Source organism: Euleptes europaea, chromosome 17 (assembly GCF_029931775.1).
Source record: "Euleptes europaea isolate rEulEur1 chromosome 17, rEulEur1.hap1, whole genome shotgun sequence".
NCBI classification, from domain to species: domain Eukaryota; kingdom Metazoa; phylum Chordata; class Lepidosauria; order Squamata; family Sphaerodactylidae; genus Euleptes; species Euleptes europaea.
In genome coordinates, this window is record NC_079328.1 from 21031818 (window position 1) to 21164835 (window position 133018).

The 133018-nt window shown below is 45.1% G+C and overlaps 3 protein-coding genes and 1 non-coding gene across 4 annotated transcripts; 1 reads left to right on the plus strand and 3 right to left on the minus strand.

Moving 5' to 3' along the window:
• Nucleotides 1–35514: 35514 nt before the first annotated feature.
• On the minus strand, nt 35515–75160 carry GALNT8 (polypeptide N-acetylgalactosaminyltransferase 8). Its single transcript, XM_056862315.1, has 11 exons — nt 74947–75160; nt 67224–67524; nt 61928–62094; nt 60799–60982; nt 59406–59603; nt 51692–51806; nt 47500–47685; nt 39770–39907; nt 38168–38263; nt 36009–36176; nt 35515–35673 (listed from the first exon to the last, which is right to left on the minus strand). The coding sequence occupies exons 1-11, from the start codon at nt 75158–75160 to the stop codon at nt 35515–35517; spliced, it is 1926 nt and encodes a 641-aa protein (XP_056718293.1).
• Nucleotides 75161–85286: 10126 nt separating this feature from the next.
• Nucleotides 85287–85361, minus strand: TRNAA-AGC (transfer RNA alanine (anticodon AGC)). Its single transcript has one exon. It is a non-coding gene; the product is annotated as a tRNA-Ala (tRNA).
• Nucleotides 85362–86280: 919 nt separating this feature from the next.
• Nucleotides 86281–110986, minus strand: NDUFA9 (NADH:ubiquinone oxidoreductase subunit A9). The gene is made up of 11 exons (XM_056862712.1): nt 110926–110986; nt 106812–106976; nt 106223–106320; nt 103405–103496; nt 100472–100613; nt 96815–96917; nt 95375–95442; nt 95210–95286; nt 92287–92382; nt 90581–90647; nt 86281–86454 (listed from the first exon to the last, which is right to left on the minus strand). The coding sequence occupies exons 1-11, from the start codon at nt 110984–110986 to the stop codon at nt 86281–86283; spliced, it is 1143 nt and encodes a 380-aa protein (XP_056718690.1).
• Nucleotides 110987–120252: 9266 nt separating this feature from the next.
• AKAP3 (A-kinase anchoring protein 3) lies at nt 120253–126816 on the plus strand. The gene is made up of 3 exons (XM_056862761.1): nt 120253–120345; nt 121716–123821; nt 126661–126816. Exons 1-3 carry the CDS (start codon nt 120253–120255, stop codon nt 126814–126816), a joined length of 2355 nt encoding a protein of 784 aa, XP_056718739.1.
• Nucleotides 126817–133018: the final 6202 nt, after the last annotated feature.

The following is a 133018-nucleotide window of genomic DNA, read 5'->3' on the forward strand; positions in this document are numbered from 1 at the left end:
ATCTTAGATTTCATATAGCACGCTCTGCGTGTTCAAAGAGCTTAGTGTGCATGATCTCAGTTATCCTTCCAAGAGCTCTGGAAGAGGAAGAGGAAGAGTTGGTTTTATATGCTGACTTTACCACTTAAGGAATAATCAAACTGGCTTACAATCACCTTTCTCTCCCCACAACAGACACCCTGTGAGGTAGGTGGGGCTGAGAGAGCTCTAAGAGAACTGTGACTAGTCCAATGTCACCCAGCAGGCTGCATGTGTAGGAGTGGGGAAACCAACCCAGTTCACCAGATTAGCCTCCGCCGCTCATGTGGAAGAGTGGGGAATCAAACCTGGTTCTCCAGATTAGAGTCCACCGCTCCAAACCACCACTTTTAACTGTTGCACCACGCTGATAATTCAGTATTTTATAGCTGTGTCCATCACATTTACATCTTGGTCAAACATTCACAAAGTAAGCTCAAGCCCTGCCCAAAGTGAAAATCAGTGGATTTTTAAAGGATACAGAACACATGGAAGCGACCACATTCACCCTATTTTGAAAAGGTCAGGAACGAAAATGAACCTGCATGTTTTGTATGACGTTGGAATGGGGTGGGGGAAGGCAATCAGGGAGAATTGGATTCATTTATAGTCCACTTTTCTCCCCAATGGTGACTTGAAGTGTCTTAAGTCATTCTCCTCTCCTCCATTTTATCCTCACAACAAACCTGTGAGGTGGTCTAGTCTGACCCAAGAGAGAGAGGGAGAGTGATTGACCTGAGCAAGTTTCCTTGGTAGAGTGGGGATTTGAACCCGGGTTGCCCAGATCCAAGTCTGACGCTACTAATAGTTCCAGTGGGGTAGCTGCATTAGTTTACGGTAACAAAACAAAACAGAAGTCCAGTGGCACCATAAAGGCTGGCAACCAGTTGCAATATTTCACTTCAATGTATTTATTTAAAACATTTCTATGCCTCCTTTCTACCAAACACTAGCTCCCCAAGGACTATGGTTGGGTGAGAGATAATGGCTTATCTAAAGCCGCTTGGCCCATTCACAACAAACATACAGGAAATGTATTAAAGTCATCTCAGACCACACTTCATTTGTAAACAGTCATTTCCTGACTCAGGATCTGAGATCTCAGACATCTTTATTGAATTTGAAATAACAGTTGTCATGGAGGTACTTAATATCTGCAAGACTGGCCATTCACGGGGAAGGTGGGGAGGTTTGTTTTTTTAATGGAGCACAAGGTTTTTCTGCTATGAGCCTGAGATTTGGGAGGGAGGCTTTCTTGGATGAAGGGTGCAATCCCCACGTATGCATCCCAGTTGGTGATGGGAGGTTACATTTGGAAATGTGTTTCCATTGAAATCAATGAAATGAGTGGCCATAATCTTCTGTCTGGCCACTTCCACAAGGGAGGATTTGAAGAAGAAGAAGATTTGGTTTTTATATGCTGACTTTACCACATAAGAACAAATCAAACCAGCTTACAATCACCTTTCCTTCCCCTCCCACAACAGACACCCTGTGAGATAGGTGGGGCTGAGAGAGTGTGACTAGCCTGAGGTCATCCAGCTAGCTTCATGTGTAGGAGTGGAGAAACAAATCCAGTTCACCAGATTAGCCTCCGCCATTCCTGCGGAGGAGTGGGGAATCAAACCTGGTTCTGCAGATCAGAGTCCACCGCTCCAAACCTCTGCTCTTAACCACTACACCATGCTGGTGTAAAGCACATTACATTTGTCACTGCTGCAAATGCAGAGGCATGTCCTTTGGTGCTGGAGCTTCTGAGCATGAGAGTTTTCTGTGGTTGTCATCACTGTTATGATCATTCACCACCCTTTTGGAGGGTAGGGATTCTTCAAGCATGTGCTATAGCAATATAACACTGTAAGAGTTCTATTAAAATTTGAAGAAGAGGTGATACAAGCACACACTTCTCATTCAGGATAGATAAACATTGAATTTTTCAAACTTTCCAGACATTTAGCTGCAAAATAGACAGGTTTGTTTACACAGGTTAGTTTACACAGATGAATGTCTCCAGCCACTCCTCCTTCAGGATTATACTCTTCTTCCAACTTTGAGCAAGTATGAACCTTGCCAGTGTTAACAGCATTAAGCCCAAATTCATGGACTTCTTTAGGGAGGAAATCCACACAATTAGGGGATAATGGTAACTCTATCCTTATGCCTTGAGAGATCACTTTAGCAATCATATTCCAGTATTCTACAGCTCTACTGCATTCCAGCCATACATGCATAATTTAATTTTGATAGCAGTGTGTGTGTGTGTGAGGGGGGAAATCAGGAAAATTCGGATTCGGGTTTAAATGGCCTTTTTTATTTGGGAAAACCCGAATGCCAAATTCCCCTATACCGGTATAGGTGGGAATTCGGCTTTAAATTCGGGATTGCCGAATAATTCAGCCATTTAAACCCATTTAAACCCATTTGCAGCTTTCCATGGCTCGGGGGGGGGGGCAATTTGCAGGTAGAGATCCCACATTTTCAGAGTAGCTTGAAGGGACTCTCCTTGCAAGAACCCCCAAGTTTGGTAAAGATTGGGTCAGGGGTCCTGAGTTATGAGGTCTGGAAGGGGTCGCTCCCATTCCCCCATTGGAATGCATTGGACTTCAGTCTTCAGACTTCAGTCCAATGCATTCCTATAGGGGAATGGGGGCGACCCCTTCCAGACACCATAACTACGGACGCCCTGGCCCAATCTTTACCAAACTTGGGGGTTCTTGCAAAGAGAGTCCCTTCCTGCTACCCTGAAAATTTGGGACCTCTACCTGCAAAAATGCCCGCCAGGAGCTTTGCAAAAATATTTCCCATTGCTCCTGGGGGGAATTTTTGCAGGTAGGGGTCCCAAATTTTCAGGGTAGCAGGAAGGGACTCTCCTTGCAAGAACCCCCACGTTTGGTGAAGATTTGATCGGGTGTCCGGAGTTATGGGGTCTGGAAGGGGTCACCCCCATCCCCCTCCATTGAAATGCATAGGCAAAGTGGCTGTGTTCAGAATCTTTAGTGTGCTCTTAGCAATGTATCTTTGCAAAGTTCACCCCTTGCCTCCATAGAGATACAAATGGAGACTCAAACTCAGAGAAACTACAGACAGTGCTGCTAGAGAATCTTATGCAGTGTCAGCTGCTTTGCTGCCTGTTGAAGAAATACCTGTTTGCTTCCAGTATGAGTTGCTTATATATCTGTAAATAAAGGAAATATTGCAACCATAAATCTTCCGGTGCTGTCTTGTCTGAGGAAACAAAACCCTGCAATTTCCCATCACTTCCTACTTTGGGCATTCCTGAATCCAGCTGATAAAGAAAGGGATGTGAGGAGAATGGGACCAGCAAGAGACTGTGTGCATGAGAATTCAACACAAAGTCAAACTACCCATTTTGGCTTCAGTTGACTTTATACTTCATACATCAGCTTGGATGGGAAACCGCTAAGAAAGTCCAGGGTTGCTATGCAGAGGCAGGTAATAATGGCAAACCACCTCTGAATGTTTCTTGCCTTCAAGACCCTTTGGGGAGGGGTTTGGCCATAAATCAGCTATGACTTAACAGTCATTTTCCACCACTACTCTGCTGTGTTACTAACATTTTAATGGAGAAAAGACTAGACCTTTAAAAATGCACATATTTTCTCCCTTCAAATGCTAATAGCGGAGCAAAGAAGCTGGTTTTTAATAGCAAAATCTAATGAAGGCTGCATGCTCAAACCCTTCTCTCCTTTCCCTGCACAGCGCTGAGGTGCAGAGGCTTCACAAGCCTGCAGTTGGCATTTTATGGCAGCCATTGAAGGGCTGTGCCCTGGATTCCAATGTTGGTGAGGTGACAGACTAAAAGATCATAATCGACCCCTTCAAAGGCTGCCAAAAAGTCTAATAATATCAGCAGCCCCGACCCACCTCGATCTAGTTGTAGTTGCAGATTGTCTCAGAGGGCAACCAGAGCCATCTCCATCCCATGATCAGGGTGGAAGCCCGATTGCAATGGGTCCATGGCCAATGTCTCCTCCCCAAATTCCTGAAGCTGTTCAACCACTGCTCTTCCAACTACCTTATCCAGGTACGATAGATTCGACTCTGGGCGGTAGTTGTCAAGATCCCTTGGATCTAAGGATGGTTTCTTCAAGAGTGGATGCACCACTGTCTCCTTCAAACCCCCTGGGAAGGTCCCCATACTATAGGACAAGTTGATAATCCCTCCCAGGGGAGCCTGCACTACATCCCAACTGGCCTTAACTAGCCAGGATAGGCAAAGGTCCAGGAGGCATGTGGTGGGCCTCACAGGCATCAGGATCCTGTCAACACTGGCCTGGGAGAGCCAACTGAAATGGTCCAATATTGGATCTGAAGACGGGCAAGGGGCCTCCAGTTAAGAACATAAGAATATAAGAAAGGCTCTGCTGGATCAGACCAAGGCACATCAAGTCCAGCAGTCGGTTCACACAGCGGCCCACCAGGTGCCCCCAGGAAGCCACAAACAAGACGACTGCAGCAGCACCATCCTGCCTGTGTTCCACCGCACCCAAAATAATAGGCATGCTCCTCTGATACTAGAGAGAACAGGTATGCAGCATGACCAGCATCCATTTCAACTAATAGCCATGAATACCCCTTTCCTCCATGAACATGTCCACTCCCCTCTTAAAAGTCTCTAAGCTGGCAGCCATCACCACATCCTGGGGCAGGGAGTTCCACAATTTAATGCGTTCCACAATTTAATGCGTTGTGTGAAAAAATACTTCCTTTTATCTGTTTTGAATCTCTCACCCTCCAGCTTTAGCAGATGACCCCGTGCTCTAGTATTATGGGAGAGGGAGAAAAACCTCCCTGTCCACTCTCTCCAAACCATGCATAATGTTATAGACCTCTATCATGTCTCCCCTCAGCCGCCTTCTTTCCAAGCTAAACAGCCCTAAGCGTCCTAACCCCTCCCCATAGGACAGTTGCTCTAGTCCCCTAATCATTTTGATTGCTCTTTTCTGCACCTTCTCAAGCTCTGTAATATCCTTTTTTAGGTGTGGTGACCAGAACTGTACAAAGTACAGAACTGTACAGTTCATTAACTGTATCAAGGTCGGCAGGGAGGTCATGGCGGACTGACAAGACTTTATCCACGAAAAGCTCAAAAAAGACTCACAGCTATGGACCAAATCCAGATACAGCATCTCCCTCTCTGTCATGGCTCCACAGCCATAGCCAGTTACATATAACTGTAAATTTGGGGGGGGGGTTGTTTTAGAACTTGCAAGAATGAATTTGATATAGCTGTCAGATCCGATGTAATTGATCTTACAGTGCAACTGAGAATTCTTTTTCTTTCTTTCTTTTTTTTTTACAAAAAAAGACAAATGGGAAAATGTTGTTGACATATTTATGGCCGATACCCAATCCAATTAAGATGACGGATTTGGATTTAAACTGATATATTCCCATTGTTGCTGGTTCACACAATAAAGGGAACTCGTAAATATCAAGTGATAAACTTATCACCCTCCAGCTTGGTTCCCACTGAGGGGTTCTGTCCTACACTGATAAGGCAGCCCTATTGCCAGTGGGCCATCTGTGAGAATAACCGTTTCTCTGCTGCATCTGACGTACAAACCTGGGCTGTATGGATTGTCTCTTAAGCAGCTTAGACCTACATAACTTGCATCAACTATTTTGTGGACTTGGCTGTGTCTTGTTTCTTTCAGGGATGTTAATAAAATTCACAGATATCTTGGGGGAAGAAGAAAAGCAAGGCAAATGTAATTTCAAACCCAAAGTGTAGGAATACCACTAAAATGGATTGTAACCACTCTGAAAATAGAAATGGTGTCTGAGATAAGGCCTGTCAAGTGCTGTAGACACAGATAAAGCCCTATAGAAACACTATGGGTACAGGTGTAAGCACGCTTGTGTGGGAGTAAACCACAGTGAACTCGGTGGAGTTCACCTGTAAGTAGAAGTGGGCTTTTACTGTTCCTATCAGGGCTGGAACCCAAGAATCAATTTAATTGTAAAGTACAAACTACATTTTTAATTGGTGAGGACAAAGTTTAATTAGTGGATCTGTCTTTCTTTAGTCCTTTTAAGAAGTTGGGGTGGGCATACAAGGTTTTTCTCTCCCCATTTTACCCCCAGAGCAACCCCATGAGGTCAGTTAAGCTGAGTAGGAATTATGAGCCAAGGTCACTGAATCCAGGTCTGCCCACTTATGAACACATGAAGCTGCCTTATACTGAATCAGAACATTGGTCCATCAAACATGCTGCGTTTTGTGGTCCCGATGTAAACTTCTCCACAGCTGCAAGGTATACGATATACTCCTGCAGCATACAAACAAGGATAAAAGAACATGAAAGATACTGCAGACTTGGCCAACCTGAGAAATCAGCAGTGGCTGAACATGGACTGACACAAACAGGACACAGGGTCTTATTCCAAGACACTGAAAGACTGGACAATTCTACCAACTATTTTGTCAGATTGCACAGAGAAGCCATTGAAATTCATAAACATCAGCACAACTTTAACAGAAAAGAGGAGAGTTTAAGAATGAATAAGGCTTGGCTTCCTGCCCTGAAAAACCTCCAGACAAAGACAACATTCAACAATAGCCATACAGATTAGCTTTGGATTATACACATTAACAGATCACTTCAGGATACAATGGTTCCATATTAACATACCATACCCTCATTAGCACATTATCTTGATACTTACAGGACAATACTTTTGCAGGACAATACTCAGCTCAAACCCAACCCCTTTCTGACTATATATTACTCTTCCTACACCCTTGACACTGAGAGACACTGTCCTTCAGTGTTACTACTCTGAAGATGCCTGCCACAGTTGCTGGCGAAACGTCAGGAAAGAAAATTCCAAGACCACGGTTACACAGCCCGGATAACCTACAAGAACCAATGAACTCTGACCGTGAAAGCCTTCGACAATGTTTAAATATGTCAGGCTAGTCTTACTTGAAGTTGCAGTAGTTGGAAGTTCAGCATTATCTTAGTTCTCATAGAGGGGTCTTCTTCCTAATGACCCTTGCCACATGGTCCCAAGGTAAAAGTTCAGTCCTTCGTGGCTTCTGCCTATTCAAGGTGCTGCTCCAGACATAAGAGGGAATAGAAGGAAATTTATAATCTACCCTGGGGAGTCCATCCCATCTTGGGGTCATTTTGATTGCTGGTAAGTACCCAGCTTGCTGGGGGTAAAAGGAAGATGACTGGGGAAGGCACTGGCAAACCACGCCATAAACAATGTCTGCCTAGTAAATGTCGAGATGTGACGTCACTCCATGGGTCAGGAATGACCGGGTGCTTGCACAGGGGACCTTTACCTTTACCTTAAGTAAAGATGCAGTGGAAGTACTTCATGAGGCTAAATTTCAAGATTTTTGTTTCTTTGTAGATTACTTACCACAGTTTTATAAAATAATATTAAGATTATAGAGCTACCAAATAGCCTTTAACATAGTTTATTGTTGTTTGGTTTATTGTTCATACTGTACCAACAACTCAGGTTTCTTCTGCAGGCAGTTTTCTTCCCCATTTGTTGAAAATTGGCTCCATATTATGAAAGTTATGGGATAAGGAACAGAGTGCCTGCAAAAGGTGGAAATTTGTCATTAAAAATATATTATTGTTCATTTTGACTCGTGTACATTTGCTAATGTAAAAGTGAATCTTCCTTCTGTCTGCTTTAATTACATAATGGTATCTCTTTGATGAGATGTGGTGGTGGTCTGCTTTCCCCCCGGTGATTCTTTGTTTCACTCATTGAAGTCACTTAAAGTAATAAATATTTCAGTGGTTTAGATGAAAAATGCATTATCACCCCTGCTATTTTAAGCCTTTTTTGGGCTTGCTTTAGTCTCTCTCTATATTCCAAGATAAGGATCATGGCTCTTTCTCTAATCTGGTCTCCACCCTTATCATTGTTTTCATTAGTGGTCCAAGGGGGCTTCTAGTCACTTTAATAGAAAATGTCTTTCATCCTTCAATAGCCAATAAATGCCCATATCCCAAAGAATCGATTAGATGCCTGAGTTTCAATATTTAATATATGTATGTCTGAAGACAGACAATTGTTTTGAAGAGACTTGGGACCACAGCAGGTAACATTTTTATGGCTGTGAGGTCCATTGGGAAAGGCTCGCTGCTTTCAGTAAAAAAAGGTAAAGGTAAAGGTCCCCTGTGAAAGCACCAGGTCATTCCTGATCCATGGGGTGATGTCACATCCTGATGTTTCCTAGGCAGACTTTGTTGATGGGGTGGTTTACCAGTGCCTTCCCCAGTCATCTTCCCTTTACCCCCAGCAAGCTGGGGACTCATTTGACCGACCTCGGAAGGATGGAAGGCTGAGTCAACCTTGAGCCGGCTACCTGAAACCAACTTCCGTTGGGATCAAACTCAGGTCGTGAGCAGAGCTTGGACTACAGTACTGCAGCTTACCACTCTGCGCCACAGGGCTCCTGCTGCTTTCAGTACAGGAGTACTAATTCCTGCCCAGAACCATAAAAGGTGGGCTGTATACTTTTTGGAACAGGAGATGGCTGTGGCATCACTGATTCCCACTACCATCCCTTCCACTTTTTGCTTTTCAGTCCCTAATGCAATTTTTTTTTACTTTTTGAAGTTGTTTTTTAATTAATGAGATGAATGAATGGGTAATTGCTTGGATGTTCATGTGGCATTTTTAAAAATTAAAAAAGACAGAGCTGATGCTTGGCAGGAAGGGAAAGAAACTGATTTCTGAGCCAATATTCAATTTGCTGCCTTGAGAGCCTGTTGGGGGGGTATAAATATTTTAAATAAACATGTGGCTGAAAGGCACTGCAGTTGCAAAATGGTGTTTGCAGTGGAACATTTTGTTCTGAACTCTGTTTCTATGTCTGTCCCCTGCTCAAGAGCCCCGTGGCGCAGAGCAGTAAGCTGCAGTACTGCACTCCAAGCTGTGCTCACGACCTGAGTTTGATCCCAACGGGAATCGGTTTCAGGTAGCTGGCTCAAGGTTGACTCAGCCTTCCATCCTTCCGAGGTTGGTAAAATGAGTCCCCAGCTGGCTGGGGGTAAAGGGAAGATGACTGGGGAAGGCACTGGCAAACCACCCCGTCATCATAGTCTGCCTAGTAAACGTCGGCATGTGGGGTCACCCCATGGGTCAGGAATGACTTCCTTGGTGGTCTCCTTTCCATGCACTGACCCTGCTTAGCTTCTAAGATCCCATGAGATTGGGCTATGATCCTAGGCCATCCAGGTCAGGGTTCAATCATGTCTTAGCTACACAGAAATAGCTAAGTTACTGTCTTAAATGTAACTTTCAAGTGTTGTAACTTTGTGTGGCTCTGCTGTAATGTATTTAACACAGATCCTGAACACATGAACACATGAAGCTGCCTTATACTGAATCAGACCCTTGAGGGCAGCAGGAAAAGAGGAAGATTGACTCAATAAAGGAAGCCACGGCCTTCAGTTTGCAAGATCTGAGCAAGGCTGTCAAAGATACGACATTCTGGAGGACTTTCATTCATAGGGTCGCCATGAGTCGGAAGCGACTTAACGGCACTTAACACACACACACACACACACACGCACACACACACACACACACACACACACAGTGAAACCATGAACACATGAAGCTGCCTTACACCGAATCAGAACCGTGGTCCATCAAAGTCAGTATTGTCTACTCAGACCGGCAGCGGCTCTCCAGGGTCTCAGGCCGAGGTCTTTCCCTTCACCTACTTGCCTAATCCCTTCAACTGGAGATGCCAGGGATTGAACCTGGGACCTTCTGCATGCCAAGCAGATGCTCTACCACTGAGCCGCAGCCCCTTACTCTTAACGAGACAGAGTAGTTTGAGGATGGAATTTAACTGCTAAAGTTGTTGGCATTTCTTGTTAGTTTGATTTTGGCAGGTATGAAATACAAAGCCGACCGCTGTCCATTATTGTCAAATATCAAGTGCCACTGCATTTCAGCTAGGAAGTGCTAAATAGCATTGTGTGATATCAGCCAAAGACATGAAAGATATCTTTATATCTCAGCGTTCAAATAATGGCAAAATGTCAAGCCCTGAAATCAAATATGCTCAGATGTCAAACACAGATCTCATACATACTGGGAGTGTCGGGCAAATATTCACAGTGTATCTGGGAAACAATTAACATCACAATTCACAGGAGAGAATTTTGAGGAGTGATTGTTTCCCCCTCCCCAGCTGTAAGTAGGAAGGACTTTTTGATCATCCCCACAAGCTTGCTGTTAATTGCAAAGGCAGATTGGCACCAGGGAATTAATTACAGAGTCACAACAGGAGGAATATGGCTTCTTTCCTTCACAAGGTATTGATCCCTGCCGAGAAGGAAACAACTGCATTTCTAAGTTTTAATATTTAATACATCAGGCACGATGATCGGCTTCCCATGAAGCTCAAACCTATTCAAGGATCAACAGGGTTTAAAGACCATACAAAATCCCGCATGCACCAAAAGTAGGGTTACCAACCTCCAGGTAATAGCTGGGGAACTCCTGCTATTACAACTGATCTCCAGCCGATAAACATCAGTTCACCTGGAGGAAATGGCAACTTTGGCTACTGAACTCTATGGAATTGAAGTCTCTCCCTTCCCCAAACTCCACCCTCTTCAGGCTCCGCCCCAAAAATCTCCAGGTATTTCCCAACCCAGTGCTGGCAACACTATTTGCCAAGGTGGCCATTTTCTGCAGGTGAAGTGATCTCTGTCGGCTGGAGATCAGTTGTAATAGAAGATCTCCAGCTAGTATCTTGAAGTTGGCAACCCTAATTTCAGGCCATGATCTACATGCTTGTCATGTAGCCTGTAGAAGTCTGCAGACTCCCTTTCTTCCCCCTTCCACTGGACAGAGCCCAAGTCAGTGGGACGGACATCAACAAACAAAGCACCAGAGAAACAAACATTTCCCAGCTCCCTCCAAATACTTCTGAAAGCCAGAGGAAATTTTATTTGCATTATCTTTCCAAAGTTAACAACCCAGGTGCGTTCTGCTCAGGTTTGGTTTTTCTTTTTCATTCATTACTTTCCAAATGCGTGCCTCTTAAAACCCGATATTCCTTCAACCTTGCATAAGTGAGCTGGAGTTGTAGCTGCTTTGACTCAAAAGGATTTCAGTCCCCAGCACTCTTCCCTGGAAATTCACCCAAGCAGATCGGGATCAGACCTTCAAGACTTTTCTCACCCTGTGTGAATCCTCTCCCTGATAACCAGATGCGGTGAAGGTAAAGTCAACGCAGCTGGCCCACTTTTCAAAGGCGAGAGAAAGGGAATAATGACAGATAGGTTTGCAATTTAATTTATGCTTATTTTAGTCCAAGGTTGAGGTCAAGGCATGAAGTAGAGGTTATCCGATGACTCAGAATAGCCGCAGTTCTGTGCTGGGATAAACTTAGTCCTTTCTGCCTAACAGAGATACAGATGACAATGTCAGATGACTGGGATGCAGCTTTACATAATTCATCCTCTTTCTCTTGTAATTTTCTTCACGGAGTTTGAGGGAAAAGAGACTTGTGCCCCAGTGAAAGTTAAAAGATTTTTTCAAAAATCTAACACACACGGAAGGGCAGGGACTGTTGAATGATTATCGCAAACTCCTTACACTGTGCAAGAGTTGCTTTGACATCTTGGGTCTGGCTCTCTGCAGTTCTAGGGGGCTAATAAAGAGACTTGGCATTTTGGGGATTTCCTAGGGTTGCCAACCTCCAGTGGCGGACTGGCCATTGTGTCAGCTTGCCCGATGGCAAGTGGGCCCCCTTAAACATTAGACAATAGGTTAAAAATAAAAATTAATAAAAATGAAATGATAGCCTTATAGTTGTCGGCGGACCCCCTTTGTCTCCTGGCAACCAATATTTTTAGACCCAGTCCACCACTGCCAACCTCCTGCTAGCCTCAGACGGAAGGTTGCTAAGGTACTCCTCTGAAGAACAATAAGCTACCACAATCTGTGGAACTACTTTTTGACTGGAAATGTATCGGCATTACTCAGCCAGTTGCACTTGTGTTACCACGATCCTATAGTGAACTTAATGCGACTGAAGAAGCTGCACTTTGAGAGAGAGAGAGAGAGAGAGAGAGAGAGAGAGAGAGAGAGAGAGAGAGAGAGAGAGAGAGAGAGAGAGAGAGAGAGAGAGAGAGAGAATGGTGGGGAAAGGAAATGGAGTTTCCTTTTCTCCCCATCCATTTTCCTTCTGGCGGCTAAGTTTGCAAAAGAAAAAAAAAGTTATTTAAAACAGTCATGGAAGAAACCACTCCGAGTCATTGAACGCATGCATGTGACAGTGACATGGCCTTCTGCCCAGCATTCACACACACCCATGCCCCATGTCTTACATGGGCCCTTCACAATAGCCTGGTACAAGTGATAGATAGGGTTGCCAGGTCCCTCTTCGGCACCAGCGGGAGGGTTTTGGGACGGAGCCTGAGAAGGGCTGGGTTTGGAGAGGGGAGGGACTTCAATGCCACAAAGTCCAATTGCCAAAGTGGCCATTTTCTCCAGGGGAACTGATCTCTATTGGCTGGAGATCAGTTGTAATAGCAGATCTCCAGCTAGTGCCTGGAAGTTGGCAACCCTAGTGATAGATCTAGGTAGAAGCCAATGCCCTGGTGAGCAGGAATGGGCATGCTGTTCACCTGCGCATGAACAGACTGTATGCATGACATGCACATAGGTCCCATCCCACAGTCATAAGCACTGGAAAAAGCAGTATTCCTTATCATGGGGATGGAGCTACTCCACTTACAGATTGCAGATGCCAGGGCCACATTCCAGCTACTCAAAGTGAGCTCCTTGCAAGATCATCTGTGAATCAATCTCCAAAATCTGGTCCCAGCTCCAGTCACTTGTGATCCCATTGCAGGGTTGCCAACCTCCAGGTGGTGTCTGGAGATCTGCTATTACAACTGACCTCCAGCCGATAGAGATCAGTTCACCTGGAGAAAATGGCCTCTTTGGCAATTGGACTCTATGGCATTGAAGTCCCTCCCCTCCCCAAACCCCACCCTCCTCAGGTTGTGCCCCCAAAACCTCCCGCTGGTGGTGAAGAGGGACCTGGCAACCCTAGATCTATGCTCTCCCTTGAAAGGGTTCAAACGAGAAATACAGATTTAATCTATTTCCATTTCTGTTATGTTGGAAGAAAACAGGAAAATGTGGCTCAATTCTGTGCTGCCAAGCAGCTATTAAGGGCAAGAATGCTTTGTGGCAGACCGGAGCAGGAGGCTCCCCCCCCACCCAATGACTCCAAAAGCAGAACGCTTAAAAGCTTTGACTGGAGGGGGGGAAGACACAAAACGGAGATGTTCAGGCGGAAGTCTGCAAGCATGTTGAAGGGGAATGTAAATATTGAAAGGGCAAACAGTTACTTTTCTTAGAAAGGCAAAGGAAGTGAAAGGGAAAGAAACCTGTTCTGTCTGCTATTAAAAAGCAAAATATTGCACTTTTGCAAGAAGAAAAGGCAGATTGACTGAATTTCTTGCTTGTGTCGATATCTTTGGAGTTTGGCTGGAGAATTATAATGTTACTGTGCCTTGCTTTAACAGAGAGGGGGTTTAAAATCCAATATTTTAGAAGCTTCGAATGTTTATTACAGTGCATTTATCTGGTGTTTCAACAGCTTTAATTCTATACATCAGTTGGGATGCATTTTCCCCCAGAGGATATGATTAAGGGATTCTATAAATGGATTATTTGGAACCGGGATGAAGTTCCATCCCAACTGAAATTTTGACTGGAAACTAGGGTTGCCAACCTCCAGGTACTAGCTGGAGATCTCCTGCTATTACAACTGATCTCCAGCCTATAGAGATCAGCTCACCTGGAGAAAATGGCCGCTTTGGCAACTGGACTCTATGGCATTGAAGTCCCTCCCCTCCCCAAACCCCACCTTCCTCAGGCTCTGCCCCAAAAATCTCCAGGTATTCCCCAACCCGGAGCTGGAAACCTTACTGGAAAGCCAGGCTCTTGGTTTTGGAATGAAGATGGGGTTGGCTTCCACAAGAGGTTTTTTCTGTCTTGCCTTTTAAACCGGAGTGCCTTTTTTCTTTTCTTTTTTGAGCTTTCGCATGACATCATGCTATAGTCATGCAGTCCCCAAGTTTTCTCCATCTTCAATATGCTCTTTCCCAAACCTTCATTACAATTATACCATTCTTTTTTAGAAAGAATGCCATCCAAGTGCATTAGCACACTCTATGGAAGGAATCATAACACTCAGCCACTTTCATCTACAACAAGAAGAATCTTGGCTTTACTGCAGTCAGCTTACCCCCCCCCTTTTCCCCAGCACATGCAGTTCAGACAGACTCTTCTCTTTCTAGCATTAATAATCCCAGGGTGCTCTGCTTATTAACGAAGAACAAATAAATCCCAAACAAATACATATCTTAATTATTATTTTCATAAAATGTAAGAACGGCTTTCATATAAAGACAAAGTGTGCTAATAAGCTCAGACTAGAGTACCCTTTATTTGATACGAAACATGATTAAACATTTAATTGAGGATTTATGGGAAGCTAGAGGAAATAAACATCGGGGGGGGGGATTCAATGAAAGTGGAGAACAGCCAATAGGGAGATCAGAAAAACCTTTGAAGTAGAGAGAAGTCCATTGAACGATCAAGTTTTTTGTATCACACAGAAAATATATCTCGGGATGGGGGGTAAAAGGCTGAAGTCACAGCTCAGAGCAAGAGAGAGAGAGAGAGAGAGAGAGAGAGAGAGAGAGAGAGAGAGAGAGAGAGAGAGAACACCAATTTCCCATGCTCCTGAGTTCATTTCCCAGGCCTCTCAAATTAAAAAAAAATCTCAGGATCTATGCCTTGCCTTTCTCTGCCTGAAACCCTGGAGAGCTGCTGCCTGTCAGAGCGGTCAAGTCTGAGCTAGATGGATAGGGTTGCCAGGTCCCTCTTTGCCACCGGCCAGAGGAGGGTGGGGTTTGGGGAGGGAAGGGACTTCAGTGCCATAGAGTCCAATTGCCAAAGCGGCCATTTTCTCTAGGTGAACTGATCTCATTCATGTTTGAGACTCGGTGTAAGTCTAAGAAAATTCATTACAAATTGAAAATTGTTATTTGTCTTTATGATTTTGACACTAAGTGATCCAATCTCGCTGTGGGTTATTTAAGTCTATACTAGTTCAGCACAGGTATTTGTTATTTATAATTACCTAGAGGTTGGCAAGCCTATAGAATCTATGGACGAGTCGGTCTGACTCAATATACGGCAGTTTCACGTACTAAAATTATTTCCAAAAAACGCATTAGCATTTAATTAGCCACCCTGTTCAAATTCAGTTTTGAAAATAACTTTTGTGATGGTTTTTTAAATTGTTTTAAATTGCGGTGGTTGTTTAAATTGTTGTTACCATCATTGATATTTTTCACTGGTCATTTCATGATTTCTTATGTTTGCTAGTGTACGAAAACTGTGATGTTATTTTTTAAAGTGGCTTGAGTGCCCAAATGGCAGGAGAGGAAATAGCCAGTGGAAAGTAGGGATCTCAGCAGCCTGGAGGGAAAAAAAGTGACCTATCCTTTTAATAGAGGTTTCATGAGATGTTATTTACCTCCATTTCATGAAAAACCTCACCTGCCCTAAACCTCTCTTAAAAGGACAGGATGCCCTGACCTGCGTAGCCCAGGCTAGCCTGATCTCATAAGATCACAGAAGCAGGGTTGGCCCTGGTTAGTAGGGTTGCCAACCTCCAGGTGGCGGCTGGAGCTCCCCTGCTATTGCAACTGATCTCCAGCCGATAGAGATCAGTTCACCTGGAGAAAATGGCCTCTTTGGCAATTGGACTCTATGACATTGAAGTCCCTCCCTTCCACAAACCCCACCCTCCTCAGGCTGTGCCCTAAAAACCTCCCGCCGGTGGCAAAGAGGGACCTGGCAACCCTCCTGGTTAGTATTTGGATGGGAGACCACCAAGGAAGTCCAGGGACACAGCAGCAGGCAATGGCAAAATGACCTCGAAACATCTTTTGCCTTGAAAACCTATGAAGGATCACTGTAAGTCACCTGTGACTTGGTGGCACTTTCCACCTCCACCAAAGGGACAGGACGCATGTTCTCCAGGGTGTTGGCATCCCTAGTTCAGTGAAAAGTGGCATTCTATTGACGATTGTTGCTTTCCCCCCTGTATTATTTCCCACCAGCCAACTGATAGTCAACCCATCAGCCATTTAGAACCTTGTCATGGTTTGGTCTGTAACTTAGTGGGAAACGCACATGGGAGCTTCCAGGTTGTGCCCCCAGCATCTCCAAGTAAACGATCTCACGCAGCAGATGTTTGGACAGACCCTTCTCAGACTGGGTCCCTGGAGAACCGCTGCCAGTCAAAGGAGACAATACCGAACATGACAGATCAATGATCTGATCTCGTATACAGTAGGTTCACACAGTCATAAGGTGGTTTGGGGTGGGAACCGCAGAACTGCTGGTAGAGAAAGGAATTAAACTCTGCAACATTTTTTTTTTTTTGAGAACAGAGTAGTCTCCCTCTAGTGGTCGAAAAACCCCAGAATAATTTCATAAACTGCATCATGATCCATGCAAGCACCTTGCATACTTCTGTCCTCTGGGGTCTTTTCCACTCTAGAATTGTGTGTGCATGGTTCCTCCATAATTGACTGGAAGCACGGCACAGGTTTTGGTGCTCTGTATGTGTATTGCTGGCCATTGACTGCATTATTAAAGATTTGGATTTGGACTGGAAGCACAATTATAACTTTGGGGGTGGAGAGATCTTGCAATGCCCATCCCTTCTGGAAATACTGAATGGAGGGGTGTGCTACTGGCCCCTGCCTCTGAATCACTTCAGGATTCCACCTCCTTATTCTGCTCCATGCTTAGCTTTCTAGGAAGAATCAACAAATTCACGGAAGACAAGTCTATCCACAAGATAACGCCATGAAACCTCCAAGAACAGAGGCAGCTAGGATTTCCAGGTCCTTCTTCCCCACCAGCGGGAGGTTTTTGGGGTGGAGCCTGAGGAGGGCTGGGTTTGGGGAGGGGAGGGACTTCAATGCCATAGAGTCCAATTGCCAAAGGGGCCATTTTCTCCAGGTGATCTGATCTCACCTGGAGGTTGGCAACCCTAGAGGCAGCATATCTCCCATAAATGCTTGGGACAAACAACTGGGGAGAGCTAGTGATTTCGTGTATCTGGGGCACCTGGGTGCCCAGAGGCAAAATGCTGAAACTTGGTCCGATTCCTGCAAAGTAGCACTTCAAGGTTCTTTCCTTAGGTCCTCAATGAAGCTCAACAGCTGTGCATGTCTGACTAAGTATATGAGCAACGTGATTGTGATTGGTGATATTATGGCCATTTCAGGACCCTGCAGCATCCTGAGCTGCACAAATAAAAAAGGCAGGCAGGGCTTATGCTGAAGAACTTGTTTGGGATGTAAGCAGACAGGGAGACGGAGCAATTTGGTTGCAAAGCAACATTCTTTATTCCCTTATAAGAGGAAGGTCTGAGAGATGGAAAATATCCTCTCTCCCTTTCTCCCCAACAAAAAAATGTGCCAATATTCTTTGGCCATTAACGCATGGGCAAGATGTCACCGGTTAATCTCTCTCTCATCTCACACTATTTTAATCCAGGATCATAAAAGTGTGTGTTTGTGTTAGGTTTCTTAGACCAGGAAAAAACGTTTTGTGCCAGTTTTTGTTTTTCTGTATTTGAAATGCACTTTCTCAGCCAAGTTAAAGATCTTTAAGGCAAAAGAATGTGGCTAAAAATCACTTCAGCATGTCCATTTCTGTTTACATTGAAGATGCAGGAAAAGGATCCAGCACACAGTTAAGCTCCCTTTGGGTCCATTGATTTGCACAAGACTTATGTTTAATGATGCGGTTAATAATACTCCGTGGCCTGGCTGTGAGCTTCCTCCAGACATTTAGCACTTACGTGACTGTTTTTGAATTCTTTGACATGTCACGTACATTATTCCAGGAACAGATGAATATTTCCACCCTGCAAATAAATGCCTGAAGCCAAGAATTTGCCTGAAGCTCTGAGTGAGTTCATGGCACAGCAATATTTGAACAGGGCACATCTGTAGCCCACAGAACATACTCTTAGAATCTGTCTAACTCCTGAAAGACAACATTCTCCAGAGTGGAGCCACAGATGTTCAACAGGAGCATTTCAGCAGAGTCACCATTCATGGGTCAAGGGCCATGCGGCTCAGGGCCAGGACAGAGGGCTCATGTGCCAGGACAGAGGACGGCAGTAAATGGGCGCAAAATGCCTTGCCTCCTCAGCCTCTGCCCCCAAAATCTCCAGCTATTTCCCTAGCCAGAGCTGGCAACCCTATGTACTAGTCATCAGAACTGTGAGCTGATAGGCAGCTCTCCTTATAGGGTTGCAAAGTCCCTCTTTGCCACTGGGCCTGGGGGGGGGGGTTGGGGAGGGGGGACTTCAATGCCATAGAGTCCAATTGCTTAAGCAGCCATTTTCTCCAGCTGAACTGATCTCTATCAGCCTGATATCAGTTTTTCCCCATCATCATTCCTTTATTGGCATAAAAGCACAATACAGAAGGGTACAAAAGGAACGGAAATATTAAAAAGTGCCCTTTGTAGAATAGTTAAAAGACAGTTACATCGAATAGCGCAGTTTGTTGATACTACCATCTAGTTAACTGTTTGGCGGGCTTTTAAGACAAACTTTAAAAACTGTGCCACCGTCTCCAATATTTAGGGCGAACGATTGTTCAATAAATAGGAAACGTTAAAAGAATCTGAGACATTCAATCTGTTTACCAACAGGGAGCTTAGTAGTTCATTGCGAGGTTCTGTGTAGAAACTGCAATAAAATAAAACGTGAGCAACTGTTTCTATACAATTATTGTCACAAGGGCAGAGCCTGTCATGCAGAGGGATTTTCCGAAATCTGCCTTCGAGTAGCGCAGATGGCAAAACATTAAATCTGGCCAGAGAAATGGCTCCACGTTGAGAAGGATCACGCAGGTGAGATAAGTATGGGGAGGGCTGATAAAGGTCAAAAGATACCCCTAAAGTTGATGGGGAGCATGTTTTATTAGCAGCGCTATTTAAGGGAGATCAGTTGTAATAGCGGGAGATCTCTAGCTAGTACCTGGAGGTTGAGCAAAGAAATAGTAACCGGCTCTTGCACTGTATGCAAAATAGTGATGTTATTATTTACATGTGCAAAAACATACAAGGTTACAAAGTTACAACAAACACTACACTTGGGTACATATAGTAGCAAAAAGCTACCCAAAGGAAGTCAATCTCGGTTGACAAATACTTTTCAAGGTACCGTAAGTACAGAGACTTATTGTTTTATAATGTTTTTTTCTTTTTTGCAGGTTACTATTTCTTTGCTCAGCTTGACTTGTTGGTTTCGGTGCTTCTTCTTGTTAAGTACCTGGAGGTTGGCAACCCTATCCCCTTACCCAGATCAGAGGTAAAAGTGGGAAAATAATGTGGGTGTGTGTGCGGAAAAGGGCTTTCCTGTTCCGTTTGTGACTAGCCTGTCTCTAGGAGATCCCTCCTCGGGAATCCCAGGATGCTCTGGCACAAATGAGGAGTAGGGCTATGGGAGATCTTGCACTGGATTGGAAGCCACAGATCCATTCCACCACCAGCAGCACTTTTCTCTGACAGTCAGAGCCTTTCTGATCCACCTAGCCTTTCTATGCGGCATCAGGCTCTATACTAAGGTGAAAGGGTTTAGGCTGGCTGGTTTTTAAAAAGAGATGTTTTTAAAAACCATGACCTGTCAATGCTTATTAGCCTACACATTTATTGTGCTTTTCTTTCAGGCACACACGCTTAACAGGTGAACTGTGGAGATGTTTAGCACTCCTGGCTCAGAGCAAAATGTCCTTCCAGCTGTTTGTCACAGTGGGGGGGGGGGTTTCCAGAGAAAGATCGTGCCAAGCTGTTACTACAAACAAATACTTGGCTGAGTAAACAGGACTTGAGTCCTGGTATCCCAGTTTGTTCAAACAGCAGCTTTTTCCTAGTTTGCTGGGCAGTAGCCATAAGATAAGAGGCCACAGATGCCAAATTCCAGTAAGGATGAAAGCATTGTGGGGGATCCATTGTTCCCCTGCCACTGGGCACCTGCAATATATGGACTTCCTCCCTATCACCAGTCTCAAAGATGCACATTTTGCTAATGCCCCGTGGCGCAGAGTGGTGAGCTGCAGTACTGCAGTCCAAAGCTCCGCTCACAACCTGAGTTCGATCCCGACGGAAGTCGGTTTCAGGTAGTTGGCTCAAGGTTGACTCAGCCTTCCATCCATCCGAGGTCGGTAAAACGAGTAACCAGCTTGCTGGGGGTAAAGTGAAGACGACTAGGGAAAACCACCCCGCAAACAAAGTCTGCCTTGGAAACGTCGGCAGACGTGATGTCACCCCATGGGTCAGGAATGACCCAGTGCTTGCACAGGGGACCTTTAATAAGTACATTTTGTGCACAGATATATGCTTCCACATGCACATTATGCTATAGTTCAGAATGTCTGTGGGTTTTTTTTTCACAGAACGCTTTTACATGCAGAGCAGCGAGTCCATTTCCCTACCTCAGGTCCCGAGTCAACTCTGTCTGCAACTCCGCCAGGCAGAGCTACCCTTCACTCCGTCTGCTCTTTTTCCTGAGCCAGACCTGTGCTGCCCGTCGCCTTTTCTGTCTCAGGCAGAATTCCCTCTTCTGCGCTTCCCTCCATCATTCCATCCCCCTCCTGAAAGCTGGCAACTAGGGTGGCCAGGTCCCTCTTCGCCACCGGCGGGAGGTTTTTGGGGCGGAGGCTGAGGAGGGAGGGGTTAGGGGAGGGGAGGGACTTCAATTGCTTGGAGTCCAATTGCCAAAGTGGCCATTTTCTCCAGACAAACTGATCTCTATCAGCTGGAGAGCAGTTGTAACAGCAGGAGAAGTCCAGCTACTACCTGGAGGTTTATAAATCAAACACAGAAACGGTTAAGTCCAACCTACACGTGGAGAACAAAATAAGCAGCACGCAGGCTCACCTATAAATGCAACTTGTATTAATTATTTCTATAACTACTAAACATAAACAGATATCCATACTATCGATACTAATCCTACATCTAAAGAATCTATCTGTGACTAATAAACAGATATTCCATTCCATTCATGCACAACAATTGCTTATTTTGTTCACTACCTGGAGGTTGGCAACACTACTGGCAGCCTCCTGGAGGTTGGCAACCCTCTCCAACCCTGACGGCACCACAGTTGTTGACCAGTGTTGCATTTAACTGTACCAGACAGGACCTCAAGGGCAGACTTGGCTTGTATCTTTTATGGCCTTTGCTCTCTCTTCTTCCCGTACAAGTGACATTTGGACTTCCCAGCATGGCGAGCGGACTGGCCATCTTACCCAACCTTTGTATAGATTTCACTTTCCTGCGCAAGAGCAAAAGAAGGGAAAGGTGCTCATTACCAAGGGCAGGGAATTTCCCAAATTTTTCTGGCTCCAGAAGAGATTGGGAGGAGGGATGCAGAGAGCAGGAAGGCTTCTATATAAGCCAGGGGCCACACAGAACAGAGGGAGAGCCACTGCTACACTGCAGATGCTGACAAGGTAGGATTTCTTACCTTTTTATGCATAGGACACGGGGAAAGGAGGTGGCTTTGGGGAAAGGTATCAGACTGTATCTGTATCAGACTGTATCTGTATTCTACAGTTTATAGGATCTTTAAAAGAAATAAGGCAGAGGAAATCTAATGTTTGAATACACTGGATGATAATATTGTTTCTTTAGAATTGTCTGCATTAATGGAGAGGGAGAATCCATTCAACTGTAAATATCTTTAAATATTATGTATCTCAAGGGTAAAATATTAAGCAGTGGTGTAGTGGTTAAGAGCGGTGGTTTGGAGTGGTGGACTCTCATCTGGAGAACCGGGTTTGATTCCCCACTCCTCCACATGAGCGGCAGAGGATAATCAGGTAAACCGGGTTGGTTTCCCCACTCCTCCACAGGAACCCAGCTGGGTGACCTTGGGCTAGGCACAGCTCTCTTAGAGCTCTCTCAGCCCCACCCACCTCACAGGGTGTGTGTTGTGGGGAGGCGAAGGGAAGTTGATTGTAAGCAGCTTTGATTCTTCCTTAAGTGGTAGAGAAAGTCGGAATATAAAACTCTTCTTTTTCTTCACATGCTTAAGTTCTTCCCTCTGAAAATAATGGCCTTTTATGCAGGGACATTTCCCCGGGGTCACCCCACTGACTGCTTTAGGGTTTCCATGCATGCGTTTTGCTGTCCCAGGGCTATTGGGCTAGAGTCAAAAGTGCATTGATACTAAGTTAACAAAGTGATACCATTGAAATAACACATTAGGATTAAATAACATTTTTATTGGAGTAACATGGCCACAACTAAAATTGTTGGCAACAGTGATAACAACGCATAGGCGAAGCATGGGAGGGTAGATGTGGATGTCAACCGGCCCCATGTGAACTGATGTGAGCGCATTCTCCCAGCGAGCCTGCTGGGAGCAGCAGAGGATGATGGTGTAGGGAATTCACCTGGGCTTGTGCCACTTGGTGTTCCCCCGTCACTTGGGTAGAGGCCAATCCTGCCGACCCGAGACGGCAACTCAAAACCTGTGGCCTCGCCAAAACCCCTTATTGGGGTCCCCCAGGTGGGGGAAAGGGGCACGCAGGCCACTTCTCCCTGGCAAAACCGATCCAGCCCCCATGCGTAATCCGCCATAGTTGTGACAAATATTCAACTGGAAAAACTGGAACATAGGGAGGGATGGTCGGGACAAAGTCGGAGACAGAATGAGCTGGGGGCCGGGAAACCTCCTATGCAGCGGTTTTTTTATGCAGAGCAGGAGGATCAGAGTGAGAACTCCTCTCCTGTTCTGTAGGTGACCCCGCCCTAAACCTGATAGGCTCATTTGAACCTTCAGGAGCTTCCTGATTGGCTGGGGGAGAGATTGCTCCCCAGGACCAATCAAATGAGGGGAAGCAGGAGCCCGGGGCTGAAGAAACCACCAGGTTGCCTCAGCCCAGGACACCAAACCTGGCTCCAGGTAAGTCCTGGAACCGATTGCTTGCGACTATCAGAGGCCGCCTCGCTCTCCCCCGCTCCCCCGTTTTTCCTACATTTTCCAGATGCTGCTTTAGTCAAAATCTTGAAAATGAAGACACAACCGAGGTGGGAGAGTGAGGCGCCCTCTGATAGTCGCAAAACGCATGCAGAATCAAAAGGAAGCCCTGGAACAGTGGGTGGGGTGACCACAGGGAAACGTCCCTGCATAAAAGGCCAATGGGAATTTAAAGAGACCAAATTTTTGCTAGATTGAGACCTATGTCTTTATTTTATTTTTAATGGACAAATTTAACTTGTCTTCATGCATTCCAAGTGTAAACATTTCTGCTGGGATCTGTGCCCCTCTGAGTTCAATGACACCTACTCCCATGTAACAGTACATAAAACCTTAATAACCAATGTTGCATAGTGCTTCGTGTTGGACCTCACAATGCCATGGGGTACGCTGGGTGACCTGGAGTCAGTCGCCCTTTCTCAGCCTGAACTACCTCACAAAGTTGTTGTGAGGACAAAGCTGGGGGAAGAACCATGTATGGTCTTGTTGAGAAGGGGCGGGATAAAAAGACAGATTAAAATATATCGATAAAAATATAAAGGCTTTGGGTTGGATCAGAGGTGAGAAAGTCCTCTGCTGATGGATTCAACCTTTTATCTATCTATCTATCTAGAACATTTATATTCTGCCTCTTCAGAGCCCTGCTGGAGGCAGCTCACCACATAAAAACAATAAATAAAATAACACAAATAGCAAAGGAAGTATCAGTAATAAAAGAGCATAAACTATCACGTAACTGCCTGAAATGGTAGAAACAACTTGAAAAATAGCTTTAAAAGAGAAAACCACTCAGTTAAAAGCCTGAGTAAAAAGAAATGCTTTGGCCAGGCACCTAAAGGAAAGTAAGGTAGATGGCAGACAAGACTCACATTCCAAACATAACTTTTTTGGGGGAAATTATGTAAACGACGCATGAGTTTTTTTAATGGGGCCAACAGCAGCTCCCCGGTGCTGTTTCAGAGCAGGATAACAACTTAAGCCTCCTCTCCTCATATGTTGTGGTCCCAATCCAAATCAAGCCCCTACATGCCTGGCACACTGCTAGGGTTGCCAACTTCCAGGTGGTGGAAGAGATCCAAACAGCACTCACAAAATATATAAAGAAATTAATTTATAAAGTGCATAAAGGTGCAAAAAGTGAACATATATATATATATATATATATATATACACACACACACACACACACACACACACAATGCAATACTATAAGATACACATACAAAATTCTCCATATCAGTCCAGCATAATATAATGAAGCTTATAAATGTCCTGTAAGTCAGGTAAGTCAATATATATTGTCCGTGATGGACTTTTTTGTGCTTATTTGGCAGCTGGAGAGCAGATGTCTGAGGCAAGAGCCACGATGAGAGAATATCAATCAGGAAGTGTCGTCTAGATCTGGAACACGTTTCACGTTGGCTTCATCAGCAATTTGTATCTGCATATTGTAGGATAAATATACAATGCTAATACAACAATTGTACATAAATAAATATATTAAATTTAAAATATCATGCTTCATTAATGTATCAAAAAGAATTTTTGAGATTTTTTAAGAGAGAAAGAGAGTCAGCCATCATAATAAATTAAAAATAATCTTACCCAAAGAGTTCATGGAATAAACATAATTTCAAGCTGGACCAGAAGGATTTCTGCTTAGGTCTCCAAGTCATGTAATGAAACTAACAAAGTGAAGGTTGAAATAGACAAAACTGCGAATTAACAAGCTGCAGCTGGCAGGTAAGTGACAAGTACAGAAGCAATTCCTTAAAGAAAAAAAATCCTATAAAAAACAAGAATAATCCAGTTCATTATTTAGACCATTAGGGGATAGGGAACCCATGAGAAAAATGAGTTTGGTTTCCATCTGGTGTAGTATTTTCTGAGCATTTTGAGAATCATAGGGACAACCCTGATACTGCCACAGGACACAGAAAACCATATCGTTGTCCCCATGTCCCTTTTCAATGAAATGCGGGGTTAATTCGCAGTTTTGTCTATTTCAACCTTCACTTTGTTAGTTTCATTACATGACTTGGAGACCTAAGCAGAAATCCTTCTGGTCCAGCTTGAAATTATGTTTATTCCATGAACTCTTTGGGTAAGATTATTTTTAATTTATTATGATGGCTGACTCTCTTTCTCTCTTAAAAAATCTCAAAAATTCTTTTTGATACATTAATGAAGCATGATATTTTAAATTTATTATATTTATTTATGTAGAATTGTTGTATTAGCATTGTATATTTATCCTACAATACGCAGATACATATTGCTGATGAAGCCAACGCGAAATGTGTTCCAGATCTAGACGACACTTCCTGATTGATATTCTCTCATCGTGGCTCTTGCCTCAGACATCTGCTCTCCAGCTGCCAAATAAGCACAAAAAAGTCCATCATGGACAATATATATTGACTTACCTGACTTACAGGACATTTATAAGCTTCATTATATTATGCTGGACTGATATGGAGAATTTTGTATGTGTATCTTATAGTGCATTTTGTATATATGTGTGTGTGTGCGTGTGTGTTCACTTTTTGCACCTTTATGCACTTTATAAATTAATTTATTTATTTATATATTTTGTGAGTGCTGTTTGGATCTCTTCCATTATCCGCACAGCACTGAGCCTTCATTTTCTCCAACTTCCAGGTGGTGGCTGGAGATCTCCTGCTATTGCAACTGATCTCCAGCCGATAGAGATCAGTTCACCTGGAGAAAAGGGCAGCTTTGGCAACTGGACTCTATGGTATTGAAGTCCCTCCCCTCCCTAAACCCCACCCTCCTCAGGGTCCGCCTCAAAAACCTCCCACCTGTGGCAGAGAGGGACCTGGCGACCCTACACACTGCTGACCAAAGTCCTTGTGGCTGTGTTACACCCTTCTAACAGCTCAATCCTTTGCAGAGTTAGTTACTCCAGTCTAAACCCATTGAAATGAATGGGGTTAGACTGGAGTAACTCTCTTTAGGATTGCACTGTTAGTCTATGAAAGTCAATGGGTTTAGAAAGGGGTAACTCTACTTACAGAGCTACACCAGCCAGCTGTTGCCCTGGGGGGAGGGGGAAGAGACATCTACAAAGGCAAGCAGCTTTGATTCCTCTCTTTCCTCTACTAGTTTCTTCTGCTGCCAACACTGGTTTAAGTGACAGACATTCCAGGAAAAAATGAGGCACCTCGTTGCATTAATCTTTGTCGCTGTGATTTTGACACAAGGTGAGTCCATTCTCTCAGGTTTAAAGTATTTGCAAAGTGAATTTGGTAGATTTGGAGAACAAAGATGCTACCCCAATTCTTAGTTTTTTTCATTAACTTCCTCAATCCATATTTCTGCCCATAAATTACTTGCAGAATTACTTTAGCCTGAAATACAGCCAGGGCTGAGGGGATATAACGTCTTCCCTCCTTATAGCAATATCTTGAGATAGCATTAGCAGTTATTCTGGCCTTCTCTAGTGCTAATGTCCGATGGTATTTCCAGCTGAAATTGTACTAAAAAAGAGCCCTGGATATTTAAATTGTTGTATATGGTCCAAAGTCTTACCATTCGCTATCCAATTAACTTTATTGAGGCCTGCACAATAAGTAAAAATCATTGCATTTGATTTATCACAGTTAATTATTATTCCTCATCTTTACAAAATTTGGAGAAATACCTTAGAGCTTGGCGTAAGCCAATTTCAGTTTGAGAAAGCAAAACCGCATCAACTGCATATAACAGAAATGCAAACCTCCTTATTAGCTAGTATGGGGGAATGGTGACTCTTATCTCCGAAGGAGCACAAAAGATTATTGATGCAAAGGTTGAATAATGTTGGAGCTAGCAATGAGCCTTGCTGTACTCCTCTATCTTGATTAATCCTCTTTGATAGATTACTATGAAGCTCACACCTAGCTCTCATGTAAATACCATTATGGGTTTTTTTTTCATTATCCATAAGAGCCTGCGGTAATAAAGGTTTCTCCAACTTATCCCACAATCTCTCTCATAAGATAGAATCAAAAGCACTATATAAATCCATGATCGCTGCATATAAATGTGCTCCTTTCATAGAAATATATTTTTCTGCCAGAAAGCGTAGCACTAACCCATGATCTGTAACTCCTAAACCTCTTTGAAACCCTGCCTTTTCCTGGATAACAATTTGTTCATTCACCACTCATTCTGTCGCCTAACGTTCAGATAGGCAGAATAAAATTTGGAGACTACTGATAGTAATCAAATTGGTCTATAATTTGCTGGTTCATATCTTGAGCTCTTTTTATAAATTGGAACAAGAATAGACCCCTTCCATTTCACTGGGAATTAACCAGCTCCATTAATTTTTGTAAATAATGGGGTTAAAAGTATAGCCTACCACTAGGGGTGCCTGGTCCCTCTTTGTCACCGGTGGGAGATTTTGGGAGCGGAGCCTGAGGAGGGTGGAGTTTGTAGAGGGGAGGGACTTCAATGCCATAGAGTCAAATTGCCAAAGCGGCCATTTTCTCCAGGTGAACTGATCCCTATCGGCTGGAGATCAGTTGTAATAGCAGGAGATCTCCAACTAGTACCTGGAGGCTGGCAACCCTACCTACTACTCAGGATCCACTTTCAACAATTCTATTGGTATCATACTAGGGCTGGGAGCTTTCACCAGTTTTCCTATTTTAATTAAGGCACATATGTCTCATGTCCTTTCTAGTTGTAGACTGTCAGATTTCCAATTCTCCTTCAGATTCTGACCCCGATTCTATATTGCCTCTCCTTCCATATAAATTACCTTAGAATTTTTCCCAAATCAGAGGGGGAAATGCCAGTGGGATTGAACCAAATCGTGCCTTGAGCGAGCCCAAGGCAACAGAAAATTTCCTGGAGCGCTCTCAGCTTAAGCTCTCCTCGTCTCCATCATACACGGAGACACTCTTCCACTTTCTGAAAGTTTTACACTACAAACATTGTAGTTTTACATTCCCCAATCCTTGATAAGGAGCCCCGTGGCGTAGAGTGTTAAGCTGCAGTACTGCAGTCAAAAGCTCTGCTCATGACCTGAGTTCGATCCCGACGGAAGTCAGTTTCAGGTAGCCGGCTCAAGGTTGACTCAGCCTTCCATCCTTCTGACGTCGGTAAAATGAGGACCCGGCTTGCTGGGGGTAAAGGGAAGATGACTGGGGAAGGCACTGGCAAACCATCCCGCAAACAAAGTCTGCCTTGGAAACGTCGGGATGTGACGTCACCCCATGGGTCAAGAATGACCCAGTGCTTGCACAGGGGACCTTTACCTTTTTAAAAAATCCTTGGTAGACGTTTCTCTGACAACAACTATGCTATTAACACTGGATTGGTTCCTTTTCAGTTCTCTGGGTCTTCATTTAGCCTCTTTTTTCTCTCAGCTGTGGAGTCTCTGAGGTGCTACCATTGCCTCAATGGAGGGAACTGCTGGGAAACCAGAACTTGTGCTAGTGGTGTAGAAGAGTGCATTTCCTACCTCTTCATTGGTGAGTAGAAAAGAGGAATGCCTTGACCTGGTTGGTCCAAGCTAGCCTGATCAGATCTTGCAGGCTAAGCACGATCAGCTCTGGTTGGTATTTGGATGGGAGACCACCAAGGAAATCCAGAGGTAAGCAATGGCAAACCACCTCTGAACGCCTTTTGCCTTGAAAAAACTCGTAAGTCAGCTGTGACTTGATAGCACTGTCCACCACATAAAAGAGGGGTAATTAAGATTAGGACCACCACATCTAGTTGATTAATTAGTTCAACAAGTTGGAGACGTGCAAGACTCAGAAGGGAAAGAAACCCTATCTCCTCCACTAGCGTCCACCTCCTCTCTTTTCCCAGCATTTCCTCCACTCCTCATTTTACCATCTCCCCTCCAGCTTTTCTCTACTTTGTCCCCCTCCCAACCCACCATCTCATTTTATTCTCCCAGCTGCGGTGGCTGCTGCTTTCACTCAACCTTAGGTCCTGCTGGGATTGGCTAGTCCCACGCTATAGTGCCTTGGTTGCTAGGCAAGCCCACTGAGCTGACTGTGATCTTGCTCTATGGCATCATACTCTGCTGAGGTCCCTCCCCTTCCCAAACCCTTCCCTCTCCAGGCTCTACCCCTAAATCTCCAGGAATTTCCCAACTAGGGTTGCCAACCTCCAGGTACTAGCTGGAGATCTCCTGCTATTACAACTGATCTCCAGATGATAGAAAACAGTTCACCTGGAGGAAATGGCCACTTGGGCAATTGGACTCTATGACACTGAAGTCACTCCCCTCCCCAAACCTCTCCCTCCTCAGGCTCCACCCCAAAAATCTCCACCGATGGTGAAGACGGACCTGGCAACCCTATTCCCAACTAGGGTTGCCAAGTGCTTGGTGGTGGCGGGCAAAAACCCACTGATCCACCCCGCTGCCCACCAACCAGCTGAGGGTCAGCAGGCAATGTGTGCACACACACCCACATGCCGTGCCCACATCACTTCTGGGTTTACCCAGAAATGACGCGGATGCTCTAGCAACCTCCGCCGAAACTCCATGAAAACCAGTGGAGCTAAGGGACCTGGCAGCTCTATTCCCAACCCGGATTCAGCAACCCTCCATTAGCAAGGTAGGAATCTCCCCCAGAAGACGAGGTTGCTTATGACTCAGTGGTATCATATAGGAGTACAGAGTACATTCCTATGTTTATGTATGACCTGCTGACTGAAAATACAACTTCATATATCTGACAAAGTGGGCTTTAATCTGCGCATGCCACAATGGCAGTATCCATATCTTGTTGGCTATTGCACTACTGTTGCTTTACAACAACCATTTGCAAGTGCAATATCCACCAATTTGTGGAGGAAGCCAGCATTATCATCATCATCTTCATTTATAGTCCGCCATTCTCATTCAAACTATACGCAGATTCCAAAATATAAAAATAAATTCACAGAAACAGCAAAGACTTTCAATAAACAGTGCATTAGGACTAGGATTACAGAAATGGAAAGCAATGCAATTAAAAAAAACTGTCTAAAGCATGGCATACCATAATGCAGAAAGTCTTCAACAAAAGTAGAACACAATGCAGTAAAAGGAAGCTGATAAATACAATAAACATTACAACAGGTTACAATCCAATGAAAGTAAGTCTTTAAGGTTCCCCTTTTTGTTTTTGACCATATTTTGGCAGCAGCTGCCATCACAGTCCAAGGATTTTCACTGTATGTATGCAAGAAAATATTTTAAAACAGTATGTTCCTTTTAAAAGGCATCTTGTTAAACAAAACTTGTGCCTAAAATGGTGAAGTGTTACTATTAATGTTATGCATAACTTCAACCCCTGACATTTTGCAATTCTCTTCGCCTCCTGCAGCAGCCATTTTGTTGTTGGCTCTGCCTCCTGTGGCAGCCATTTTGTGGTTGTGCCCACCACCGTGTCAGCATACCAAAAGCACCTGCAGGCTTTAAATGGTGGGGGACCCCTGCTCTAGAATAAAACATCTAATGCACCAGGAAAAACGAGCAAATGTTAGTCTAACACCTCTCACTATGAATATTTGTCAAAACGTGTACCAGTTATATTGGATTTCTTTTGATCTGCGACCCTGCTGTTTCATTTCAGGCCCTGGCACACCAAGGCATGCCACGAGATGCAGCAAACCGAACGAGTGTGACACGGCAAGAATACTGAACGGGCCTAATACGATAGTCAGTTGCTGTAGCAGAGACTTGTGCAACAGATAGAGGGTTCCTTGTTAGCCAGCCATGAGCTGCATCTGAACGCATCTTTTCAAAAGACCTCAGTTGCTCTGCACCCTCTTTGATGTGATAACAAAAACTCATAGTCTGCATAAAAATGGCAAAGAATGCTTTCCTCCGTAGACTGTGGCAGCTAGAAGTAAATGTCAATTAAATAAAAATTAAGCCACACAATCAGAATTAATGTATTTTTAATGGCTGGCAATCAGCAGGAGAGGGAGGGGGTAGGAATGGAGGGAAAGGAGACCATGTAGGGTTGCCAGGTCCCTCTTCGACACCGGCGGGAGGTTTTTGGGGAGGAGCCTGAGGAGGGCGTGGTTTGGGGAGGGGAGGGACTTCAATGCCATAGAGTCCAATTGCCAAAGTCGCCATTTTCTCCAGGGGAACTGATTTCTATTGGCTGGAGATAGCAGGAGATCCCCAGCTAGCACCAGGAGGCTGGCAACCCTAACAACCTGGCTTCAGAAAAACATCATTTTCAGAGAATACCTGGAAATGATGTCTTGTCGCTGATATGAAGTGGGGATGAGATTTCTAGACTATGCCGCCCCAAACCACAGAGTAGGGTAAATTCTTAGTCTGGTCAAATCCTATACTGACATGTTGATATCATGTCAGCAATGTGACATCATTCCTGGTATTTGTGCGAAATGATGTCCCGCCATCAGCACAATGATGCTATTCTGGCGATTCCACCTCTCCCCCCCCCCATTGCCCAATCAAGTGGTGGCAGGTAGCAAAAAGGGAGACCAAGAGGTGGAGCGGGAGACCTGGTCTCTCTGTTAATAAAAACAGTGACTAGTATCCTATCACTAGGGTTGCCAACCTCCAGGTACTAAAGAAATCAGCACGAAGGCTCTGTTCTTAAACATCAAATTATATTCACCAATTATGAGTATTCCTTATTTATATAACACACTGTATGTATCAAAATAAACATAAAACATTTCCACATTAAACATTTCCATTTAAAGTTTCTTTAAACTTCATTATATACAAGCTATGCAGATTCCTTGACTTTCGGCTGCGGGAAGCAGCCGCAGTGCGATTTATGCTTTAGTTTGCTATTGAATTTCATTTGGACTCTTCTGTAGCTTACACTTGAGTAACTGATTTTGAAATTGACCAGTGTGAATTAACACTTTGTATTATCTTGTGGAAATGTTTTATGTTTATTTTGATACATACAGTGTGTTATATAAATAAGGAATACTCATAATTGGTGAATATAATTTGATGTTTAAGAACAGAGCCTTCGTGCTGATTTTTTTTGGTATAACCTCCAGGTACTAGCTGGAGATCTCCTGATATTACAACTGATCTCCAGCCAATAGAGATCAGTTCCCCAGGAGAAAATGGCCGGTTTCACAATTGGACTCTATGGCATTGAAGTCTCTCCCCTCCCCAAACCCCACCCTCCTCAGGCTCTGCCCCAAAAACCTCCCGCCAGCAGAGAAGAGAAACCTGGCAACCCTACCTATCACTCCACTAGGCCAAGTCTGAAGCCTAAGAAGCTGGCTCTGAACCCCTTTCATAGGTCAGAGGATCAGAGTGTAGTAGGATACAAGCTACCCTTTTTACCTGGGGACTTTGCTCATTTCCTTTTTAGAAAACTCTTCCCACACATCTGTGCTTGAAGGTACACGGGCAACCTGCTGAGCTCCTTCTTCTCATCCCTCAACTAAGCCAGCACAGGGCAGGAGTAGGACTGCCAACTCCAGCTTGGGTAATTCCTGAAGATTTGGAGGCAGAGCCTTGGCAAGGCATGGTTTGGGGAAGAAGGGGACCTCAGTGGGGTATAACGCCATAGTTAGGGTTGCCAGCTCTGGGCTGGGAAATACCTGGAGATTTTGGGGGTGGAGCCTAAGGAAGACGCGGTTTGGGGAGGGGAGGGACTTCAATAGGGTATAAAACCACAGACTACACCTTCCAAAGCAGACATTTTCTCCAGCTGAACTGATCTTGGTTTCCTGGAGATCAGCTGTAATAGCGGGAGGTTGCCAGCCACCACCTGGAGGTTTTCAAACCAGTAATTTCAACTGTAGGTATAGTTGTAATCAAAAACACAGTTGTAGGCTATATAAATAAACCAAATGTGTTATATTTAAAGCATATATTATGTGGCATGAAAAAAGCAAATAGTTTTTGTTATATGTACATTATTATTTCCATAATGTAACATAAGTACACATCAACAACAACAAAAATGCTGCAGAGCAGGCGTTAACAGAAATACATATAGACATAGCAAAATCTCCTTCTTGAATTAAGTATGATAGGCTGTTGTTCGTTTGGTAGTGGTATAGGATACCGGTAAATGCCTGTTTCAAATCTTCTTCAGCCACCCCAATAATTCACGGAAGCCTTATTCAATTCAATTCAGCGTCTGGGTTTGTGTATATACCTCAGAAATGCTTTAGCTAAAACTATTTGCTTTTTTCATGCCACATGTTATATGCTTTAAATATAACACATTTGGTTTATTTACCGGTATATAGCCTACAACTGTGTTTTTGACTACAACCACCTGGAGGTTGGCAACCCAACATACAGTCCACCCTCCAAAGCAGCCATTTTCTCCTTGGGAACTAATCTCTGTAGCAGGAAATCAGTTGTGATTCCAATAGAGCTCCAGGCACCACTTGGAAGATGGCATTCCTGGCCTGGAGTTTAACATTTGTGTGATCCCTCCACTTGAGGATCAAACTAAACATGATGATCTGAGATTTTAAAAGAGGATCCCCTGCTCTGGAGACACCCACCAAGGGGTCGGGTCTGTGCAGTCAAGGAGTGGAGACCGTGCGCCCAGCTAGGAGTACTTCAGCTATTCCATGAGTTTGAAGGTCACACCAAGCAATACACCCATCTATGAAAACTGGCCAACATAGAGAAACCTACCACAATCCATATTCCTATTCTTCCACAAACACAAAACAAGAACTAAGAGGTCAAATAAAGCAAACAGGTGAGGCCATTTCAGTGTATACATTTATTGACATATATAACACGCATGTCTGTAGCATGTTACTAAGGTATTAAATATTTAGCAGTAAAGGTTTCGAACACATCCTGAAAAACCATTTATACATTTTAAGATCAGAAATGTTGAGGCTGGGAACTTCTAGTTTAAAAGATAATCAGAGAATTGGAGAGAAAAGTCATGACGAACAGGTCTCTCAAGAAAGTAAGCTTGGTTGCATGATAACTATTAAATACACAGGGAAGTATTCCAAACCTGTGCAAAACAGTAGGTTATTCAAGAAGGCACATAACAAGTAAATCCATAACACTGAGACTTAGAATGCTCTTTACCTCCTTGGATGTATATATTTGAAGGATCCGCCATCTAGAAGTTATTCCCTGCCATAGTGAGGAGGATAACAACCTGTGTTGAATTTCCAAGCAGGGGAGGTCTTAGCCCTGTGGCATCCAGGGCAGGTGCCCGAGGCTGAGCAGGTCCCCGACCATCCAAATCCCCATCCCTGCCTCTACGGAGGAGGAAAGAAGAGGAATAGCTGGGTGGCTGCACACCCCTCCTGGGGCTTGGGCAGTAGCCAAGCTGCTCAGCAGTCTCCATGCATGCCTACCCCAAGCCCCACCTGGTTAGGGATGCCAGCTGCCAGGTGGGATCTGGGGATCCCCCAGAATTATGGCTCAGCTCCAGACTACAGAAAGCAGTTCCCCTGGAGAAAACAGATGCTTTGGGGGTTGGACACTATTGCCCTGTACCCCACTGATATCCCTGCCCTCCCCAGACTCCATCCCCAAACCTCCAAAAGCTTCCCAACCTGGATCTGAAAACCCTACCCCCATCCCCTGCCAGTGGCCAGGGGGGATCTGGCAACGCTAGCTGGGGATATCAAACAGGAAACACGAGATCATCGCAGGAGAGGTAAACACATTAAGTCGCCTTGTCCTGCATCAGACCATTGATCCATTAAGGTCACTATTGTCTACTCAGACTGGCAATGGCTCTCCAGGATCTCAGGTTAGGCTTCCCAGGTCCCGCAGCTCCACTGGCGGGAGCTTTGCGGGGCTGTGGCGGACGTGCGCAATGCGCACATGCGCCTGGTGTGGCACACGCGCGCACCCCACACAACGCACCTGCATGACTTCCCGGTCTACCCGCAAGCAACGTGGATGCTCTAGCAATCCCGGCCAACTCTATGGAACCCATAGCTTTTCAGCCAAGGTTGCCAGAGCGTCCACGTTGCTTCCGGGTAAACCTGGAAGTGACGCATGCGGAGCGTGCGAGCACGCGGGCCCACTGGCCTTCAGCTGGCTGGCGGGCAACCCGGTGGATTGGCGGGATTTTAACCGCCACCACTGGGCACCTCTTCCCCGCAGACGCCGCATGCTGTATTTTCAGGAATTTCCAACACATTTAAAAGGCTTGCATTCCTCAGTCTCATCAACACAATTCTACCCCAAAAAACTTCCTTTTCAGAGGGTATGATTTCCAGCCACCTAAAATGCAGTTAACAGCCAAAAATCAAATGTTCAGCAGCATCTTTTTAAATAAGAGATTTTATTCTTCACGCTCCCTCTAGTCAACATTTTCTTACTTGTACAGATTTCCTCTAGTTCTCAAGCAGGTATTTAAAATCTCACGTTGTTTGTTTGTTCAACTGAACAATATAAACTATCCAGCAGTTGCTTTTCTTCCCCAGTCTTTCACAGTATGTTGAATGGTCCACTTTTGACCTGTGCAGTTTTGCAAAACAAGTCTGTAAACTGATGCCCCCTGATCTTTCACGATTTCAAGACATCTTTTAGTTTTTCTGTTAGTTACAGCTGCCCCCTAGAACAAAATGCAAAATAATAAGATTAAAATTAATTATTGTTGTTCCACAAATAATTATTGTTCCACAAATACAGGTAGAAATAAAAATGTAAATCATAATAGTTTGAATAAATATATTCTTAAAAAATCTTCTTAAAATGCAAGTCTGCCAATTTGCAAAGCAAACAATATTTATAGGACATTCAGACATTTTTGTCCCACAGAATTTTCTGATCCAGAGAATCCCAATGCAGCCAAGAGAAGATGACCTAGCAACTTGTCCTAAGAAATGCATGTCCTTAATGTTTGTTCTTTCTGAATTATTTAAGACACAGTGGAGTGTAAAACCTTACCTGTTTGAAGTCCCAGTGCATGCTCAGGCCCTTTCTAATAGCCTCATCACATTTCTCTAGAAAGGGCAGCTCTCCTTGGCCTGTATCAACCATGCATCGATCAGCTGCATTACGCTGAGATCGTAAACCTCCAAGATAGATCTCTCCGGTGCTATGATAGAACATGTGCTGGCAAAGAACAGTACATGGCATTTTAGTAACATCTTAGTTAATCTGACCCCAACATCAGCCAGCAGTATATACGGTAACAGTATCCAACACATAAAGCCAGATTCTCCATGAAAATCAAGGTGATCCTTCATTGTGGCCGGGCTTTTTGGACTTAGTCCATTGCTAATCCACCCTATTATAGCATGCTTTTGAAATTTGGACACAGACTGATTGGTTGGATTCCATGGGATCTGTTCCACCAATGGAGGCACTTTTCCCCAGTGGAAGGATCCTCTGCTTAAAAGCTGGATCAGTAGGATCAAACTATCAAATCAAGCCTGAAATGACCCTAGAAGCTAAAATGACTAAACTGAGGCTATCGTACTTTGGTCACATTATGAGAAGACAAGAGTCACTGGAAAAGACAATCAGGCTGGGAAAAGTTGAAGGCAGCAGGAAAAGAGGAAGACCCAACAAGAGATGGATTGACTCTATAAAGGAAGCCACAGCCCTCAATTCGCAAGACCTGAGCAAGGCTTTAAAAATAGGATGTTTTGGAGGACATTGATTCATATGGTCACCATGAGTCGGAAGCGACTTGACAGCACTTAACACACACACACACACAGGATCAAACTGAATAATTGGGGGGAGAAGCATGAGAGTATGTAGGACACTGTGGTACAAACTGTTGCTCAGCTATGAAGGTGACTTGGTGGCTCACCAGATTAGCTTGCACATTAGCTGGTAATCCTCAGACTAACACCCCTTGCAGAGTTGTGAGGGAGTTCAAAAGGGATAAACAGAGTTCTCCCCCACCCCCCTTATTCTGTGTTTTGATCTGTGCTCTGTTCTACTGTTCAGGACTTCTAGTTTAATTAGGAGTATTTCTCACATTATTTCCAGAACTGAAGCATAGAGCAAGTTTAGCTCATTAGCATCCCCCCTTACTTATGCACAAATACACCATGATAAAAATGGTTTAAAAAACCACAGACTCGATGCAGTCATACATATGACTGCATCAAGTCTCGTACTGAGCAGTATTTTACCGAAACACAAGTGATCTTCTGTATACTGGTAAAACACCACTCAAACAGACTCTTGATACAACCATATGTACAACCAACATAAAGATTGCTTTATTTGCAGTATTTTAAGAACATGCATATGCACAAGAGTGAAAAGGGTGCCAATGAACCCAGAAAACTGAAAAATGTGTATGCCAAAAATGTGTAGAAAATTTGGAGGGGGAGGGAAAGAACACTGGACAATTCATAAGTGTATCATTTCTACTCTGGGAAAACAGACCTGGTAATTTTGGAACTCCAAAATCTGGTGAGAAATTGAGAAGAATTTTTGACCCCCTCCCCACCTCCAGCTCTTGCACGTGGTTACTATAATAAAAGAGGGGCCTGTCTGTACCTCATACAGAGAGATCTACTTGCCTTGCTCTTCCAAAGCACCACAGGCATACACTACTTTAACTAGGGTTGCCAGGTCCCTTTTCACCACCAGCAGGAGTTTTTTGGAGCAGAGCCTGAGGAGGGTGGGGTTTGGGGAGGGGAGGGACCTCAATGCCATGGAGTCCAATGGCCAAAGTGGCCATTTTCTTCAGGTTAACTGATCTCTATTGGCTGGAGATCAGTTGTAATAGCAGGAGATCTCCAGCTAGTACCTGGAGCTTGGCTAGCCTAACTTTAACCAGGAGCATGAAGAGACTTTGCTGTGAGGGACCTGGGAGAAATTGAACCACAGGATCCCTCTATGTGATGTGTAGACCTCCCCTGCAAAAGTAATCTTTGCTGAACCCTCAGCAGAACACAACACAGATGATGCTCGAGATCTGCAAACTGCATAACTAGAGATCTGCACTGGAAATAGATTTTTTTTAATTAGACAATTTGAGATCGCAGATATCACTTATATACACAATGGTTATCGTCTTCAGCGCTTAGTGAAAGAGTCCAGCAGATGCCAACCCTAAATAGTATTTGCCTTAAAATTACCTGTGAGCTGTATCCATGACATCCATACATTATGGGAGTATTTTCAAGCACTGGGCCTTGATCTATGCAGATGTCCTCGCTTAATGTGTTTTTCATCTGTGAGGTAAAGGAAACTTGCTAAAAGACTGGCTTTAGAACTATTAATGGGGAACAAAGTGAGAAACAATGATATGTAGAACACCTTAAAAACTTGATCTCCTCATTGCCAAGATCAGTAACTCAATCATTAATGTGCTGAGGCTATTACAATAAGCCCAATGAATGTCCAATAAATATAAAAGACTCCACCAAAGACAGGCAGGGCAAACTGGTTTTCTTAAGGTCTGATAACACAGCTACAAGGTTGTTCATTGGGTTTCTTGAACACACAGGACCTCTTCCACATTCATTCAGATTTGAAAGCTGGTATGTCTTCTTCAAGTAAGTAAAAGCAGCAAGGAACTCTGAATGTGATTGCCTTTGTATTATAAATTTTGATGTTGGGGGGTTGTATAGATTTCACGTGGTCTTTTCTCAAGGCTTCTGTCTCCACATTCCTGTGAGGACAGATGTCACCCTTACAAACTCCAGCAATTTATTTTCCAAGTAAACAAGCCACTGACTTTTTCATTATAAGCAGAGATGTAAGCCATGTGTCTACCTTAGGGTTGCCAGGTCCCTCTTTGCCACCAGTGGGAGGTTTTTGGGGTGGAGCCTGAGGAGGGTGGGGTTTGGGGAGGGACTTCAAGGCCATAGGGTCCAATTGCCAAAGTAGCCATTTTCTCCAGGTGAACTGATCTCTATCGGATGGAGATCAGTTGTAATAACAGGAGATCTCCAGCTAGTACCTGGAGGCTGGCAATCCTAGTCTACCTCCTCACTACAAACAAACCATTTTATACTGAATTGACTATTTCAGCTTCCTCCAAAGCATCCTAGGAATCATAATTTGGGGAGGGCGATCATTAAACTGGTAGAGCTTCTTCAACTTTCCTGACAGAACTTGGCCCCCAGGGTTTGATGTGGAAAGACAAGGGGCATTGAGCAGAAAGTTGAAATGTGTGGTTTAAAAATGCCAAATGTGTATAGCTGCTAAAAGTGTTAATTTTCACTTGCTAGGCAGGGGGTGGAGTTGAATGGGACCATTCCAGAATGGGAGGAAGATGACGAGATCGTCTGTAAAAATGGATCAGATGAGAGAGATATCCAATTCGCAGTACATATTGTCATGAGAAAACATGTCCTCTTCTATGAACACCCACACACATACCCTACATTAAGGTCAACAAGGGATTTCCTGCTTTGAGTCCCTTAAAGCAGACACGGCATACAAATATGTGTAACATCTCAATAATGGCCTTTTTTAAAGAGGAAAAACTTCTTATAGGAATGGCAATTAGGAAGGAGGAGAGGTGTGTGTGGAAATGCTTGATCATCCAGATGCCCTTCAGACGATGCCTCCAATATCATGGAATCCCTTCCCCATGGATGCTCTCACACTCTTAACCCTATTTGATTATTATTTTTTAAAAATCAAGATTTTCCTTTATGGAGTAACTCTTAAGGGATAAAATATATTACTACATTGAGTTATTTGCATGAGAAATGCTTATGTTTACTTACTATTCCATAGGCCACAATGGTAGTCTGAGGTACTAAATTAGGATACACATTTTTGATATACCAATCAAAGCTTTTACAATTCAGTTTCTTCCTTAGTTCTTTTCTAGAAGAAACATCTCCAAAGTCTATTCCAGGTTTCTGTGGGGGGGGAAGTATGAAATAATGTTTATTACATTTGGTGTAGAATAACTTGATGTGGTTGAATATAAACATTTAAAATTCTACTTGAACATATTAAAAATACTTTATCATGGTTTTTCTTTAAAGGACCTCAGAGTCCTTTAAAGGACCTTGCGTCGGCGAGTCAGCGCACATGCGCGATCTACTCAGCTCTGCCCCAAAAGCCTCCTGCCAGAGGAGAGGGGGGACCTGGCAATCCTGGAGGTTGGCAACCCTAAATATCAGTGGTTTCTGGGGTACCACTCACACTATTCAGTTTGTGCTACTAAAAAGGGGGTTTAAATGAGCGAGGATCCAGAGTGATCCTGGAGATGGCATAGTTTGCGGTTGTCGCGAGAATTTTTTGTATTGAACATTAGTTCATATTAAAAATATTAGTTTATATTAAATGAGTTTGGGTTAAAAATAACCACACTTATATCTTAATATTATAACCTATAGCCACACGAAGACCTGACTTTTTAGCTGACCCCAGTTTCCAATTTAGGGCCTCTGATCTTAAAGCAAATTGCAGGCTAGAGACTAGTTACCCAAAAGAAAACACACCAGGATGCTTGTAATTGTTTAAGGAGAGAACGAACATTTGGTCCAGCAGCAATCTATCTGCTAAATTGGGGGAACTTGTCACAAACAAACAAATTGTCAGAGACCCTGTTGAAAATAACATTCTGGGAACAGAAAGCTTCAAAGCAAAAACATGGCAAGCCTATCTTCGGGAAAACATGAAAGGAGGGCTGTTGTAAAAATCTTTCTCCCACAGTTTTACCTATAAAAGAGCCTCCCAAAATCCTGGTATTTTGTCATTCTAGGGAAAGAGATCAGGCTTCCCAGTTGTTGCCATCTCTCTCTCTGGAATTGACCCAGAGGCCTCTGTAATTGTTTGTCTGTAATTGTTTGTCTTGCATGTGTGTAAGTTTTGTTATATTCTGTCATATATATATATATTTAGTTAAGTATTGCTTTTTCTCTTTGCTTTATATTTCCTTGTAAGTATAATAAAGCTGCATGATTTACTTTATCTGTTCTGTGTGCTGTGTAAGAGTTTTCTCCAGATCTCTCTGGGTTGCTTTTTGGTAAGTGAAGCAGGCAGAGAACCATGCACAACGAACTAAAGTTTTTGCTAAGCTTTGGTGAGTAGGCTAGCAGAGATTTTCCATTTACATCAAGGACCGAGGGAGAGGGCAAAAGGAAAATTCTTCCAACAGTTGGTGCCGTCAAAGACTCGGATGATGTCTTGGCAATTTCTCTGTTTATGCCAGGAGTAGGTAAGTATTCCTCTTCTTTTTAAAAGTTTAGTTTTAGCAAGCGTTTAGTTTAAGGCTTTGTTTAGGTAGCGAATCTGTTTTTGTGACAATTGTGAGTAAAGGATTGTTACTGTTAAGGAACTGTTTTTGTGAACAAAGGAGCTTAAGAAGCGTTAAGTGTTTAGAAATTTCCAGTACTGTAAGTGGTTTGAGGATTTTTTGGTGTGTGTGTATGTATGTGTGCATGATTTTTTTTGTTTGTTTTAGATTAAAGGAATTTGATAGTATTAAAAAGGTTCTAAGAGCTGGGCTTGAACCTTAGCATTAGAGATACTACGAGCCGGCCTGATATCTCTACAGTAGAATAAGTGATTTCCCAATACCCCCCCCTTATGAGCTGGGTCTAGGGGAGGGGGATGGTCTATAGTATGGTGTGTTTTAGGGCTAGGAAAAGCCAGATAGGATCTTTTGGTAGTAGAATCTTAGAGGATTTATGAGCTGGCCTAGATCCTATATTTTTAATGCCTTTATGAGCCGGAACTAGAGGCATTAAGGCCCCTCTCTACGAGCCGGTTTGGGGAGGTGGCAAAATAAGTAGATTAGAAGGCTTACGAGTTGAACTGGGCCTTACGCAGTTTATGAGCGGGGCTAGACTGCGCGCTTTTATATGTGGTGGCAAAATAAGTAGATTAGAAGGCTTACGAGTTGAACTGGGCCTTACGCAGTTTATGAGCTGGGCTAGACTGCGCGCTTTTATATGTGGTTTAATGATTAAAGAGATCTCTGTGTGATATTTTTTTTAGATAAGTGTTTTTAAAATTATATGCCTTTGTTTTCTTTTCTTTTTCTTTCTTTTTTTTGTGTGTAACCGGTTATAAATGTCATTGTGTCTGGGTATGAGTATGTCTGAAATTTGAATGAGTGATATTGTGCTTGATTAGAGAGGTGGTCTGTAAGACTCAACAGAATGCATGTTGTAGCGGGAGTGTGATTGTGTGTGAGCAATCTCTGTGTATTCTTTGTAAACCTAGCCCACTCAAGTGTTTTCACAAGCACACTTATATCCCATTAGCTTCAAATAAGCTTGCCCACCCTCTGACTGGGACTTTACCTATGATGCCTCTCATGCTGAGAGCCAAAATGGGAAACCTCGTGTCAAGGCAAGCAGGTCCTGTTAATATCAATGAGCCCATCAAACGCGGTATAAATGGGCAGTCTCCTTTCCCTCTGAACCACCTTAGTTTTATGAGTTTATTGGGGAGCAGAGCTAAGCCGTAAAAGTGCAGAGCTCTGTGCTCCAATATCCAGCTACCCTTCCCCCTTTCCAATTTATAAGCCTCGTTGCACCAAAGCTGAGCGAAAGGGTTTTTACCCCTCTCTCGTGCTTCCAACGAAGCCCCTTGTGATTTCTCCGTCTCCTTTTATTGTGTGTGTGTGTGTGTGTGTTTGTATAAAGGAACATGGGGGGGAAATAAAGGTTTGTTCTGATTAGTTCTTAGTGCGGTTCTGAAAGAATGCCACCCAGGAAAAGGGAGCCTCCTTAGTATGACGGCCTGTTTTCCCTCTTTTTAACCCTAAAATTGAAAATGTGTAGCTTTTAGTCATGATTTGCAGTTGCAGTAAAACTTCCCTAGCCCAGAGACGTCTATCTGGCACAGGGAGGACATAGCTGTATAACATGTTTTGCTCTTATATGAAATAGGATTGTGTGTATGTTTTACCTTTAATGAATCAATATTTAAGGTGCCTGCTTTGTGGGAAAATCGGCCGGTTTTTCCCCAAACTAGACATCCCTGTTCTCTCAAAAATGAAATGCGGTTTTCGCACAGTTGGCAAATGGAAAGTTAAGTTGGAGCGTTGCAGAAAGCATGTTCCCCCACTCTTGCGTGCGTACTTTTCTGGACTTAAACATCTATATGTCTCTGGTACAGTAAAATCATGTACCAGACGCCCAAAAATCACATCTCCAGGCCATTCCGGGAGAATCTCCAGGCCATTCCAGGAGACCTCTTTCTCATCTAAAGATAGCTGTCCCTCTCATGGGCAGGCTTTGGCCCCTTGTGCCTATATCATTTTGTTTTGTTTTGTAATGCCATAAATTTAGTTTTAAAACTGGTACAAAAAGACAGGCTCCCTGGCCCTGTCCTACCCACCCACCCCCCAAGCTCCAGTTTTGGCTGCACAGCTTGGTTTTTGCCGTCTACAGCAGAATCCCCTGTTGTTGTTTTTAGCCAGTCCAGCAGGATGCCCAAAAGCCCTCTGCACAGGTGCAGAAACACAGTCCTTTTGGGTAGTCCTTTTGCTGTCACCCTTGCTCCTTCTTTGGAAATAAGAGCTCTTGCTTGTTTGCAAAGTACATCACATGTCTAGCTCCATTTTGAAAGGATTTTTTTTTTAAATCCTTTGGGAAAGTTTCACAGGTCCTGTTTGGGCCCCTCCCCCGGCAGGAACCTTGTGGTTTGCTTTAATTTAGCAAACTCACACCAGGACCTCAATACCCAGGGAAGCACAGAAGCCCTATTATCTTTTATTTTATTGTTGTTTTTTTATTTTAATTATTATTGTTTTGTTCTCATTCCAATGTATTTTTGCCTTAATTTGAAAACAGTTTTGAAACTTGATTAGTAAACATTGGGTGCCTCGTTACTCTCCCAACCTGGAACCCACCCCGGCTCCCACAGTGCACTCTGCACGTGCCCAGGAAATATATGAGCCCATTTTTATTTATTTATTTTGAATTTTGAATTTGGAAGTTTTTGCAGTTCTATGCTAAAATTAAAAGTTTTATAGGGGAAATGCCCTTTTTTTTCAGTCCTTTTTTCCCTTTAAAATATGAGTTACTATGGTCTTTTGTACTTATAAGTTTTTATTTGATGTTGTCATTTTGGACTTTTTCAATTTTTTTTAAAAAAAATTTGTTTTATGTTTGGCATTTTTGAAACTTTTCAAAGGCCCCAGTTTTTTTTAATAGAACTGCTAGTGAACTGCTTTGACACCCCCCAGCTTCTTCATTCCCTTAAATGCCTGCCAAAAGGTCACCTGGGATATGAGGGGGGGGCAACATGCAACCCTGTAGGAACCCGGTTGCTAATAGAGAACTCACAGTTCCGCCCCTTGCAAGCACTGCAGCAATCAGCGGAAGTTTTTTTGTCTTTAATTGTGCAGTGCACACCAATTTAATACCTTTAAAAGCTTTGGGAATGCCCCAAGCTGCCTGTTTTGGTGGCAGGGGAAGTTCTGGTTTTACAAATGGGGGCACACGATAGCCCAGGCACCTCATTTCATGAGTCACCTGGGAATGGGGGGAGGTTGGTTGGGGAAACCAGTAATCTTTTAATTTAGTTAAGTTATGTAGTTATGTTATGTAATGATTGGTTAAGTTTTGTACTAATTAGAAGTTATTTACTAATACTGGATTGTCGTGGGTGAACTCACTTCCCACAGCCATGATATATTCCTGTTTTATTTTTATCTTTTATTTTTATTTTATTTTTTATTTTTTATTTTTTAGCAGTAAACCAAATTTTATTTTTATTTTTATATTTTTATAATCTTCCTCACTACACCAGCCTAACGGAGGAACGCAACATGATTACTAAATATGTTTTGTCTTTTCTTTAATACTTTTGAGGGTCACCCAAGGAGAGGTGCAGAATTACAATCCATACCGGCTGAAGTGGCATAACATCCAGTCAGGGGATCTGGTGTGGACACTGACATGCCACAGGCACAACGAGTTCCAGCCACAGTGGGGAGGGCCGCACAAACCGCTCCTGGTATACTACAACCGCTCCTGATATACTACCAAAATCCAGTGGAACCATGCTTCACATGCACAGAAGCTTGTCAACCCTGAGACGACTGCAGAACGTGCCAGCCAAGAGCCAGGCCAACCAAGGAGACGAGAACCCTAGCCCAATTCCCCCGCCTCTCTTTACGCTACAAGAGGGGGCGCGTCCTGCAACCACCAGCCCAGTACCCCAATGCGAACTATTTTTTTTTACATCATGCCACCAGCCACCAGAAACAACTCATGACCCTTGAAGCTTTTTTTTCTGAGCTTTGCTTTAAAATTTTGCTTTGAACTTTGAGCCTCTGATCCACAACAACGGACACTTGCTGACAGTAAATGTACAAAGTATTGCTTTCCCATCTAGATTAGTAAGAAACATTTTTTATAGATAGTCAGGAGTATCCCCATTGGACAAGACTCTGAAAGAAATCCCTCACCAATCCCCAAGAAGTTTAATAAAAAGAAAGGGAATCCCAACACCCCACGACAATCCAGAACAATTTAGGGAACTATGTAGATGCTTGTGTGTGTAGTATTTTTGGATAGGTACTAAGCAATGATTGTGAATGTTGATTGATGGCGGGAGGTATGTTGTTTTCATTTTTGTGTGGGTTTGGGTATGAGATTGTTGAATCTGTGAAAGGGCTTAAAATACAGGGCTGTTCTGTTCACAGTTTTAGCCAGCAAACTAATCTGAAATATTCTAAATTTAGTTATTTTAAATATACTCCAGAATTCTTGATTCTGGGCATGGTTTATGCAAAGCAAGCATTTGTTATGAACAAATGGGGGACCTCAATATGACAACATTTAACTCTATAGCAAATTGTAATAAAACGGTCCCAATATATATTACATCTATTCACAGACCCAGCAACTTCATACCTCTTTGCAATGCCCACACACACATTGAAGGAGGAGCTTTATAAAAGTGCTCCACAGAGCGATGGTATGCGGATAGGAGAATATATTAGAAAGTATAAGGGGAGGTACCCAATAAGTTAAGGAAATAGAATGTAGGGAATAGTTTCGGCAGCTAGCTGATAGGGAAAATGGAAGTGACCTGCACACCATGACACCTATGCAAACATAAACCCCAGGAGTATTTTTCATGTACGAAATTGATTTCCAAAATTGACAGGATGGGTTAAGATACTTGTGTAATGATTAGCACTCTGGACTTTTAATCCAGCGATCCGAGTTGCGTACATTATGATTCTAATCTTAGTCATTTCTGTTACTGTTATAATTATGCTATATTGCCTCTCACATTGTATGCCAGCAATATTTACACTTTTAGACCACCACCTGATAAGTAATTTGGGTTATTTTTAACCCAAAAATGGGGGTACTGTCGCGAGAATTTTTTGTATTGAACATTAGTTCATATTAAAAATATTAGTTTATATTAAATGAGTTTGGGTTAAAAATAACCACACTTATATCTTAATATTATAACCTATAGCCACACGAAGACCTGACTTTTTAGCTGACCCCAGTTTCCAATTTAGGGCCTCTGATCTTAAAGCAAATTGCAGGCTAGAGACTAGTTACCCAAAAGAAAACACACCAGGATGCTTGTAATTGTTTAAGGAGAGAACGAACATTTGGTCCAGCAGCAATCTATCTGCTAAATTGGGGGAACTTGTCACAAACAAACAAATTGTCAGAGACCCTGTTGAAAATAACATTCTGGGAACAAAGCTTCAAAGCAAAAACATGGCAAGCCTATCTCCGGGAAAACATGAAAGGAGGGCTGTTGTAAAAATCTTTCTCCCACAGTTTTACCTATAAAAGAGCCTCCCAAAATCCTGGTATTTTGTCATTCTAGGGAAAGAGATCAGGCTTCCCAGTTGTTGCCATCTCTCTCTCTGGAATTGACCCAGAGGCCTCTGTAATTGTTTGTCTGTAATTGTTTGTCTTGCATGTGTGTAAGTTTTGTTATATTCTGTCATATATATATATATTTAGTTAAGTATTGCTTTTTCTCTTTGCTTTATATTTCCTTGTAAGTATAATAAAGCTGCATGATTTACTTTATCTGTTCTGTGTGCTGTGTAAGAGTTTTCTCCAGATCTCTCTGGGTTGCTTTTTGGTAAGTGAAGCAGGCAGAGAACCATGCACAACGAACTAAGGTTTTTGCTAAGCTTTGGTGAGTAGGCTAGCAGAGATTTTCCATTTACATCAAGGACCGAGGGAGAGGGCAAAAGGAAAATTCTTCCAACAGCGGTTACTGAGGGAGGCTGAAAAATACACCACATCTTGGATTCAAGAGATCTGGGAGATCCTGGCTATGATTTTATCTTATCAGTTTTAAGATTTATGACCATTGTTCGTATCAATTGTAACAATTTATATGTCATTAAAGGTTTATGAATGAATGAATGAATGAATGAATGAATGAATGAGATCCTAAGAGGGATCTGGGAGATCCTAAGAGGGAAAACATTCAGGCAAATTATCTTTCAGTTATTCATATTTACTTATTAATTACAATAAAGTCAGATAGTAACCTCCAAGGGAATATTCCATGCATAGTAGACCATGTGTTTATACTCATCCATCCACACTTCTGCTACACGCAATGCATTTCGTTTCACAGCCGGAGAAAAATCCAGCAGGTAGGGCTTATGAGCTCTCTCTAGGTGGGCGATCCTTGAACACGGCAAGACTTCAATTTTCCCTCCACACTGCCAGGTCTGCAGCCACAAAGAAAAGGGCTTCATAAAATCAGCACATATGCAGAGTCTCCAGTCTTTTAACCAGTGCACACTGCATGAATGAACTTTGGTAACAGTAAAACAAAGAAGGCCATTAAAAGGAGGACTCCTGTTGAACATCTGGAGGAGTGATGCATTTCTGCTGAGAGGGCTGCATTTCTTTGAACACAGTTAATTATTTTATTTATTCAGTGAACTGGGTGCTACCGCTGCAGACACTTGCTCAAGGCAGATAACACTAAAACAGTAAAACAATTAAAAATTCAAAACAAACAACAAACCAGGGAAACAAAACAAAACCAGTTCCAGCAATTACAAAGACAGGAGACAGAACCATTGATACTTTTCCCCCCCATCAAGTCACAGCTGATTTATAGCAACCCCATAGGGTTTTCAAGGCAAGAGACGTTCAAAAAGAGTTTGCCATTGCCTTCCTCTCACAACCCTGGTATTCCTTGGAGTTCTCCCTTCCAAATCCTTGCCATGGCTGATCCTGCTTAGCTTCTGAGATCTGACAAGATCAGGCTAGACTGGGGCTATTCAGGTCAGGGTATTGATATTTTACAGCAGTATAATATAACAATAGAAATGGGTTGTAAAAAACATCAACAGACCATCAAATGCTAACATAGGGGCCTAACGCACTCAGTATATACTACGTTTTAAAAACGTGTTATCCAGGTTAGATCGCACCTCAGACCTCCCATTTCGGCTTGGAAATGCTTTGGAAGCGCCAGACATGTGTTTTTTCCCAAAAACGCCTATACCACGATATATTTCGTTATGTCGTTTCAAAACCGGCAATCCAAGGGGTGCGTTCAGTTACATACGCTATTCAGTTTTCCTCCCCTCTTTTTGCAACACCCAATGAAAAGCCTTTCTCCTCCCATCCCACCTTCACCCTCCCCTCCCGTTTGCATCCACCAATCATTATTGTTACTTAATCCCCCCCCCCAAGTGCTTGTGGTCTTACAAAGGAACACGGGAACGTTGGAACATTAGAGCAACCATTTTTATTTGTGCAGGGTCCCAATCAAACATTTCCCTCACATGGAATGTCCTTGAAGTGGATTTTGTAAACGGTTCATGGGCTTGAGGGGGAAGGAATGCAGAGGAGGGCGAGGGCTGGAAAAGTAGTGAAATTGCTGCGAGTGGCAGATGGGGGAGGGGGAAGCAGCACGAGGAGGAAGGGAGAGAGACTGAGGGATAGAGAGAGCACCCGCACACACACACACACACACACACACACACACACACACAAGTCAGGGCTCTCCTGCCGGCACAAAGTTTCTCCCTGCCTGTTCCTCCCTTTCTCCCACTGCTGGGGTGCCTCCCTGCTCTCAATTTTTTTTTTTAATGTGCTTGTCCCAACGAAAAAATGCAAGATCATTGGACCATTGGAAAAGACGGCAGCTCTGTGATTAGCACTGTGCAAGAAACGGCTCATTTTGGGGTTTTTTTTGGGGGGGAATGCCTGCATAAGTTGTGATTAGGGTTTCCCTGCAGTGCAAATGAGGCAATTCTTAATGGAGTACAGCGCTCCTTCGGATCAATGATATTGCGCATGCGTGAAAAAAAAAAGGGGGAGGGGAGGCGGAGAAGCATCAGCGACGTAGACATGACGCAGTGCTCCCCCACGCTCCTTCTTGCAATATGACGATATGACGATAACCCATCTTGGGAGTAGTCTTAACAGGCACGGTGCGATCGGAAATGAAGAATACGCATCGAAAACACACACACCGAGCACGATGATAATATGCTGTAAATTGTTGGTGCAATAAGCCTCATAGATGGGATAACACTTCAAAGAAAAGCCTGAGTAGATGGGAATAGTTTCAGCCTCAATCACTGCAAATTCTGTGCCAGGTGAGCCTCAATGAGGAGGACAATTAGGGTTGCCAGGTCCCTCTTTGCCACTGGCGCAAGGTTTTGGGGGGCGGAGCCTGAGGAGGGTGGGGTTTGGGGAGGGGAGGGACTTCAATGCCATGGAGTTCAGTGGCCAAAGCGGCCATTTTCTCCAGGGGAACCGATCTCGATCGGCTGGAGATCAGTTGTAATAGCCGGAGATTGCCAGCTAATACCTGGAGGTTGGCAACTCTAAGGACAATCCAAAGACAGGGTGCCGCCACTGAGAAAGCCCTGTCTCCAGTTGTCATCTCACCCCTCCACAATTAGGGCACAGAGAGCAGGGTTGAGATGGGGAGCTTCACTGAAAGTACCAGAAAAGACAGTTCTTCAGAGTGCCTCATCGTCATCCTGGTAATGACCAGCGTTTTGAATTCTGCCCAGAAACAAACAGGCAGTCAAAGCAGATCTTTTAACCCTCTATTTAATCTAGCTTCACAGATGAGTAAGGATTAGAGTGATTCACATGGCAAGAAAGGATCTAGGCTGAAGTGAAACTAGCAACACTGCCACTTCATAGTGAGCCCCAGACATGCCTGGCAAATGGGGTTTGCCAAGGGCAATAGCGAGAAGTCTAGTGAAAGCAATGGAGGGCAGCTGAGGGCAGCAAGTTTATGGAAGGCAACAGAGGACAAAACAGGAAAAAAGAACTGTAAGGGTGTCTTCATTAAAAAGACTTGTTGGTTTCGGAGTTTGATGGTTCTCACTTCCAGTGTAAAAAGTCATTGGTCAGACAAGACCACAGAACTGGAGGAAAGAGGGCCGTACCTTTCTTGGTGAAGAGGGTACAACGCAGACACCGCGTGCTTTGCATGCATATGGTTCCAAGTACAACTTCTCAGCACTTCCGGTTAAAGGATCCAGGACTGCAGGTAAGGCTGCCAACTCTGGGCTAGGAAATACCTGGAGATTTTTGGGGTGGAGCTTACGGAGGTCAGGGTCTGGGGAGAGGAGGGACTTCAAAGGTGTATAATGCCATAGAGTCCACTTTCCAAAGCAGTCATTTTCTCCAGGTGAACTGATCACTGTCACTTGGAGATCAGTTGTAATAGTGTGAGATCAGCCACCACCTGGAGGTTGGCAACCTTAGTTGCAGGGCTGATAAAGGCCTGTGCCTGACACCCTGGAGAAAGCCACAGCCAGTCAGCATAGACAAGACTGTAGAAAGACCAATGGCCTGACTACATTTAAGGCAGCTTTACATGTTCCTTCTTGGGTGAGGCATGTAAGCCAAATCCTTTCAGCAGAGTCCTTTCTAAGTTTGTGGGTTAGGACTAGCTGTGTGTGGTATAGACAGCAGTAGAGAACCTAAGCACGTTGTCCCTTTATAGCAAGGCACAGCGAGGCTACAAGCAAACCTTTGAGGCAATACAGGATGCAAACAGGATCCATATATAAAACAGAAGTTTAAATATTTTTGGAGGAACTTGTACTGTCTTGTGTTGATATTGTGATGGTGTGTAAAGGTCCATTGAAACGTGAATCAAGCAGTGGAATAAATACTCCTTAAACAAATATATTCAGGGTGTGTTGTTATAGTGAGGTTTACTAGTGATAGTCAAAGTTTTCAACAGCACCTGTCCTATGAAGCTTTTCAATTATATTGTTTTTTCAGGATGAACTGTGGCAGACAGGATGAAACAGGGAACACCACACCTGGGAGCTATAACACACTGGTAATGATCATCTCTCCTGGATCTCTGGCCTCCATTGAAACTCCATTGGGGTATCTTGTCTGAAAATGGACTTCCATGTCCACATTGGCATGTGTGTGAGGTCCAGGGTGTTTGGGAGTGTCTGTCTGTCTGTCTGTCTATCTGTCTATCTGTCTATCTATCTATCTATCTATCTATCTATCTATCTATCTATCTATCATCCATCCATCCATCCATCCATCCATCCATCAGTCTATCTATCTATCTATCTATCTATCTATCTATCTATCTATCTATCTATCTGTTTGGGAGTAGTTTCCAGCAGATTCTTTATTTTCCTTTATGAGCAATAAATATTTTCCTTTATGAACAATAAATCATGTACCAGGTTGACTCTGAAGAAAAAGGATGTAAACCCTTACCCTGATGCCCAGCTCCACATTTTCTCCGCCATATATATGCATTCCGCCATCCAGTACCCCGATTTCTCCCAAAAACTCTCTGTTTGCAGCAAATATTCCCATGATAGAAGGGCTCCTGAATGGAAAAAAAGTTTCCTCGTGAATATTTACAATAGATTGGCCAGGGATCCTGGAGGGTTTTTTGGCATCTTCTGGGCATGGAGCAGGGGTCACTGAAGGTGCAGGGGAGAGATAGTTGTGAATTTCCTGTGTTGCGCAGGGGGTTGGACTAGACCAAAGCTTCTTAAACTATGGGTTGCAACCCCATAGGGGTCGTGTAACTGAATGTGGGCCCTGACCTGGATGGCCCAGGCTAGCCTGATCTCGTCAGATCTCAGAAGGTAAGCAGGGTCAGCCCTGGTTAGTATCTGGATGGGAGACCACCAAGGAAGACCAGGGTTGCTGGGCAGAGGAAGGCACTGGCAAACCACCTCTGTTAGTCTCTTGCCATGAAAACCCCAAAAAGTAGGTGGCGACTTGACGGCACTTTACACACACACAACTGAATGTGGGGGTCACAAAAATACCAAAGAATTTTTTTTAAATAAAATTCTTTGTGATTTATTATCAGAAAATGTTTGATTTGTATACCTATTTTATATACCTACATACCCAGGGTTGCGTAAAAATTTCTTGGGCGAAAAGGGGTTTAAGAAGCCTTGGACTAGATGACCCGGAAGGTCCCTTCCAACTCTATGTTTCTGTGATTCTATGAATACGTCCAGTGTAGTCTAGGACCAAGTTTATTAAGTTCCCAGTTATGTAAAACTAAATTTAGACTTCTGTCATGTATTTGGAATGTCTGGGGGCATGGGAGCAAGTACATTACAGTTTGAAGATAAAAACATTTTTTCCCATGGGAAAGAGAATCGTTTTAGTCTTACTGTCCACAACCAACAAATTATGGTCTGAGTTCAAAATTGATATCACAAGAGGGGATCTGCGAGACTCGCGGGATGGGGAATTCCATCCTTCCCCCCCCCCTGCTTGCCTACTGAGCAAGCCACTTCCCTGGGTAATCCAGCCACCAGCAAAGCTGCTACCGCGGCTGCCCCCTCCCCTATCTGCCAGCTCACCTGGTTCACCCCTCATCTGGTCCTGGTGGTGGTTTGGCAGCTCCTTGCTCCCTGGCCACATTACCATCCCTCTAGGATGGTGGTGGCAGCAGCAATGGCTTATGCCATGGTTGCCTTGCCACTGCTGTCCTCCTGGGGGGGGGTGAGCCACAACTCTTTCTCCTCCCCACTCCTCCCCCACATGGTAGTGGAGTTGAGGTTTGACTCTTCTTTCTCCCCCACCTGCCATAAAGCTTCACCTTGTGTGGGTGGTGGCAAGCAGTGACTTCTCGCAGCCACCTCATTGTTTTTCTCCCTGGGCAGGGAAAGTTGGCAATCTTGAACTTCTACCACATGGCAGGCTGATGGAGGAGTGTTGGTGGGGAAGGGCTGTGGCTCAGTGGTAGAGCTTCTGGCATGCAGAAGCCCCCAGGTTCAATCCATGGCATTTCCAGTTAAAAGGATCCGGTGGTAGGTAGGGTTGCCAGGTGCCCGATGGTGGCGGGCAACCCCCCGACAATTCGCCCCTCTGCCCGCCAACCACCTGAGGGTCGGCGGGCAAATGTGCACGCGGGCGTACACACCGCACGCACGTCACTTCCGGTTCCGGAAGTGCCGCCTCGCAAGGGGCCTTATATCACTCAAACTCTTAGTTTTGATGGGAATTAATACCCTTGTCAGAGGAAATGGATAGTTGATTATTAATGGAATTAGCAGTAGAAGCCTATTAAGGTTGCACGCACACAATAAAGACTCGCAGTCTCTTCTCTTAGCAAAAATCAATTTTACTTACTAACATCAGGGAAGGGTAACTTGAGTTTAAAATGACAAATTCCTTACTACATTCTAAGATTCCTATCACTTCCCAGATTCATAGCTGGGAGTTCTACAGCTTCACATCTTCACATGGTAAGATCTAAAATACAATGGCGGTGGTGGCTTCTTCTTGCTAAACAAAGAAGAAGCTCTTAATATGCAAATACTTTTACAACTGTCCTGTTTAACCAATAGCTAGTTGACACATACTGTAGGTTACATCACCTTTGATCTGGTCAGCCTGGTTACAAACAATTTAACCCTTGACTACCTGAAATACAATGAAACTCGCTGCCTAAGACCCAACAAGTTTGAGTGGTAAAGGGCCACTTTACCACTCAAACTGAGAGGTATAAGGCCCCTCGCGAGGCAGCACTTCCGGTTGTAAACCGGAAGTGACGCGCGCACACACGCGCACGCAATCCCGGCCTCAGCCACATAGCCTCCCGCCAGAGGAGAGGGGGGACCTGGCAGCCCTAGTGGTAGGTGATGAGAAAGGCCTCCACCTGAGACCCTAGAGAACCACTCCCAGTCTGAGTAGATAATACTGATCTTGATAGACCAAGGGTCGGATTCAGTATGAGGCAGCGTAATATGTTAATGAGGTGGGGGATTTAAACCCTCATCCATTTTTAAAAAGTGTTTTCAGATTTTTCTGCAAACCTGCAAATTTTTGGCCATTTATGCATGACTGTTTCCTCCCGGTCACCCCACCGACTACTTTGGGGCTTTGCCTTGATTATGCATGCATTTTCCAGCTGTCAGAGGTCACCTCGTTCTCCCCATGCATTTCTGCACGTTTTGCCCGTGTTTTATGGATGCTGGCTAAAACAGCCTCCAGAAAATGCGGGGAAAACACGTGGGGAGAGCAAGGTGACCTCTGACAGCTGGAAAATGCATGCATAATCAAGGCAACACCCCAAAGTAGTTGGTGGGATGACCGCGAGGAAACAGCCATGCATAAAAAAGCCTTACTCTGTGGTAGGGTTGCCAACCTCCAGGTAGTGATTACCGTAGATAAATATAAGTTAGCCTGCTGTATAGTGAGTTAGCAAACAAGGAACAGCAGAAAAAACAAACAGCAATGCTTTAAATGCTGTAGTAATCTTATTCAATTTAGGCATGTACAAAAACACAATTATGAATTCATTATGTGTACAATAGTATGCATGAAAGTCAAAATCATATGGTTAAACGCATTGTTCCGTCACATGCGTTAAACATTGAAAGTAACAAGAAAGTCTTTGCGAATATATTGCCAACTTGCAACAAGGAGACGTTCAGTTGCAGTCACGAAGCGTCAAGTAGTTTGAAGTGTAGATAATGATTTTCTTCTCTAGCCGCTTCATAGAGTATAAAAACTCATAATTCACACGAGTGGCAATGGCGGATATATTCGCAAAGACTTTCTTGTTACTTTCAGTGTTTAATGCATGTGACTGAACAACGTGTTTAACCATATGATTTTGACTTTCATGCATACTATTGTACACATAATGAATTCATAATTGTGTTTTTGTACATGCCTAAATTGAATAAGATTACTATAGCATTTAAAGCATTGCTGTTTGTTTTTTCTGCTGTTGCTTGTTTGCTAACCTCCAGGTAGTAGCTGGAGATCTCCTGCTGTTACAACTGATCTCCAGCCAATAGAGATCAGTTCCCCTGGATAAAATGGCTTCTTTGGAAGGTGGACTCTATAGCATTGAAGTCCCTCCCCTTTCCAAACCCCACCCTCCTCAGGCTCCACCACCAAAACCTCCCGCCGGTGGCAAAGAGGGACCTGGCAACCCTACTCTGTGGCCCTGAGATTTAAGCATCTGCAGACAGGGCCATACTTGACAACTAGAATATATGACGGTTTTAATAAGTCAGTTAAATTATTCCAAAGTTCTAACAACTTGACAACAGGGCATCCATGATCTGATACTTTCCCCAACTTGCACAATTTCCACTTTGGAACAAATAGCAGCTCTAGGGGATGAGAAAAACAAACAGGGATCTGGCTGTCTCCTTCACACTGCAACAACCAAAATCAGAGCTACCCATAGGGTTGTCAACTTCCAGGTACTAGCTGGAGATCTCCTGCTATAACAACTGATCTTCAGCCGATAGAGATCAGTTCACCTGGAGAAAATGGCCGCTTTGGCAATCGGACTCTATGGCATTGAAGTCCCTCCCCTCCCCAAACCCTGCCTTCCTCAGGCTCCACCCCCAAAACCTCCCACTGGTGGCAAAGAGGGACCTGGCAACCCCAGCTACCCAGGAGTTTACTTTCATGACAGAACAGGAGTGTTAGCAGATCTAATCACATATCTCCGGTGTCTTTTGTACTTTGGCCAAAAATCACACCATAATCCAGGATCTCCTTATTATGTTACTCAAACAACATACAACATTTTTTGCGTGAAAAAAGAAAATAGATGAGTAGGGTTGCCAACCTCCAGGTACTAGCTGGAGAACTCCTGCTATTACAACTTATCTCCAGCCAATAGAGATCAGCTCACCTGGAGAAAATGGCCTCCCCAAACCCCACCCTCCTCAGACTCCACCCCAAAAATCTCCAGGTATTTCCCAACCCAGAACTGGCTTCCCAATAGATAAGGGCTGCTGAGCAGGGTTGTCACCCTTCCCATCCCATATGTTTTTCTGGTCAAAACAGGGACAATCGTCCTCCTCCAAGGTGTTATTATTCCTGGAAGGGCTCCTGTTTATGCCGGGGAGGGAGCAGAGGCAGTTCCAGTCATCAAAACCGCACAGAGTTAAATCCTTGCACTACAGGCCTGAGGGTAGGGTTGCCAACCTCCAGGTACTAGCTGGAGATCTACTATTACAACGGAGCTCCAGCCAATCGAGATCAGTTCACCTGGAGAAAATGGCTGCTTTGGCAATTGGACTCTATGGCATTGAAGTCACTCCCCTCCCCAAACCCTGCCCTCCTCAGGCTCCACCCCAAAAACCTCCCGCCGGTGGCAAAGAGGGACCCGACAACCCCAGCTACCCAGGAGTTTACTTTCATGACAGAACAGGTGTGTTAGCAGATCTAATCACATATCTCCGGTGTCTTTTGTACTTTGGCCAAAAATCACACCATACTCCAGGATTTCCCTGTTATGTTACCCAAACAACCTTCCGCTGGTGGCAAAGAGGGACCTGGCAACCCTAAGACGAAGATCAGTTCACCTGGAGCTTCAGAGGGTAGATTCTATGGTATCACATTCCTGCTGAACTCCCTCCCCTCCCCAAACTCTGCCCTTCCCAGGCTGCTCCCCCAAATCTCCAGGATATTACTAACCCAGAGTTGGCAACCCTGTATCCTCATTCTATCTCATTTTTATCCCACTCTTCCTCCAAGGAGTTCTGTGGGCCACCCCTCCTCCATTTTATCCTCACAACAAGAATCCTGTGAAATAGCTGAGTGAAGAGTGACCACTGCCTAAGGTCACATCTGAGCGGCGATTTGTTCCTGGAGATCCCCAGTCTCTTATTACTACACAATGTGTGTGTTTGTGCCGTCAAGTCAAAGCTGACTTAAGGCAACCCTGTAGGGTTTCAAAGCAAGAGACGTTCGGAGGTGGTTTGCCATAGCCTGACTCTGTGTGGGCTGAGTTCTGAGAGAACTGTGACTGGCACAAGGTCACCCAGCAGGCTTCATTTGGAGGAGTGGGGACTTGAACCTGGCTCTCCTGATTAGAGTATGCCGCTCTTAACCACTATACCACGCTGGTTCTTTAACGATACAATACTGTCTCCCAATTGTGTTTGAGGTCTGGTGGCTACAAGATAATGGGGTTTCTCATCCAATAGGTTTGAGGTCTAGGGTAGAGGTGCCAGGTGGAGCCTGAGGAGGGTGGGGTTTGGGGAGGGGAGGGACTTCAATGCCATAGAGTCCAATGGCCAAAGCAGCCATTTTCTCCAGGCGAACTGTTCTCTATCAGCTGGAGATCAGTTGTAATAGCAGGAGATCGCCTGCTACTACCTGGAGGTTGAGCAACCAAAATAAACACCACTGTACTGTTACCAAAGGTTAGGAAATAAGCACAGAGTATGGCTGAAGAAACTTACAATCACTATATGAAGCAAAGTGTATTAAAGTGCATGAGGTGACTATAAATAAATAAATAAATAAATACATATATACAATTTCACTAAACAGTCCAAAAGGTACAAGTATCAAAGTTCATAAGTAGAAGCTGGAACGATGTCTTCATGTATATTTGTTGTTGCAGGGGGACGATTGTTTCATTTCTTCCTCAGCCCCATTTCAATGAGAATCACTTCACATGCATGGTTCCTTATGCAGGCATTAAAGATATTTTCAATTCTCCCGTTGGGATGGAAAAAGCAACTTAAGTATATTAAAAGTCTTCAGTTCCACAAGGGATACATCAATTCACATACATAGTTGCACAGACGATTCTAGACGTTCCCAAAGGGATACAAATGTTAATGCACATCGTTCCAGCTTCTACTTATGAACTTTGATACTTGTACCTTTTGGACTGTTTAGTGAAATTGTATATATGTATTTATTTATTTATAGTCACCTCATGCACTTTAATACACTGCTTCATATAGTGATTGTAAGTTTCTTCAGCCATACTCTGTGCTTACTACCTGGAGGTTGGCAACCCTAGACTAGGGAGATACAGGTTGGGGGGGTCGTTAGTACAGGGTTGCCAGCCCCTGATGGGGGCAGGAAATCTCCCAATCCCCAGTGGCAACAGAGGAAATATGTTAAAAAATGTAATTGAGCCAATGATGTGACATCCGTTCCAGGAAGTGATGTCAGGCCTTTCTAAGAATCACCAGAAACTCTACAGTTTTACAAGAGTTTCCAGCGATTCCTAGAGAGGTGTGATGTCACTTCTGGGGTTTTCCCAGAAGTGACATCATGCCATTGCCAACAGCTCTCCCCCAACTCCTTGCCCCTCCTTCGGGTCTCTTGCTGGTCGGCAGGCGTCAAGGAGACAAAACTCTCCGATTTTGCAGCTAGTTGGAGGATTCCAATCACGAATTTTCTGTTCTGGTAGCAGAGAAAGACCCGTGCTTTGTGTGGTAGCCTTTCTCCTCGGTTTGTACAAATAAAGCAATATGTAATCTCTAAACCCAATGAAATGTTGGGTTTCGCACAAGCCCCTCTCAGAGCGCCTGCGTTTACCACAAGGTGCCATGGTGACTCTGCATTTTATCCTTATATGGTAGTGTATTCACTGTCTTTCATTATATGGTATAAGAATCTACCACCTTATATGGTAATGTATAGGCACGATGCGCCCGCGCGTCTACATCACTTCCAGTTTACTTGGAAGTGATGCGGACGCTCTATCAATCTTGGCCGAAACGCTGAAGTTGCTAGAGCGTCCACGTTGCTTCCGGGTTTACCCGTAAGCAACGTGGACGCTCTAGCAACTTCAGCGTTCCGGGTAAACCCGGAAGCAACATAGGCTCGTTGTGCATGCGCTCATGCACACGGTGCCCGCCGGCCCTCAGCTGGTTGGCGGGAAGCCCGGTGGACTGGCGGGATTTTACCCGCCACCACCGGGCACTTGGCAACCCTAAATATATCCACTGTTTTGTACTGAGTATAAAAGTCTACCTCGCCTTTGTTCTGGTGTGGCAGCTTCCCCCGTTCTTTGTTTGGGGTCTGTCCGCCCAGTTCTCTGCTTGGCCAAATAAAGAGCTGTATTCTTTTTTTTCCCCAACCTCCTCCCCATTGTCTATTATTGGACTCTACGGGCAATTAGGCACAACAGAAACTCACCCTCTGCCAGCTGCCCCTGGAATTAACTATTCCGACTTACGTGATTGGTGCTGTTTCATCTTTGAGGGCATACCAAGCCTGTGGAGCTGGCTCATAGAGACACCAGAGGGCCCAGTCAAAGCCATCCGCAGCCTCGACATACTGAACCAGTTCAAAGTCATCAAAATGGATGTTATCAAATGCTGGGGATATGATAACCGTGCGATCTTCCTTGATTCGAGACAGAATGGGTTCAGCCCTGAAACAAATTAATAGACCGCTGCAAACAACACATTTCTTGTACATTAGAAATACAAGACCCTTAAGGGGTGGAAGCACCTCTCCTATGAGGAAAGGCTGAAGACTCGGGGAATTTTAAGTTTAGAAAAGAGACAACTGAGGGGACAAACACAAGAGAGGCTTATAAAATTATGCATGTGGTAGAGAAAGTCCACTTTTTCTCCCTCCCCCAAAATACTAGAACGCAGGGGCTTCCAATAAAGTTGATGGGCAGTAGATTCAGGACAGACAAAAGGAAATAATTCTTTTCCTAGCGTGTGATTAAATTATGTTCCATCTCACCACTCCAGCTGCCAAGTATGAGGTAAAAAAGGGCAGAAGGAGTAAATAAAGACAACGGAGCCTGGAGATCTCCTGGAATTACAACTGATCTCCAGACTAGACATCAGTTCCCCTGGAGAAAATGGCTGCTTTGGAGGATGGACTCAATGGCGTTTATACCTCACTGAGGTTCCTTCCCTACCAAAACCTCACCCTCCCCAGGCTCTACCCCCAAATCTCCAGGGACTTCCTAACCTGGAGTTGGCAACCCTATGGTATGTTCCTCTGGTGGGAAGGTGACTTCTACCACAGGAAAGTACCTCCGCTAACGGGACAAATGCACACGACTCAGTCCACAGGGGCACCCTGGATGAAATTATTGGGGGCTTGCTAGAGTCTAGCCTCCAAACAAATCTGCAGGACCCCAACCCTGATAAAAACACTTATGTGAATAGCGGTATAGCTCATTCCATAGATTCTGCAGGGCATCTCATTTATTTTAGCATAAACTAATTCATGACAGATGGCCAATATTAGGGACTCTTCCAAAATCCTTATCTCAATTTTTCCCCAGAAGCTGGAGTTTGCTTTAAGAATTGGAGGAAGATATTAACACTCTTCTCTTTGCAAAATGTTCTTTTTGTTATCCCCAGCAAATTGTTTACTGCTTGAAATGCATTTATAGATCAGTATTATCAATTTTTCTCCCGGACGTGTTGGGTTTCCATTTTTTCCTGGTTTGTGATGCTGATCTTACGGTGTGGCACTGTACGTACCTTGAGTCACTGTATGAGACTACCGTGGGAGCAAATGAAATTTGCCCTAGATGAAATCCCTTTAATGGGGGTATTACCGTGGGGAAGGGAGCATTCCCGTCTCCATTTTATTCCTACCATTTATGATTGACTTCAACATGCGCATCCAGGATAGCTACCACATCACCACTGGATGCTTCCCAGCCAGAAATCCGAGCTTGCGCGAGACCTTCTCTTCTCTGATGCCTGACCATTTTCACCAGCCCAGGAGGTTTTACATTGTACCTTTTGATCTTCTCCTCTAAAGGCCCTTTTAGCTCCTCTGGAAAACAGCATTGCACATTTTAGTCTCTTGAAATATTAATAAGTGCTGAAATACAGAAAAGATCAATTAGGTTACATCATTCATGTTTCCCTTTTCTCTCTCCAGTACAAAACCGTGAATCTTTCTTACTGTATAATGGCCAGAGGAAATTTGGCTGCTCAGAACTCACACGGAGGTTAATTTAAAATGCAGCCAGGCTGTTCACTTCAAGCTCATGTGTTTCACTCACATACGTGTGGCTGCCTGCTTTTCTCAGCTGCTCACTGGCAGCTCTCCAGAAGACATACACACATACCCCGCTGGAGCAAAATAAGCTATCACTAGTTGTTTCAAGAGGAGTTGCCACAGCACCTTGAAACGGCTTGGGCATTTTATTCTGGTGATGTGCTCAGTGGCCATGCAGAGGACTCCTGTTGCACTTCTCTATAAGAGAAGCCCCTCTGCAACCTGCTCTCCGTACGCAGCATGAGCAGGATTGATGCCCTAGCCAGTGACAAGCATACCCTGTTGCTAGGATTCCCAGCTCCAGGTAGGGCAATACATGGAGATTTGGGGGTGCAGCCTGAGGAGGGCTGGGTTTGGAGAGGGGAGAGACTTCAATGCCATAGAGTCCATTTGTCAAAGCGGCCATTTTCTCCAGGGCAACTGATCTCTGTCACCTGGAGATCAGTTGTAATTAGGGTTGCCAGCTCTGGGTTGGGAAATACCTGGAGATTTTGGGGGTGGAGCCTGAGGAGGACTGGGTTTGGAGAGGGGAGGGACTTCAATGCCATAGAGTCTAATGGTCAAAGTGGCCATTTTCTCCAGGGGAACTGATCTTTGTCCCCTGGAGATTAACTGTAATAGCAGGAGATCTCCAGCCACCCCATGGAGGGTGGTAGCCCTACTTATTGTATGGACCAGTCACTGTGGCCTGTAATATTCTCTGTCCGTGGGACTCACCAAGTGAACTGTAGTCATCAACCAAGACAATTTCTTTCAAGAGACGTGAAGGCGTTCGATTGATTATGCTGGTGATCGCGCGCAAGATGATGGATGTGGCCTCGTTCGTGAATATGAGAACGACACTAATTGTTGGGAGGTCATGTGGATATTTTTTCTCCAGGCACCTGTTGGAAAACCAAGAGAAGGAGAATCTGGCACAACGCTTCCCGCACAATGGAAGCAACAGACCATCAGGAAGGAAAGGACCATCATGATAAAACGTCGCGAAGATTCCAGGAATCGCTCTTTTCCATGACAAAACAAGGAGAAAAAAACATTTCTGTCTCGATTTGCTCTGAACAAATTATTCGTCTGCATGAGAGGAGGAATGAAACCGAATATCCGTTGAGTGGATGTAGTTAAAATTATATCCTCTGGATATCTGAAAATGATTTTTTCCCAGGTTTTTCAGATTAGGATTGATGGAGGCCTCTGTACCCTGTTGTGTGGTGAATGACGTCATCCACCTCAAAAGCCTGCCATGTGCCTGATGTGGAGAGCATATAGCAGTGGCTCTTCGGAGTACTGTTTCCTATGGGACCTGTCCCGTATTCCAGAAAAGCAGGTGGTTTCTTTAGAAATCGGAACAATTATTATGGGCCCAAGATAAAATGGTTTTATTTTTAAATCAAAACACCACTTGCCCGTGATGATTATATCAAGGTTGTGCAAATGGACGGGCTCTGTGTTGGAGGCTAGATTAACATATACAGATGAATATGATGGTGAAACGGGGCATACCACTACTGAATGCTATCTCATTAAAAAACAAACACACAGCCTCCCAGTAGTGGGGAAAGAACTCTCGATGCTCAGAGATACTCTGGAACAGTTAGATTCAAGTCCAGTAGCACCTTAGATGGACCCGATTTTCAGGGTGTAAGTTTTTAAGAGTCAAAGCTCCCTTTGTAAGAAACCTTCGTCAGATACAGTGGTAATTCAGGACATACAGTAATCACATGGCTCATTTGTTCGATGGGAATTGTGCATGTAGCTCTCCATGATCCACTGATGGAGTACCAATGGCATACAGCGTGGTGTAGTGGTTAAGAGCGGTGGGTTGGAGCAGTGGAGTCTGATCTGGAGAACCGGGTTTGATTCCCCACTCCTCCATGTGAGCAGCAGAGGCTAATCGGGTGAACTGGATTTGTTTCCCCACTCCTACACATGAAGCCAGCTGGGTGACTTTGGGCTAGTCACAGCTCTGTTAGAGCTCTCTCAGCCCCACCCACCTCACAGGTGTCTGTTGTGGGGAGGGGAGGGGAAGGTGATTGTAAGCCGGTTTGAGTCTCCCTTAATTGGTAGAGAAAGTCGGCATATAAAAACCACCACCTCCTCCTCCTCCTTCTCCTTCTACAAAGTGCTAGATTCTCCCACAAGTGCACAGCCCTTCTGAAAGGGTTGATCACAATAGTGCAGAATGTACATGGTCTAGGGTTGCCAGACTCTAGATGGGGCCTGGAGAACTCTTGGAAGCACAGTTGGCCTCCAGACTGCAGGGATCAGTTCCCCAGGAGAAACTGGCAACTTTGGAGGGTGGATTCTATGGCATTATACCGCTCTGAGGTCCCTACCCATCCCAAAGTCCACCCTTCCCAGGCTCTACTCTCAAATCTCCAAGAACTTCTTGATCAGGAGGTGGCATCCCAAACTTGGCCCAAAATGACACGAAGACTCTGTGTTGCTACAAATCCACTGTTTTCCAGTTTGCTACCAGGTTCAATTCAGTGTGCTGGTTTTAACCTCTGAGGCATTTCAGGTCCTGGGATTCCCAACCTCCCACCCGCCTGCCTGAAGCATAGGGTTTCCAGGTCCCTCTTCGCCATCGGCAGGAGGTTTTTGGGGTGAAGCCTGAGGAGGGAGAGGTTTGGGGAGGGGAGGGACTTCAATGCCATAGAGTCCAATTGCCAAAGTGGCCATTTTCTCCAGGTGAACTGATCTCTATCGGCTGGAGCTCAGTTGTAATAGGACATATCCAGCTACTACCTGGAAGCTGGCAACCCAACTGAAGCACCTGTCCTTCATATGAAAGGAAATCAGAGATCATTTTATACATATGTGGTAGGACTGCCGTAGAGCTGATATTCATTAGGAAATAGTTTGAAGTACTGTATTAAATGTTTGGAAAAATCAAATTTCCCTTAGATCTGAACATCTATCTGTTAAATTATGGGGCTATGGTATGGACATCATAACAAGAATTACTTTTGAATATTTTGGCTTTAACAAGGATGATATTTGCTTGATATTGGAAGTCCCTATTATTGGTTAGTAGAGAAAGTAGCTAGTAAAAATAAAGGACGTAACAAAAATGACAAAATTAACAGCTAGGCTTGCCAACAGGTCAGGAGGAAAATGTCTTGGTGATTTAAAAGAGACTTAATGAGAAAGGCGATGTTATTTACTTCCGTGCCATGAAAAACTTCAACGGGCATTTCCATACATTAAACCTCTGCTAAAGAGACAGGACATTCTCCAGCTAATTAGCAACCCTAGTAACAACTCTACAAATTGGTTCTTGTAGGTTATCCGGGCTGTGTAACCGTGGTCTTGGAATTTTCTTTCCTGACGTTTCGCCAGCAACTGTGGCAGGCATCTTCAGAGTAGTAACACTGAAGGACAGTGTCTCTCAGTGTCAAGGGTGTAGGAAGAGTAATATATAGTCAGAAAGGGGTTGGGTTTGAGCTGAGTATTGTCCTGCAAAAGTATTGTCCTGTAAGTATCAAGATAATGTGCTAATGAGGGTATGGTGTGTTAATATGGAACCATTGTATCCTGAAGTGATCTGTTAATGTGTGTAATCCAAAACTAATCTGTATGGCTATTGTTGAATGTTGTCTTTGTCTGGAGGTTTTTCAGGGCAGGAAGCCAAGCCTTATTCATTCTTAAACTCTCCTCTTTTCTGTTAAAGTTGTGCTGATGTTTATGAATTTCAATGGCTTCTCTGTGCAATCTGACAAAATAGTTGGTAGAATTGTCCAGTCTTTCAGTGTCTTGGAATAAGACCCTGTGTCCTGTTTGTGTCAGTCCATGTTCAGCCACTGCTGATTTCTCAGGTTGGCCAAGTCTGCAGTATCTTTCATGTTCTTTTATCCTTGTTTGTATGCTGCGTTTTGTGGTCCCGATGTAAACTTCTCCACAGCTGCAAGGTATACGATATACTCCTGCAGAGGTGAGGGGGTCTCTTTTGTCTTTTGCTGATCGTTTTTGAAAAAACATAACCTACAAACAGTGTTTAAACCCACCAAGAAAATACAACAAATGCTACGATCAGCAAAAGACAAAAGAGACCCCCTCACCTCTGCAGGAGTATATCGTATACCTTGCAGCTGTGGAGAAGTTTACATCGGGACCACAAAACGCAGCATACAAACAAGGATAAAAGAACATGAAAGATACTGCAGACTTGGCCAACCTGAGAAATCAGCAGTGGCTGAACATGGACTGACACAAACAGGACACAGGGTCTTATTCCAAGACACTGAAAGACTGGACAATTCTACCAACTATTTTGTCAGATTGCACAGAGAAGCCATTGAAATTCATAAACATCAGCACAACTTTAACAGAAAAGAGGAGAGTTTAAGAATGAATAAGGCTTGGCTTCCTGCCCTGAAAAACCTCCAGACAAAGACAACATTCAACAATAGCCATACAGATTAGTTTTGGATTACACACATTAACAGATCACTTCAGGATACAATGGTTCCATATTAACACACCATACCCTCATTAGCACATTATCTTGATACTTACAGGACAATACTTTTGCAGGACAATACTCAGCTCAAACCCAACCCCTTTCTGACTATATATTACTCTTCCTACACCCTTGACACTGAGAGACACTGTCCTTCAGTGTTACTACTCTGAAGATGCCTGCCACAGTTGCTGGCGAAACGTCAGGAAAGAAAATTCCAAGACCACGGTTACACAGCCCGGATAACCTACAAGAACCAATGAACTCTGACCGTGAAAGCCTTCGACAACTCTACAAATGTCTAAGAATATCAAGTATATGGACGAAAGTTAGTTGTCGTTGCATTGCTATCTGGAAAAAGAATTGGTGACTGAAGCAACCACTCTGGAATTAGGTAACATATATAATTTAAAGGTCTTAATCTCTACTTTGGCAGGGAATACAGAAGTAATGAAGTATTATGCCGTTTACTGGATAATGTTATAAGGGCTTTTGTATTACTGTTCTATAAAATCCATTGGTAATTTTTAATGAAATGTATTGGAAATATCTATGTATTTATTGTGTGTGTTAAGTGCCATCAAGTCGCTTCCGTTCCGACTCATGGTGACCCTGTGAATCAATGTCCTCCAAAATGTCCTATCTTTGACAGCCTTGTTCAGATCTTGCAAATTGAGGGCTGTGGCTTCCTTTATTGAGTCTGTCCATCTGTTGTTGGGTCTTCCTCTTTTCCTGCTGCCTTCAACTTTTCCTAGCATGACTGTCTTTTCCAGTGACTCTTGTCATCTCATGATGATGTATTTAAGAAATAATAATAAAATGGAGAAAACAAACAAGCTAGATCTATGATGGCAAGCAGCAAGACACCATCAGAGGTAGTTCCTGCCCTCTGGAATTCACTCTGTATAGAGACAAAGAAGAATCCACCCTCTTTGTGGAGTTTCAAAGAAGCTGCAAGAAGTTTTTAATTGATAAGGATTTGTTGTTTGAGTCTGGAATCCCAAATGTTCTTTTTTGTTTTGTTTTTAAGAATGGTTAGGAGGTTGCCTGTAGCTTGAACCATCTCTCTTGATGCCACCCTGTTGTTTTGGATCTGTTTGACCATTTTAAAAGAGGTTTATACAGAAGAAAGAAAGAAAGAAAGAAAGAAAGAAAGAAAGAAAGAAAGAAAGAAAGAAAGAAAGAAAGAAAGAAAGAAAGAAAGAAAGAAAGAAAGAAAGAAAGAAAGAAAGAAAGAAAGAAAGAAAGAAAGAAAGAAAGAAAGAAAGAAATCCACCTTCCGCTAATTAACCAGAATTGGGGAATGAAAATGCAGGTGCCAGATTTCATTACGTTTCATCTATCAGCCACTTTTTGTTGCCTGTTCAGCTGGATCTTGGCTCTTCCCTGTCTGCCTGCTTCTATTCTGGCTGTATCTTCTGAACCTTCCAAATCCCTTCGTGTCCCCCTTCCCACCCTGGCTCCTCAGCTTCTCTGTCCCTTAGTCCTGACCTCAACTCCACATTTGTCAACTTCCATTAGCCCATAAAAGTACCTGAGAGAGTCCTACTTCACCTGGAAGGCCTGGTGTCTTTGATAGATCTGTCCAGAGGCAGGCGGTCGCTAAGGTAGACATTGTACCCATACTGATCAAACAGGGCCTGAGCTGCCACTTGCTGGTCTTCTGCTAGGTCGTTTCCCCACTTTTTAAACAGACGGGAAGCTGGGAACCGCAACCTGGGTGCGGCTTTGTGCTTTGCCTCTTCCTTCTTTGCCTTCTTGGCTGCCTGTGCTCCATCTGTAGACTTCTCGGACAATTGTACATCATCGGCCAGCTTCCTGTCTTTCCCATTACTTGATAATTTTAGGGAATTTGCTAAAAAAAAGAAAAGAAAGAAAGACAGGACAAAACAAATGTCATGATGAAATAGGGTTGTCAATTCTAGCTTGGGAAATTCCTGGGGCCTGGGGATGGTGGATTCTGGGGAGGGGAGGGAGTTCAGCAGGGATATGATGCCTAGAGGTTGCCAACCTCCTGCTATTACAACTGATCTCCAGCCGACAGAAATCAGTTCACCTGGAGAAAATGACCGCTTTGGCAATTGGACTCTATGGCATTGAAGTCCCTCCCCGCCCCAAACCCCGCCTTCCTCAGGCTCCACCCCATAAACCTCCTGCCGGTGGTGAAGAGGGACCGGGCAACCCTAGATACCATAGAATCCATCCTCCAAAGTGACGCGAGAGCTGGCGGATTGTGCCAACGTCCAGGGATGACCACCAGAACCACTAGAGCTTATAGAAATGCAGTTGTTTATTTACAGTGCTATATACACACTCTCTCCACCTTAACTCCCGACACAGACTCACAGAGTCTTACACTTATATACAATGCCACCACCAGGCATCAATTAGCAGTACATGCTTAGTCACTTTCCAGGTGCAACACCACACCTCAGCCTCTGGCCTCAACTGGATCTGGCCAGTATAATCAGGCCTCCTAGGGGCTTTGCATCAGCCTATGGTTGACAGTTAGATCCCTTCCATCTAAGTCTGCCTGTCACAGCTAATATGACAGCCTTGCGATATTCCAACAAGGGAAATGATCTCTGTATTCAGGGATGACTTGTAACTTCAAGACAGCTCTGTCCCATGGAGGTCGGTGACTAGGATGCCCGCTAATGGCGGGTAATCTCTTGCTGATTCCTGCTGCTGCCCACCAACACTCACCTGATTGGTGGGCAAAAGCAGGCTAACTGAAAGGGGGGGACAGTTGGCATGTGTGCGTGATTACATCACTTCTGGCACAATGCAGAAGCACCGGCATCACATCAGGGGGACACGCTATCACTCTCCTCAAAACTCTATGGAAACCATAGAGTTTTGTGGGCAAGTGCTAGAGTGTGTCCACACACACACACTTGTCGGCAAGTGCTAGAGTGTGTCGACACACACACACATGGTACAATACTGGTGCTTTTACATCACGTCAGAAGTGACATCATTGTGCACACATGCCAATCACCGCCCCCGCCCCCAGATCCCTAACCAGTTGCCAGGAAGGACCTGGCAATCCTATCAGTGACCCTATTAAATGGAGTAATGCTGCCCCATTAATTCAAAGTAGGGGGAGTACCGGCTTGAAACTGGATGCAAGAAATGCAGCCTTGTATTCCTAGGTAAGATCCACCCCAGGAAGACAACATGAGGGTTGCCTGAAGCCCCTTCTTATCACACAGTGCAGCCCTGATCTAAATCATAGAATCATTGAGTTGGAAGGGGCCATAGAGGCCATCTAGTCCAACCCTCTGCTCAGTGCAGGATCAGCCTAGAGCATCCCTGACAAGTGTTTGTCCAGCCTCTGCTTTAAGACTGCCAGCGAGGGGGAGCTCACCACCTCCCTAGGTAGCTGATTCCACTATCAAACAAACTCTTGCTATAATTTTTTCCCCTAATATCCAGCCAGTACCTTTCCGCCCACAATTTAAACCCATTATTGTGAGTCCTTTCCTCTGCTGCCAATAGGAACAGCTCCCTGCCCTCCTCTTAAGTGACAGCCCTTCAAATACTTCAAGAGAGCAATCATGTCCCCCCCTCAACCTCCTCTTCTCCAGACAAAACATTCCCAACTCCCTCAGCCTTTCCTCATAAGGCTTGGTCTCCAGGCCCCTGATCATCCTCAGGCCCCCTTGTGCCTGGGAATGAAGTTCTGAGGGCAGAACTCCCAAACCCTGTCTGTTGACCAGACACAGGGGGACACGAGGACTTTGTGACATGTGAGTTGGCTCTGTGTGTGCTGAACTCTTCTCGGGGAAAACAGCTCGGGGGGAAGGCTGCTCACCAGGGTATTCTTCCATGTGGCCCTGGGCTTCTCCTCCCCCACCCCAATTACTGGAGCTCCCATGCCATCAGCCTGGCATAAGGTGGCCACTGGAATATTTTCCCTGCCCATGAACCAAGTTATAGGCAAACGGCTAAAGTGAGTCATATTAAGAACTTTAACTGGCTACTGCATGGGTGACCGCTCAGATATATTTGTTTCAATAAAAGCACAACAAAACTAAGGAAGCAGGAAATCCTTCAGTGCAAAACTCATAACTGAGACCCAACACAAAGTCCTAACAAAGCACACCACTTCCCGTAGTCTAGGTAGGATTGCCAACCTCTGGGTGGTAGCTGGAGATCTTCCGCCATTACATTTGGTCTCCAGACGATAGAGATCAATTCTCCTGGAGAAAATGGCTGCTTTGGAGGGTGGACTGTATGGCACTGTAACCTGTTGAGGTCCCTCCCCTCCCTAAACCCCACCCTCCCCAGGCTCCACCTCCAAAATTTCCAGGTTTTTCCCCACCCAGAGCTAGGGCTGCCAGCCATTGGTTGACAAGTCTAGGGCTGCCAGCCATTGGCTGACAACTGGTGGAACAAGTAGCCAAGTAGAGATGGCCAATGTCATGATGTAATTTCTGGCATAAACCCAACTGGTGATATGATAAGCACATGCTCTGCACTGGAGACAGTGCTAGAGTTTGGTGAGCTTAGAACCCAGGGCCAGGACCATGCCCTTTGAAACCATCCTGGGCCCTTGACAGCAATGGCCGCATCGCATCTGTTTCTGAACATCTAAAGGGAGGACAACCTCCTCACCTCTTGTAGCAGCCCATTCTGCAGGGTAGTCATGATTACAGGATACATACAGAGTCTGTTAGGGACAAATATAGACCCAGTAACTGATGCAAGGGGTTGTACACCAAGAGACACTCCCTCAAATATTTGAGTCCTGGGTCATAAAGATTTTATTTTTATTTACTTATTTTTATGAGATTTCTATCCTGCCCTTCCTGACCACAGTCAGGCTCAGAGCAGATGCCAACCAGGATAAACGAAAAAACTTAGTATAAAGTTCATAACCTCATAAACCTGATACCCTCAGTAGGTGCCATATCAATAAATACAATGCAGTGACGGGAATAGCCAACAGGAAAGAGCAGAGAAGAAGGAGAGGGAAAGCAAAAACCAAAGTCAGCTGAAGAAATAAAGGAAGAGGAGGAGGAGGAGGAGAAGAAGAAGAGGAAGAAGAAGAAGAAGAAGAAGAAGAAGAAGAAGAAGAAGAAGAAGAAGAAGAAGAAGAAGAAGAGCTGGTTTTTATATGCCAACTTTCTCTACAACTTAAGGGAGACTCAAACTGGCTTACTATCACCTTCCCTTCCCTTCCCCACACCCTGTGAGGTAGGTGGGGCTGAGAGAGTTCTAACAGAGCTGTAACTTGCCCAAGATCACCCAGCTGGCTATGTGTGGAGGAATGGGGAAACAAATCCAGTTCACCAGATTAGCCTCCCCTGCTCACGTGGAGGAGTGAGGAATCAAACCTGGTTCTCCAGATCAGACTCCACTGCTCCTAACCACTACGGATAGGGAGGCCAGCTGCAATTAACTGTCACTGCCTTGGCTGTATGAACTGTTGCTGCTCACACCCACCGCCACCAGCCCCTGATAACAAACGGTGTGATGCATTTTGTGCCAACTGAAGTCTCTGAGTTTTCCATAAGGGCAATCCACACTGAGGAATTTCAGTCATCCAGCAACAAGATTACAACAACCTGAATCAGCATGTCCAGGTCTAGTTTAAGAGGGGCAGAGCTGACAAACCAAGTTGGCCACAGCACCAACCCATTTCTCAAATAACAGCGGTGGGTCTATAAGTAAGGTCCTTTGCTTAGTCTGCAAAGAAGAAGAGTTGGTTTTTATATGCTGACTTTGTCTACCAGGCAGAATCAAACCGGCTTACAATCACCTTCCCTTACCCTTCCCACAACAGACACCCTGTGAGGCAGGTGGGGCTGAGAGAGTGTGTCTAGCTCAAGGTCACCCAACTGGCTTCATGTGTAGGATTGGGGAAACAAATCGAATTCACCAGATTAGCTTCCGCCGTTCATGTGGAAGAGTGGGGGATCAAACTCAGTTCTCCAGATCAGAGTCCCCTGCTCCAAACCACCGCTCTTAACCACTACACCACACTGGCTCCACTCTGTCCACAACAAGTATCCTCCAGAATAACAGCTTCCCTAGCCAACATGACCTCCTTTTGACAAGGATTCAGCATCAGGTTGTGCAGCCTTAGTCTCAACTGACTGGTTTAGAACTAACAGAGCAGCATCTGGGGGCTTAACTAAGGAAATAGTGACATGGATGTCCTCAGCATATTTGTGACACTGGATCCCAACGCGGTCTCATTCAGAGACCTGATTTAAATATAGAGATGGAACTGATCCTAATGGGTCCGGTACCATCCCCAGTAGTATTTCCGCTCGTATTGGAATGAGTCAGCGGACAGAAGCAACGCAGCAAGCATTCTGCCCACGCTTCATTCAAAACTTGGCCCCAGATAAAAATTAGTAGCCAAGCCATGGTCCATTGTGAGAATTCTAGCAATTCTCTTGGGAAACGAAAGGAGTTGTGCTTTACAACACAATGAAATTGTTTGAAACCACCCCAAGACTACATGTGGAACAGACTAGCAACACAGATGTTTCACAGTGCAATCCTATGCTCACTTACTCCAATCTAAATCCATTAACTTCAGTGGATTTAGACTGGATTGACTCTACATAGTACTGCTGCTCCACTACTGAATTTGCCAGCGACATGTGTGTGTGTGTGTGTGTGTGTGTGTGTGTGTGTGTGTGTCTGTGTGTGTGTGTGTGTGTAAAGTGCCGTCAAGTCGCAGCCGACTTATTGCGACCCCTTTTGGGAGTTTTCATGGCAAGAGACTAACAGAGGTGGTTTGCCAATGCCTTCCTTGGCACAGCAACCCTGGTTTCCTTGGTGGTCTCCCATCCAAATACTAACCAGGGTTGACCCTGCTTAGCTTCTGAGACCTGACGAGATCAGGCTAGCATGGGCCAACCAGGTCAGGGCGCCAGTGGCATACATACTCCTAAGCAGAGTTATACCCTTCTAAACCCATTGGCTTCATTGGACTTATAAATATGTAACTCTGCTTAGGATGGCATTATTAGTAGGGTTGCCAGGTGTGTCCCCCCTGGCTACCAGTGGGGGATTGGGAGTAGGGTTGCCAGATCCAGGCTGGGAAACTCCAGGAGATTTGGGGATGGAGCCTGGGAGGACTGGGACCTCAGCAGGGTACAATGCCATAGAGTCCACCCTCCAAAACCTCAATTTTCTCCAAGGAAACTGATCCCTGTAGTCTGGAGAAGAACTGTAATTCTAGGGGATCCTCAGATCCCACCTGGATGCTGGCATCCCTAACTATTAGCCATGAAAAATCACTAGAGTTTCTTCCGCTCTCCCACCACTAATGGTTCTGCAGTGAAATCTCATAAATTGTGCAGAATCTATTCAAGACTACAAAACATCTAGAGAACATAAGAAAATCTTTGCTGCATCTGAACAAAGGCCCATCAAGTCTGGCATTCTGTTCACACAGTGGTCAACCCGCTGCCTCTAGGAAGCCCACAAAAAGGATGACTGCAACAGCATCTTCCCACCCATGCTCCCCAGCAATTGATATAAAGAGGCATACTAGCTCTGGTACTGGAGAGAGTAGATATCCATCATGACTAGTAGCCATTGTGACTAGTGGCCATTTCTAGCCCCTTCCCCCACGATTTGTCCACTCCCCTTTTAAAGCCTTCCCAGTTGGCAGCCATCACTACATCTGGTGGCAACTAGTTCCACAATTTAACTATGCATTGTGGGGGAAAGTACTTCCTTTTGTGAGTCCTAAATCTCCCACCCTTCAGCTTCAGTGGTTGACCCCACGTTCTAGTATTATGGGAAAGGGACAAAAGACCACTCTTTCTACACCATCCATCATTTTATAGACCCCTGTCTAGGGATGCCAGCCTCCAGGGGGGACCTGAGGATCCCCTGGAATTATAGCTCATCTGCAGACTTCAGAGCTCCGGAAGAAAATGGATGCTTTGGAGGGTGGACTCTATGGCATTGTACCCCACTGAGGTCCCTGTTCTCCATAGGCTCCACACCTAAATCTCCTAGAGTTTCCCAACCTGGATCTGGCAAGCCTACCCATCCCCCACCAATCGTATCTGACAACCCTACCTCTGTCATGTCTCTCCTTACTCACTTTTTTTCTAAGCTAAACAGCCCTAAGCGTTTTAACCAATCCTTATACAACAGTTACTCTAGCCCCCTGGTCATTTTGGCTGCTCTTTTCTGCACCTTTTCAAGCAGACAGGCAAACACTCACATAGAATCATAGAGTTGGAGGGGACCACCAGGGTCATCAAGTCCAACCCCCTGCACAATGCAGGAAATTCACAACTACCTCCCCCCCACACCTAGTGCCCAGAAGATGGCCAAGATGCCCTCCCTCTCATCATCTGCCTAAGGTCACAGAATCAGCATTGCTGACAGATGGCCATCTAACCTCTTTTTAAAAACCTCCAGGGAAGGAGCGCTTACCACCTCCCGAGGAAGCCTATTCCACTGAGGAACCGCTCTAACTGTTAGAAAATTCTTCCTAATGTCTAGACAGAAACTCTTTTGATTTAATGTCAACCTGTTGGTTCTGGTCCGACCTTCTTGGGCAACAGAAAACAACTCGGCACCATACTCAATATGACAGCCCCTCAAGTACTTGAACATGGTTATCATATCCCCTCTCAGTCTTCTCCTCTTCAGGCTAAACATACCCAGCTCCTTCAACCTTTCCTCATAGGACTTGGTCTCCAGACCCCTCACCATCTTTGTTGCCCTCCTCTGGACACGTTCCAGCTTGTCTACATCTTTCTTAAATTGTGGTGCCCAAAACTGAGCACAGTACTCTAGTTGAGGTCTAATCAGAGCGGAGTAAAGCAATACCATCACTTCGCGTGATCTGGACACTATACTTCTGTTGATGCAGCCCAAGATCGCATTTGCCTTTTTAGCTACAGCATCACACTGCTGAGTCATGTTCAGTGTTTGGTCTACTAAGACCCCCAGATCCTTTTCACACCCACTACTGCTCAGACATGTGTGTGTGTGTAAAGTACCGTCAAGTCGCAGCCGACTTATGGCGACCCCTTTTGGGGTTTTCATGGCAAGAGACTAACAGGGGTGGTTTGCCAATGCCTTCCTCTGCACAGCAACTCTGGTATTCCTTGGTGGTCTCCCATCCAAATACTAACCAGGGCTGACCCTGCTTAGCTTCTGAGATCTGATGAGATCAGGCTAGAGTGGGCCATCCAGGTCCGGGCAAACACCCACATACTGGTATAATATTAAAATACCCCTCATTACCAAAAAAAACAACCCTGGCTGTCAGTTCTCCTGTACTTACATAAATTTTTTACCATCATCTCTATGTGTCCTAAACGTTCCACAAGGACATTTTCTTTTCCAGAGTTCGGGGCATGAAGTTCTAAGTGTCCCAAGTCCTTTTTCCTTAGGTCTTTGATTGTATTCTTCACATACACCATAAACAAAATGTTCACGGCCAAAAGCACAGTCAGCAAGATGGAAAAGAGACCCGGGAGTTTCCTGCGAGACATCATTCACCTCTTAATCTCTCTTTTGCTGTCTTTGGAAGGTGACAGGTCTCCCTTGAGTTCCACAGCTGCAGGTGTCGTCTCTTTCTACAATAACAGCAGACAGACTGTGAGGTTGCTCACACGGGCTGGGGGGGGGGAGTTTCTGAGCTTGAAAACAGGCAGGTGGAAGCAGGTTACCGAACTTTCGAGGGATGGGCCGTCATCCTCTCACTTTATAAGTTAGAAGCAGAACTGATGCGGTAAAAACAAAAGAACCTCGGGTTACTCTTACGTGGCGCAGGCTGCTGGAGGAATGCTGATACGAAGAGCCGCTTCACACCTGACATTTCCAAAGCTTCCTCCTGAGGTTTTTGAAGGGTAACTCTCAAAATGTAAAGGACCGACACGACAAAGGCTGCACCTCCAAAATTTCCCAACCCTGTACAGGAACCCAACACCACCTTTAATCGAAATGAAGTTAGGATGTGTCTGAACCTGCCATGTCCTCAAGCTTGCATTTGCCTCCCTTCATTGCTGCACAGAGAATCCCAGCTCGAAACAAATCCCAGTGATCCGTAACCTACAAATGTAAGCTTGCCGGTTAACCAGAGTTGGTTTCCCCCAAACAAACTAGAGCTTAACCTAAGCTCAGAATCCTGGCTCGGGGGGAAGAAGCTAACTCCAGTTCACATGCACACTTCCATCCATACATAAAGCATTACTGAGTTAATTTTTAACCAGGATTCTCTGCACGAGATGGTAAGGAGGTGGATGCGTGTGCATGTAAGCCAGGCTTGTGCACATCGTGGCTTGCTCGGCTAAAAGTAACATCTGAACGCAAACACAGTAGCACAGTCTGCTTTGCTGCACATAATGTGTGAATTGTTTCTGAAGAGAAGCCTGATGGGAAAGTTCTCGTTAATCCAGTGGTTCCCAACCTTTTTTTGGCCAGGCCCCACCTAAGCATCTCTAAAATCCTGATGCCCCCACCCCCCCGTGACATATAATTCTTTTTTTAAAAAAATATTTTATTAAGATTATATATATAAACAAACATATAACCACACGTACATTCACACAGTTTATACTCCTTCGGGGAGTCTGTTTCCTCTTACATCTCAAAAGTCTTTTACATTATCTTTGTGACTTATATAATAAATTCCTTCTATTTTTATTATTAGGTTTTATATACTCTACATTTTGCTTCTAACGATTTATCCCTTTTGTTGTACATAATCTAAATAGCCTTCCCATTTTCGTTGAAATTCATCAGTTGTCTTCTCTTTTATCAAACTTGTCAATCTGGCCATCACCACCAGTTCATCCATTTTCTGTTGCCACCTTTCCACATCTGGAATATCTTCCTGTTTCCACAGTGTTGCCGGTACCAATCTAGCCGCCGTTGTCATACAACTAAATAGTTCTCCCGCATTTCTGTCCAAGTTATTAGGTTCAATTCCTAATAACATAATCTCTGGATTTAGCGGGAATCTAATTTTTAAAACTTTCTGCATTTCTTGATGAATTTGTATCCAAAATTTCTTAACTTTCTTGCATGTCCACCACATATGAAAATATGTTCCATCTATATCTTTGCATTTCCAACATCGGCCATCGTATGACTCATCCATTTTTTTAATATCCATCGGTGTGATATACCATTGGAAAAATTGTTTATACCAGTTTTCACGTAGATTATTACTGACCGTAAATATAATAGATTTAGTCCAAAGTCTTACCCATTGTTGAAAGTTATCTTTAAAAAAAAATTTCCATCCATTTTACCATGCAGTGACATATAATTCTTAGCGGGCTTTCCCCCTCTCCATCGTCACCAGCTGACCGCCGTGTACATTCTGATTTTAATTTTTAAAATGTGTATGTCACAATATATATTTATATACTGTATATGAGGCCCCATGAACCATAAGAAATGCAAAAAAAATCATTGTTAATAACTCATTCTCGAATTGCCCCCCTTAAAAATCAAATTGCCCCCCTGTGGGGCGTGTGCCTCACGTTGGGAACCACTGCGTTGATCTAAACATATCCAGGGTACAAGCATGTTACTAGGGGCTGATCCACGTGATGAAGTCCACACAGTGAACTAGGGGCTGTCATAAGGATATCAGGTCAGATGTACATCGGGGGAACTCACCTTAAACAGGTTTGGTTTTTTTATATATATGCCAACTTTCTCTACCACTTAAGGAAGAATCAAACCAGCTTACCATCTCCTTCCCTTCTCCTCCCCACAGCAGCCACCTTGTGAGGTAGGTAGGGCCGAGAGAGCTCACTCCTACACATGAAGCCTGCTGGGTGGGCTAGTCACAGCTCTCCTAGAACTCTCTCAGACCCACTTACCTCACAAGGTGTCTGCTGTGGGGAGGGGAAGGGAAGGAGATTGTAAGCCAGTTTGATTCTCCCTTAAGTGGCAGCAAAAATCGGCATATAAAAACAAACTCTTCTTCTTAAAATGCCTTATTGCCGATGGTAGCATAATTTTATTGGAACTGCTTGCTAAAGGGTTTGGAAGTGTGCAGCCTTTTCTGCCTTATCGGAATTTACAAGTCACAGAATTTTGATCAAAGAGGTGTTAAAAAGCATTATAACTGGCATTGGTTAATTGAAAGAGAGTGCATTTTAGCTGTTAAAAGATTTTCTATCTCAGCCTTATGAAGAACTACTAAATTCACTTGGAGAATACTGTCTGGTCTCAGCAATGGTCAGGTTCCAGGACTGGCAGGCTGAGAGGAAAGTTAACTTTTGGTACAGTTGGACCAGAGGTGGGTAGAGTAAAAAATAGGTGGGGTTCAAGTTCAGAAACAGCAGTCAGGAAAAGGGTGCAGCCAGTGCGGTCAGGGTGTGCCCTCACCTGTAAGACACCCAATGCTATTTTCAGATGAATCATGGACTGGACTGGATGATGGTCAATAAAAAGACACTGAAAGGTATGTTTAGCCTGAAGAGGCGAAGACTGAGGGGGGGATATGATAACCATCTTCAAGTACTTGAAGGGCCGTCATATAGAGGATGGTGCTGAGTTGTTTTCTGTTGCCCCAGAAGGTCGGACCAGAACCAACGGGTTGAAATTAAATCAAGAGAGTTTCCATCTAGACATTAGGAAGAATTTTCTAACAGTTAGAGCGGTTCCTCAGTGGAACAGGCTTCCTCGGGAGGTGGTCAGTGCTCCTTCCCTGGAGGTTTTTAAGCAGAGGCTAGATGGCCATCTGTCAACAATGCTGATTCAATGACCTTAGGGAGGGCATCTTGGCCACCTTCTGGGCATGGAGTAGGGGTCATTGGTGGGGGGGTAGTTGTGAATTTCCTGCATTATGCAGGGGGTTGGACTAGATGACCCTGGTGGTCCCTTCCAACTCTATGATTCTATGAATCCAGACCAGCCTGGGGTGCTCTCAGATGACAGCAAGGGCAGTTGAGATTTGCAGGCTTAGTTTGTTCGGGGTAGGGTTACAGTCCCCTTTAAGGAGAAAACTGGCAGCTTTAGGCATGGCTTTAGATTAGTAGGGTTGCCAGCTCCAGGTTGGGAAATACCTGGAGATTTTGTGGGTGGAGCCTGAGGGCGGGGTTTAGAGAGTGGTGGGACTTCAATGCCATAGAGTCCAATGGCCAAAGCGGCCATTTTCTCCAGGGGAACTGATCTCTATCGCCTGGTGATCAGTTGTATTGGCGGGAGGTCTCCAGCCACCACCTGGAGGTTGGCAACCCTATAGATTAGGGATGCTGAGAACCTTGACCCAAACACAATTGTCAGGTGAATTTACTTTGCTTGGACTCCCTGAACGACACATAAAGCAATCTTGTGGTTGGATTAGCTCGATGTCCCCTGTTCATATTGACATAGCACAGTGTAAAGCCACGTGTGCCTGCAGAGAAGCGGCTTGTGCTATAAAGCCAGGCTGTGCCTTAGCAATACGTGACTTAATCTTAATTGCTGAAGAAAGAGGCACATCCGCCTGGGCGGCCCATGCTCTGATTACATCGTCCAGGGTGGACTACTGCAGTGCTCTCTCCGTGGGGCTGCCTCTGCAAACAGTCAGGCATAACTAGCGTAAAATATGACAGCAAGGCTTCTTGCCAGCAGAAACCTGAGAGGACTGCACTGGCTTCCAAGCCAAATCCAAAGGACCTATAAAGCCCTACACGGGCCTTTTATGCATGGCTGTTTCCCTCCCGGAGACCCCTCTGATGACTTCAAGTCTTTGTTTGGACTAGCATGCCGTTTCCTACAGTCAGAGGTCGCCTCGTTCTCCCCTTGCATTTCCCCGCATTTTGCCCGTGTTTTCAGAGACCTGTTTTATCTCAAATTTGAAAACGCAGGGGGGAAAGCGGATGCACAAACATCACAGGGAATCAGAAATGGAGAACGGAAGTGTGTTTGAGATTAAATTGAAAGTCATTTCCTTGTTGTACAGCTAGAAGAAGATAAGGGAGCTGGGAACCCTACTCAAAGAAAGCCTGCATGGACACTGTTGAATAGAAGGGACAGTAAAAAAGAGATGTTATAAGCACCATCAAATCTGCAGTTGTCAAAGGATATCGCAGATAAATGAGGAAAATATTAGACCAAGGATTTCATTCTGCCTTGTAGCCAAGATCGCCAATCTCCAGGTGGAGATCCCCTGCTATCCAGATGACCAAGATCAATTCCTCTGGAGAAAATGGCTGCTTTGGAGGGTGGACTGTATGGCACTGTACCATGGTGAGGTCCCTCCCCTCTACAAACCGCACCCTCGAGCCAAAAACTCATCACAGTTACAGGTAGCAACAACAGTTTATTAATAGCAGGTTATATAAGGATAACCAAAAGCGCCAACAACTATTTATGTTCTCTAAGAGGAACTGACTGTCTGTAGTAAAATATCCATTAAATAAGGTAGGATAAAGCCAGGTGCTGGGCTAGGGCAGGGGTGGGGAACGTCAGGCCCGGGGGCCGTTTAAGGCCCGTGAAGTCATTTGGTCTGGCCCTTCGTGGGTCCTGGCAGATCTCTAGCTCAGAAGGATGTAAGACTGGTGATCCCCCACTCCCCCCACCCACCGTGGACAGGAATAGCCTCTATTCAAGGCAGATGTGTGTTTGGCAGAGAAATGGAACCTTTTATCCCCCTTGCAGAAGAATCATTAGCTACGGAGCTGTTAGGACCATCCAAGAAACTGTGTTAACCTTTCTCCCATAGAGAAATGTATTCCCTCTGTACTACAAGAGGGCTGGGGGCGGAAGTGGTGACAATGGAGGGGTTAAAGGGGGCAGGGCCAGAATGCGTGGTGGTGGGGAGTTTTTAGCCAGTGTGTCCTCATTTCACCTCTGAAGGCGGAGGTAGCAGGAGCCGGCTGTAGAATCCGGCCCTGACCATGTGGACCAGGAGCAACTCCGGCATGTGGCTGGATGGCTACACCTAGGTGGTGCAACAGACCATCCTGTGCCACCAGGTGGGCGAGTGCACCACCAGTTGGATGCCTGCCTGCTTGCCCACGTGGGGGGGGGTCATCTGGGGCAGCTGCCTGCTTGGGGCTTGGCCAGCTAATTTTTAAATTGATAATTTTGTATGGCCCGCGAATGATGTTATAAATATCCAAATGGTCCTTGGCGGAAAAACGGTTCCCCACCCCTGGGCTAGGGCCTGGGAGAAGACCTGGGTTCAAATCCACATTCTATCATGGAACGCTGTGGGTGACCTTGGGTCAGCCACTCCCTCACAGCTTCACCTACCTCACATGGTTGTTATGAAGATAAAATAAAGGGAGAACCATGAATCATACTCTGAAAGGCAAGAGAGAGAACAGTCTAAGGAGACTGACGAATGGGCTTCTTGGGTATTGGAATTAGTCATGCGGTAAACTTGACTGGGGTGGGGAGACTAAAGAAAGAGTGTGGTGCAGTGGTTAGAGAAGTAGAGTGGGATCTGGGAGACCCAGGTCCAAATCCCTGCTCTGCCATAGAGGTTTCTGGATTGACCTGCACCAGTCACACTCTTTCAGCCTAACTTACCACACAGACTTGTGAGGATAAAATAGAGGAGACTGCTTTGTTACCCCACTGGGAAGGGGGGGAAAGGTAAAGGTCTCCTGTGCAAGCACCGGTCATTCCTGACTCATGGGGTGACGTCACATCCCGACGTTTCCTAGGCAGGCTTTGTTTATGGGGTGGTTTGCCATTGCCTCCCCCAGTCGTCTTCCCTTCACCCCCAGCAAGCTGGGTACTCATTTGACCGACCTCGGAAGGATGGAAGGCTGAGTCAACCTTGAGCCAGCTACCTGAAACCAACTTCCGTTGGCATCGAACTCAGGTCGTAAGCAGAGCTTGGACTGCAGCACTGCAGCTTACCACTCTGCGCCACGGGGCTCTTACTGGGAAGAAAGCTGGGGTATAAATGAAGCAAAATAAATAAATGTGGATATCAGTTGTCATAACTGTGGAAAAGGTCATCGTCTTGTTCAAATTCACCTGGGCCACCCGAGGTAGACTTGTAAACTTGACCTATGCGTGTGTACCAGACAGTCACTTGAGGTACAGACAATGGCATCTACCATATTCATCTTAACGATGTAAAAAGTTTCACCTTCTGGTTTCCGCAAATCAAACTGCTGTTAAAAGCTGAAAAGAGTAGGGCAGGGTGGGATTGCCTGTATGCATGTGTGGGCAGGGGGGGTGCCTTACCTCATTTTTCCTCTGGCAAAACTGTTAGCCCCCCCACACAGATACATTTAAACAGGGAGTTCAAATTCATCCTAAAGAAAGCACCAAGAGGCTAAAAATAACATCCAGCTATTTTCCCAAGGAACTCTGAAGGTCAAAATCTTCCACGCGGACATTGACAGAATGTGGCTTTCATCAACAGTATCACCTTTCTCTTCTTGGTTCACTTAGGGCAACAGAAGCAAGAATAAAATATGTGCGCCTTGAATTGTCTTTACCTCGCTGGGATTTTTGTCCCATGTCTTCCCTGGGGTGATTCAGTGTCTACAAAAAATAGTCATTCAAACCTTTATCTTGTTCACAGAGCCCATTCGTTGATGAGGTGAGCCCCTCATACGAACACAAGGGTATGCTCGCAATTCAAAATGAGCAGCATTTCGAGTGGTTGTGTGTGCTCAATGGTGGCACTCAGCGTGGTTGGGTGGCCACTGCTGATGCACATTAACTGGCTTGGTTTATGTATTCTTTAAACCCAGGCCGTCCATATTGGAATTGTTTTGCTTTAACGCCTAAGCCAATGGGGGGGGGGGCATCATATTGACAGATGCTCAGAACAGGAGCAAACTACAGTTACCATGTGGCAGTGAGAAAACACATAAATAACTTACAATCTTACAAGCAGGGCTGGAATATTAGACAAGCCATACCATTGCCCCCTTATGTTACCCTCTCTCTTTCAATTGTCTCGTATTTATACCGAATGTGACATCCTTTCCTTAGTTTTAGTTATAATGAGTTCAGTCTTTCAATTTTCTTAAACTTCCTCTTGCCAAACAGTCTTTCTTTAAACAATCAACTACTTTGTGATGTGCAAACCAGTGTTCAAAGCCTGTTAATTTTCTTAAAACTTCCTCTTGCCAAACAGTCTTTCTTTAAACAATCAACTACTTTGTGATGTGTAAACCAGTGTTCAAAGCCTGTCAATTTTCTTAAAACGTCCTCTTGCCAAACAGTCTTTCTTTAAACAATCAACTACTTTGTGATGTGTAAACCAGTGTCCTTCCTTCCCATGTTCCTACCTTCTCCGGATGTTTTGGTGTACAGGGAGTGCAATGAATCAACCTTATTCCCCCAGTCCATAACTCCTGCTTTTAGATTTGTTGAGCAGACTGCAGCTCCCCTTTGAGTGCTAGTAGTTATGGTAGAATCCAGACAGGTGTTCATGCTGCATCTTTGTCCCAAGATTTATTTACTTCATTGGCCCCCCCGCCTTTTCCCCTAATGGGGACCCCAAAGCAGCTTACATCATTCCCCTCAGTTTTATCCTTATGGCAACTCTGTAAGATAGATTAGGTTGAGAGTGTGCAACCGGCGCAAGATCACCCAGCAAGCTTCCATGGCAGAGTGGAGATTGGATCCTGGGGTTTCCCAGATCCTAGTCCAAGACTGTCTTTGAGAGCCGGTGTGGTATAGTGGTTAAGAGCAGTGGTTTGGAGTGGTGGAATCTGATGTGGAGAACCGGGTTTGATTCCCCACTCCTCCGCATGAGCAGCGGAGGCTAATGTGGTGAACTGGATATGTTTCCCCACTCCTACACACAAAGCCAGCTGGGTGACCTTGGGCTAGTCTCAGCTCTCTTAGAGCTCTCTCAGCCTCACCTACCTCAGGGGAGTCTGTTGTGGGGAGGGGAAGGGAAGGTGATTGAAAGCCAGTTTGAGTCTCCCTTAAGTGGTAGAGAAAGTCAGCATATAAAAACCAACTCTTCTTTTATTCTTTGTACGTTGGCTTTTATTCTTTGTACATTTCCCATGTGACAGGAAGACACCTTACTCCACATGTACCCTGTCTAAAATTTACTGCTTTGGGGAAATGTTTTATTTGCATTCTGCTGATGCTCAGAGGTTAGCTTACAGTAACCACATAAGACAAAGCAGGGGAGTTCCCAGCCTTGCTGAGCCCATGGGCGCCTCAGAATTTTGAGGAAAGGTAACAGGTGCTGTAACAAAATAGCTGTCACAGAGTGGGTGCAATCTCATGAACAATGGAGGTTCCAGTTATTAGGGAGTTCCAAGCTAAATATCCTTATATGTTGGAGGCAGCTTTTTATAAATGGGTACTTGCTGCAGACACAAAGGTGACTCTTCCGGGGCTCTTCTGAACCACCTTCTGCTCCAGTGCGGTGGAACAAACCCAGGCCCAGCTCTTTGCTTTCGGGACGAAGGAAATGGGTGCCAGGAAAGCACACTGGTGGATACCTCAGCACCCATGAACAGCCTGTTCAGGATTATCCACATTAGATAAAGTTTTCCCAGTTCAAAGTCCCTGCTGCAAGTTCTTAGCTGAAAAAAATTCCAACTGATATGTAAACAGCTGACTGTGCTAAAAGGCAAAAAGCCCTTATTGTAGTATAGACTGGTATGTATTGAACATATGAACCCATGAAGATGCCTTATACTGAATCAGAGCCTTGGTCCATCAAAGCCAGTATTGTCTACACAGACCAGCAGCAGCTCTCCAGGGTCTCAGGCAGAGGTCTTTCACATCACCTACTTGCCTGGTCCCTTTAACTGGAGATGCTGGGGATTTAACCCGGGACCTTCTGCATGCCAAGCAGATGATCTACCACTGAGCCACAGCCCCTCACCCCACCTAAATTACACATATCCCTGGACCCAGGTCTGCTTCTATACCGCACACATCTGCTGGGGGCATGAAGGCTGCTGGATGAAATACCCCCACACACACACACACACTTACAAAATTCTTCCTGCACTTCATACCCAATTACGTTTATTTTCCTAGTTCTCAATTTTCCACCGTTGGGAGTAAGAGATTTTTTAGACCCAAGAAAATAGGAACACTCATGGTTAAGACATTTTCCTGATCCACCCTTCTGCCCCTTGCAGAACTGGTCTGAAAGCAACAGGGCATTGCTTACAGACCAGTTCTGCAAGGGGCAGAAGGGTGGATCAGGAAAATGTCTTAACCATGAGTGTTCTTCGCCCACCCCACAATGGACAAAATTTAACTTGCAAACTCCTTAGCGTTATATAAATAAAAACTTCCTCTCTAAGGCACCATTTACACACAGAGCGGAAAAACAAGTGCTTCCTCCTTAAACAGACTGTTGCTGAACATTTGCCCCCCAAAGGAGCCTCCTGGGGAATAGAGGATGAGGCCCGCCCAGGAATAGTATGAGGGGGGAGTTAGAGGCCAGCAGCAAGAGAAGGGATATCAATGAAAACTGCAACACCCAAACCTCACACCATCAGCAGAAACGTTTACCAGGTCCCAACTCACTGTTTACCTGGAATCTCTAAGATGAATGGTGGCAGTATCATGTGGCATACACATGAACACAAATGAAGCTGCCTTATACTGAATTAGACCCCTCGTCCATCAAAGTCAGTATTGTCTACTCAGACCGGCAGCAGCTCTCCAGGGTCTCCGGTAGAGGTCTTTCACATCACCTACCTGCCTAGTCCCTTTAACTGGAGAGGCCAGGGATCGAACCTGGGACCTTCTGCATGCTAAGCAGATACTCTGCCACTGAGCCAAGGCCCCTCCCCAACCAGCTGTTTGGCAACTGAAGGCTTGGTTTTGGAATGCTCAGCATTGCTGCAAGAGAGCTCTGAAGAAGAGGATGGTGAGAGGAGGCACTTACGTAGACACTATTTGTCACATGCGGCCCCTCTAATAATCTGAAGAAAAGTTTGCTTATTTAACAGATTGTATAACAGCTCGGTGCTTCATTTCGTTTACAAATAGTATTTTTTTAAAAGTAATGGTGCCAGTGAGTTCTATTTGAGAAAGTGACCGCGGTGAAAACTGGTCCAATGGTTTGGCTTGAACTGGAGAGATTCTGGTTCAGCTATAAAAGGCTGCTCGGTGAATTTCGCTGCCTATCCTAGCACACGCCAACACTGTAAAGACAGGTAACCCTCCCTGGACATCTCCCCAATTCTGAGTAATAATTAAAAATTGTAGAAAAGAGCAAGAGTTCAGTAGCACCTTAAAAACTAACAAAATTTCTGGCAGGATATGAGCTTTCGTGAGCTACAGCTGTATCTGAAGAAGAGAGCTGTAGAAGTTCTAGCTGTATCTGAAGAAGTTTGAGCTGTAGCTCACAAAAGCTCATACCCTGCCAGAAATTTTGTTACTCTTTAAGGTGCTACTGGACTCTTGCTCTTTTCTACTGCCATTGACAGACCAACAAGGCTACCCATCATGAATTAAAAATTGAAAACCTAAGGTCAACACAATCAAAAACTAACAGCATGCAAAAAGAGCTAAAATTCAGCTCGGATTGGGACCTTTCATAGTTAAAAAAAAAGCCACAACCTCTCTCTGTCACTTTGAAACCCCTGAAGCAAACAGCCGTACACAATAAAAGGCTACAGGATGGATTTAAACTTTGTTATGTACAGATTGTTCAAACAAACAAGGTCAGCGTAAGTCCAGCCTGCAAAGTCGCGGAAGTCAATGGTTATATGTTGGTAACGGGCTTGGCTGGTTTCGCTTCCTCGATCTCTGAATCCAGCCAGCGGAACGTGCGGTGGCGGCGCAGGACTTCTATTGCTCTTTGTTCCACGGGAGTGGCAGTGATGCCCAGGTCCTCTAAGCCAGGAAGATCAGGGAACCTCATGTCCGTGGTATGGAACTTGAAAGACACAGGGATCAGAGTATCGTTAAGTCCATCTGACATGCCTGCCTCTTTACAACTTGAAGCACTTCAGCCGAGGCTGCCGTCATCCCACCTCCCATCAAAGGTTAGAAATGTTGTTTTGAAGGATAAATCTAGTCATGCTAGTTGCTGAATGGTGAACTTTTTACCTGAAGAGAAGAATACCACCATCTCACGCACAGTGGCGAAGTTCTGTTATATTGCTACCAGAATACGGAGACTGCCTGATGTCATGTGAAAAAGGTAAAGGTAAAGGCCCCCTGTGCAAGCACCGGGTCATTCCTGACCCATGGGGTGACGTCACATCCCGACGTTTACTAGGCAGACTTTGTTTATGGGGTGGTTTGTCAGTGCCTTCCCCAGTCATCTTCCCTTTACCCCCAGCAAGCTAGGTACTCATTTTACCAACCTCGGAAGGATGGAAGGCTGAGTCAACCTTGAGCCGGCTACCTGAAACCAACTTCTGTTGGGATCGAATTCAGGTCGTGAGCAGAGCTTGGACTGCAGTACTGCAGCTTACCGGGGCTCCTCGATGTCATGTGAAACTGTGTACTATTGTGATTGGTTATTTTTATTATTATGCTGGTCAACAACTGTATTTAATAAACGCATGTTGTTTTGAAGGTGCCACAAGACTGCTGTTTCTTTTTTTTAACTAAGAAAGTTGAGGGGCTGTGACTCAGTGGTAGAGCATCTGCTTGGTCCCAGGTTCAATCCCCGACATCTCCAGTTAAAAGGGATTAGGCAGGTAGGTGATGTGAAAGACCTCTGCCTGGAGGGCCGCTGCCAGTCTGAGTAGACAATAGTGACTTTGATGGACTAAGTGTCTGATTCAGTATAAGGCAGCTGCATGTGTTCATGTGAGAGTCCGATAAAGCTTGCAAACATCCTTCACTTTCTTTAATACATGGCAATGGGGCTTCCCAAGTCTCTTAACATTTGGTGCTTTCTTAGGAGGAAAGGCACAGTAAACACCGTGGGATGTTTAAATATTTGTTTAAATATCTGAAGAGATGCCATGTTAATGAGAGAACTAGCTTGTTCTCTGTTGCTTCAGAGACTAGGACACGGAGTAATGGATTTAAACTAAGAGAAAAGCTATTTCACCTAAACAGTAGGAAGAACTTTCTGACTGTGAGGGCGGTTCGACAGTGGAATGCCCTGCCTCGGGGTGGGGGGGTCCCCGTCTTTGGAGGTCTTTAAGCAGAGGCTAGATTGCCATCTGTCGGGAGCGCTTTGATTGTGGGATCCTGCATGGCAGGGGGTTGGACTGGATGGCCCTTGTGGTCTCTCCCAACCTTGTGTGATTTTGTGATTTTTTTGTCTGGATTTCATTCTAAGCAAACCGGCAACCAGATTGAACAAATGCTCCCTCCTGGCTAATTGTAAAGTGATTACAGTACAATGCCCCATAGCAAGTTCTGACTAAACATCAGTGTTCAATCTACCGCTTGTTCTCAAGCTTATCATCAAAGGGCCTTTCTCCAAGCCCCCCCACATATTTAGAAAGGGGGTGTGACCATGAGATAAGGGCCTTTTTGGTGGCCTCCCCCTCTTCCCTGCACCAGCTGCCTTTCCTTGACATATTCAGGTACCAAGCAAAGCTTGTAACCCTTTTGTGCTCCTGTCGATCAAGCTGCTGGCTGTTTTAATTCTTGCACTGCTGTTTTGAATTCTGGTGCGTGTGTTTTTTTTTAGCCATTGTTCTTGCCAGTGGCTTTATTGTGGGCCTGGTTTATTGACACTGATATTTTATTGCAACAGCAAATAGCATGATTGTGTATCATTTCATATACTTTCCAGGGGAGAGGTGGAATAGAAATTCATAGAATCATAGAGTTGGAAGGGACCACCAAGGTCATCTAGTCCAACCCCCTGCATAATGCAGGAACCTCACAACTACCTCCCCCACACACACCCAGTGACCCCTACTCATACCCAGAAGATGGCCAAGATGCCCTCCCTCTCATCTGCCTCAGGTCATAGAATCAGCATTGCTGACAGATGGCCATCTAGCCTCTGCTTAAAAACCTCCAGGGAAGGAGAGCTCACCACCTCCTGAGGAAGCCTGTTCCACTGAGGAACCACTCTGTTAGAAAATTCTTCCTAATGTCTAGATGGAAACTCTCTTGATTTAATTTCAACCCGTTGGTTCTGGCCTGACATTCTGGGGCAACAGAAAACAACTCAGCACCCTCCTCTATATGACAGCCCTTCAAGTACATGAAGATGGTTACCATGTCCCCTCTCAGTCTTCTCCTCTTCAGGCTAAACATACCAAGCTCCTTCAACCTTTCCTCATAGGACTTGGTCTCCAGCTTGTCTACATCTTTCTTAAGTTGTGGTGCCCAAAACTGAACACAACTGTGAGCTATATTAATTTGGGGCCTAGATTGCATTGCCAGCTTCAGCTAACAATTGTTAAGCCTGTATGTGTTTCTCAGGCCAAAAGCCACACAGCATACAAAAGCAGAAATTGGGGTTTTTTCCTCATTAAGCAGCAGGCGGCACAGACTGGATGTCTGCTTCCGCTTCCTGTTGAAGGAACAGAACAGCAAATTTCACAACTGATAAAATGTAGCCTACTGATTAAGATATATACCCACATAACCTGTATAATTTATAAATAAATGGCCAGTCCAGGTGTGGACAAGAGCTGAGTGGACGAGAGAATGAAAGCAGGCGTCAGGGCTGAAGACCCAGGCCAGGAGAAAACCTTAGATGACAGGAGTGAAGAGGCAACCACCTGGAAGGTCACACATGAACACATGAAACTGCCTTATACTGAATCAGACTCTTGGTCCATCAAAGTCAGTATTGTCTATTCAGACTGGAGCGGCTCTCCAGGGTCTCACGCAGAGAGGTCTTTCACATCACCAACTTGCCTAGTCCTTTTAACTGGAGGTGCCAGGGACTGAACCTGGGACCTTCTGCATGCCAAGCAGATGCTCTACCACTGAGCCACACACCCCAGATGATCGCCACCCTCATGACCACAAAGCCATTGTCAGGTCCCTATCGGGGGAAAGGGGGCAAATCACGGAGGCCATGCAAAATTTCTGAACATCTGTGAGTCAAGATTACCCCACTGAACCAATAGACCTGAATCGATGAGTATTGAGATAACCATACAAGACAAGACTCCCTGTCAAGAAGACGAAAGTGTAGAACAACGAAAATAACATCAAGATTTGCTGGAGTTGAGGCAGAGACGCTCCCCTGAAGATCTCTCCTGACTGACCAGCACTGGAAGATTTGGCCAGCCGTTTGGGTGAGTGTAGGGCAAGCTTGTTGCTAGGGCACACTCTCTAATCAATAAAGCTGCAGCTGGGTTTTCTTGGCACTTGGCTTGAAACAAATCTCAGATTATGTTGGTGAGGTGTTCGGTAGAGTCATAGAATCAGAGTTGGAAGAGACCACCAGGGTCATCCAATCCAACCCCCTGCACAATGCAGGAAATTCACAACTACAGCCCCCCCACACACACCCTCATGTGAAGGAGATGGGAATCAAACCTAGTTCTCCAGATCAGAGTCCACCGCTCCAAACCACCGCTCTTAACCACTACACCAGGGGTGGGAAACCTTTTTTCCCACGAAGGGCCATTTGGATATTTATAACATCATTTGTGGGCCATACAAAATTATCAACTTAAAAATTAGCCAACCAAGCCCCAAGCAGTCAGCTGCCCCAGATGACACACACACATTCACACACCCACACGGTCAAGAAGGCTGGCGCACTCGCCCATCTGGTGGCACATTATGATCTGTTGCACCAGCCAGGTGCCCACAGACCATCCGCCATGACTAGAGGCTATTCCGCCTTGAAGAGAGGTTATTCCTGTCCGTGGGATGGGGCGGATCGCCAGTCTTCGATCCTTCTGAGCTAGAGATCTACCAGGACCCACCAAGGGCCAGACAAAATGATTTCACGGCCCTGAAATGGCCCCCGGGCCTGACGTTCCCCACCCCTGCACTACACCATGCTGCAGAAACTCTAATGAAATAACACTCCAGGGTGCTAAAGCACGTTCTCTCAATCCTGAATGTAACAGTCAGAAAGAACACACGTGAAGTGGCAACTGCAAGCTCACACTTACCCGATCCACTTTGTCTCTGGTTATCCATGGCTCGAAGGGGCTTACCTCAAAGAATCTTGCACATAAGCTGCAAATCAAAGCAGTCAAAAGAGACCAGTCACAATTACAGGTTTTGACAGCACTGCACTCCCCACTCCCTTGAGGAGGAGGGAAAGTGCAGAGAAGAATATCAGACTGGAGCATCAAGCCAGAGGATGGAGGGGTGGGGGAGAACAGGAGCAGAAACTGGTAACGGGATCTCACAGTTCCCTTGCTCATGACGGGGGGCTGCACGGGGTCCTTTTCTCAAAACGCGTTAGACAAAAACAGCAGAGAATTCTTTGAAGGATGTTCTTTCGCCGCAGTTCTCATTTAGGACGTGAATGAACATTCAGTATTAGAAACGCATCCCCTCTTACTCAGGACCATCCTCGTGGTCAGATTACACGTTACATGTTCTAAATGCCATCCCCCCTGAACCCATGTGGAAATAAACATGGCCTCCTCACTCAGGGACCACGTTCTATGCATGGTAGTGAATGCAAGAGAGGGTTGAACAAGTGCTTGAGCTTGGGCCCTGCTTCCAGTTTCACATAGGAGCGTGGCAAAATACAACAACCATAGTCCACTGCTACCAACTAACGCGGCTACCCATCTGTAAGGGCGCTTTCACACATGCTGAGTAATGCACTTTCAATCCACTTTCAATGCACTTTGCAGCTGGATTTTACTGCATGAAATGGAAAAATCCAGTCGCAGACGGTCGTTAGACGGTCTAACGACCGTCTGCGACTGGATTTTTCCATTTCATGCTGTAAAATCCAGCTGCAAAGTGCATTGAATGTGAATTGAAAGTGCATTACTCAGCATGTGTAAAAACGCCCTCAGTGTGAGTTCCTGCGGTGGAACGTTATCTGAACGAAGCCTGGCTTGGATTCAGCAGCAATTTCTGCTGACAGAAAGGGCTTCTGCCTCCCATTGCCAGCCAAAAGGCTGCTTCTGGAGGATAAGGGAGCCCCAGGAACTGCCTGGGGAGCTCAAGGCCTGCAATGGCAAATAGGAGATCAGTGAAAATCACACACCCCTTCAGTCGCAGAAATCCTCTGCCGGATCCGAGACCCTATGGAGGTGACGTCCCTTAAACTTTCAGTTTTCAAAGTGAGTTTGGTCCTTTGTTTTATTTGGATATCAATACAAGGAATGTTCCCTGTATTTGACTGACGTTGTGATTTCGCTGCTTAATTATATATAATTGCTCCGTAAAGAACCGTTTTTCCTCAAGTCATTTTTGGGGTCTGTGTTCTTTTCCAATCGTAATGAGTTCTCCCCCCCCCCCCCCCCGCTTCTCAAATCCTCCCTTTGACACCGAAGGTTACTGGGGGCCCTTGGGCCAGCCATTCTCTCCAAGCCCAACTTTCCTCACAAGGCTGTTGTTGTGAGGATACAAGATGGAAGAGGGGAGGGTGTTGTGGGACGTCACTTTGGGTCCCCACTTTTTGTTGTTGTTTGGGTCCCCACTGGGAAGAAAAGCAGGTATAGTTATCTAAATATATCAAATTGGCAAGTGTTATTTGTGCTTCAGGCCCACCAATTACAGTAGAATTTAAGGGCACCTTACCACATCTCTGACTGTACCCTGTAACTGCAAAACCTGAATCACGTTCCCTCCTCGTGTTTAAGAGGTGACGCGACTGACAAAAACAACAACAAAAAGAGATTATACATACCGATATAGAGGCCGAGGCATCGGATATGGGAGATAACCTCTGTGGAGCACCGCATAAAGATAACGTACTAAGTCGTAAAGGAAATATCTATGTGGGCTGCAGGGGAGAAAAAAGCAAAGGAAAGTATCCGTTCAGTCAAGCTGTGCCTCTTGCAAACATTCATACAGCATAATATAGATGACAAGTTTAGGAAGATACACCTAAAATCCATTTTTCAGCAAAAAAAATACACACATGAACATAAGAACATAAGAAGAGCATAAGAAAGGCCATGCTGGATCAGACCAAGGTCCATCAAGTCCAGCAGTCTGCTCACACAGTGGCCAACCAGGTGCCTCTAGGAAACCCCCAAACAAGACAACTGCAGATGCACCAGCCTGCCCATGTTCCACAGCACCTAATATAATAGGCATGCTCCTCTGATCCTGGAGAGAATAGGTATGCATCATGACTAGTATCCATTTTTACTAGTAGCCATGAATACTCCTCACCTCCATGAACATGTCCACTTTCCTCTTAAAGCCTTCCAAGTTGGCAGAAATGACCACATCCTGGGGTAGGGAGTTCCACAATTTAACTATTTAACGCATGATCTGGCCATACAACATAACATCTCCTCTTTAGGAAGAGGCTTTGAGATACAAATGGAAACCAGAATACGGGTAAAGTATAAGTCCCAGTACATGGTATTCTGCTATATCCCAGTTAGACAATTCCTTGATGAAGGACAGAAAGCAACTCCAGTTGTTTAATATATACTGATTGCATGAAAGCTCAATGCATATGAAGCAACCTTCATGAATGACAGTTAGGAGCCCCGTGGCGCAGAGCGGTAAGCTGCAGTACTGCAGTCAAAAGTTCTGCTCACGACCTGAGTTCGATCCCAAAGGAAGTCGGTTTCAGGTAGCTGGCTCAAGGTCGGCTCAGCCTTCCATCCTTCCGAGATTGGTAAAATGAGTACCCAGCTTGCTGGGGGTAAAGGGATGATGACTAGGGGAAGGCACTGGCAAACCACCCCGTAAACATAGTCTGCCTAGCAAACGTCAGAATGTGACGTCACCCCATGGGTCAGGAATGACCCAGGCTTGCACAGGGGAATACCTTTACCTTTAAGGACAGTTACTCCAGTCTAAGCCCATTCATTTCAATGGGCTTAGACCAGAGTAACTATGCATAGGACTGCACTGAATGGGAAACTGCTGTAAGGATTATTCTTTCAGCTGCCCAATGGGGAAGTCTTGGAAACCTCAAGTGAGCAAGGAAAGAATCAAAGTTGCACAAAAAGTTGAAGTCAAAAACGACTGTCAGAGAGGCTCTGCCCTAAAAAAATTACTTGATGGTGAAAAATCTTGCAGCATATCTGGACCTCAACCCCTCCTCCCAACCCCCCCAGCACAAATTTAACATATGGAACAAAAAAAGCAGTGTTGTTGCATTTTTATCCTGTTTTCCAGCCACAAAAAAAGCCTGGTGTGTCAGCAATTAAATAAAGAAGAATGATGGTAGAGATCTCAGGAGTGATACGAAGGCCAAGCAGGAACCCAGGTCAAAAAGATACGTTTAAAAAGATAATGTGTGCGTACGTGCATATTTTCTTACATGGTTAATCAACATTTTGAAATGGGAAAACTGCTAGCGCAGTATATATAAGATGAAGAAGAAGAAGAGGAGGGGTTGGTTTTTATATGCCGACGTTCTCTACCTTTTAAGGAGAATCAAACCTGCTTACGATCACCTTCCGCTCGCCTCCCTACAGCAGACACCTTGTGCGGTAGGTGGGGCTGAGAGAGTTCTAAGAGAACTGTGACTGGCCCAAGGTCACCCAGCAGGCTTCATGTGGAGGAGTGGGGAAACCAACCTGGTTCACCAGATCACAGTCCGCCGCTCTTAACCACTACACCACACTGGCTCGTTAACATGAATGGTAGTATACATAATTTACCTTGTGTGATGCACTATCAAGTGTTCGGGCTACTCTACAGTCCAATTGAATTGTTTACTGTATTTTGGGATACACTCTGAATCTCAGCAAGAAAGGCGGGCTACATATGAAGAAAATGAACAAATATCAAGAACTATCCCACTGCTACTAATGCAGCACAACACCCAGGACAGTCGAAGCAAGAGGCTGTATCTCATGGCCATTTCACATGCTACGGGAAGGCCACAGAGATTTTTCTCAGGTTTCACCTGATTCATCCTCCTTGCCTCATTAACTCCTCCCCCTTCACACACGTAAAGAGTTATGACCCACTTTTTGGTTATGACACCACCAATACCCTTTTGAGTTATGACACCGCCACTACCCTTTTAATTCAAAAACTGTTTGGATAACAGTTAAACATGGCTTCCCCTCTGCAAACATCAGAGGCCCTAAGATCCAGAAGGCTCCACCCTGTGCCTCACCAGGATCATTTTTTGAACCCACCGGAGTAAACTGTAATCCTATCTAGCGTTTTCTAATCACTGGAGCATTTCAACATGTTAAAGAGTTCTTGAAATTGTGGCAATGTATTATTCTACCAGCCAGATGGCATGAACATTTCCTATCATGGAGAGAAAGTGTCCCATCTAGTCATTCACTTCTTACTTCTGAAAACTGCAGCCTTACTGTCAATGATCCTGCTTAGCTGTCTGATCAAAGTTCCCAAAACAGGTTCCGAGACAGTGAGAAGGCTTGATGCAGGTGCAAACCAATATGTCTTGTTTATTATTGTGGCAGCAAACAGTAAGGTGAACTACAAAACTGGAAACTCACTCTGATCAAATAATTCCAAATGTTTACTAACTAGGGTTTTTATAATCTGTGCAAGTCTATTTCCTCTCTCACATACACTCTCTGTAGCATTGTAATTCTGCAGTACTGATAAGAGACTGCAGATAGAGAAAGATTCCATGGTTTATGATTAAAAGACTAACCTACCCAGCTAATGCGTAGGTTTTGCCTTTTGCATCAGGATCCTTAATGGCATTAATTATCGCCTTGGCTACGTCAACTACCTGTGGGATAAAATTTTCAAGACAAACATTAGCATAAACGGCAAGTTTAAAAACAACTTTAAAAGGCATGTTTTTGCCTAATACCTACATAGATAGGCTGTTTCACTGTTCGCTTGCCCAGGGATATCAGTGGCACACCCACAAACCAGCGCATGTCTAGAGAGAGATGGATAGGTTACTTGGAGAATACAAACATGGATACCTGGGAACAAAGAAAAGCTGCGCAGATACTTTCAGCAAAGTACACAACCATACCTTAAAATAGCAACATGAGAATCAACCACATTTTTTAAAAAATTAATAAAAGTACATGCTCAACAGCAGGGAACTCCTACATCTGTCCGAAAGGATGGGAAAACCCTGCAGAGGTAGCTGTTAGATTCCCAGCCACTAGATTTTGACATGTGGACCCACAGATATACAATAAATTAATAATGAAGCTTACACTCCATTTAATGTAATATTTGCTTCCACTAAATTATAATTCAGGTTGTATTTACCATAGTTATTTACAGGTTTATATCTGTTATTAATGATGGATGTACAATTACACATACATATACAGTTGCCTTATTCCGAGTTAGACCCTTGATTCCTCAAGTTCAGCCTTGGAGACACTCCAGGGTCTCTGGTCAAAGTCTTGCGTCACACCTCCTACATGATCCTTTCAACCAGAGATGCCAGGGACTGAACCTGGGACCTTCTCCATGCCAAGCAGAAGCTCTGCCACTGAGCCACGGCCCCGCCCCAAAAACCTTGAAAGCGAATAGTGTCCTGAGCACACCCCTAATGCACAAATATAAATAAATGAAGCATGACAAAAAGTTGAGTAAAACTTTCCAAACACATGCTTCAGTTTCAGATTTAAATTCCAAAAGATAAAGTTTAATTCTCAAGAGTGCAAGATTTTGAGTTTGTAGAATTCCTTTTCAGTTCTAATTCACAAAAATCCAACTTCGACATTGAGCATTATAATTGCCCAAGTTTGAACTAGCAAGCCTTTCACCTCTGAATGAATAAAACCTCAAGGAATGAAAAGAGATGGGAGGGGCAAGGTCTAGATTTTTAATAAAGAAGAACAGACTTGGCAGAGCTTTCGATGTTTATAATACAGGAGTCACAAACCCAGGAAAACATGTGTTACAGAGAACCCTTTTAAGACCTATAACTATATCTCCAGAAGACTGCGGCACCAGTTTAAAGAGGAAGATGAACTTTAAACAGGGGTGGGGCTGCGGCTCAGAAGCAGAGCCTTTGCTTAGCATGCAGGAGATCACACGTTCAACACCCCCCCCCCCCGGATCTCCAGTTAAAAGAAGTAGGAGGTGATGTGAAAGACCTTTACCTGAGGCAGCTGCCAGTCAAAGTAAATAACACTCAGTCGTTGATTCTACCATGATATGGGCTGGCATGAAGAACCAGAGGTGCAATTTGGAGCAAGTGTGGAAAGAAGTGAGATTCTACCCCTTTCTCTCCAACATTACTTTCCCCTTAACAAAGCAGATCTCATGCTCCAATAAGTGCATACTTGCATAGTAGTTGAAAAACCTGTCCTCTCTTCCAAACATTTCAGCAGGCTTCATGATGATAGCATCTGGAAATTCTTCCCTCACAGCCTTTTCCCCAGCAGCCTGTTATCAAGGCATTAACAGAAAATGACTGTAGTATAAATACTTCATCAGATGATGTTTCACATTAACCTCTACAAATGTCGCTAACAAGCAGTTTATATCCTGGCTTTATCACCTCTGAAATGGCTGCACTAAGTATTACATCCTGCCCCTCCTCGTGGCTCAAGGAAGCTTACAAATTGCATGCAAAACAGAGCCCCAGATAATATCACACACACCGCAAAAGATGCCTGCTGTCTAAAGCCCATAAAAAGTCAGAGCAAATAAAACAACCTTGCAGCGGCTCCTGAATATTTCTAGAGATGGTGCCTCTCTTACCTCCTCAGGGAGCCTATTCCACAAAGTTGGAGCGATGATGGGAAAGGCTCTGGTTCATACCAGGCAGACTACTGAGAGCCAGCATGGTATAGTGGTTAAGAGCGGTGGTTTGGAGCAGTAGACTCTGATCTGGAGAACCGGGTTTGATTCACCACTCCTCCACATGCGTGGCGGAGGCTAATCTGGTGAACTGGATTGGTTTCCCCACTCCTACACACGAAGCCAGCTGGGTGACCTTGGGCTAGTTACAGATCTCTTAGAGCTCTCTCAGTATGTGTCTGTAAGCCGGTTTGATTCTTCCTTAAGCGGTAGAGAAAGTCGGCATATAAAAACCAACTCTTCTTCTTCTTCTTTAATTGGGGGGAAAGCCAGTAGGTCGCAGCTTGCAGATTACAGTTGGTGTACAACAGCGGTTTCCAACCTTTTTGGTATGGTGACCCATTCAAGGCTGGCCCAAGGATTTTTGGCACCCTAGGCAAACCCTGCCCTTCGCACCCATCTAGTTCAATATTCCATTTTCTACAGTGGCTAACCAGATGTTTTTGAGAAACAAACAAAGAGCGCACAAAGGGGGCAGCTGCCCCCCACTATGAACCCCAAGCAAGTGGCATTCCAGCAGACACAGCCTTTGCATATGGAAGTTACATTACAGCCTTTGACCACTCTCTCCTTCTCCTTTACTCCCTCTATTCTCCTAAGAGTCTAAGAAACTCACTCTAATAACCATCAGGAGACGTTTCACTTGATCAATATGTATATGAAGCAAAGAAAAAGTATCAGCTGTGTAAGGAATGGAAGATACTGTTTCCAGGGTGAGATCTTGGTTTCCAAAATACAAAGGAGAACAATGGAAAGGGCAGTGGCACCCACTGGTGGGGGGGGGGGGCTAGCATGCAACCTAGGCCTTTTATGCACAGGTTGTTTCCTTCGCTGACAAGCCCTGAGTACTTCGAGGCTTTATTTTCATTATGCGTTGAGTATTTTCTGACCTTTAGAAGTCGCCTTGCTCTCTCCTCGTGTTTCCCCCACGTTTTGTGGATGCTGTTTTACCCCCAAGTTTTAACGTCTGCCTTGATCCCAAATCAAAAACTGATCCAGTGCATACTTGTCAATCCGGGGTTTTCTCCCCATGCCCATCCTCGCTTCTCCCTCCCACTTGTCTTTCCCCCTCATCCAGCCCTTCCTCTCCAGGCTGGAATACTATAAGGCTGCTTATTTGGTCAGTTTCACAGCGAGTGCTGGTCAGTTTCGGTCCTCAGTCTGCCACTGAAATAATCACAAACTACTTATGCGGCTGCAGAGTGGTTTGAGAATTCGACTACAACTACTGTGCATCGAGAGAGCAGCATATCCAATGGAAACAAGCCATGCATAAAAGGCCCTATTTTCAGAGGCTTTGCCACCCAACAGTTGGGAAACGCTGGCATACGAGGTATGGGAGGAGAAGGCCTTTTAGATATTTGGGTCCTAGGCGGAATATCACAATTTAGACAAAAGAGAAAATATTTTATTTATTCTTTATCATCCATATATTGGGCGGGGGGGGGGAGAACAAAGACTTCCAAATGTTTAAAACTGTCTTTTCCCACGAATTCCCTCATTTTGAACAAGTCTCATCTGGGTCCGGCGTTGTTGTTTTTTCCTGAACAGAACATGAACATCCTTGCATGTTTATCTGAACATGGATGGGGTGAAGAAGTCCTTCAACTGGGGATTCTCTTCTGATGGATACTCAAGGGAAAGACACCCAGGAAACAGTCCACTGGGGAGGCAGAGAGCAAGGATTGGAAGGCTTTAAGAGGGGAGTGGACATATTCATGGAGGAGAGGGCTATTCATGGCTACTAGTAAAAATGGGTACTAGTCATGATGCATACCTATTCTCTCCAGGATCAGAGTAGCATGCCCATTATATTAGGTGTTGTGGAACACAAGCAGGATAATGCTGCTGCAGTTGTCTTGTTTGTGGGCTTCCTAGAGGCACCTGGTTGGCCACTGTGTGAACAGACAGTTGTACTTAATGGGCCTTGGTCTGATCCAGCATGGCCTTTCTTATATTCTTAAGGATGCCAGGAGGGGGGATAGAGACAGCTGGGGAGGTGGAAACAAAGGCAGAAAAGTCAACACAGCTGCCACTGAGAACCAGATCATGAAGTCTATACTTAAGAGAAATCCTCAGAACAAGACTGAGCTCCCTCAACAATGCATGAAGATACTCTTACTAAGAAGTGTCTCCAACTCCAAGATATTGGGGGGGGGGGCTTACAGTGTCCCTTCTTTGTAAAGAATTCCTTAAATTCAAGTAATTCAGAATACAGCTGTATAATAAGCTACCGAAACTGAACAATGGTGCACCACTAGTTCACAAGAAGCTGGCATGATGCTACTCAATGATATGCTAAAAATCTGTAATAGGAAAAATGTGGTAACAACAAATCCTCAGCTAGATAATCATCCTTGTCCTACTCCATCTTCCAATGCTGGAGCAAGCACCCTGTGCCACCTTAATTTATGCACCATTTTTAACCTACTCTCAAAATTCTGGTTCTTGTTGTTTTAAATCTTTACACTGTGTAGAAGAGACTCACCTCCCATATTTCTTAGCCTGTGCCTGAGAAAGGGCACATGCCCACTTGAAAACATGCTGTAAAGAAGCTTTAACTGGACACTGCTACCACGGAACAATTACCATATGTATTCACACACAAACGCCCCCTGCAAACCTCAAAAGAGGGGCATAGTCCCATCTCACTCCAACATGCCAAATAACCCTTAGGAAAAGAGCAGGCTGGGTTCGATAGCTCTGTGATCCTGCTATATCTCCCGGGAGTATGCGAAGTATTTTGCTTTCAGGCAGGGGCAAAGAAAGTAAAAGGGAAACATGAGAACATAAGCCTTGCTGGATCAGACCATCAAGTCCAGCAGTCTGTTCACACAGTGGCCAACCAGGTGCCTCTAGGAAGCCCACAAACAAGACGACTGCAGAATCATTAGCCTGCCTGTGTTCCAAAGCACCTAATATAATAGGCATGCTCCTCTGATACTGGAGATAATAAGCATGCATCACAACTAGTATCCATTTCACTAGTTGCCATGAATAGCCCTCTCCTCCATGAACTTGTCCACTCCCCTCTTAAAACCTTTCAAGTTGGCAGCCATCAAGAGGCTGCGATTCTGTCCCTAATACCCTGAAAGCAACTACAAACCAGCAGCAGCTAGAAAAACTCAGTGACTTACTTTATTCCGAAGGTATTTAGATGGGCTCCTCAAGTCTGCATTCAGATGAGACACATGAATTAATTTTTCTACGCCAGCTTCTCTGGAAAGCCTGGCAATATCCCTGGGAATGTTAATGAAGACATCTTCAAATTTGAAGTTTCTGAAAGAAGGGGGGAAAGGATTACATGTGTGCTTTGATTCACTGACAAATATCACATGACAGTTACACTGGTGCAGTGTAACAGGGGAGACAGGAGAACAGACTTTGGCAGCTGTCATTAGGTAGGCCTTAACAAACTCAGTCTTGACTAAGCCAGTCTCTCAGAGCAGCAGCCGACCCAGCACAATACAGGGACAGGAATACCTGATAAGACCTAGGAGCCCCGTGGCGCAGAGTGTTAAGCTGCAGTACTGCAGTCAAAAGCTCTGCTCACGACCTGAGTTCGATCCCGACGGAAGTCGGTTTCAGGTAGCCGGCTCGAGGTCAACTCAGCCTTCCATCCTGCCGAGGTCGGTAAAATGAGTACCCAGCTTGCTGGGGGTAAAGGGAAGATGACTGGGGAAGGCACTGGCAAACCACCCCGCAAAGAAAGTCTGCCTTGGAAACGTTGGGATGTGATGTCACCCCATGGGTCAGGAATGACCCGGTGCTTGCACAGGGTACCTTTACCTACCTTTTAAGACATCAATGCAGTAAAAACAGAATTTTAAACACAAGAAACACACTTCTTCCTTGTTTTCTGTTCTGCCGGTTTCCAGAGCATCCCGATATGAAGCAGTTACCCTGTGACACCTACATAACTACAGAGACCTTATGGATCCACATGAGCAGACAATGCACATCTTGTTCTTTCAACATTCTACCAGTTCAAAGCTTAAGAGTCATACAAGCAAGGTCATTTGCCCTATCGGAATACCATTTGGCAAGGAACACTATCTTGCAGAATGTCTCTAAAATTGGGCCAAATTATACATCAGATGGGGTTATAGATGTTCTAGATTTTTTACACTGAGTGAAGAACCCTGTCTGTGATCTAGGTGAATACATGAAGCTGTCATCTACTCAGTCAGACCACTGACTGATTCCATCAATACTTCTTACTCTGGGAGGCTGCTGCTGCTCTCTGGAAAAAGGTCTTTCCTGACGCCTGCTGAGATTTTTTTTTTTTTTTTACTGAAGATGCCAGGGAACCTTTGCCATTAAAAGCATGCGTTCTACCACTGAGACAGCTCTCACACCCAATGCACCTTTAGCTTCTCCTTTGGACAGCTTAGATAAGGGCGATAATCCAATGCCAAACAAAACAAAACAAAAAAGTCTTCACCCACTGGGGGAAGACAACAGTAGAAGGACACAGACAAATCTCCCTGGGGAGGGAGTTCCAAATTTTTGTTGCCACAACCAAGAAGGCCCTTCCATTGGTTTACACCCATCTAGCCTCAGATGGTGGAGCCACCTGAAGCAGGGCCTCTGAAGATGACTAGAGTAGTTGGGTAGGTTCATATGGGAGTGGGCAGCTTAGTGAAAACCTATTGCAGATTCCCAGAGGTTTCAAAGTTCCCAATTTACAGTAATTAGTGGGAACCAATCCAAGGACAAGTTATGCAGCACTTTCCTGGCACACTGGTACTTCCCTGAGAGACAGCGTTGCTGGGCTGTGCAATGGAAACTGAGCAGGAGAGAGAGCACCCTGAGAACCCTTGTGTGGCCAGTAGGTAGGGTTGCCAACCTCCAGGTGGTGGCTGGAGATCTCCTGCTATTACAACTTCTCTCCAGCCTTGGGGAGAGGAGGGACTTCAATGCCATAGAGTCCAGTTGCCAAAGCGGCCATTTTCTCCAGGTGAACTGATCTCTATTGGCTGGAGATCAGTTGTAATAGCAGATCTCCAGCTAGTACCTGGAGGTTGGCAACCCTACTAGTAGGGGGGTGTTGATACAGCAGCATGCATCTCCAGGTATTAGACAAAGCTAGGAAGGAGTACAGACGTGTATAAGAGACAGTGGCAATGGTGTTGTATGTGTGAGAGAGGGTGCTGGAGTACATGTGACAGAGGCGAAGGAAGGGTGGTACGTGATCACACACATGCAAGAGAAGAGCAGCGTACACATGCAAAACAGAAAGGCCACATTGCTCTATACACATGGAAGAACAAGACAGTCATCTCTCATGTTCCTTCATATCTATGTAATGAGATTGTGAACAGTTTTGAAGAAGGCTGTCATCTGTCTACTAAGGAACACCCCGGTAAATCACTCTGAATAAGCCATCGGCTGCAGCTGTCTCTGCTCTGGCCCGGCGTCTGAATGGGGTGGTCAAGTGGCTGAGGGAGGACAAGCTGAACCCAAGTAAGATAGAGGTGATGCTGGCCGGGAGGTCCACTGCTTTGATAGGATTGTGCTTCATACTATCAATGGTGTGCAGCTTTTGCTGGAAGACTCTGAAGAGCTCGGGAGTCTTGCTGAATCATGGTCTCCCATTGCAGGAATATGTTCCATGACAACAAAAGATGCTTTCTTTCCAGCTGCACCAGCTAGGAAGCTGGCTCCCTATTTGCAGATGTCCAGTCTGGTCATGCTGATCCATGCTTCAGTAGCCTTAAGCCTAGATTACTGTAACACAGTCTATGTGGGTCTGCCCTTGAAGACAACGTGCACACCACAGGTGGGTGATCCACTTGCAAATTCACTCCAGCATGGAAACTGTAACAGCTTCTAACTGCTGTTTTCAGCCCAAGAATTTGTGACCCTGAGATCTCTCAATCTCACACTGGAGAGATAGAGATAACGGATTAAGAGGGAAAATACAGGGAAAACATCACAAAAATACGCAAAGTGTAAGACCTTTCCTTTAAAGAACAAGACCGGTGATGCACTAAAGACTTAACCCCACCACTCAAAAACCCTTTTCATGGGATTTCAGTTTTTTCTTACTAAATGTGAAGACAGATACCTCGTTTCCCACTCTTTTCCAACAAGATTGATGACAACATTACTGTGTTCAAGGGCTCTTCGGATAGAATCTTTGTCACGTGCGTCCCATTCCTAGAAAACACAGCATAAACCACAAAAGAAATTAAACTATGCAGGAAAAAAACCTCAAAGACTTTATAAAGCAAAACTGTTTACTTCAAGCCAATCTGTCTTTATTACAACAGCAAATAAGCAACAGCAAAGATTCCATCAAAATAAAAACATGAAATTGGCATACATTTTCGACGAAAAAATTTAAATTACATAATGACCAGTTCTTTTGAAATATCTCAAAATAAAAACACCTTCAATTCAATTCAATTCAATTCAATTCAATTCAAATGGCTAATGACCCAGGATGGAGCAGGTGGAGCGCAGGTCAACCATACTTACCTCGGCATGCTTTGTTGTCATCTTCACCTTTATCACAGCAGCAACAAACCTTGCCATTTGGAAAGTAATGAATTTATCCCTGTCTGTCAATACTAGTTCTAACTTATCCTGATCTGACCTTCCTGGGAAATGAGTTTTAACGTTCCCCAAAAGTCCTTTATGCTCAGCCCCAAATATTGGCACTGGAATGTGACACGGGACAAATCCTGATTCACTTCCTCACCTTTTGCAGAAAGCAACTTCATCCCACCCCCATCCCTGGAGTATAACTGATTGACAGACAAAAGAGGCACCAACAGAGGAAAACTTCAAGGTGCCCATAACTTCATACAGATTGGGGGGCGGGGGGCTTGTTGTTTTGTATGGAGGTTTTTTGGTCTTGGAATGACAACTGGTTATTCCCTTTATTTTAAAGAATACCATTAAAGGATGCCGGGAAAAGCTTGGATTACTTCCTCAATTTATGTCTCTGACCCTCGGCCACTGTAGCAGAAACATCTCTCCCCACAGTTTTCTTAATCTCTCCTGCGACAATTTCTCCAACGGGGCCAGGGAGGAGAAGAGGGGTGGGGACATACCAGGGCCCTATCCATCACCTCCTTATGCCCCGTAGCATCAGAAGGTCAGCCCTATCCCATTCCAAGAGGCGAACGGTCCCTCCATTGCAGAAAGACGCAGCTGGAGTAAGGACTGAGTCCAACCCTCCCATGCGTAAGCTATCACTTCACAGATGGATTCACTTAGAAATACCCATGCCACTCGCCCATAACTGTTTCTCAGGGCATGGGAGGACAGGCAATGGAGGCACAATAGCTAAGGAAGGAGGAGCAGATGTCCCTTTCCTGGGCCAAACAAGTACAAGGAGTGCAGACACTACTATCAAAATATTACAGAGTTGGTTTTTATATGCCGGCTTTCTCTACCACTTAAGGAAGAATCGAACCGGCTTACAATCACCTGCCCTTCCCCTCCCCACAACAGACACCCTGTGAGGTAGGTGGGGCTGAGAGAGCTCTAAGAGAGATGTCTAACCCAAGGTCACCCAGCTGGTTTCATGTGGAGGAGTGGGGAATCAAACCCAGTTCTCCAGATCAGAGTCCACCGCTCCAAACCACTAGTTTTAACCACTACAGTGTGGTTAAGAGGGGTGGACTCTGATCTGGAGAACCAGGTTTGATTCCCCACTCCTCCATATGAGCGGCGGAGGCTAATCTGGTGAACTGGATTTGTTTCCCCACTCCTACACACGAAGCTAGCTGGGTGACCTTGGGCAAGTCACACTCTATCAGCCCCACCCACCTCATAGGGTGTCTGTTGTGGGGAGGGGGAAGGTGATTGTAAGCCAGTTTGAGTCTACCTTAAGTGGTAGAGAAAGTCGGCATATAAAAACAAACTCTTCTTCTACACCACGCAGCACATGGTTCTGCTCCTGCAGGGGCTGCCAAGTACATCTACCCTCCCCATGACTCTTTTCCAAGCATGTCTACCCTACCTATCCCTCATTTCTTACAGTGCAATCCTATGCAGAGTTACTTCAGTCTAAACCCATGCTTTCAGTGGGCTTACAATGGAATAGCTCTGCATAGGATCATACTGCCAGAGTGTTGTGCGTGTGTTAAGTGCCGTCAAGTCGCTCCCGACTCTTGGCGACCCTATGAATCAATGTCCTCCAAAATGTCCTATCTTTGACAGCCTCGCTCAGGTCTTGCAAACTGAGGGCTGTGGCTTTCTTTATTAAGTCAGTCCATCTCTTGCTGGGTCTTCCTCTTTTCCTGCTGACCTCAACTTTTCCTAGCATGACTGTCTTTTCTAGTGACTCTTGCCTTCTCCTAATGCGACCAAAATATGATAGCCTCAGTTTAGTCATTTTAGCTTCTAGGGTCAGTTCAGGCTTGATTTGATCTATAACCCACTGATTTGTTTTTTTGGCTGTCCATGGTATCCGTAACACTCTCCTCCAACACCACATTTCAAAGGAGTCTACTTTCTTCCTGTCAGCTTTCTTCATTGTCCAGCTTTCACACCCATACATAGTAATAGGGAATACGATGGCATGAATTAACCTAATCTTGGTGGCCAGTGACACATCCTTACACTTCAGAATCTTTTCTAGCTCTTTCATGGCATCCAGAGTGTTAGGCTGAAGGAAAGAGCTTAAAAGCCAACAAGAGCTCTGCTCCCAAATAGCTGCTCAGGAACAGCAAAACAACCTCGCAGCTCAAAGTCCAAACCAGGATGGTCCTCTGCTGGAGGGAAGGGGTTGAAGTCTATCTTTGGGGGGTTCTGACTTCATCCATTGCTGCCTGCTCTCCTCCCCTGCGAACCAAGATTGGATTATAACAGGGTCACCGTAAATGGCTATGTCTTGATGGCACTTCCCACCACCCAAAGCCAGAAAGACCTACCGTGAACAGGAGCTGTCCAAGATCACCCATTGGCCGTAAATACGTCATGTCGTATGGTTCACAGCGATAAGGAATCATGACCTGAGAGCCAATCCGTCCTAAAATATTCAGGAAGGGTTTTTTAGAAGTAGAACTGCTGTATAAAACTGAGAGGAAGAGTACTGAATTCCTGACATTCACAAGAGTTGTCATCAGACACCTAAACACTCATACCTGACCGCACGTATCTAATACAACAAACCTAAGCTAAATAATTCTTCTTCTTTTTAAGAGTGAGCATTCACAAATTCGACACTAAGTATGACATATAGTTTTTCATTTTTTGTTGCCCTTGAAACACAGCAATGGGCCGGGTTCCTATAAACCCACAAATATATCTCCACTTTGGCCACCAAGGCCCAATAAAGGCCCAGTTCATCAGTTTATCCTCTTCCAACCCCTGATGGGGCAAACCGACAACTGTGAACCATGGATTCCGAGGTCAAGCCATAGCTCTAGACAAGGCTTCAAGAACTTGCTTTACTTTAAATCTCAAAAGAAACCACCACGCTTTAGGTTTATTCTTTCTCGCCAGGCCCCCAAACATTACCCAGTCGGCCAACGACGTATCGACCCAAGAATCCTGTGGCCCCAAAGACAGTGGCCACGATGCCACTGACAGAGGAACGCCCACTCTTTCCATGAGGAATCACGGAGTAATGAACATCACGCTGTTGCTGAAGAAGAGGAGATGCCGATGGAGAAACGCTCCAGCCTAAATCAGAAGGAAACAGAGGATGCCCATGAGTGGGTTGCTGTTGCTCAATTATCCAAGAGACTCAGGGGAACAATCCCATTTGATCCTCAAAGGTAGCTTGGGCTAAGAAAGAGAGCACACGTGGTCTTTAAAATTGCTCACAATAGCTACTAAACAGCTAAATGGGCAAATGTTTAGTTGTGCGCATCTGGCACAAGGGTCTAGTGGCCAATTAGTACATGAAGCCAACAATGTCCTTAGGTAGGCTGAGACTATCCTAATGGATGACCCCATGATGCAATGCAAGACAAGTGTTAGCAACCCCTCCCTCCACCAGACTCTCTGTATCTACACATGCCGGAGGAGACATCCCCGGCCACATGCTGTAACTATGACCACATCACAATGTTTGGCTTGCTCGATCCATTTAATTTCAGTCTGGACAAAAACCTGCAAGCTATCCCGGGCAAACAGAAGCCCATTTATAATTGTAGAAAGAATAGATTAAATTAAAATAAACATGCATAGCCCATCAACATACATGGTTTTCAATTTACCCTCCAACTTGCCATCAAATTAAAGGTCAAGGCATCTTACAAAAATCCGAAGCCCATACCACCAGAAATTAAACCTGACTGGAATACTGATATAAATTACTAAACTGCTCTCACTGGATTCAATCTGAGTGGGAACTAATTGGGGGGGTTTTAGTAACAGACTTCAAAAATTATGCAAGCAAAAAGAGAAGACCAAAAAGGTACCTATACATATTAACCTATTAAATACTTTAAAGTTCCTCTGGTTGTATTATTACTGATATTTGATTCCAATAGTTAATAAACAATCACCATTGTTGAATAGAAATCTCTAATCTGCATTTTCTCTTCCATAAATATTTACACACACTGAGTACATTCATTATTATTACATACTAAACTTATCGTAGCCAGTCTCAAGTGCTAAGAACAGGTTTCCTATTCCATTAGGGAGCAATGACTTGCTTATCAGCCTCCAGTTCATTCAATATCAGATTCCTATGCTTCTTTGGCAATGTTTTTGTTTTAATACCAATTAGTGCTAATCCTGGATCTTTCTTCTCACAAATAATAGAAGTGGTGTGCGTGTGCACGCAGATACATGCCTAAGTATTAGAGGTGGGGGAAGTGATGCATCGTTCATCTTAGCCAAGAGGAGATATGGAAAAGGGAGGGAGGAGGATTACCCTGGTAAAGGGAGGGGGTCACTCAGTTAAGGTCTATCCCTTATTTGGGTCCCCCTCCCAGCCAGCAAGACCCCAATAGCCATGGTAGCAAAAAAACTCACATCTTAAGTGCTATTACTGAACACTAGGTTGGTTTGTGATAAGACACCTATCATTCAGGACACGATCCTAGAGGAGAAGCTACTCCGACATGCATCGCAAAGAACTGGCTAGATGAAGGGTTGATGTCTCTCATTTGTGCCCATCAGGTTTCTTGGTGCACTAACAGCCAAGACTTAACACAGGCCTCGACAAATTTTCTTTGGCTCTAGGAGCCAGCCCCAAAATTTAAGCACTAGGCTCATTTTTCAGCCTTCAGAATTTTATATTTTCTCACCTGCCACAAAACCTACTACTAAGCACTTCACAGTTTCTTGTAACTTTATTCAAGCTATAATATGACAAAAGTGTTGTAGTATATTAAAAATATGGGGGTAACCCTGGCTGTCATCATAATAAAGCTTCAAAACAAAATCACTGCTGAAAATACTAGGTGCTGAAATGAAATTTCTAGCCACCGTAGCAGCCTAGCACTTAGAAGAGTTGGTTTTTATATGCCTACTTTCTCTACCACTTAAGAATCAAACCGGCTTACGTGAAGGAGTGCGCTCCAAACCACTGCTCTTAACCACAACACCAAGCTGGCTCTCTTAGGATTTGTCGAGTTCTGACTTAAAGATGGGGTGGGGGAGAACTGCTGAAGGTCCATTGTGCATCCTTCAGGCCCACCGGAGGCAGTGTTCTCTGTTCTGTTCTGACTTATGGTTGGCATAATAGGTAAGATTTCAGCCCTCCACTGATCTGTGTCTGGCCATTTTCTGATACAGTTTAGGCTCATAGCATCACCAAGGGGACAAGACTCATGATGCACCGCAAGCAGCCAGTGGATCCAAATGAATCCACCTAGGGAGCTGGTGTAGGGTTGCCAGGTTCCTCTTAACCACCGGCAGGATGTTTTGGGGGCGGAGCCTAAGGACAGCGGGGTTTGGGGAGGGACTTCAATGCCATAGAGTCCAGTTGCCAAAGTGGCCATTTTTCTCCAGGGGAACTGATCTCTATTGGCTGGAGATCAGTTGTAACAGCAGGTCTCCAGCTAGCACCTGGAGGTTGGCAACTCTAAGCTGGTGAGCTCCCCCTCTCTCTGGCAGCCGGACAAACAGTTGTCAGGGATAAGAACATAAGAAAGGCCCTGCTGGATCAGACCAAGGTCCATCAAGTCCAGCAGTCTGTTCTCACAGTGGCCAACCAGGTGCCTTTAGGAAGCCCACAAACAAGACGACTGCAGCAGCATTACCCAGCCTGTGTTCCACACAGCACCTAATAGAATAGGCATTCTCCTCTGATCCTGGAGATAATAGATATGCATCATGACTAGTAGCCATGAATAGCCTTCTCCTCCATGAACATGTCCACTCCCTTCTTAAAGCCTTCCAAGCTGTCAACCACCTTCCTGCCTATTGTAGAAAAGGGCAAGAGTCCAGTAGCACCTTAAAGACTAACAAAAATATTTTCTGATAGGGTATGAGCTTTCGTGAGCCACAGCTCACTTCTTCAGATTCTGTGAACTAATATAACTAAGAAATTTAGAAACTTGTGCTCCTGGTAAAAGATTTCGGTGTGAAAATGTTGGGTGGGGGAAAAGTGTATAACATAGTATGGATTTAGTAGAGAAGAGCAAGAGTCCAGTAGCACCTTAAAGACTAACAAAAATATTTTCTGGTAGGGTATGAGCTTTCGTGAGCCACAGCTCACTTCTTCAGATACTGTGAACTAATATAACTAAGAAATTTAGAAACTTGTGCTCCTGGTAAAAGATTTTGGTGTGAAAATGTTGGGTGGGGGAAAAGTGTATAACATAGTATGGATTTAGTAGAGAAGAGCAAGAGTCCAGTAGCACCTTAAAGACTAACAAAAATATTTTCTGGCAGGGTATGAGCTTTCATGAGCCACAGCTCACTTCTTCAGATACTCTAACACGGCTAAAGGTAAAGGTCCCCTGTGCAAGCACCGGGTCATTCTTGACCCATGGGGTGATGTCACATCCCGACATTTTCTAGGCAGACTTTGTTTTATGGGGTGTTTTGCCAGTGCCTTCCCCAGTCATCTTCCCTTTACCCCCAGCAAGCTGGGTACTCATTTCACCGACCTCGGAAGGATGGAAGGCTGAGTCGACCTTGAGCCGGCTACCTGAAACCGACTTCCGTTGGGATCGAACTCAGGTCGTGAGCAGAGCTTGGACTGCAGCTTAACACTCTGCACCACGGGGCTACCCACTGTGAATCATCTTCCTGCCTATGTTATAAATACAAAGTGGCTCCCAAAACTTCCTGAGAGGGTTCTGTTTTGTGGACAGCAGAGTCTTGCTTTGCTGGAGATGCTAGAGGCTGACCCTGCAGCGTGTCCTTTTCGCAACCCTCTGCCTCCAAAACCTGCTGAGATTTGGAGCAGGCCTCGTGCTCGCAGCTTGACCTCCATACGACGACTCGTCGCGATTGGTTTGGAAACTTCCCAAGAAAAACGCTGCTGGGAGCCACTTCAGGCATGAGAGAGAGAAGCCGAACAAGACCCGGCGACCTTCCTGGGCCTCCGCGCGCTCCCACCAGAAAGGGACCCGCCGCCCTCGCCTTCTAAGAACCCGAAACGATTCTCCCCACCCCCGCAGTGACAGTCTGACCAAGGGAAGAGGGCAAACCCCGCGGGACCTACCGGCTCTCGGCCATAGCAGGAGCCGGCAGGGGACTCGACAACCGAGGGTGGAGGCCGCCATCTTTTCCCAGTCGACGCCCCGACCTGTCACGGACTACGGAGGCCGCCCGGGGACAAAAAAAAAAACCTCGCGCGGGGAAAAAAATATGACGCATACACCACGCATGCGCTGAAAAACGGACGGCGGAGAGCCGTTAACGTGCCAGGTTTGTTTTCAAGGAGAATCTGGAGCTCCGCCCAGAGGCGGGAAGGGGCGGGGCGAGAAGTGCCAGCGGGATGAATAGCAGATCTAGGAACAGAGGAAGACCCAACAAGAGATGGATTGACACATTCTAGCTGTATCTGAAGAAGTGAGCTGTGGCTCACGAAAGCTCATACCCTGCCAGAAAATATTTTTGTTAGTCTTTAAGGTGCTACTGGACTCCTGCCCTTTTCTAAATCCATACTATGTTATACATTTTTTTCCCCCACCCAACATTTTCACACCGAAATCTTTGACCAGGAGCACAAGTTTCTAAATTTCTTAGTTATATTAGTTCACAGTATCTGAAGAAGTGAGCAGTAGCTCACGAAAGCTCATACCCTGCCAGAAAATATTTTTGTTAGTCTTTAAGGTGCTACTGGACTCTTGCCCTTTTCTAAATCCATACTATGTTATACATTTTTTTTCCCCACCCAACATTTTCACACTGAAATCTTTTACCAGGAGCACAAGTTTCTAAATTTCTTAGTTATATTAGTTCACAGTATCTGAAGAAGTGAGCTGTGGCTCACGAAAGCTCATACCCTGCCAGAAAATATTTTTGTTAGTCTTTAAGGTGCTACTGGACTCTTGCCCTTTTCTAAATCCATACTATGTTATACATTTTTTTCCCCACCCAACATTTTCACACTGAAATCTTTTACCAGGAGCACAAGTTTCTAAATTTCTTAGTTATATTAGTTCACAGTATCTGAAGAAGTGAGCTGTGGCTCACGAAAGCTCATACCCTGCTAGAAAATATTTTTGTTAGTCTTTAAGGTGCTACTGGACTCTTGCTCTTTTCTACTGACTCAATAAAGGAAGCCACAGCCCTCAATTTGCAAGGCCTGAGCCACGCTGTCAAAGAGAGGACATGTTGGAGGACTTTCGTTCATAGGGTCGGAAGCGACTTGACGGCGCTTAACATGCACAGAACAAAGCAGGACTACAGCTGAACATCAAGAAAACGAAAGTAATGACTACAGGAGAGTTGCACAACTTTAAGGCTGACAATGAGGAAATTGAAATGGTTCAAGACTTTCTATTCCTTGGCTCCACCATCAACCAAAAGGGAGACTGCAGCCAAGAAATCAGAAGACTGGGAAGGGCAGCCATGAAGGAGCTAGAAAAGATTCTTAAGTGTAAGGATGTGTCACTGGCCACCAAGACTAGATTAATTCATGCCATCGTATTTCCTATTACTATGTATGGGTGTGAAAGCTGGACACTGAAGAAAGCTGATAGGAAGAAAATAGATTCCTTTGAAAATGTGGTGTTGGAGGAGAGTGTTACGGATACCGTGGACTGCCAAAAAAACAAACCAGTGGGTTATAGATCAAATCAAGCCTGAACTGACCCTAGAAGCTAAAATGATTAAACTGCGGCTATCATATTTTGGTCACGTCATGAGACGACAAGAGTCACTGGAAAAGACAGTCATGCTAGGAAAAGTTGAGGGCAGCAGGAAAAGAGGAAGACCCAACAAGAGATGGATTGACTCAATAAAGGAAGCCACAGCCTTCAATTTGCAAGATCTGATCAAGGCTGTCAAAGATAGGACATTTTGGAGGACTTTCATTCATAGGGTCGCCATGAGTCGGAAGCGACTTGACGGCACTTAACACACACACACACAACACACACACAGGAACAGATCTAGGTTGAAGCTACCATAAAAGAGGAATTAAATAGGGAATGGTGGTAGTGATGGTTAGTGGTGCGTATTAATGATCCCAAAGGGTTCATAATACTAATGCTAACAGTGCATTCCTAAGGAGAGTTACTCCAGTCTAAGCCCATTCATTTCAATGGGCTTAGACTGGAGTAACTCTCCTTAGGGATGTACTGTAAGCCTGTTACAGCCAAAAATAAGCAGGTGGTTTTTGGCATCTTTAAGGTTTGCACAATTTTGTTCCAGGTTAAGTTTTTGTCAGAGCCCATTCTTCAGATACTGTGGGTGGATCATCACTTTGCATTTGCTTTATGAAGGAGTAGTTATTCAGCAAAAAAATTATGTTCAAGGTATACTGGCCACAACAGCAGCTCTTTAGCAAAGGATTGAGTAAAGTGTCTAATTGTTGGTGTAATTTACCAGACTTGTTCCTCAAAAATAGGTTTAGGGTATGTCCAATCATTCATTTTTTTCTGGGAAGAAGGTATTACTCATATCAATTTTGTATAAGAATGTCCACTGATGTTTTTAAGATGTTGATGTACTTATAAACTATCTGCCTCTCTACTGGAGGCTAGCTGATAGTCAATGAAAATGGACTCTCTGTGCCCTTACTATAGCCAAAAGACTGGTATTACGACATTGGAAACCCACCTCGATTGAGGACCTTATCAATATTTGAACTCATGGCAACTAGACGGGAATTGCATTTGGACTTTTTAGATACTATATTTAGAAACCACTCATAGAAATTTATGTGTAGACCCGCTACCACTGTTGCTTAAGGTTGCACTGTAAAAGACCTAAACCCTCTTCACACAACATCCAAACATTGACATCAATGTGCCTAGAAAGGAAGAAGGGATGAGTATGTTCCCCTCTTCCCCACGTATGCGCAGTCGCTGGAACATGCACAGTGTTCTCAATCCACTGGGTCATGATCAGGAACACACCCTACTCATGTTCTGGCTGACACAACAGGTAGAGCCAATATATGTTCATTTCCTCCCCTTTATACACATTGATTTCATTGTGGGGTCATCTTCAGAAAGGGTTTTGGTTAAAAACAGATGTATGTCCATGTGTGCGTCCCCAGGGTAGGAGGAAGTATAATTTCAGAACCACTGTTGTCTTGCTCCGAGATAAATGCCCTCTTTGTCTACTTAGAGTAGGACCTGATCCCAAATCCACAGGAATGATCCAGTGAGCAGTTCAGCAGATCTCAGGCCAGGCCTACTGCACGGGCTTCCTCTTTGTGGTGTTAACCGTTGCCGTGGATACACCAATGTCTCCAGGTTCATTGTGACATCATTTTACATTCTGGCAGGTGGAGGATGAGAGGAGACAGAGGTGTTGGGAGCCTTCAAAGAACATTGTGGCAGTTTTTGCTTAAATATTCTTGCTTTTTTGGAGGGGAAGGATCCTTGTGGACCCTTGATTTGATGGTATAGAGGTAGGCACTAGGCAATTTTACTCGAGCTGAAACATTTTATGACAAACTTAAGATTGAAAGGGTCAGATCCTCCCTTGAGGAGGAGGCCACCTTGGAGAGGAACAGATAGGAATGAAGAGATCTTTTCTGTGTTTATCTCCATTATAAGATTTGACCAGGTGGTTTGAATTGTCCCAAGTCTCTAATAGGAAAGGAAGAGAAAACCATTTCCTTGCTCTTCAGGATCACTCCTGGGTTTTTCACCAGCCTCATGAATGTGAAGTGATAGAAAGATGATGATGATAGTAGAGGGAAAGCTGTCAGATTGCTGCTACCTTACGGCAACCCCGTAGGGTTTTCAAGGCAAGAGACCTTCAGAGGTGGTTTGCCATTGCTTGCCTCTGCGTAGCAACCCTGGACTTCCTTGGTGGTCTCTCATCCAAGCACTAACCAGGGCCAACCCTGCTTAGCCTCTGAGATCTGATGAGCTCATGCTAGCCTGGGCCATCCAGGTCAGGGTAGAAAGATACAGAATATTATCTTCATGTTTCCCAGGATTTCTGGGGTGGAAGGAATCACCCTTTCCTCCATATTTGAGACTAGATGTGTTTCCCCCCAGAGTACCTTTTCCTCCAACCAGTTCACTGGCTCTGTGTGTAAATTAAGGGGAGGGGAGTATGCATTCTAGGTATGTATGCCAAATGCATAAAGCTCTTCTCTGAAAATGTGGGTGGGATGACTTGTAGAGTTTGTGGTGATTATATGATGATGGGTTTTTTTAAAAGAAAATTATCACAGCAAATAGGGGCACAGGAAGAGCCTCGAGAAATACTGACATCTCTTTCGCATGCTCCTGGGGAAGTAGTGGTTTAAGTTTTAAGTTTGGGGGATGATAGCATACTTTTAAATATTGGACCACCCAGTATCCATAGGGCAGGGCCAGTTCAAGGTATTTTACCATCCTGAGTGAGGTAGACTCTGTTGATGTTGCCCTGATATTGTGGTACTCCTTCCTCATGAAACCTGAAGTGTCCAGGTGCAGATGGAATCCATCTTGAAACAAGATGGATTCCATCTGAGGAACTTGCCCTGCTGTCATTTGAAACGAGATGGGTTTTAGTCAATGGAAAACTATGAGTTTGTTAAAGTTCTTCTGAGAGACAGGGAGCAGACAGCATGATTTGACAGGGTCAGCAAGACTTCTGGAGGGCTTTGTCTTGGGGAACCAACCAGTCCTACCAAGGGACCATGTTCTATAAATATGAGACATCTGCCCCTGGTTGGGAAATACCTGGAGATTTTGGGGTGGAGCCTGAGGAGGGTGGGGTTTGGGGAGGGACTTCAGTGGGGTATAATGCCACTGAGCCCACCTTCCAAAGTGGCCATTTTCTCCAGGTGAACTGATCTCTGTCACCTGGAGATCAGTTATAATAGTGGGAGATCTCCAGTTACCACCGGGAGGTTGGCAACCCTAGTCCCAGCCTGGGCCTGTGCTATCACCAGTTGAGTTCAAGTTAAGTCCTTGTGCCAGTGGGCTTGGCTTAGATATGGCTGGCAGGGGGACGGGTCTAGGAGGAAGTGGCAGATGTCTCCCATGGAGCTGGTGGGTGGGAGTGAGCGGAGCCCCTGCGGGTACCTTGATTCCTCCTCATTGTGCCACCCTAGGCAGTCGCTTGAGTTGTTTGGCTGAGGAACTTGCCCTGCTACTGCCATTTGGCTCTAGACTTGTGCTGGTGTGAGGCTCTAAGCTTGGTTCCACATAACATGTTCCACACCCTTGGCACTGCCAGGATGCGTTTCTGCAGTGTCACATACAGTCAACCTATCACATTCCAGTGTTTTCTGTTTTATTTTTCCATTCCAAATTCAGCATAATATCAACACTAGAGTATTATTTTAAGTTTCCCCCGCAGCCAATCCTAGTCCCATCGCTAGGGTTGCCGGGTCCCTCTTCACCACCGGCGGGAGGTTTTTTGGGTGGAGCCTGAGGAGGGCATGGTTTGGGGAGGGGATGAACTTCAATGCCATAGAGTCCAATTGCCAAAGCGGCCATTTTCTCCAGGTGAACTGATCTCTATCAGCTAGGGATCAGTTGTAATAGCAGGAGATCTCCAGCTAGTACCTGGAGGTTGGCAACCCTACCCATTGTGGATTCCTGCCTCGACATTTCTGCCACAATCAAGATGCACTGGAGAACCCTTTCGACCATCAAAAAGGGCTATGCTGGGGATCATGGGACCTGTGTGGACAAAAGCCATGTGGGACAGGGGCATTCGTAAGGAGTGGACTCAAGCACAACTGAGCAAAAAGAGCTAGCTGAATCCAAACTGATGCTTAATTATTTGCATCTAAATTTTACAATATTTTAGGGTTCTGTACATGCACATGCTCTCTTAGGCCATGGTCTCTCTTATGGTTTCCGCAAAACACGAATGTTTGGTGAAATGCACACATTTATTTCCGAGGATAGGAAAATACAACTGGGTTTTCAACTAGATTCTCCAAAGCAAAGTTGTTGTTTTAATGACTGAAAATGTCTGTGTTGCTGAACAGGGGGGAAATGCGAGCTATGCACAATGATGGACATAAAGGCAATTCTCCGCCATAGCACTTATGTTCTTAATGTTGAAGGAACACTGCCTGTAATTCTGAGGTGATTTTCCCTGCCCCATCAGCCCTTTGTGGACATGGTTGGAATAACTGAGGTTGTAAACAGTAATGTCTTTTAATACGAAACCAAAAGCTGTATAATACCTCTTTGTTAAGACCGTGCTGTGTGCAAGCTTTTGAGTTCTCCAGAGCTCTTCAACAGGATGGATGTTAACAAACAGAACGGGGGGGGGGGTTGATTCAGGCTGTGACCTGAAGCCCTCTTTGTATGCTCCAAAGGATGCTCTGCTGGCTTCAGTGGGTGCAGAGTGTGGCTACCTCGTATCAGGTTGTGCCCTTGGAATACTGGGAGCGAGAATAAAAAAATCTCAATGAGAAAAAAAAGGAGGGAAATGGAAGCCCTCCGTCATGTCCCCACTTTTTTCTTCTGTGTCCCCTAGGGTTGCCAGCTGCAGGTTGGGAAATACCTGGAGATATTGGGGGGCGGAGCCTGAGGGGGCGTGTTTGGAAAGGGGAGGGACTTCAATGCCATATTGTCCAATTGCCAAAGTGGCCATTTTATCCAGGTGAACTGATCTCTATCGGCTGGAGATCAGTTATAATAGCAGATCTCCAGCTAGTACCTGGAGGTTGGCAACCCTAATGTCCCCCCATTTCTGTTTTGACGTGTTTTTTTTACATCCGGACTGGTGAAGAGCTTGGGGAAACTTCAAAGGATGTACAATGTGCTGTTATTTTGGTTGCTCTTCATAAAAGATGTTACAAGTCATTTGTTTTGGGGTTTACTATGGACCGATGCAGCTACCTACTTTTCATTGTCTTTCTTTTAATGTCTTTATTCCACTGGTGTTTCTTTCAGATTTTACTATGCCTTAGAAATTACTGTATCCCTTACTGCATCCTTTCTGTGTCTTGTTGAGCACTTAGTTCAATAGTAGCAGAGTCAGTACAGCGTCGCGTCGGACCATGGTCTGGGAAACCCAGGTTCAAATCACTCGTGCCATGGAAGCTCGTTGGGTGACCTTGGGCCAGTCACACACATTCTCAGCCTAACCTACCTGACAAGGTTGTTGTGAGGATTAAATGGAGGAGAGGAGGACTTCTTTGGGTCCCTGTTGGGGGGGGGGGAAAGGCAAGGGTAGAAATGAAATAAAGGAGTGGCTGAAGATCATTTCATTTCAGTGTGTGAGGCCAAGGATAATTTCCCAGCTGCTTGTGGCCCAAAGGACAGCTGGGATCAGGTGACGTACAAAGGCAGAGCAGCAACTCGGCGATGACCTGCCAACCAGCAGTAAGTTTTGCTCCTGTTTTTTAGATTCTGATTCTATATGGCAGCCTATGGAAGACATTACTGGAAGTTGTGAGCGTCAGTTACAACTTTTCAGAGACGTCCCTTGGGCTTACCAAATGAACCCTAAGGAATGGTGAGATTGTTTTTTTGCTGTTGAAATCAATTGTTAAAATTGTAAGGAGACACACACCCCCTCAAAAAAAAAAAACACTGTTCACTGTGAATCTGTGCCTTCACAGGGAGAGACAGGGCTTTTTCAGTGGTGGCACCTTGCCTTTGGAATGCCACCCTCCCCCTTGAGGCTCTCCTGGTACCTACCCTACTCTCTTTTAGGCACCAAAGAAAGCATTTCTTTTTACCCAGGCTTTTAACTGAGGAGTTACATCTTTTTGTCCCTGTTTTAACAGCCTGCTTCTCACCTGAGGACTGTTTTATTAATCTCATTTTAGGCTGCTAAATGCTGTTCTGTGCTGTTTTAACGGATTGTTTTAGGTAATTGGGGGAAACTGTTGTGTTTATGATTTTATTGTATTGCTTTTTTTTTTTTACACAATCAGATCTCAGGAGATGCCAAATATAATTTTGTAAAACAAATGTGAAAGAGGGAACACCAGTGGGTCAAACCCACAAGAACTGGTTCTTGCCAGAAGGAAGGAGTTTTCTCCAGACCATTTTTAAAAACCATCTGCTATTTAATGGGGGAAAGATCAAGGAAGGTTAGAAGCTTAGAGTAGGGTTGCCAGGTCCCTCTTCGCCACAGGTGGGAGGTTCTTGGGGCGGAGCCTGAGGAGGGCGGGGTTTGGGGAGGGGAGGGACTTCAATGCCATAGAGTTCAATTGTCAAAGCGGCCACTTTCTGCAGGTGAACTGGTCTCTATTGACTGGAGATCAGTTGTAATAGCAGGAGATCTCCAGCTAGTACTTGGAGGTTGGCAACCCTAAGCTTGAGATAAATATTGAAAGTTACTATAAATGGAATGAACATCAGTGGAGTGACTTTGTCCTTTAGCGAGAAACTAGTGAGAAGTCCTTGACAATCAGGGGTTTCTTCCTTCTTGGGACCGCAGAAAAACACTTGAAACCTTCTCTACGTTCACCTGGAACAGGCTGCGGGAAGGTGCCTTCGCAGTGCCCTATAAGCAGAACCCATTTGCTTGCACAAGAGCAACAAAACAAGTTGCATGTGCGGAAAGTTCATGCTGTTGTGCGGCTTCCACCTTTTTCAGTGGGGCTGGGGGCGCAAGGAAATGTTCTACTGGATTGTGCCTGAGGGGAGTAGGTTTGCCTGTGGTCTGAAAGAAAAATCCTGTGTAAAGAAAACATGGAATTCTGGAGTCTGTTTAAATAATGGCAAATTAACCATATGTGCATAATTTTCTGTTCCGTTTGGCATGTCTTGCCCTGTAATTTTTACAACTTTGCCTGATTTGCTGTGCCTTCCTAAGCAGGCCTACTCAGAACCCTACTCAGGCTTATTCAGTGGCGCTTACGCACAGGAAAATATTCTTAGGATTTCACTGTTCCAGGTTTTGCTCATCATAAGGAGTGGGCTAGGGTTGCCAGCTCCAGGTTGGGAAATACCTGGAGGTTTTGGGGGCAGAGCCTGAGGAGGGTGGGGTTTGGGGAGGGGAAGGACTTCAACGCCATAGAGTTCAATTGCCAAAGCTGCCATTTTCTCCAGGTGAACTGATCGCTGACGGCCAGAGCTCAGTTGTAATAGCAGGAGATCTCCAGCTAGTACCTGGTGGTTGGCAACCCTTCACATTTCAGCAGGCTTTGCAACCGTATCACTGCATCCATAAGGACTAGAAACTTGCATGTTTTGTTTTTTTAAAAAAATAAGAAAGCATGAACGCTTAGGTTCTGTGTCCAGTTCCCCCTTTTGTGCTACTACACAATTGCAGCGGGTGCACAGTTCTGCTTGCGGTAATTCCGGTACTTGGAAAAATGTGCAGATCTTCATCTCTTCTGTTGTGGAAAACTATCCAGCGTGGAAAAGGAGTATGTTCAGAACAACCCGATTAAGGGGGGGAAATGGCTGTCTGTGAGTTTCACTCTGGTTGTCATTTCTTCTCATCCTAGATGACGGATAGCATTGACTGGTTACAGAGCCAAAGCGGACTGTGCAAAGTCGATCGCTACACCCCCAGTGACGAGGGGGAACAGACCTGGACAGTAAGAAGTCCTTAAACATTATTCTAGCATGATTGTTTTCCTAAGAAGTTTTGCTATTTTATTCTGGGTTTAACTGGAATCTTTAAAAGTGTTATTGTAGGTCATAGAATCATAGAGTTGGAAGGGACCACCATGGCCATCAAGTCCAACCCTCTGCAAAATGCAGGAAATTCACAACTACCTCCCCCCTCCACACCCCTAGTGACCAGAAGATGGCCAAGATGCCCTCCCTTGAGGCCTCTCAAGGTCACCTTGAACCATGAGGAAAGGTGGGGTGCGAATGTTTTAATCAATATAAATAGATATATAGATAAAAGAAGCCCATTTAAACAAAAAAAAAAACCAGGAAAACCCAGACTGTTCACACAGGCTCACAAAAGGTTGCTGTTAGCTGCACATCTCCAAGAATCTTGTACAAATCCTCAGGTTGTTACACAAATTGAAATGAAGAAGAAGAAGAGTTAGTTTTTATACCCCAATTTTCTCTACCTTTAAGGAGTCTGAAACTGGCTAACAATTGCCTTCTCTTCCTCTCCCCACAACAGACACCTTGTGAGGTAGGTGGGGCTGAGGGAGTTCTGAGAGAACTGTGACTGGCCCAAGGTCACCCATCAGGCTTCACGTGGAGGAGCTGGGAAACCAACCCGGTTCACCAGATTAAAGTCCGCTGCTCATGTGGAAGAGTGGGGAATCAAACCTGGTTCTCCAGAGTGGGGAATCAAACCCGGCTCTTCACCACTACACCTCGCTGGCTCTCTAGCAGAAGCTTCCGCCTGAGAGTTGTGAGGAGCTCCCTCTGGCAGGATGAGACAAGAGTTGGGGCCAAACTACATGATACGCCAGACAAGTGTCAAATGTACATGGGGGGAAGTCACTTTGCAAAGTGCTTGTTCATTCAGCATGTCAAGGAAGGAGAAGGAGCATCTGGTTTCCCTCCCACCCCATTCTCACCAGGAGAAAGGGTGGGAGGGCTTTTCGTCCATTTTCTCTGGCTCCACATGCCCTTGGAAGGAGTGGCAAAAGTGAGGTGGAAGGGAAAGCGCCTTCTCTCCCCTTGCAGCACTCCCTCACAGCTTGTACATCACTGGATTCAAGTCATGACCCCTAGCCTGCAATCTGAAATGGTACAGTCCTGCGAGTATTGCTTTACATGATTCCTCTCTCTGAGCATGCTCAGGCATGCTCAATGACAATGGCAAGTGTTCCTAGAGCTGGCAATGCTCATTAGAATGGTGTCTTCACTGAATGTCTTCCCCAGCATTGAAAGAGGACAGGTTTGCTTTTGTTGGGGGTGAGGGGGTTGTATTAATTGAATCTCACCGCTGTGAGCACTGAGCCACTGAAGGATTGTGTTTTCTTCCCATCTTTAGACTGATTCTGCCAAACTTTTCCAGCAAACTGCCTCCGATCCGATCAAAGTCTTGAGCTGGCTCCGAAAAGATCTGGAAAAGTGTGCAGTTGGGATCGAAAATGTGCTGAACGGCAGTAACAACACAGCAGATACCACTTCCAAAGAGTCTCCAAGCACGCCGTCTCCAAGCACGCAGCAGGCCATGCCGCAGCGCAACCTGCATTCCCCTGGAGGCATCAGCGTGTGCGATGGGGAGTTCAGCGTGAACATCAGCTCCAACCGGGCCTCTCCCACCTTCCACTTGGCGATGAAGGCCACTTGCCAAAAGGAGACTGAGGAAAGTGGCAGGTCTACTTCACCAAACCTGAATCCTGACCCCGATGAAGTCTCTTATTATTGCAATCGGCTTTCCAACCTTGCCATAGCAATGGCGCGCAAGGAAATGAACGAGAGCGCAGACGGCAACACGTGCACCCAGAAGACCATCTTCACGGCTGCTGGGGACCACGGCCACAGGTCTGTTGGGGTGGGTGCAGAGGAGAAGCACAAACCCACCAAGATGGGAGAGTGCAAACCAGACGGGAGCCCCACGACTAAGCACAGGACCTTGTATTACAAAGAGGAGAATACGGAAATACCTAACAAAAGTGAACCGTGCAGGGATGGGATGAAAGGTGGCGGCCGTCGGAAACGAGCCGGCAATGACGATTACACCAGCTCCATGAGCAAAGGCATACTGGTTTATGCCAACAACGTTGTTTCAGATATGATGGTCTCCGTTATGAAGACGATGAAAGTTAAAGTGAACGACTCCAACATCGCTTGCGCAGTCCTGAAGAAGGTTCTGCTGAAGCATTCCAAGGAGGTGGTCTCCGACCTGATCGACTCCTGCATGAAAAACCTGCACGACGTCACGGGAACCCTCATGACCGACTCCGACTTTGTTTCGGCCGTGAAGCGGAGCCTCTTCACCCAAGGAAGCCAAAAGGCCACCGAGATTGTCCAAGCCATGCTGAATCGCTTGCATAACGCTCTGATCGTGCAAAAGCAGGGGGGCGACAGGCCCAGGTCCCAAAGCATGGCCTTTGCCAGTGTCAAGACAGGCGCTGAGGGGAAGTCTCAGAACATGAGGTTTTCTGCAGCGAAAACCGAATTGCGCAAAGAGAAAGAGAAGACTTGCGCCGAAACAGTCGGCAATCACATCCTGAAGGAGGGCCTCACCATGTGGTCGAAAAAGAACGACCCCGGAGGACCCAACCCCCAGTCGTCCAAGGCCACAGGGGGCGCCCCCTGGAATCCAGACAACCTGGACCCCTCCACAGATTCTTGGGCACGAGACCTGATTGTGACGGCTCTGCTCCTGATACAATACCATCTCGTACAGCAGGAGAATGCCATGAAGGATGCAGAAGGTGGGAGGTGCAGCAAGGCAGCAGGGACATTTGGCTTTATGGCCCACGAGAAAGGTAGTGGCGGCTCCCCCCCGCTTTTAGCAAGATTGGGCGACCCAACCAAGCAAAGCGACGACGAACGGTCAGAGGCGAATGCCGAAAGCGACATGTCCGGTGTGATAGTGAACCTTGTCCAGAAGCTCATCAATGAGACGGTCGGCAAATTAGGAGGAAGTCCGGGGACTATGGTGGCAGAAGAAGCAAGCAGGAACACCTGCAAATACCTCGATGGAGCAGGGCCCTCCGGCCTCTCGGAAACAGACCATTCCTATGAAGACGCCATCTCCGGATTGACCAAAATGATTCTGGATCAGTTTGACATTGACAGGAAGGAAGGAGGCAGCGGCCCCTTCATCGACCACCTGGTGGATACGGTTACAAAGCTGTGTCTCATGATAGCCAAATACAGCAATCCGGAGGCAGGTCTTGAAGACATAGGAGATGGAGAAGATGCCGGTGGGACAATGTATTTCAAGGGCTCAGAGACAGAGGAAAGCCGTGTCGGGTCGCGCGAAGAGACTGCATCCGGTCGCAAAGTGGTCGTGACCAACCAGAATGCTCCGGAGAACTTGCACCACAAACAGCTCCAAGCCATCCTTCAGTGGGTAGCGGCCTCGCAGTTAAACGTCCCTGTGTTGTACTTCATGGACGACGATGAAGACACCCTGAATAAGGTAAGCGACGGAAAACTGATTGCAGGAGGGTAGCAGAATGGGAAAGTATTTCGACCAACCGAGTTCCCCAATGGGGCGCCTGCTGACCTTTTCAGCAAGTGGGTGGTCCTATTGTAAGGCAGGGTTTGTTATTGGATGCCCTAATTGAAGTGAAGGGGTTTTCCACTGGAGGATGAGGAGGACTGGTAAGTTTTTCAGCTTTCTTTAGTCAGTGGTTCCATTCCCCCTTCAGGCTTTCCTTCTTCCTAGGAGGTATGAGGAGGAAGACGTTCCATTTGGATCCGCCTCCTGAGGCATCCATTTGGGGGTGGCATTCACCATGCCAAGTCCCCCTGCAATAAACATTCAAATCCTGACCTTTTGTATTTCTATGATATAACACACTAGGTAATGGTTTGGTAAACTTTCACAGGTATTGTCGAAGGCTTTCACGGTCAGAGTTCATTGGTTCTTGTAGGTTATCCGGGCTGTGTGACCGTGGTCTTGGTATTTTCTTTCCTGACGTTTCGCCAGCAGCTGTGGCAGGCATCTTCAGAGGAGTGACACTGAAGGACAGGTGTGTAGGAAGAGTAATATATAGTCAGAAAGGGGTTGGGTTTGCAGGACAATGATTCAGCTCAAACCCAACCCCTTTCTGACTGTATATTACTCTTCCTACACACTTGACACTGAGAGACCCTGTCCTTCAGTGTTACTCCTCTGAAGATGCCTGCCGCAGCTGTGGGCGAAACGTCAGGGAAGAAAATACCAAGACCACGGTCACACAGCCCGGATAACCTACAAGAACCAATTTCACAGGTATTACTCACTTCATTTATTTAGAAAATTTCTATGTAGCCTCTTTGGAGAATCTGCTGAAGGCAGCTTACAAAATAAAACATAATACAATTTTTAAAAATTGGTTAACAATTAAAAACCCAGCCAGAGCCTAAAACAGCACAAAACACTAAGTCTCATATATACAGGTCCCTCTTTGCCACCAGTGGGAGGTTTTTGGGGTGGAGCCAGAGGAGGGTGGGGTTTGGGGAGGTGAGGGACTTCAGTGCCATAGAGTCCATTTACCAAATTGGTCATTGGTGAACTGATCTCTATAGGCTGGGAGATCCGTTGTAATAGCAGGAGATCTCCAGCCGCCACCTGGAGGTTGGCAACCCTACTCATATAAACAGTCCATAGGCTAAAACCTGACTGTGAAAATGATGCTGAAAGGTAACCCTTTTGTTAAAAGGTTAGTGGGTTTGGGGAGGGGGGAGGATAGGGGTGATATCCTCTGGAAGCTGCCAGAGACCATTGCTCCGAGGGGCGGGCTGCTGCCAGCCCCCAACAAACTGCCCGTATCATAGCCTGATGTCTGGAAAAGCTGCTAATGCCCACCCCTCTCCCATTGAGCTGTGGCAAACATTGAACCCCTCCAGCTAGCACTTGGAGTTGGGAACCCTACATCAAAACCACCCTGGTGAGTAGGGTTGCCAGGTCCCTCTTCGCCACCGGCGGGAGGTTTCTGGGGTGGAGCCTGAGTAAGGTGGGGTTTGGGGAGGGGAGGGACTTTGGTGCCATAGAGTCCAATTGCCGAAGCAGCCGTTTTCTCCAGGTGAACTGATCTCCATCGGCTGGAAATCAGTTGTAATAGCAGGAGATATCCAGCTAGTACCTGGAGGTTGGCAGCCCTACTGGTGAGGTGGGAGGGGAGAAACAAGGGGAGGCATACCTAGTGGCAGAGGCGGATCTACTGTGAAACTAATGAAGCTTAAGCTTCAGGGCCCCTAATCCCGGAGGGGGCCCCCAAAGCAACTTTTTTTAATGAGTGAATTTCTCAACAAAATCAATGGAATTTTTTAGTGACCGAATCATAAGCCAATGGATTGAAGTACTTAATATTAGAATATGCTCTAATACCCATTTCATATGGCCTGAAAATGTCCCTGTAATTGGTCAAGTTTCATAATCTTCTCGGGGGGCTTGCAGCGCCTGAACCCCCAGCTGCAAGGGCTCGCTGAGCTCACCAGAATCTATTCACAGCCTACATTTGGGCGGCTGGATCCTCAGATCCTTCGTTGGTGCACGGCTTAATAGTTCTGTAGTTTTATTTCGTCACTGCATGGCCCATTTTCAAGGACTCCACCCCACCCCCTTGTTCTCCACCATTTGGGCCTCGAGGTCCTTGCAAGGGCAGCAGGGCCCTTTGGACCTTGCTGGATGTTGCCCTATTGTTGCTGGTTGCGAAGGGGCCCCCAAAAATGTACGTCCGCCACTGCCTAGTGGGAAAGTATTTTGCAGAGGAGCTCCAACACTTAGAATTGTATTTATTTTGTTTACTTCAATGGTATCCCCCCCCCCTCAAAATAAGAGGCTTTTGTAGAATGCAATTTGTGGAAAATTGTGGAATGCAATTTGTGGAAAAAAGGAGATACCTAATTGTTAGGGTACTACCTGGAGATTTCCTACTATTACAACTGATCTCCAGCTGATAGAGATCAGCTGACCTGGAGAAAATGGCCACTTTGGCAATTGGACTCTATGGCATTGAAGTCCCTCTCCTCCCCAAACCCCGCCCTTATCAGGCTCCGCCCCCAAAACCTCCCACCAATGGCGAAGAGGGACCTGGCAACCCTACTGATCGCCCTCTATTTTGTTTCAGCTCTTAAGCGACTGAAACTTGATGATTCTAGAACTTGATGATTCTAGAAACTTGATGATTCTAGAACTAGGTGCGTGTTTGAAAGAGGCTGAGGATGGGAGAGGCTTGGGAGGTGCCCACAAATAGCTCTGTCATGTCGGTTGCTTCCCACCCCCCAAAAAAATGACACTCCTCCTGACTTTCTCTTTCTTTTTGCAACAGCTTCAACAACTCTCCTCCTTGGCGGTGGAAAGGGGCTACAGCGTTGGGGAAGTCATGCAAGCCGTGTTGAAATACGAGAAGGAACGGCAGCTGGGGGAGGCCTTGGGCAACTTTGTGCGGCTGCCTGTACTAGACTGGCTGCTTCAGAACCTGTGAGTGCCCCGGCCTCCTCTCCTCTCCGATGGCGGGGGCTTCTCCTCCTTCACCCACAGCCCCCCGCCTGCCTGAATTACCACAGCGCTCATTTGTCAGAGATGATATTATGAGTTTTACTTGACCCCACCCCCTGCTGAGCAGTCATATGAATAAAAGAAGGAAATACTTACAATGTTGGTGGAGCCCTCATTTCTAGGCCTTTCTAGTGAATTGTTGTAGGTGAGTTCTCTCTCACACAGGCCGTTGATGCATGGTGAGTTTTGACGCTCTCTCACAGCTCTTTTTTAAAATGCGGCTTTAAAAATGCCTATTCACGGTCCCGACGCACAAGGAGAAATTCCACCCTCCCTTCCTGCTTTTTTGTTCCTGTTTGCCTAGCCATTAACATGTGCATAGCTAACACGCCATTGTTTTGCATGGTTCCTTCAGGGAATTCTTCCCGGCTGCAGCGGATCAAACACAAAAGATCGGGTTATAGGGGCTCTTAAGTAATGTGAAGCAGGTATGCGCCGGCTTCGCAGTCACTTCCGGAATGACGGTTCAGTGTGAAAAACTCAAAAAAATATGCGGGGCAATTCAGCCTGGAACGTGCTGCTAATTACCATGCATAAATGGCCACAGATTGCTCCGTTGCAAATGTTTTCAGTGCTGAACATAAACCCAACAACAGCACAATAGGCTGACAATAAGTAATATGATCCCAATATTCAAACACATCATTATTTCATTGTGAATACATGATAGAAAGCATATCAACATGAACTAGTCCATGAGCTAGTACGAAAAAGTTCAAAGTATGACAAAATTGTCCAAATTCTGCTTGGAGCAGGTAAATGGATATATCACAGTCCCAACAAAGCAATAATATAGAGAATAAACAATGATGTTGATAGAAGAGACGGAGAACCGGATGTCTGCCGTTTCAAAGAATGACTTCATCTGTCTACATATCATGCAGTAAAGAGGAGATGTATGTATAAACAACCTTCCTCACATAGGACCAGCTCATGGATGTTAGTTCATGTTGATATGCCTTCTATTATGTATTCACAATGAAATCATTATGTGTTTGAATGTTTGGGATTATATTTCTTATTGTTAGCCTATTGTGTTGTTGGGTTTACGTTCAGTATTTCAGCAATGTTTTCAATACTGCAGTGCTTTTGACAGCTTTATATTCTGGAGGATAGTCAGCGAATGACGTATTAACTGCTGTCAGCTCTTAGAAGTGGAAGTAGGAAATATGTTGTCAGCCAGGAGCAAGATTTGAACTCAGGGCCTCACTATGTATTACACGGTTTAGGGGTCCAGTCCTGATCCCGGCAAGCAGATGTATGCTTAGAGTTCCCTGCTGAACTTTAAATTCTCAGGTGTGCAGGGGACCAATTTGGATCAGGACCGTGGCACACAGGAAGAGGGGGCTTTAAGCCTCCCCCCCTATGCCATTTTCCCAACCTGAAGTGGTTCTGGGGAACTATGCTCACCCATTTGGGAAAACCTTTGTGTATCAACATTCAACGCGATAGTCATAAAACAGGCCTCAGCTAAAAAAATATGAAACCCGTCAATTAAAACCTGGGTCAAAATAAATCCTTAAAGGAGGGTAAAGTAGGCACGAGGTGAGCCTTAAAGGGGAGGACATTCCAAAGGTGAGGTGCCACCACTGAAAAAGCCCTGTCTCTAGTTGCCACCTGCTGCACCTCTGCTTGCGAGGACACAGAACAGGGCTAGGGAAGACTGTCTTAACTGGCAGGTTGGATAGTAGGGGAGGAGGTGGTCTTCTTCTTATCAGCTCCACCCCCACCCCCATCAATGTACTTTGTGTGATTCAAAACTTTGTTATAGTAACTTGTGAAAGGAGTGTTTCAAATGGGCTAGTGTGGAAGCAGGACAATAAAATACATTTGATAGGTTGTAGGATCAGAACTCAAGTGGTAGCAGGGCGATTGCCTTCAATTACAGTAGCAAGCAGCCTGCCCAGTCGTAACAACACCTCTTAGGGTACATTCAGACATAATGCTAAACCATGGCTTGATTAAACTGAACTTTATCTCATCTCAGCCTGGCCCATATCACTCCATCACTTTGTGCCGGTACATGAATCCTTAGATTTTGTAGCCAAAAGTACCCTGTATGTCTTGTGATATTATTTCATGTCAGTTGACTGTAAACACTTAATGAGGAAGAACAAGGCCCTTTCTTGAATGATGCTCAAAACACATCAAAGTGTTGTGGGAATCTCATGCGCAGGTCAGCAAAGCAGCAGCAGTGAAGTACTGGGTACGTGGGTCTTTTGGGGTCAGTTTTGATGCTCGCTCAAAGCTCTGTTTTAAATGCAACCTTTAAAATGCCTATTCACGGTCCCGATGCAAAAGGATAAATTCCACCCCCACCCCCACTCGCCTGCTCCTTAGTTCCATTAGCAACTGCTGTTTGCATAGCTAACGCACGGCTGTGATTTTTCGTGCTTCCTTGAGGGGATTCTTCAATGCAGGGGTGGAGCAAACACAAAAGGTCGCTTTAAAGGGGCTCTTAACAAATGCGAAGCAGGTATGCGCCGGCTTCGCAGTCACTTCCTGAATGACAGCTCAGAGTGAAAAACTCAAAAAAATATGCAGGGCACTTCCACCTGGAACGGCGCTGCTAATTACCAAGCATAGATGGCCTTTCATTAGGGAGCAGGGTCAAAAGCCAAATAATTTATCTTCGGAAACAGGAACTAAAGAAGGATAAGACAAGATGGCAGTTGCAGAGAGAAACGATTGTGTTCGTTGTGTTCCACTTGTTCCGTTGTCATTTTTGACTGGCCGCCTAAGCGGAGCAGATTCTAACCGGTTTAGAATAACCATGCTTCTCAATGAAACTCCCTGCCTGTTGTGAAAGACGCAGGGGAATCCTAGGCAGAGTCACCCCCCTTCCCAGCCCACTGACTCCAACTGACTTAGAACGGTGTCAGGATTACAGAAACCATAGACTGGATCAGTGGTTCCCAAACTTTTCGGGCCACCGCCCCCTTGGCTCCACAGACTCAACCCCAGCGGCCCCTACCCTATCCTGTAAAAAGCATTATTAAAAATAGGGGTTTGCATGACTCACTAAAGAAGATAATGATAAAATTTCAAAACAGTAACAATTGCACATCTATTCAAAATCAAATTAAAACTTTTTTGGTTGAAATTTATTCAACAAAACTGATGAACTTGATCCAGTGGTACCAGCTCTTCAAAGTCTGGAAAAAAATTCTGATAGTTTCCACAAAATTTGCCAGCATGGTGCCACAGCTTGATCTATTGTAAATTAGTGAACAACACAGTTGAAGGGGCCCACCTCTAGCGCCCCCCTGCTGCCCTCTTGCCTCTTAGTGCCCCCCTAGGGAATCCCTTCCCCAGGGGGTGGTACTGCCCACTTTGGGAACCACTGGACTGGATATTAAGATTTGTAAAACCATATCAGTTAAGAAAGTGCAGTTGGGAATTCAAACGGTCTTCTTTTTCTACTGCTTTCTTAGGTAGGTCTGTGTGACTCCTCCTGTTTCTGTTGCAAGCGGATCTCAAGCCAATGATAAAGTTTTGAGGGTGCCTCGAGAACCATTGGCTTCTGTGCAGTTCATACATCATGCTAAACTCCAGCTTTGCACCAAGAAAAGCTGGACTCTGCTGTGTGTGTAAATATGCAAAGGGAGCTACTATGCATCATTTTTTTGTACAGCTTTTCATTTTAAAAAATGACTTTTCCCAGTTTATTCTGGTTTTGCTAGTCATAAGAAGGGGCAAGAGATGAACCAGGGCATTGAAACTCTTCTGGCTTAAGGACACAACTACATGTGACAATGGAAGACAGATCTCCTGCCCTTTTTATTTCTTCATAGATCAGGGGAGGGGCTGTGGCTCAGTGGTAGAGCATCTGCTTGGCACACAGAAGATCCCAGGTTCAATCCCCTGCATCTCCAGTTAAAGGGACTAGGCAAGTAGGTGATGTGAAAGACCTCTGCCTGAGACCCTGGAGAGTCACTGCCAGCCTGAATAGACAATACTGACTTTGATTGACCAAGGGTCTGATTCAGTATAAGGCAGCTTCATGTGTTCATGTGTATGTGAAGACCCAATTTGGACCATGAGAGGAGGACAGTTAAGCCTTCCACCCTGCATCATTTTCCAGACCTGAAACAGCCTCTTGGTGCCTCGATTTGCCCTGGTGGATCAAATATACACCTATCCAAATTGGTATCCATACCTTGTACCAACAGCTGTGGAGTTTCGGAAGGCTCTGTTTCGTCTCCCAATGCTATTTCAGATCTGCCTAGAAGTTCTATCTGAGGTCATTTGGGGATATGTGATGGGGTGCCATCAATATGCTGAGGACACCCAGCTCTTTCTCCTTTTCCTCAGGGCTCAAATACACAATACACCCCACACGTGTTGGGTCATTGGTGTGTGATGGGACTCACAGATGTACATCAAGGAAACTCACCTTAAGCAGGTTTGGTTAGTCGGTTGGTTTTTTTAAATATATATATACCGACTTTCTCTGCCGCTTAAGGAAGAATCAAACCAGCTTACAATCACCTTCCCTTCCCCTCCCCACAACAGACACCCTGTGAGGTAGGTGGGGCTGAGAGAGCTCTAACAGAGCTGTGACTTGCCCAAGGTCACCCAGCTGGCTTTGTGCGGAGGAGTGGGGAAACGAATCCAGTTCACCAGATTAGCCTCCGCTGCTCATATGGAGGAGTGGGGGATCAAACCTGCTTCTCCATATTAGAGTCCACCGCTCCAAACCACCCCTCGTAACCACTACACCATGCTGGCTCAGTGCTTGTTTGCTCGGTGCTGTGAGGAAGAGCTGAGAAGGGCGAGAAGAAGCTTCCGGTTTCCCTCTTGCCCTTATTTCCCCAGTGGAAATAGAGGGTTGCCCCTTCTCTGTGGCTCCACATGGCATAGGAAGGACATGTAGAGCCAGAGAAAAAAGGGAGAAGCCCCCCAACATATACTGCCATTTCCGATGGTGTAAATGCTGAAAGCCAGAAGCCCTACCTCCACACACACAAAGTACTGAATGAATGAGCAGTGTTTATGCTGAGTTTCCCCAATGTACATCTGACTGTGAGTTGGGTCGTGTGCCAGTGACCAGACAGATATTGGATGTATCATTGAGCCCACAGGTGAAAGATGTGGCAGCTGAATAAGTATCTGGGGCTATAAAGGTCCAGATGAGGGCTAATAAACTAAAGCACAATCCACAGGACAAACAGAAATGCTGTTCTGACAACGGAAAGGCTCTTCAAACCTCTGCTACGTTCTTACAAAAGGGTTATTTTTGGATACAAGCTGAGTTCCCACGTCACGAAGGGCCTTTGACCAACTTCAGTTAATACACCAGCTGAAGCGCTTCTCGGAAAGGAATAGCCTTGCCACAGCTATCCACAGTCTCTCCAAGGTTAGATTTACTTCAGATGCACGGATTCTCTTGAAGAACAGCCTGCAACTGGTTTAAAAAGTTGCAGAGAGTTCAGCAGACAGGCTCGGTGGAAAACATATTCCTCTTGTGCAGTAAGATCTACGTTGGCCGCCATTTTGTTTCCAAGTGCAATTCAAATTGCTGGTTTTGACCTCCAAAGCCCTTCATGGCCTGGGTGTGAAGGACCCCCTTTCTCCATACAATCCTGCCTGTTCACTTGGATCTACGTTGGAGGCTCTTCTTTGGGTTCTCCTGCTGGTGAGGTCATGGTGTAAGGACCTTGAATTCTCTTCTCCCAAGGGGGTATACCTGTAACCTTAATTACTGGCATTACTGGCATTTAGGCACCAGCAAAGTTCATGTGTTTTGTAGTTTTAATTGGCCTGAGTTTTGTTACTATTTGTTTTGACTATTTTGAAAACAACTTTGAACATTTTTGGAAGGGCCACAAAGTAGGATATAAATATTTGTAAACACCACCACTTCCCAGGATTAATCTTTCTGGCATCCGAGAATGGTCTCCAGGCCCCCGATCATCCTCTGCACCCACTTGATTCTCTCCACATCCTTTTTGAGTCCTCCTGGATTTATTTGTATCTTTCTGAATCAGTGATACATATCCTGAGAAGATTTGATCCTTTGGAATCTCTGGATCAACTTATGTTTAAGCTCTACAGCCAATTACAAAGCAGTGTTTTCAACGGGCGGGGACTCACGCTTCCAGACTTGAGCTGGTGATTGTGCTGGT

Bases quoted from the DNA above. Each gene is read 5' to 3' on its own strand.
- AKAP3 (XM_056862761.1), top strand. From the start codon at position 120,253: ATGACGGATAGCATTGACTGGTTACAGAGCCAAAGCGGACTGTGCAAA. The intron at 120,346-121,715 runs GTAAGAAGTCCT...TCCCATCTTTAG, and splicing joins AGGGGGAACAGACCTGGACA to ACTGATTCTGCCAAACTTTT. The intron at 123,822-126,660 runs GTAAGCGACGGA...TTTTTGCAACAG, and splicing joins ATGAAGACACCCTGAATAAG to CTTCAACAACTCTCCTCCTT.
- NDUFA9 (XM_056862712.1), bottom strand. From the start codon at position 110,986: ATGGCGGCCTCCACCCTCGGTTGTCGAGTCCCCTGCCGGCTCCTGCTA. The intron at 95,287-95,374 runs GTAGGTATTAGG...TTTATCCCACAG, and splicing joins CAGTGAAACAGCCTATCTAT to GTAGTTGACGTAGCCAAGGC. The intron at 90,648-92,286 runs GTATGTATAATC...TTTGATTTGCAG, and splicing joins ATGCCTCGGCCTCTATATCG to CTTATGTGCAAGATTCTTTG.
- GALNT8 (XM_056862315.1), bottom strand. From the start codon at position 75,160: ATGATGTCTCGCAGGAAACTCCCGGGTCTCTTTTCCATCTTGCTGACT. The intron at 59,604-60,798 runs GTAGGAATAAAA...AATTTGTTTCAG, and splicing joins GTTGAAGTCAATCATAAATG to GGCTGAACCCATTCTGTCTC. The intron at 39,908-47,499 runs GTTACTATCTGA...CCCCCCCCACAG, and splicing joins CATGGAATATTCCCTTGGAG to AAACCTGGAATAGACTTTGG.